The 120,976-nt window shown below is 35.0% G+C and overlaps 46 non-coding genes across 46 annotated transcripts; all 46 read left to right on the top strand.

Moving 5' to 3' along the window:
* The first annotated feature begins 24,808 nt into the window (after window positions 1-24,808).
* TRNAP-CGG (transfer RNA proline (anticodon CGG)) lies at window positions 24,809-24,880 on the top strand. The gene has a single exon. It is a non-coding gene; the product is annotated as a tRNA-Pro (tRNA).
* Window positions 24,881-26,585: 1,705 nt separating this feature from the next.
* Window positions 26,586-26,657, top strand: TRNAP-CGG (transfer RNA proline (anticodon CGG)). Its single transcript has one exon. It is a non-coding gene; the product is annotated as a tRNA-Pro (tRNA).
* A 1,705-nt stretch (window positions 26,658-28,362) lies between these two features.
* TRNAP-CGG (transfer RNA proline (anticodon CGG)) lies at window positions 28,363-28,434 on the top strand. The gene has a single exon. It is a non-coding gene; the product is annotated as a tRNA-Pro (tRNA).
* A 753-nt stretch (window positions 28,435-29,187) lies between these two features.
* Window positions 29,188-29,259, top strand: TRNAP-CGG (transfer RNA proline (anticodon CGG)). Its single transcript has one exon. It is a non-coding gene; the product is annotated as a tRNA-Pro (tRNA).
* Window positions 29,260-31,151: 1,892 nt separating this feature from the next.
* TRNAP-CGG (transfer RNA proline (anticodon CGG)) lies at window positions 31,152-31,223 on the top strand. Its single transcript has one exon. It is a non-coding gene; the product is annotated as a tRNA-Pro (tRNA).
* Window positions 31,224-32,928: 1,705 nt separating this feature from the next.
* Window positions 32,929-33,000, top strand: TRNAP-CGG (transfer RNA proline (anticodon CGG)). The gene has a single exon. It is a non-coding gene; the product is annotated as a tRNA-Pro (tRNA).
* A 1,695-nt stretch (window positions 33,001-34,695) lies between these two features.
* Window positions 34,696-34,767, top strand: TRNAP-CGG (transfer RNA proline (anticodon CGG)). Its single transcript has one exon. It is a non-coding gene; the product is annotated as a tRNA-Pro (tRNA).
* A 1,704-nt stretch (window positions 34,768-36,471) lies between these two features.
* On the top strand, window positions 36,472-36,543 carry TRNAP-CGG (transfer RNA proline (anticodon CGG)). Its single transcript has one exon. It is a non-coding gene; the product is annotated as a tRNA-Pro (tRNA).
* Window positions 36,544-38,247: 1,704 nt separating this feature from the next.
* On the top strand, window positions 38,248-38,319 carry TRNAP-CGG (transfer RNA proline (anticodon CGG)). Its single transcript has one exon. It is a non-coding gene; the product is annotated as a tRNA-Pro (tRNA).
* Window positions 38,320-40,024: 1,705 nt separating this feature from the next.
* On the top strand, window positions 40,025-40,096 carry TRNAP-CGG (transfer RNA proline (anticodon CGG)). The gene has a single exon. It is a non-coding gene; the product is annotated as a tRNA-Pro (tRNA).
* Window positions 40,097-41,803: 1,707 nt separating this feature from the next.
* TRNAP-CGG (transfer RNA proline (anticodon CGG)) lies at window positions 41,804-41,875 on the top strand. The gene has a single exon. It is a non-coding gene; the product is annotated as a tRNA-Pro (tRNA).
* Window positions 41,876-43,581: 1,706 nt separating this feature from the next.
* Window positions 43,582-43,653, top strand: TRNAP-CGG (transfer RNA proline (anticodon CGG)). The gene has a single exon. It is a non-coding gene; the product is annotated as a tRNA-Pro (tRNA).
* A 1,714-nt stretch (window positions 43,654-45,367) lies between these two features.
* Window positions 45,368-45,439, top strand: TRNAP-CGG (transfer RNA proline (anticodon CGG)). The gene has a single exon. It is a non-coding gene; the product is annotated as a tRNA-Pro (tRNA).
* Window positions 45,440-47,331: 1,892 nt separating this feature from the next.
* On the top strand, window positions 47,332-47,403 carry TRNAP-CGG (transfer RNA proline (anticodon CGG)). The gene has a single exon. It is a non-coding gene; the product is annotated as a tRNA-Pro (tRNA).
* A 1,705-nt stretch (window positions 47,404-49,108) lies between these two features.
* Window positions 49,109-49,180, top strand: TRNAP-CGG (transfer RNA proline (anticodon CGG)). The gene has a single exon. It is a non-coding gene; the product is annotated as a tRNA-Pro (tRNA).
* A 1,695-nt stretch (window positions 49,181-50,875) lies between these two features.
* Window positions 50,876-50,947, top strand: TRNAP-CGG (transfer RNA proline (anticodon CGG)). Its single transcript has one exon. It is a non-coding gene; the product is annotated as a tRNA-Pro (tRNA).
* A 1,695-nt stretch (window positions 50,948-52,642) lies between these two features.
* On the top strand, window positions 52,643-52,714 carry TRNAP-CGG (transfer RNA proline (anticodon CGG)). The gene has a single exon. It is a non-coding gene; the product is annotated as a tRNA-Pro (tRNA).
* Window positions 52,715-54,420: 1,706 nt separating this feature from the next.
* On the top strand, window positions 54,421-54,492 carry TRNAP-CGG (transfer RNA proline (anticodon CGG)). Its single transcript has one exon. It is a non-coding gene; the product is annotated as a tRNA-Pro (tRNA).
* Window positions 54,493-57,973: 3,481 nt separating this feature from the next.
* Window positions 57,974-58,045, top strand: TRNAP-CGG (transfer RNA proline (anticodon CGG)). The gene has a single exon. It is a non-coding gene; the product is annotated as a tRNA-Pro (tRNA).
* Window positions 58,046-59,750: 1,705 nt separating this feature from the next.
* TRNAP-CGG (transfer RNA proline (anticodon CGG)) lies at window positions 59,751-59,824 on the top strand. Its single transcript has one exon. It is a non-coding gene; the product is annotated as a tRNA-Pro (tRNA).
* Window positions 59,825-61,527: 1,703 nt separating this feature from the next.
* On the top strand, window positions 61,528-61,599 carry TRNAP-CGG (transfer RNA proline (anticodon CGG)). The gene has a single exon. It is a non-coding gene; the product is annotated as a tRNA-Pro (tRNA).
* A 1,706-nt stretch (window positions 61,600-63,305) lies between these two features.
* Window positions 63,306-63,377, top strand: TRNAP-CGG (transfer RNA proline (anticodon CGG)). The gene has a single exon. It is a non-coding gene; the product is annotated as a tRNA-Pro (tRNA).
* Window positions 63,378-65,091: 1,714 nt separating this feature from the next.
* Window positions 65,092-65,163, top strand: TRNAP-CGG (transfer RNA proline (anticodon CGG)). Its single transcript has one exon. It is a non-coding gene; the product is annotated as a tRNA-Pro (tRNA).
* A 3,669-nt stretch (window positions 65,164-68,832) lies between these two features.
* TRNAP-CGG (transfer RNA proline (anticodon CGG)) lies at window positions 68,833-68,904 on the top strand. Its single transcript has one exon. It is a non-coding gene; the product is annotated as a tRNA-Pro (tRNA).
* Window positions 68,905-70,610: 1,706 nt separating this feature from the next.
* On the top strand, window positions 70,611-70,682 carry TRNAP-CGG (transfer RNA proline (anticodon CGG)). The gene has a single exon. It is a non-coding gene; the product is annotated as a tRNA-Pro (tRNA).
* Window positions 70,683-72,387: 1,705 nt separating this feature from the next.
* TRNAP-CGG (transfer RNA proline (anticodon CGG)) lies at window positions 72,388-72,459 on the top strand. Its single transcript has one exon. It is a non-coding gene; the product is annotated as a tRNA-Pro (tRNA).
* A 1,704-nt stretch (window positions 72,460-74,163) lies between these two features.
* On the top strand, window positions 74,164-74,235 carry TRNAP-CGG (transfer RNA proline (anticodon CGG)). Its single transcript has one exon. It is a non-coding gene; the product is annotated as a tRNA-Pro (tRNA).
* A 1,705-nt stretch (window positions 74,236-75,940) lies between these two features.
* On the top strand, window positions 75,941-76,012 carry TRNAP-CGG (transfer RNA proline (anticodon CGG)). Its single transcript has one exon. It is a non-coding gene; the product is annotated as a tRNA-Pro (tRNA).
* Window positions 76,013-77,717: 1,705 nt separating this feature from the next.
* On the top strand, window positions 77,718-77,789 carry TRNAP-CGG (transfer RNA proline (anticodon CGG)). The gene has a single exon. It is a non-coding gene; the product is annotated as a tRNA-Pro (tRNA).
* A 1,706-nt stretch (window positions 77,790-79,495) lies between these two features.
* On the top strand, window positions 79,496-79,567 carry TRNAP-CGG (transfer RNA proline (anticodon CGG)). The gene has a single exon. It is a non-coding gene; the product is annotated as a tRNA-Pro (tRNA).
* A 1,714-nt stretch (window positions 79,568-81,281) lies between these two features.
* On the top strand, window positions 81,282-81,353 carry TRNAP-CGG (transfer RNA proline (anticodon CGG)). The gene has a single exon. It is a non-coding gene; the product is annotated as a tRNA-Pro (tRNA).
* A 1,893-nt stretch (window positions 81,354-83,246) lies between these two features.
* TRNAP-CGG (transfer RNA proline (anticodon CGG)) lies at window positions 83,247-83,318 on the top strand. The gene has a single exon. It is a non-coding gene; the product is annotated as a tRNA-Pro (tRNA).
* A 3,670-nt stretch (window positions 83,319-86,988) lies between these two features.
* TRNAP-CGG (transfer RNA proline (anticodon CGG)) lies at window positions 86,989-87,060 on the top strand. Its single transcript has one exon. It is a non-coding gene; the product is annotated as a tRNA-Pro (tRNA).
* Window positions 87,061-88,756: 1,696 nt separating this feature from the next.
* On the top strand, window positions 88,757-88,828 carry TRNAP-CGG (transfer RNA proline (anticodon CGG)). The gene has a single exon. It is a non-coding gene; the product is annotated as a tRNA-Pro (tRNA).
* A 1,714-nt stretch (window positions 88,829-90,542) lies between these two features.
* On the top strand, window positions 90,543-90,614 carry TRNAP-CGG (transfer RNA proline (anticodon CGG)). The gene has a single exon. It is a non-coding gene; the product is annotated as a tRNA-Pro (tRNA).
* Window positions 90,615-92,312: 1,698 nt separating this feature from the next.
* Window positions 92,313-92,384, top strand: TRNAP-CGG (transfer RNA proline (anticodon CGG)). The gene has a single exon. It is a non-coding gene; the product is annotated as a tRNA-Pro (tRNA).
* Window positions 92,385-94,090: 1,706 nt separating this feature from the next.
* TRNAP-CGG (transfer RNA proline (anticodon CGG)) lies at window positions 94,091-94,162 on the top strand. The gene has a single exon. It is a non-coding gene; the product is annotated as a tRNA-Pro (tRNA).
* Window positions 94,163-95,860: 1,698 nt separating this feature from the next.
* On the top strand, window positions 95,861-95,932 carry TRNAP-CGG (transfer RNA proline (anticodon CGG)). Its single transcript has one exon. It is a non-coding gene; the product is annotated as a tRNA-Pro (tRNA).
* A 3,474-nt stretch (window positions 95,933-99,406) lies between these two features.
* TRNAP-CGG (transfer RNA proline (anticodon CGG)) lies at window positions 99,407-99,478 on the top strand. Its single transcript has one exon. It is a non-coding gene; the product is annotated as a tRNA-Pro (tRNA).
* A 1,706-nt stretch (window positions 99,479-101,184) lies between these two features.
* On the top strand, window positions 101,185-101,256 carry TRNAP-CGG (transfer RNA proline (anticodon CGG)). Its single transcript has one exon. It is a non-coding gene; the product is annotated as a tRNA-Pro (tRNA).
* A 1,698-nt stretch (window positions 101,257-102,954) lies between these two features.
* TRNAP-CGG (transfer RNA proline (anticodon CGG)) lies at window positions 102,955-103,026 on the top strand. Its single transcript has one exon. It is a non-coding gene; the product is annotated as a tRNA-Pro (tRNA).
* A 3,473-nt stretch (window positions 103,027-106,499) lies between these two features.
* Window positions 106,500-106,571, top strand: TRNAP-CGG (transfer RNA proline (anticodon CGG)). Its single transcript has one exon. It is a non-coding gene; the product is annotated as a tRNA-Pro (tRNA).
* Window positions 106,572-110,041: 3,470 nt separating this feature from the next.
* Window positions 110,042-110,113, top strand: TRNAP-CGG (transfer RNA proline (anticodon CGG)). Its single transcript has one exon. It is a non-coding gene; the product is annotated as a tRNA-Pro (tRNA).
* Window positions 110,114-111,817: 1,704 nt separating this feature from the next.
* TRNAP-CGG (transfer RNA proline (anticodon CGG)) lies at window positions 111,818-111,889 on the top strand. Its single transcript has one exon. It is a non-coding gene; the product is annotated as a tRNA-Pro (tRNA).
* Window positions 111,890-113,595: 1,706 nt separating this feature from the next.
* On the top strand, window positions 113,596-113,667 carry TRNAP-CGG (transfer RNA proline (anticodon CGG)). The gene has a single exon. It is a non-coding gene; the product is annotated as a tRNA-Pro (tRNA).
* Window positions 113,668-115,373: 1,706 nt separating this feature from the next.
* TRNAP-CGG (transfer RNA proline (anticodon CGG)) lies at window positions 115,374-115,445 on the top strand. Its single transcript has one exon. It is a non-coding gene; the product is annotated as a tRNA-Pro (tRNA).
* The last annotated feature ends 5,531 nt before the right edge of the window (window positions 115,446-120,976 follow it).

The raw sequence follows: 120,976 nt of genomic DNA, 5'->3' as shown, positions 1-120,976 counted from the left end.
AGGGGTGAAGGCTCCCACCTCCCTCGCTGGGAGTCCAGGGTTCGAGACCTGATGTGCTTTCTTTCTTTTTTTTTTTTTTTTCTGTAATAATGCACTGTATTATTTTATTTACATTGTAAGACAGTCAATGGAAGGATGCACACAGGTTTCACATAAATCAAAGTACATCTGCAGGAGCGATTCTTTACGCTAAATGCACCTAAACAGCGGGAATGAAATGAGTGTATTCTGACGGACTGTGCATCTTCGGTATTTGTGTATTGCATAAGAACTGTGAAGGCTCCCAGGAGGGAAGGGCGTAGGGCAAGACAGTGGAAAATACTGTGGTCAAAGAAAGGGCATATTTAAAACTAAGGGAAACTGTCACAAAGTACAGTAACTACAGTACTGTACGTTGAATGCCTGGACCGCACGACGTCTGAGACGCACGACGTCTGAGGCGCACGACGTCTGAGACGCTCATTGAGCATAAGGACGGTTATGGCTGCTGCACGGGACCGTCCCTATGCTCTTGGTGAGCTGCGTCTCCTCGTTCGCTGGCGGGACAGAACTCTCGCCAGCAACGAGGAGAAAGTGAGGGCATACCGGAGGGCCAGCAGGGATATCCTCCGGACCTACAACCGGAGGAGAACGGTGAGGTCTCTCCAGAGGAGGTGGAGTGACCTCGTGAGGCGGACCCCACGACGCCTGCAGGCCATAAGGGATTGTAAGTACAGTACATTACTGTAGATTACTGTACTTTAAGTTACTGTAGTTACAGGTACAGTACATTATAGCAGGGGCTGCTGTAGCAGCAGGTATCCGGTCTATACAGCACTGTACAGTATTTGTGGTAAACAAATGGTTAAACAAGGACCAAACGTTAACCCGGGTCAAAAGGTCAATTTGTTTTTTTGCGTCGACCTAGATGGTGCGGCTTTTGAAATTGGTTGACACCAGTTACTGTAGGTTGACATGGTCGTTAAGTTGACATGGAAAAAGATCGACATGCGTTTTACAAAAACAATTGTTATTTTTTTAAACTTGTGTATATACAGTACAGTAGTTCTTTACAATCCAGGTGGTCTACGATTGTGCAGTGTACAGTATCATGCAGTGTACAGTATATGCAATGTATCACAGTGTATCGTGCTGCGTAATTGCAGCGTGTCATGCAGTGTACATTCAGAATATGGTATTGTGCAGTGAGTGTAATACATAGTGAATCACATCGTGCAGCAGAGCAGGCCTTAGGCATAGGCAAACTACAGTAGGCAAATGCCTAGGGCATTTGCTATGCTTAGGGGCACCAGCAGCTTCTGCTGATTAAAATGATATGCGGCATGCCTATATTTTGCGTGACTGCGGCTGTATCTGTACCTGGCTAGGGCCAGCACTGTCGTGCAGTGTACTGTATACACATGTGGTAATTGCAGTTTTTTGTGTAGTGTACATTGTATCATATTTTGCAGGGAAATGTGCAGTTTGTCATATCACGCAGTCGTGCAGTGCATTGTGTGGTTTAATTGCAGTGTGCCGAAATTTGTGTTTCAGATATGTAGTACAGTGTTCTAAGGGATGTTACTTTGGCAGAAATTATTCTAAGGGATGTTACAGTGGCCTAATGTGTTCTGACGTGCATTACTCTTGCATAAGGTTCATGACTGGCAGATCTCTACTTTGTGACGTAATGTGGATATACTACTGCACTACTGTGACGTACAGTAACGTGAATAAGGTGCTCTACTGTGTGACACAACGTGAATCAAGGACAGTACTGTGACGTGAATACGGTGCTCTACTGTGTGACACAACGTGAATCAAGGACAGTACTGTGACGTGAATAAGGTGCTCTACTGTGTGACACAACGTGAATCAAGGACAGTACTGTGACGTGAATACGGTGCTCTACTGTGTGACACAACGTGAATCAAGGACAGTACTGTGACGTGAATACGGTGCTCTACTGTGTGACACAACGTGAATCAAGGACAGTACTGTGACGTGAATAAACTGCACTACTGTGACATGACGTGAATAAGATGAATTCAGGTGAGTACTGCATCATCTGTCATGAAATCAATTTGTAATGTAATGAACAGTACTGAGATGGTTAAGGGTGGGAGGGCTGCATGCTGATGTGTGTCATAATGTTTATAAGGGCAATGCTTATGTGTGTTACAATGTCTATAAAGGTAGTGTTCTGTCTAATACCCTGGACCTACTGTACTGTAGCGATACTGTAAGTGTACTGTTTGTCACATTTAGAAATGTGCCCCTTAAGTTTTGAAGACAGTACAGTACACTATGCCCTCCTGAGTGATTAGGTGCAGGGTACTAGAATGAACAATTCCATTTATTGTGATGTCATAAAGATGCTGTCAATGTTGAATTTCATTGGCTGTACAGTATGCTGCCATTATACTGTATATATATTTTTACAGGGCTGGTAGCACGACGTCACAGGAGGCGGGACAGGCGCCGCCAAGCTGGTAAGTATTGTCAAATACAGTAGTGTACAGTACATAGTGATTTCTATAGTCCCAACCCCCTGTCCTGACCATCACAGATAACTCGCTGCAATCCGTTAATGTTAAGAATGTCTGTTTACAAAACTAAATGTAAATATTAAACACAAAGTATAAATAACATTGTAGATAGCTGAATACCCGTGCTTCGCTACGGGATGAGGATGGTAAATTCCAGTGATAGTTGTTTGTTAATTTACGTTTGTTGGCGATCTACTGTAGTATATAGTACTGTATACTTTAAGCATACTGTATCTTGCTTCTCTGATGCAGATTGTTTATTGGCCGGACCCCTTTTTGGTCCTGGATACTGTGCAGTACATGTTTCAAATTGACAGCTTCACTTACAGTACTGTTATTTTTTTTCCCACAGTACCACCACCACCACCACCACCACCACCACCACCTGCTGCTGCGCTGCCAGGTATTGTGTAACGAGAATTCTGGTGCTACTGTCATCGTTGTTACACTACTGTACATGTGTCCTGGATACTGTGCAGTACATGTTTCCAATTGACAGCTTCACTTACAGTACTGTTATTTTTTTTCCCACAGTACCACCACCACCACCACCACCACCACCACCACCTGCTGCTGCGCTGCCAGGTATTGTGTAACGAGAATTCTGGTGCTACTGTCATCGTTGTTACACTACTGTACATGTGTCCTGGATACTGTGCAGTACATGTTTCCAATTGACAGCTTCACTTACAGTACTGTTATTTTTTTTCCCACAGTACCACCACCACCACCACCACCACCACCACCACCACCACCTGCTGCTGCGCTGCCAGGTATTGTGTAACGAGAATTCTGGTGCTACTGTCATCGTTGTTACACTACTGTACATGTGTCCTGGATACTGTGCAGTACATGTTTCCAATTGACAGCTTCACTTACAGTACTGTTATTTTTTTTCCCACAGTACCACCACCACCACCACCACCACCACCACCTGCTGCTGCGCTGCCAGGTATTGTGTAACGAGAATTCTGGTGCTACTGTCATCGTTGTTACACTACTGTACATGTGTCCTGGATACTGTGCAGTACATGTTTCCAATTGACAGCTTCACTTACAGTACTGTTATTTTTTTTCCCACAGTACCACCACCACCACCACCACCACCACCACCACCTGCTGCTGCGCTGCCAGGTATTGTGTAACGAGAATTCTGGTGCTACTGTCATCGTTGTTACACTACTGTACATGTGTCCTGGATACTGTACAGTACATGTTTCAAATTGACACCTTCACTTACAGCACTGTTGTTTTTTCTCACAGTACCACCACCACCACCACCACCACCACCACCACCACCAACACCGTCTGACCAGCAGAGCTCTGGAAGTGGTAATCATTATTTTTGTTACAGACACACTAGTTTCCTACAGTATTACTGTAATTTTTTTATTTTACAATACTTGTTATCTTGTACACACAGACCGCCTCGTTATTGATACAGAGGAGGAGGAAATGGGGGAGCCTTCAGGCCAGCCTGGTAAGAATTGTAATCTACTGTACAGTACTCTACATTCTACATTCATTGATTTATTAACAGTACCAATGGCTTGGGTTTGCGTGACCAGTGGTCAGGATTCCAGCAGTCAAGTGACCGACAGCGGTATCCTGATTGCAGAAATCCCATTGACTTTTCTTTTTGTTTTTTTTATATTCAACACAGATGTCACTTACGTGGACTCTGAGTCGTCGGAGCCGCCACAGTATAGTAAGTACAGTAGGATTTTCACAAGCCCATTCTTAAAAGTATTGACCAAGTCCACTTTTATTACTTTTCAGGCAGGGAATTCCAAACATGTACTGTACAGTATTTCCCTCACTGTGAAGACCCCTTTTCGCCTCTGTGTGCGAAATCGCCTCTCCTCCAACACGAGTTAAATACAGGCACAGTACAGTACTGTATGTCCCCTACCACTGGACAGTCATTCTGCTCCTACTGTATTATGAATATATCTCTGCCTCCTGTAGCACTGTACTACTGTGCAATTTTGTAGTAACTGTACTCTACTGTATTTTGTTTATAATATTTTTTTATTTTCCACTCAGTGATTATTGACAGTGATGAGGAAGGGGATGAGGAAGGGGAGAAAAAGCCCTCTCCCCAACTTGGTAAGTAAACTAAAGTATTGTACTGTACTGTACATTGTGTTAAACCAATGGGTTGGGTTTGCATGACCAGCAGTCAGGATTCTAGCGGTTAGGTGTAAAGTAGTGTATTTCCTGGAATGAACCTTTTTTTTCGCATTAATGTTTTTTCATAGTTCCTACACTGGAACAGGCCGCCGAGGAGGATGATGCATATGATGAGGCGGCATTTAGTGGTAAGAATTATCACTGACATTGATTTGATTCCACCAGAGTAGCACTTTTCATCAGATTTTTCTGGAAAATGCGTAGAAATCGGATAAAAATTGCACAAATCGGAATAGTGGATGGGGGACTTTAGATGATTGTTTTTGTTTGAACTGGTGATATTGCCCATACAGTAGCAACCAATCACATTCCACATTAACATTTATCTACAGTAGTTACACTTACAGACGATAATGCAGTACAGTAGGTAATATTTGTAATTGTCAGAGAAGTATCTTCATATACTGTAGTTAGAATTCTCATATTTGCCACTACAAATTACCACTACAGTAACTGCTAAATATTTTAAGTGTACTGTACAATATGCACATACAGTACAGTACTGTACAGTATGCATAATTCAAAGCAAAAAAGAGTTGCTACCTTAGTCTAGTCATAATCACCGGCATACGGGCCACTCACAAATTTTCTGATGGTCTCGGTGGGGTCCCTTGGAATCACCATGCCTGTCACAAGCATACCTTTTTTTTACCCACCTGTCACTAGGCCTGGACACTAGTTTACTATTACTATACTTTTTACTGTATACTGTATCTTATAATATTCTTCTCTTTTACCCACAGACGACGAGCCAGAATACCATTTTGGTAAATAAATATACTGTACAGTAGCAATAGTTGGTACTGCAATTACAGTATTTTTTTTCTCCAACATTACTTTAAGTCCAACTGATATGACTAACTGTATTTTATCTTTTTACAGTCCGTCGCCAACCAGTGGAGGAGACACCTGGTAATAAAATAGAAATACATAATGCACTGTACTGTATTCTAACTTACTGTAACATGTATAACACTGAGCTGATCATCTTCACACCCTCTGACATAACCTTACAGTACAAACTGTACTTTCTCTCCTTTTTCACCCTCTTCACTCCACAAATGCATGCTGCGTTTCCTGACTACTGATATAATAGTGTGTAGAGCGTAGCGAGGCACCGTGCCCACCGCGTGGCGAGCGAAGCAAGCATGCAAGGGGCTGCTTTCCGCTCGCCGCCCCTGTCGGGATTGTGTGGTCGGGATTCCGGCGTCTGTATTTTGACTGCCGGGATCCCGTCCAGCGGGATTACGTACTGATCTCCAGTCTGAGCCTGCCCTAGGCATAGGCATACTTGCCAAATGCCCAGGGGCACAAGCAGCTTCTGCTGATTAATATGATATGCAGCATGCCTACAGTATATTCTGTGCATACAAAATGCATTACTAATGTGCAGCATTATGTGTATACAGTACTTTGTTGTGTAACATATACTGTAGCAAGGGCACTACTGTGTGGTCTAATGTGAACAAAGAGCAATATGATGTGATGCAATGTGAATAAGTGGGAATACTTTGAGGAGTAATGTGGTACTATCATATGATGTAACGAGAAAAAGAGACACTATTGCATGATATGTTGTGAATAAAGTTGCAGTACTGTGTGGCGTCATTTCAGATTGGGGAATTACTGTGTGGCCTTGCCCCTTCCCAGCAAGAACATGCACCGTTTTGGGATGCACACCGAATGTGCACACTGTTGCTATTTTAAACATACAGTACAGTAAGTTGGAGGAGCACCAAAATGACGACTGCTATGGTTGAGGGGTGATGGTGCTGGGAAAGGGGTACAGGCTCAGAGGCGGAAATAGCATCTGTGCAAGGGGGCAGCATCCAAAAACTTGACTAGGGAATCATATTATTTATGGCTGGCTCTGAGTACAGTCCACTATTATGGATAGTACTCCCTACAACACCACCTACAGTACTGTAACCCTCTTTTTTCTGAAGCGGTCATGAAATGTCATGACTGCTAATACATACAGTAAATGTCTACAGTATTTGTACTGTGGTGTTTAATTCCTTTGACAATTTGTTTATGACCTATTGAAGCTAAACTCTTGTACAGTACTTTATATTTTGAATACCAGCAATACAGTATAATACTGTACCTACAGTATACAGTAATAATTGTTTACTATTTGAATGTGACTAAATGTTTTTTTTTCTCCAATATAGTGCCAATTATTTATGGGGGCCCCAGACAGGGGCAAGATAGGTGGGCTGGCCCAGAAGCGGGCAGGCAGCAGCCCACTTATACAAGAGGTAAACTAAAGCAATGTTTAAATTACCTCGACAGCATACAGTAGTGTTTGATTTACTGTACTGACAATACAGTACTGTACATTGTAAATAACAATATTGTCTAATATAGAGTAAAGTACAGTACTGTATTGCCATTACTACACTGTAAAGTATTCAGTATTTGTTTTGTAATACTGTCCTTTTTTTCCCACAGAACAGTTGCGGCGTGCCATCCAGCTCCAGCGGGTGGTGGTCCACCTCCTAGTGGACCACTATTTTAATATTTTATTAAGTTTTATTTAATTTTATTTAATAAAAAATTTTGTTCTTGTACTCCATTGTATAGTATCTTTTTCTACTGTATAAGATAGGCATACTGTACACCATACAATTATCTGGCAGATAATCTGCAAGATCTGGCTGTTTGTAATGAAATTCTCTCCTAATTTAGCTGTGGTGTACAGTACCTCCTGAGTGTGCTGGGGTGCTTTCTGGCCAGTTTGGGGTGATTTGGAGCAAGTTTGGTCGGCCATCTTGCCGACATGTGCTGTCGACTGTTTGGCAAACATGTGTTTTCACTCCAGCATGTGTGTGTCAGGCATTTTGTGTGTGTCAGGCATTTTGTGTGTGTCAGGCATTTTGTGTGTGTCAGGCATTTTGTGTGTGTCAGGCATTTTGTGTGTGTCAGCCATTTTGTGTGTGTCAGCCATTGCTGTGTGGTTCCACAAATGTTAGCGTGTCAAAGTGCTGACCACTGACACCACTATTTCACTTTGTACCGCATGCCTTTTGTGGAACCACACAGCCCAGCATGACTTATTGCTGGGCTGTGTGGTTCCACAAATTTTCTTGGAAAACAAATGAACATGAGTGTCTTTACTTTAATACTTTTTTTTTTTTTTTCCCCACAGATATCTATATACACAAGAAAAGAATGTAACGAAGAACAAACTACTTTTTTGTTTTAATTAACTTTCAAACTTTATTTAAAAAAAAAAACACCTTTTTTTTCTTCAATAAACTTTTAAAAATAGAAGTTTCCTGTGGTTTTTATTAAAATATGAAATGCAAGATGCCTAACCAAGTTGTTTTACATACAGTATACCACTCTTAATTGAATTCCCATCATACAGTAGTACTAATTTATACAGTACAGGAAGTTGGGAATACAAACATTGGAAACCACGTCATGTTTATTTTAAGAAACACTTTATTTACGGACAAAGTCATTTGGAACATGTAACATCACACATACTGTACTGTATTGTAATAAAGCCAACATCACACATACTGTACGGTACTTTAATCAAAAGGTAACAGCACAAATACAGTAACAATATCAACTTTAACATTTTTATAATTTATTTTTTTGTGGTGGTGGTGCGGGGTAATGGTTTTTGTACTTTATTTTTAGGTTTTGCTTTTTTGAATTATTTTTCGTTTTTGTCTTTTGCTTTTTAACACTGTCGCATACGGACACCAGAATAGAGGACTGACAACAGCAGCCCCTGGATGGAAACGCAGCCCAAGGCCCCAGATGGACACAGCACAATGGACTCGGCTGCTACTGGATAGATACAGCAGCGCCGAAAAAATCAACAGGAATAAAAGGGGCAACTTGTAACAGGCCCTTACATTACCAGGAATGTGGTGAGCCAAGTTCATGCACTCCCCTTTGAGTAACCGAGCTGCTCCAAGTGGATTCAGCACAGTGCATGCAGCCCCAGAAAATGTACAGGTAATACAGGTACATTGACACAATTTTTTAACTTCAGCTGTGTGAAGCTGATGTGCAGAAGCTAGGAGTTAGGTAATGATCTGGTTTCATCATAGTCGAGCTTCCAAGTCATTTTCCTCTTCGTTCTCAGCACAGAGTTTATGGTATCCCTTATCTTCCTCTTTTCTGGATCACCAATCCTCACGCGGCGTTCACACCTAGCCATGATGTCATGTACCAGATTTTTGGGCAGCGGAAGTTTGCCCTTGGAACCATCAAAGTTCACACGATTGGCCCACGTCAAGTATTTGTCGTACCGTACATGGTGCTGGAACAGAGAATATGCATATTTCTGAATATGTCCATTTGAAGCTCTGTACAGATGGTCGTCCAGGGAAGTTGAGATGACAGCCAGGGCAATATTGTTCAGAGAGCCTCCGAATGTATTGCGAAGTGGCCTGTGAGCAGGTGTGCTGGTCATCATTGGTGTTCCTGGCAACAGCACACTTGAATCCAGGCCTCTGCGGTCGTCCAGCCCTCTGCGGTCCTCCAGGCCTCCTCTGCGGTCCTCCAGGCCTCCTCTGCGGTCCTCCAGGTCTCTTCTGCGGTCCTCCAGGTCTCTTCTGCGGTCCTCCAGGTCTCTTCTGCGGTCCTCCAGGCCTCCTCTGCGGTCGTCCAAGTCGCTGACTTCGTCCAGTCCGCTGCTGTGGTCCAGGCCTCTGCGGTCCTCCAGGCCTCCTCTGCGGTCCTCCAGGCCTCCTCTGCGGTCCTCCAGGCCTCCTCTGCGGTCCTCCAGGTCTCTTCTGCGGTCCTCCAGGTCTCTTCTGCGGTCCTCCAGGCCTCCTCTGCGGTCGTCCAAGTCGCTGACTTCGTCCAGTCCGCTGCTGTGGTCCAGGCCTCTGCGGTCCTCCAGGCCTCCTCTGCGGTCCTCCAGGCCTCCTCTGCGGTCCTCCAGGCCTCCTCTGCGGTCCTCCAGGCCTCCTCTGCGGTCCTCCAGGTCTCCTCTGCGGTCCTCCAGGCCTCCTCTGCGGTCCTCCAGGTCTCTTCTGCGGTCCTCCAGGCCTCCTCTGCGGTCCTCCAGGCCTCCTCTGCGGTCCTCCAGGCCTCCTCTGCGGTCCTCCAGGCCTCCTCTGCGGTCCTCCAGGCCTCCTCTGCGGTCCTCCAGGTCTCTTCTGCGGTCCTCCAGGCCTCCTCTGCGGTCCTCCAGGCCTCCTCTGCGGTCCTCCATGCCTCCTCTGCGGTCCTCCAGGCCTCCTCTGCGGTCCTCCATGCCGCTGACTTCGTCCAGTCCGCTGCGGTCGTCCAGGCCTCCTCTGCGGTCGTCCAGGCCTCCTCTGCGGTCCTCCAGGCCTCCTCTGCGGTCCTCCAGGCCTCCTCTGCGGTCCTCCAGGCCTCCTCTGCGGTCCTCCAGGCCTCCTCTGCGGTCCTCCATGCCGCTGACTTCGTCCAGTCCGCTGCGGTCGTCCAGGCCTCCTCTGCGGTCGTCCAGGCCTCCTCTGCGGTCCTCCAGGCCTCCTCTGCGGTCCTCCAGGCCTCCTCTGCGGTCCTCCAGGCCTCCTCTGCGGTCCTCCAGGCCTCCTCTGCGGTCCTCCAGGTCTCCTCTGCGGTCCTCCAGGCCTCCTCTGCGGTCCTCCAGGTCTCTTCTGCGGTCCTCCAGGCCTCCTCTGCGGTCCTCCAGGCCTCCTCTGCGGTCCTCCAGGCCTCCTCTGCGGTCCTCCAGGCCTCCTCTGCGGTCCTCCAGGCCTCCTCTGCGGTCCTCCAGGTCTCTTCTGCGGTCCTCCAGGCCTCCTCTGCGGTCCTCCATGTTTCCTCTGCGGTCCTCCAGGTCTCTTCTGCGGTCCTCCAGGCCTCCTCTGCGTTCGCCCAAGTCGCTGACTTCGTCCAGTCCGCTGCTGTGGTCCAGGCCTCTGCGGTCCTCCAGGTCTCTTCTGCGGTCCTCCAGGCCTCCTCTGCGGTCCTCCATGCCGCTGACTTCGTCCAGTCCGCTGCGGTCGTCCAGGCCTCCTCTGCGGTCCTCCATGCCGCTGACTTCGTCCAGTCCGCTGCGGTCGTCCAGGTCTCTTCTGCGGTCCTCCAGGCCTCCTCTGCGGTCGTCCAGCCCTCTGCGGTCCTCCAGGCCTCCTCTGCGGTCCTCCAGGCCTCCTCTGCGGTCCTCCAGGCCTCCTCTGCGGTCCTCCAGGTCTCTTCTGCGGTCCTCCTGGTCTCTTCTGCGGTCCTCCAGGTCTCTTCTGCGGTCCTCCAGGCCTCCTCTGCGGTCGTCCAAGTCGCTGACTTCGTCCAGTCCGCTGCTGTGGTCCAGGCCTCTGCGGTCCTCCAGGCCTCCTCTGCGGTCCTCCAGGCCTCCTCTGCGGTCCTCCAGGCCTCCTCTGCGGTCCTCCATGCCGCTGACTTCGTCCAGTCCGCTGCGGTCGTCCAGGCCTCCTCTGCGGTCGTCCAGGCCTCCTCTGCGGTCCTCCAGGCCTCCTCTGCGGTCCTCCAGGCCTCCTCTGCGGTCCTCCAGGCCTCCTCTGCGGTCCTCCAGGCCTCGGTCGTCCAGGCCGCTGACTTGAACCGCTTGGTGGTGTGTTGCAATGATGGTGCGGCAAACTCCAACTTGCCATTCTTCCCTCGTTTGTTCAATGACTTTCTTCATGGCTTCTACCATCTGTTCCTTTATGCCTTCTTTAAGGCCAGCCACATCGGTCTGCAGCTGATTGATCTGTCCACCAACTTCTGACTCCATATTGGTCACCTTACTGAGTAGCTCCTTTAGTAAAACAGGACAGGTACACTGGCAGTCCTGCACTTTGGTGTTCACATCTGTGAAATGCAACCTTCTTCGTGGTGAATGTGTCATGTCTTCTTGTCCAGGGGTGGCTACATGGTCCAAAAAAGAAGCTTCCTGATGCAGCGTGTTTGTCACGTCCTCTAGCACCGGTATTTCCAGATTCATTGGCTGAACACTGTGATCTGCAGGAGATGGAACAATTACATCATTTGCCACACCACATATCATCTCCAACGTATTATTCTTTGCCTTGGCATTTTTTCGTGGTTTCACCACATTTTCTTTCTGAGCCGCCTTGGCAGTTTTCTTCTTCTTTTGTGGGACTACTGCAGCAAGTTTCTGTGCCACTGATGGGTGGGTTTTGGCACTCCCGTAAAATCTGGTAGTCTGCATTCTTTGTCTTTTGTCTAAAAATATAAAAACCACAATAAGAAAACATGTAAAGCACAGCATGCTAAAAATAGCAAACAACTGTACATTTTCAAATAAAGTGCACAACAGTAAAGTGCAAATACAGTACTGTACAGTATTTGCCTTTTTTCCCTGTGCCTCCCAACAAGAACCTCTGCAGGAGGGACAGAATGCTCTGTTACGGACTTCAGTTTAAATATACAGTATGATTACCATCACCTGTGCGAACAACTATACTGTACAGTAGTTACTGTATTTGATAAGATAGGTGTTTCACCACAAGTGATAGCAATCATTCAGTACTACTGCACATACCTGTAGTACACCGGGATAAGCAAGGTCTATGTACATTACGTTATACCGAGCTGGATCGCTTAGCAACCTGACAAAATGGCCACCGACCGTGAACTCCCAGCACGTGGAAGCGCTTGGATATGGAGTGAGATACAGTATGGTACAGTCCAGGGGCAATGCTGAAGGAGCGTCACAATCCCCTAGCTCAATTACTAGAGCCATCTTAACAGCAGTGTGGGCCCCTGGACACAGCAATGCACTGGGGCCCCTACCCACTCACCAGCGGAAGGGGTGGGGGGAGCTATCAGCGGCAGCTTTGATGCTCCGCGGGGGATAGGGGGGTTCTATCTTTCGCTCAGTATGTACAGTAGGACCTGGAGAAATAATTTCTGCTAATTATTCCTTTACTGCACAGATGGGGCAGGAAGGAGAACACTAAACTGTAGAAGGGGGCATTGTGCTGAATGAAGGGGCCCTGGTACATGACTTCCAGGGTGGTAGGGGGTGTTTAATACACAGGGGAGGAGTGGATAATGGAGTGGGCTTAATATTAGTGTTATGGACTGCAATTAGTTTCCTGTATGAAACAGATACAGTACAGTAAATAACCGTCCTTGGAAGTGCATGGGCCCTGTGAGACTTACAGTAGTGTACAGCATAAGGGTCGACTGACATGATGTACAAGCATTACATACAGTACATGTCAGTACTGTATGTAAATTCTTCAATTACTGCCTAACAACAATGCTGCTTACTGTATATTAAATACTGTAGGCCTAGAAATGTGCATCTCAATATAGTAGTTAAAAACACAGGGGCCTATGTGGATAAGCGAGTTCTATGCACACTAAAAATGGCCACCGACCGTGAACTCCCAGCACGTGGCAGCGCTCGGATATGTAGTGAGAGATGGTATACATTTTAAAATACAGTACACCGGGATAAGTTGTACAGGCCATGGAGCAATGCACAGGGACATTCATCATTTACGTACAGTATATAAATAATTGTAAACCGTAAATGAAAGAATTACCGGTCAAATACTGTATGACGAAACTGTGTCAATGAGCTGGAACAGTATGGCCTGTGAAGAAGTTTTCGAAGGCAGAAACGGAGAGCAAATTATCAGGAGATTTCTGAAAGGTCGGAGAAGATCCACACAGCAAGTCTGCCTACGAGGAAACAGATTTGCAAAGTGGGTAGCGTAAAGCCTAACAACAATGCTGCTTACTGTATATTAAATACTGTAGGCCTAGAAATGTGCATCTCAATATAGTAGTTAAAAACACAGGGGCCTATGTGGATAAGCGAGTTCTATGCACACTAAAAATGGCCACCGACCGTGAACTCCCAGCACGTGGCAGCGCTCGGATATGTAGTGAGATACAATATGGCATACATTTCACAGTTCAGGGGGCAATGCTGAAGGAGCGTCACAATCCCCTAGCTCAATTACAGTACATTGGGATAAGCGAGGTCTATGCACATTACGGTATACCGAGCTGGATCGCTTAGCAACCTGACAACATGGCCGCCGACCGTGAACTCCCAGCACGTGGCAGCGCTCGGATATGTAGTGAGATACAATATGGCATACATTTCACAGTTCAGGGGGCAATGCTGAAGGAGCGTCACAATCCCCTAGCTCAATTACATTGGGATAAGCGAGGTCTATGCACATTACGGTATACCGAGCTGGATCGCTTAGCAACCTGACAACATGGCCGCCGACCGTGAACTCCCAGCACGTGGCAGCGCTCGGATATGTAGTGAGATACAATATGGCATACATTTCACAGTTCAGGGGGCAATGCTGAAGGAGCGTCACAATCCCCTAGCTCAATTACATTGGGATAAGCGAGGTCTATGCACATTACGGTATACCGAGCTGGATCGCTTAGCAACCTGACAACATGGCCGCCGACCGTGAACTCCCAGCACGTGGCAGCGCTCGGATATGTAGTGAGATACAATATGGCATACATTTCACAGTTCAGGGGGCAATGCTGAAGGAGCGTCACAATCCCCTAGCTCAATTACATTGGGATAAGCGAGGTCTATGCACATTACGGTATACCGAGCTGGATCGCTTAGCAACCTGACAACATGGCCGCCGACCGTGAACTCCCAGCACGTGGCAGCGCTCGGATATGTAGTGAGATACAATATGGCATACATTTCACAGTTCAGGGGGCAATGCTGAAGGAGCGTCACAATCCCCTAGCTCAATTACATTGGGATAAGCGAGGTCTATGCACATTACGGTATACCGAGCTGGATCGCTTAGCAACCTGACAACATGGCCGCCGACCGTGAACTCCCAGCACGTGGCAGCGCTCGGATATGTAGTGAGATACAATATGGCATACATTTCACAGTTCAGGGGGCAATGCTGAAGGAGCGTCACAATCCCCTAGCTCAATTACATTGGGATAAGCGAGGTCTATGCACATTACGGTATACCGAGCTGGATCGCTTAGCAACCTGACAAAATGGCCGCCGACCGTGAACTCCCAGCACGTGGCAGCGCTCAAATATGGAGTGAGAGATGGTATACATTTTAAAATACACCGGGATAAGTTGTACAGGCCATGGAGCAATGTACAGGGACATTCATCATTTACGTACAGTATATAAATAATTGTAAACCGTAAATGAAAGAATTACCGGTCAAATACTGTATGACGAAACTGTGTCAATGAGCTGGAACAGTATGGCCTGTGAAGAAGTTTTTGAAGGCAGAAACGGAGAGCAACTTATCAGGAGATTTCTGAAAGGTCGGAGAAGATCCACACAGCAAGTCTGCCTACGAGGAAACAGATTTGCAAAGTGGGTAGCGGGCGGTGACTGAGACGCTCTTTTATTCACATTCAAAAGTACAGTATGCTCTGTGATTGGTGTAAGGATGAATGCGCCTATATTGGCACCAATCACAGCGATAAGAATTCCTTTTGTGTGAATGTGAATAAAAGAGCGTCTCAGTCACCGCCCAGCTACCCACTTTGCAAAGCTGTTTCCTCGTAAGCAGACTTGCTGTGTGGATCTTCTCCGACCTTTCAGAAATCTCCTGATAATTTGCTCTCCGTTTCTGCCTTCGAAAACTTCTTCACAGGCCATACTGTTCCAGCTCATTGACACAGTTTCGTCATACAGTATTTGACCGGTAATTCTTTCATTTACGGTTTACAATTATTTATATACGTAAATGATGAATGTCCCTGTACATTGCTCCATGGCCTGTACAACTTATCCCGGTGTATTTTAAAATGTATACCATCTCTCACTCCATATTTGAGCGCTGCCACGTGCTGGGAGTTCACGGTCGGCGGCCATTTTGTCAGGTTGCTAAGCGATCCAGCTCGGTATACCGTAATGTGCATAGACCTCGCTTATCCCAATGTAATTGAGCTAGGGGATTGTGACGCTCCTTCAGCATTGCCCCCTGGAGTGTGAAATGTATGCCATACTGTATCTCACTACATATCCGAGCGCTGCCACGTGCTGGGAGTTCACGGGCGGCGGCCATTTTGTCAGGTTGCTAAGCGATCCAGCTCGGTATACCGTAATGTGCATAGACCTCGCTTATCCCAATGTAATTGAGCTAGGGGATTGTGACGCTCCTTCAGCATCGCCCCGTAGCCTGCACAGCTTATGCCATTTCTCATTCCATACCCAACTGCTGCCTGCCACGAGGTGGGGGTTCAGGAGGTGGGGGTTCATGGGTAGTGGTCGTTTTGACAGTGTGCTATGCGATTGAGTCCGGTGTACCGTAATACTGTATGCAATCCTACAGTAGCTTATCCCTCCCCTGTGTATTTTGGCTAGGGGATTGTGACGCTCCTTCAGCATTGCCCCCTGAACTGTGAAATGTATGCCATATTGTATCTCACTACATATCCGAGCGCTGCCACGTGCTGGGAGTTCACGGTCGGCGGCCATTTTGTCAGGTTGCTAAGCGATCCAGCTCGGTATACCGTAATGTGCATAGACCTCGCTTATCCCAATGTAATTGAGCTAGGGGATTGTGACGCTCCTTCAGCATTGCCCCCTGAACTGTGAAATGTATGCCATATTGTATCTCACTACATATCCGAGCGCTGCCACGTGCTGGGGGTTCACGGTCGGTGGCCATTTTTAGTGTGCATAGAACTCGCTTATCCACATAGGCCCCTGTGTTTTTAACTACTATATTGAGATGCACATTTCTAGGCCTACAGTATTTAATATACAGTAAGCAGCATTGTTGTTAGGCAATAATTGAAGAATTTACATACAGTACTGACATGTACTGTATGTAATGCTTGTACATCATGTCAGTCGACCCTTATGCTGTACACTACTGTAAGTCTCACAGGGCCCATGCACTTCCAAGGAGGGTTATTTACTGTACTGTATCTGTTTCATACAGGAAACTAATTGCAGTCCATAACACTGAAGTTGTATTTTCAGTACTGTACAGTATACAATACTTAAATTTGAACATCAGGTACTGGATAGTAAACATGTACAGTATTAACTTCTATCATAAAACTCTTATGCATTTTCAGATGTGTAAATTTTAGACTACAGTATTCACAAATGTTTTCTCTCCATACAGGAATTATAGTTGGACAACATGCCAGTAACTATCAACAAAACGATGAGCAAGATAATCGCCAACATGAAAAAAGAAAATAAAACCATCAAAGAGATCCATGCATGGCTCAAGGAAAGTGGCATTATAGTCACTTTAGAAACAGTGCGCTATCATGCATTCGAGAGAACAACGCCCAGATTTGTATTCCCTACAAAATGCACATGGTACGTACTGTACACTACTGTAATGTTTAAATGACTTGCTTTATACCATAAACAATTTTTTTGAAATAAAATAAAAACTTCATCAATTGTAACTGTGATTGTGCTGTTCATGAATTCATATTTTTCATACTGTATTGTACTGTAGGAGAGTGCAACAAATTGTGGAGGAACTAACTCGTGAGGATGATGAGCGTACTGCTCTGCAAATAAAACGAATTCTCCATTCCAAGTATGACCTGGACATATCGGCCACCAGCATCAGAAGGATGCGACGGAAAATGGGATGGACCTTTGGCGCAACAAGGTAAAATACTGAAAGCAGTATAAACCATACAGTAAATGCACTGTTAATAATCCCTTGATACGTGATATAATAATGCCATAAATCATTATACAGAGTGTGTACTTTATACTATATACAGTATGTGTGTGTGTATATACTGTATATACAGTATTCTATCCCAAAAGAGATACCTACTGTATAGGCACTCAGAGACAGCAATGAAGCATTGCCGGCTTATTGTGATGATTACATACTGTATACTGTATACTGTGTTTGTGTGTATGTACAGTATGTATATATATATTACTCTGTATGTAACTTAATGTACTGTATGTACAGTTTAATGTATACAGTAGGTATATAATACAGTATACTGCACATACAGTCTACTGTATATACAGTAATCTGTAAATCTGTAATTTCATAACTGTATCTGATTTCATTATTTTTGGCTCTTCACAGGATATCTCCAATGATAAGAGATGTGAATAAAGAAAAGAGAGTGGAACAGGCACGGCGATGGATTGAGAGTGGTGAAACATTTGATGATGTCATTTTCACAGATGAATCGTCTGTTGCCCTTGAGCGGTTCTCCAGAATGTCATTCAGGAAACGTAACCATATCTCTTTAAAACCACGCCCAAAGCATCCATTGAAAATCCATGTATGGGGAGGCATATCACGATTAGGAGCTGGTCCCCTATTATTTTTCGAAGGTACAGTACAGTACTATACTTTATTCTGTGCCTGTGTTCTGTAAAAATACATGTTGTACTGTAGAGTACGTGTAACTGCACAATAAAAGGAGTTGCTTATTAATGAACAACATTTTTTGATTTCTGTAGGAATCATGGATAAGAAATATTTCCAAGAAACAATAGTAGAGAAATGTATGGTGCCATTTGTGAATAAATATTACCCAACTCACCATAGGATATTCCAAGACAATGATCCTAAACACTCCGCCTCAGCCAAATTTATGGAAGAGAAAGGTATGAATTGGGAACGCACACCACCAGAGTGAGTATTATTTCAACAGTGTACAAGTAAAATTTTGGATAGCACTCTAGTACTGTAAAAAAAAATTTTGTTTAATAAACAGTACAATATTGTATGTTTAATTTTCTCTATTTACTGTAATGTAATTAATTTTTTCTATACGCTTTTTTTTTTTTAATTAGATCACCAGACATGAACCCAATCGAATTAGTGTGGGCTCAATTGAAGAGGTACGTTAGGAGTGTTGCAAAGCCAACAACAAAACAGCAACTGGTGGATGGGATAAAGAAATTTTGGCTAGAAGTACTCACACCTGAACATTGTAATAATTATATAAATCACCTGTATAAAGTATTACCTGTTGTAGTTGAAAGAAATGGTCAAGCCACAAATATGTAGTTCTGTATTTTCTGTTTAAAATTTTAAATTGGTGCATTATTAAAAAAAATGATAAAATTGCCTTTGTCTGATTATTGCATAAACTAATGTAGAATATTACACAGTAGTAATGTTATTGATGTGTACTGTATGAACAGTTATTTTCAGTTTTATAAGTCCTGAATAAGAGTACTGTACATTTTGATCAGTGCAGTACATGGAATCGGATGTTGTAATACTTTATTTTTACATTAATATTGATGTTTTTCCAATAAATATTCAATTTTACAGTATGGTACGGTACAGTACATGAGGGTACCTGTACAGTATGATACGTCATTATGGGGGAGAAATACTGTATCCACTAAATGTACAGTAAAATGTTTTTTTCTTATTACAAACACACAAATGCATCTCAGATGGAAATATGCTATACACAGCAGACAGCTTATGGTGACAGAACTTCCCTACTGTATCCCCACCCATACTCGTGGTATATTTTAGATTGCCTAATGAGACACTCCTGCAGCATTGCCAATGATTCATGTAAAACCTGTGTGCAAACAGTATCTGTATTGAATGCAAAGTACAGTAAGAGTACAGTATACAGTATTATCAGAGCCAAACCTGACCAACATGATGCCCTAGGCTAGATTTTGGCTGATGCCCTCTTGCACAGATGCTACGTAGTTCCGCCTCTAACCCTGCACCCCTTTCCCAGCACCATCACCCATTTTGGCGCTCCTACCCCCTATAATCTAAATAAGAACAATGTGCACATTTAGTGCCAGCCCAAAACAGTGTACAGTATGTTCTTGCTGGGAAGGGGCATGGTAACACAATAATACCCGAAGATGAAATGACACAACACAGTACTGCAACTTTATTCACATTATATCATGCAGTGGTGTCTCTTATTCTCATGACATCATATCATAGTACCACATTACTCCTAACAGTAATGCCCCTTATTCACATTACACCCCACCACATTCATCTTTATTTACATTAGACCACAGGTTCTCAAACTCAGTCCTCAGGACCCCACACAGTGCAGGTTTTGCAGGTCTCACAGAATCACAAGTGAAAAAATTAGCTCCACCTACTGTATGGACCTTCTAAAATGTGTCAGTTAGTAATGAATACATCTGTGCACTTGCTGGTTTACCTGCAAAACATGCACTGTGTGGGGTCCTGAGGACCAAGTTTGAGAACCACTGCATTAGACCATGCAGTAGTGCCCTTTCCTTATGTTACACCAGAAAATATTGTAGTACACCTTATACAGTACACATACAGTACAGTAATGCCACACATTAGTAATACATTTCATATTTAAATTTTCTGATTTAATTTCATAGAGCCGCAGTCACTCACAGAATATAGGCATGTACTGTAGCATCTCATTTTATTCTGCAGAAGCTGATTATTCCCGTTTCGCTAGTTTGCCGCCTCTGTACAGTATATCACAATAGAAAAAAGTTATAGTGTCAGTGAAAAAAGCACCTCATGACAGATACTGTACACAAGCTCATGTCTAAATACTGTATACTGTAAGCAGTGACATTAAGGGGTACAGTACTGTATATGCAATTGCAGTCGAATTCCGGCAGGAATACGGAAAAAATGGACACGGGATCCCCCATCTTTTTAGAACCAGCACCGGGCTCTGCGCCTGGTCCTGGTGCAAAAAATAAGGGGGACAAAAAAAGCGTAGGGGTTCCCCATATTTTTTGAATCAGCACTGGGCTCCACTAGCTGGACAGATAATGCACAGCCGGGGGAGACTTTTATACCGGTCCCTGCGGCCATGGAATTAAATACCCAACTAGTCACACCTGGCCGGAGTACCCTGGAGGAGTGGGGGCCCCTTAAATCAAGGGGACCCCCCTCCAGCCACTCGATTATCTCTATCACCCCTGTGTATTGTAGCTAGGGGATTGTGACGCTCCTTCAGCATTGCCCCGTACCCTGCACAAAGTGGTCGTTTTGACAGTGTGCTATGCGATTGAGTCCGGTGTACCGTAATACTGTATGCAATCCTACAGTAGCTTATCCCTCCCCTGTGTATTTTGGCTAGGGGATTGTGACGCTCCTTCAGCATTGCCCCATAACCTGCACAAGGGTTCAGGGGCGGCGGCCATTTTGCCAGTGTGCTACAGTATGTCATCGAGTCCGGTGTACCATAATATGCATACTGTGTATTTTAGCTAGGGGATTGTGACGCTCCTTCAGCATTGCCCCATAGTCTGTACAATCTGGACTATTACTTGCTCCGTAGTCTAGGGCCTCTGTGGTCGTCCATGCCGCTGATTTCGTCCAGTCCGCTGCGGTCCTCCAGGCCTCCTCTGCGGTCCTCCAGGCCTCCTCTGCGGTCCTCCAGGCCTCGGTCGTCCAGGCCGCTGACTTGAACCGCTTGGTGGTGTGTTGCAATGATGGTGCGGCAAACTCCAACTTGCCATTCTTCCCTCGTTTGTTCAATGACTTTCTTCATGGCTTCTACCATCTGTTCCTTTATGCCTTCTTTAAGGCCAGCCACATCGGTCTGCAGCTGATTGACCTGTCCACCAACTTCTGACTCCATATTGGTCACCTTACTGAGTAGCTCCTTTAGTAAAACAGGACAGGTACACTGGCAGTCCTGCACTTTGGTGTTCACATCTGTGAAATGCAACCTTCTTCGTGGTGAATGTGTCATGTCTTCTTGTCCAGGGGTGGCTACATGGTCCAAAAAAGAAGCTTCCTGATGCAGCGTGTTTGTCACGTCCTCTAGCACCGGTATTTCCAGATTCATTGGCTGAACACTGTGATCTGCAGGAGATGGAACAATTACATCATTTGCCACACCACATATCAGCTCCAACGTATTATTCTTTGCCTTGGCATTTTTTCGTGGTTTCACCACATTTTCTTTCTGAGCCGCCTTGGCAGTTTTCTTCTTCTTTTGTGGGACTACTGCAGCAAGTTTCTGTGCCACTGATGGGTGGGTTTTGGCACTCCCGTAAAATCTGGTAGTCTGCATTCTTTGTCTTTTGTCTAAAAATATAAAAACCACAATAAGAAAACATGTAAAGCACAGCATGCTAAAAATAGCAAACAACTGTACATTTTCAAATAAAGTGCACAACAGTAAAGTGCAAATACAGTACTGTACAGTATTTGCCTTTTTTCCCTGTGCCTCCCAACAAGAACCTCTGCAGGAGGGACAGAATCCTCTGTTACGGACTTCAGTTTAAATATACAGTATGATTACCATCACCTGTGCGAACAACTATACTGTACAGTAGTTACTGTATTTGATAAGATAGGTGTTTCACCACAAGTGATAGCAATCATTCAGTACTACTGCACATAGTACACCGGGATAAGCGAGGTCTATGCACATTACGTTATACCGAGCTGGATCGCTTAGCAACCTGACAAAATGGCCACCGACCGTGAACTCCCAGCACATGGCAGCGCTTGGATATGGAGTGAGATACAGTATGGTACAGTCCAGGGGCAATGCTGAAGGAGCGTCACAATCCCCTAGCTCAATTACTAGAGCCATCTTAACAGCAGTGTGGGCCCCTGGACACAGCAATGCACTGGGGACCCTACCCACTCACCAGCGGAAGGGGTGGGGGGAGCTATCAGCGGCAGCTTTGATGCTCCGCGGGGGATAGGGGGGTTCTATCTTTCGCTCAGTATGTACAGTAGGACCTGGAGAAATAATTTCTGCTAATTATTCCTTTACTGCACAGATGGGGCAGGAAGGAGAACACTAAACTGTAGAAGGGGGCATTGTGCTGAATGAAGGGGCCCTGGTACATGACTTCCAGGGTGGTAGGGGGTGTTTAATACACAGGGGAGGAGTGGATAATGGAGTGGGCTTAATATTAGTGTTATGGACTGCAATTAGTTTCCTGTATGAAACAGATACAGTACAGTAAATAACCCTCCTTGGAAGTGCATGGGCCCTGTGAGACTTACAGTAGTGTACAGCATAAGGGTCGACTGACATGATGTACAAGCATTACATACAGTACATGTCAGTACTGTATGTAAATTCTTCAATTATTGCCTAACAACAATGCTGCTTACTGTATATTAAATACTGTAGGCCTAGAAATGTGCATCTCAATATAGTAGTTAAAAACACAGGGGCCTATGTGGATAAGCGAGTTCTATGCACACTAAAAATGGCCACCGACCGTGAACCCCCAGCACGTGGCAGCGCTCGGATATGTAGTGAGATACAATATGGCATACATTTCACAGTTCAGGGGGCAATGCTGAAGGAGCGTCACAATCCCCTAGCTCAATTACATTGGGATAAGCGAGGTCTATGCACATTACGGTATACCGAGCTGGATCGCTTAGCAACCTGACAAAATGGCCGCCGACCGTGAACTCCCAGCACGTGGCAGCGCTCGGATATGTAGTGAGATACAATATGGCATACATTTCACAGTTCAGGGGGCAATGCTGAAGGAGCGTCACAATCCCCTAGCCAAAATACACAGGGGAGGGATAAGCTACTGTAGGATTGCATACAGTATTACGGTACACCGGACTCAATCGCATAGCACACTGTCAAAACGACCACTACCCATGAACCCCCACCTCCTGAACCCCCACCTCGTGGCAGGCAGCAGTTGGGTATGGAATGAGAAATGGCATAAGCTGTGCAGGCTACGGGGCGATGCTGAAGGAGCGTCACAATCCCCTAGCTCAATTACATTGGGATAAGCGAGGTCTATGCACATTACGGTATACCGAGCTGGATCGCTTAGCAACCTGACAAAATGGCCGCCGACCGTGAACTCCCAGCACGTGGCAGCGCTCGGATATGTAGTGAGATACAATATGGCATACTGTACATTTCACAGTTCAGGGGGCAATGCTGAAGGAGCGTCACAATCCCCTAGCTCAATACAGTATCTCACGCTTACAGTATCTTACAGTATACGCTTACAGTATCTGTGTATTTTGGCTAGGGGATTGTGACGCTCCTTCAGCATCGCCCCGTAGCCTGCACAGCTTATGCCATTTCTCATTCCATACCCAACTGCTGCCTGCCACGAGGTGGGGGTGAATAAAAAAAATAATAAAGTGTGAAAAAAACTACAGTAACATGCATTAGTACTTAAGGAATCGAACCCTGGACTCTGAGTATAGGAAGCAAAACACTTCACCACTTCGCCGCAGACAAATGTATAAATCCGTTGGTTTTGATTATGCTGTAATGGCTACGGGATTAAGACGATAACATACTGTAGAAAATTCCTAATCTTGAGAGGCAATAGTGAACTTGTAACACACATCCATTTGCGACAGTGTACACTACTGGTTTTACAGTACTGTGTTTTGTCTGCGGGACTCGGACGCTCACATACAGTATTCATAAAGTATTGTAGATGGATCATATACTGTATGCTGTACTACTGTATTTGCGTCGGTGTCGTACTGTATATACTGTACAGTACTGTATTAAATAATGCAGCGTAATGAGTACAGTATTTGCTGTATGCAGCGTAATGAGACGCCTTAGTAAAGTAGTCCTTATTATGTATGTCAGTATTGTATTTTACGGGAGACCACACGCATGCGCAGTGGTGATTGTAAAAAGCGACATCTGGTGGCTGATCGCAGGTATTACACGTAAAGGTAACGCCAAACGTCAAATGTCTGTCTCCGTGCGATTAGATAGCCTCTCTGTGGCTATGCGCGCCTCGCTACGCCACAGTGCGCTGCGTATGGTCGAACGGGCCAACCGCCGCGGCCACTCAAGATAAAGGTGGCTACATCTGTACCTTGCTTTTTTCTAAGAAACAATGAGTGGCTTAAAAGAATAGTCTCTTTTTGACAAACAAAAAGGTCAACAATTAATTGCAGGTTTTTGTTTTTTTCTTTCTTCTTGGTCTGTATGCTTAAGTTGCACACAGTATGAGACAAGTCTTTATTTCCAGCTATTAGAAAAGTTAAAACTCTATAGGAACCCATAAATCTTGGCACTGAAATTTCCAAATATGCATACTTGGACCAAAAATTGACCTTAAGGAAACATTTTAGCTATGCTATAAATAATTTTTTTAAACAGTTATGGTATTTTTAAAATGTAACATCTTTTTTTCCAGCTTATTGCATTTTTTTATTAAATAATTTGAGTTTTACTTTAAAAATGGTAAAATCTGAATGAGAAGACCTTAGGCAGATGGCTCGTTGGTCTAGGGGTATGATTCTCGCTTCGGGTGCGAGAGGTCCCGGGTTCAAATCCTGGACGAGCCCATCTCTTCATGTACTTTTAATATCTGATAGTATTTAATAGCATTTTAAAATACTCACTAATGTATACAAACAGTTTTACTTACAATTTCATTAATATACATAAAAAAGACATGCACAGTGGGCTCGTTGATTCTTGCTTAGGGTGCGAGAGATCCCCGGTACAAATCCCGGATGACCCCATCTTTTAAAGGTATATACTTATGCATACTTAGTAAAATGTCAACCATTTGGTGGTATATTGGGTAAACTATAGATTCCATTTTGTCTAAGTAACCTTGAGTGGCTTAAAAGTCTAATTTTGACAAACAAAAAACTGTCAAAATGAAATTACAGGTTTTTCTCTTACCTTTCTTTTTACTAAATAACCCTGAGTGGCTTAAAAGAATAGTATCATTATGACTAACAAAAAGATCAACAATAAATTGCAGGTGTTTATTTTGTCTTTCTTCTGGGTCTGCATGCTTGAGTTGCACACAGTATGTGACAAGTCTTAGATTCCAACTATCAAAAAAAGTCCAAACTCTATTGGGACCTCTAAATATTGGCACTGCACATTTCTAATATACATACTTGGATAACAAGTAACCTTAAGTTATTATTTTTGCAATGCTACATACACATTTTTTGTTTTAAGTTGTTATGTTATTTTTAAAATGTTTCATCTTCATTAAATGAAATTGTGTGTTTTCTCCAGTTATTTGCATTTTTTCTTAAATAATTAGAGTTTTACTTTAAAAATGTTAAAAACTGAATAAGAAATTATTTGGCTAGTGGCTTGTTGGTCAGGGTGTATGATTCTTGCTTCGGGTGCAAAAGGTCCCAGGTTCATATCCTGGATGAGCCTGTTTTCTCAGGTTCTTTAAAAGTGCTTAGTTCAATTATCTGATAGTATTTTAAAATACTAATGTATTCCAACAGTTTCACTTCCAATTTCATTAGTTTACATGAAAATACATGAACAGTAGGCTCGTTGGTATAGGGGTAGGATTCTCGCTTAGGGTGCGAGAGGTCCTGGGATTAAATCGCAGACGAGCCCATCTTCTCAGGTTCTTTTAAATACCATGGTTCCATTATCTGATTGATGTCAATTGCCTGAGTCAAAAGCATCAAGTGAATTTTTCTTTTGCCAATCCATAAAAAAAAGTATATACTTATGCATATTTAGTAAACTGTCAACCATTTGGTGGTATATTGGGTAAACTGTAGATTCCATTTTGTCTAAGTAACTTTGAGTGGCTTCAAAGAAGTCTCATTTTGACAAATAAAAAACAGTCAAAATAAAAATTCCAGGTTTTTCTCTTACCTTGCTTTTTTCTAAGAAACAATGAGTGGCTTAAAAGAATAGTCTCTTTTTGACAAACAAAAAGGTCAACAATTAATTGCAGGTTTTTGTTTTTTTATTTCTTCTTGGTCTGTATGCTTAAGTTGCACACAGTATGAAACAAGTCTTAGGTTCCAGCTATTAGAAAAGTTAAAACTCTATAGGAACCCATAAATCTTGGCACTGAAATTTCCAAATATGCATACTTGGACCAAAAATTGACCTTAAGGAAACATTTTAGCTATGCTACAAATAATTTTTTTAAAATGTTATGGTATTTTTAAAATGTAACATCTTTTTTCCAGCTTATTGCATTTTTTTTATTAAATAATTTGAGTTTTGCTTTAAAATGGTAAAATCTGAATGAGAAAACTTTAGACAGATGGCTCGTTGGTCTAGAGGTATGATTCTCGCTTCGGGTGCGAGAGGTCCCGGGTTCAAATCCCGGACGAGCCCATCTCTTCATGTACTTTTAAAGTCCTTAATATCTGATAGTATTTAATAGCATTTTAAAATACTCACTAATGTATACAAACAGTTTTACTTACAATTTCATTAATATACATAAAATAGACATGCACAGTTGATTCTTGCTTAGGGTGCGAGAGATCCCCGAAACAAATTCCGGATGAGCCCATCTTTTAAAGGTATATACTTATGCATACTTAGTAAAATGTCAACCATTTGGTGGTATATTGGGTAAACTATAGATTCCATTTTGTCTAAGTAACCTTGAGTGGCTTAAAAGTCTAATTTTGACAAACAAAAAACTGTCAAAATGAAATTACAGGTTTTTCTCTTACCTTTCTTTTTTTTAAATAACCCTGAGTGGCTTAAAAGAATAGTATCATTATGACTAACAAAAAGATCAACAATAAATTGCAGGTGTTTATTTTGTCTTTCTTCTGGGTCTGCATGCTTGAGGTGCACACAGTATGTGACAAGTCTTAGGTTCCAACTATCAAAAAAACTCCAAACTCTATTGGGACCTCTAAATATTGGCACTGCACATTTCTAATATACATACTTGGATAACAAGTAACCTTAAGTTATTATTTTTGCAATGCTACATACACATTTTTTGTTTTAAGTTGTTATGTTATTTTTAAAATGTTTCATCTTCATTAAATGAAATTGTGTGTTTTCTCCAGTTATTTGCATTTTTTCTTAAATAATTAGAGTTTTACTTTAAAAATGTTAAAAACTGAATAAGAAATTATTTGGTTAGTGGCTTGTTGGTCAAGGTGTATAATTCTTGCTTTGGGTGCAAAAGGTCCCAGGTTCATATCCTGGATGAGCCTGTTTTCTCAGGTTCTTTAAAAGTGCTTAGTTCAATTATCTGATAGTATTTTAAAATACTAATGTATTCCAACAGTTTCACTTCCAATTTCATTAGTATACATGAAAATACATGAACAGTAGGCTCGTTGGTATAGGGGTATGATTCTCGCTTAGGGTGCGAGAGGTACTGGGATTAAATCGCAGATGAGCCCATCTTCTCAGGTTCTTTTAAATACCATGGTTCCATTATCTGATTGATGTCAATTGCCTGAGTCAAAAGCATCAAGTGAATTTTTCTTTTGCCAATCCATAAAAAAAGTATATACTTATGCATATTTAGTAAACTGTCAACCATTTGGTGGTATATTGGGTAAACTGTAGATTCCATTTTGTCTAAGTAACTTTGAGTGGCTTCAAAGAAGTCTCATTTTGACAAATAAAAAACAGTCAAAATGAAATTACAGGTTTTTCTCTTACCTTGCTTTTTTCTAAGAAACAATGAGTGGCTTAAAAGAATAGTCTCTTTTTGACAAACAAAAAGGTCAACAATTAATTGCAGGTTTTTGTTTTTTTCTTTCTTCTTGGTCTGTACGCTTAAGTTGCACACAGTGTGAGACAAGTCTTAGGTTCCAGCTATTAGAAAAGTTAAAACTCTATAGGAACCCATAAATCTTGGCACTGAAATTTCCAAATATGCATACTTGGACCAAAAATTGACCTTAAGGAAACATTTTAGCTATGCTACAAATAATTTTTTTAAATAGTTATGGTATTTTTAAAATGTAACATCTTTTTTTCCAGCTTATTGCATTTTTTTATTAAATAATTTGAGTTTTACTTTAAAAATTGTAAAATCTGAATGAGAAGACCTTAGGCAGATGGCTTGTTGGTCTAGGGGTATGATTCTCGCTTCGGGTGCGAGAGGTCCCGGGTTCAAATCCCGGACGAGCCCATCTCTTCATGTACTTTTAAAGTCCTTAATATCTGATAGTATTTAATAGAATTTTAAAATACTCACTAATGTATACAAACAGTTTTACTTACAATTTCATTAATATACATAAAAAAGACATGCACAGTTGATTCTTGCTTAGGGTGCGAGAGATCCCCGAAACAAATTCCGGATGAGCCCATCTTTTAAAGGTATATACTTATGCATACTTAGTAAAATGTCAACCATTTGGTGGTATATTGGGTAAACTGTAGATTCCATTTTGTCTAAGTAACTTTGAGTGGCTTCAAAGAAGTCTCATTTTGACAAATAAAAAACAGTCAAAATAAAAATTCCAGGTTTTTCTCTTACCTTGCTTTTTTCTAAGAAACAATGAGTGGCTTAAAAGAATAGTCTCTTTTTGACAAACAAAAAGGTCAACAATTAATTGCAGGTTTTTGTTTTTTTATTTCTTCTTGGTCTGTATGCTTAAGTTGCACACAGTATGAAACAAGTCTTAGGTTCCAGCTATTAGAAAAGTTAAAACTCTATAGGAACCCATAAATCTTGGCACTGAAATTTCCAAATATGCATACTTGGACCAAAAATTGACCTTAAGGAAACATTTTAGCTATGCTACAAATAATTTTTTTTAAATGTTATGGTATTTTTAAAATGTAACATCTTTTTTCCAGCTTATTGCATTTTTTTTATTAAATAATTTGAGTTTTGCTTTAAAATGGTAAAATCTGAATTAGAAAACTTTAGACAGATGGCTCGTTGGTCTAGGGGTATGATTCTCGCTTCGGGTGCGAGAGGTCCCGGGTTCAAATCCCGGACGAGCCCATCTCTTCATATCTGATAGTATTTAATAGCATTTTAAAATACTCACTAATGTATACAAATACTCACTAATGTATACAAACAGTTTTACTTACAATTTCATTAATATACATAAAAAAGACATGCACAGTGGGCTCGTTGATTCTTGCTTAGGGTGCGAGAGATCCCCGGTTCAAATCCCGGACGAGCCCATCTCTTCATGTACTTTTAAAGTCCTTAATATCTGATAGTATTTAATAGCATTTTAAAATACTCACTAATGTATACAAACAGTTTTACTTACAATTTCATTAATATACATAAAATAGACATGCACAGTTGATTCTTGCTTAGGGTGCGAGAGATCCCCGAAACAAATTCCGGATGAGCCCATCTTTTAAAGGTATATACTTATGCATACTTAGTAAAATGTCAACCATTTGGTGGTATATTGGGTAAACTATAGATTCCATTTTGTCTAAGTAACCTTGAGTGGCTTAAAAGTCTAATTTTGACAAACAAAAAACTGTCAAAATTAAATTACAGGTTTTTCTCTTACCTTTCTTTTTTTTAAATAACCCTGAGTGGCTTAAAAGAATAGTATCATTATGACTAACAAAAAGATCAACAATAAATTGCAGGTGTTTATTTTGTCTTTCTTCTGGGTCTGCATGCTTGAGGTGCACACAGTATGTGACAAGTCTTAGGTTCCAACTATCAAAAAAACTCCAAACTCTATTGGGACCTCTAAATATTGGCACTGCACATTTCTAATATACATACTTGGATAACAAGTAACCTTAAGTTATTATTTTTGCAATGCTACATACACATTTTTTGTTTTAAGTTGTTATGTTATTTTTAAAATGTTTCATCTTCATTAAATGAAATTGTGTGTTTTCTCCAGTTATTTGCATTTTTTCTTAAATAATTAGAGTTTTACTTTAAAAATGTTAAAAACTGAATAAGAAATTATTTGGTTAGTGGCTTGTTGGTCAAGGTGTATAATTCTTGCTTTGGGTGCAAAAGGTCCCAGGTTCATATCCTGGATGAGCCTGTTTTCTCAGGTTCTTTAAAAGTGCTTAGTTCAATTATCTGATAGTATTTTAAAATACTAATGTATTCCAACAGTTTCACTTCCAATTTCATTAGTATACATGAAAATACATGAACAGTAGGCTCGTTGGTATAGGGGTATGATTCTCGCTTAGGGTGCGAGAGGTACTGGGATTAAATCGCAGATGAGCCCATCTTCTCAGGTTCTTTTAAATACCATGGTTCCATTATCTGATTGATGTCAATTGCCTGAGTCAAAAGCATCAAGTGAATTTTTCTTTTGCCAATCCATAAAAAAAGTATATACTTATGCATATTTAGTAAACTGTCAACCATTTGGTGGTATATTGGGTAAACTGTAGATTCCATTTTGTCTAAGTAACTTTGAGTGGCTTCAAAGAAGTCTCATTTTGACAAATAAAAAACAGTCAAAATGAAATTACAGGTTTTTCTCTTACCTTGCTTTTTTCTAAGAAACAATGAGTGGCTTAAAAGAATAGTCTCTTTTTGACAAACAAAAAGGTCAACAATTAATTGCAGGTTTTTGTTTTTTTCTTTCTTCTTGGTCTGTATGCTTAAATTGCACACAGTATGAGACAAGTCTTAGGTTCCAGCTATTAGAAAAGTTAAAACTCTATAGGAACCCATAAATCTTGGCACTGAAATTTCCAAATATGCATACTTGGACCAAAAATTGACCTTAAGGAAACATTTTAGCTATGCTACAAATAATTTTTTTTAATAGTTATGGTATTTTTAAAATGTAACATCTTTTTTCCAGCTTATTGCATTTTTTTATTAAATAATTTGAGTTTTACTTTAAAAATGGTAAAATCTGAATGAGAAGACCTTAGGCAGATGGCTCGTTGGTCTAGGGGTATGATTCTCGCTTCGGGTGTGAGAGGTCCCGGGTTCAAATCCCGGACGAGCCCATCTCTTCATGTACTTTTAAAGTCCTTAATATCTGATAGTATTTAATAGCATTTTAAAATACTCACTAATGTATACAAACAGTTTTACTTACAATTTCATTAATATACATAAAAAAGACATGCACAGTTGATTCTTGCTTAGGGTGCGAGAGATCCCCGAAACAAATTCCGGATGAGCCCATCTTTTAAAGGTATATACTTATGCATACTTAGTAAAATGTCAACCATTTGGTGGTATATTGGGTAAACTATAGATTCCATTTTGTCTAAGTAACCTTGAGTGGCTTAAAAGTCTAATTTTGACAAACAAAAAACTGTCAAAATGAAATTACTGGTTTTTCTCTTACCTTTCTTTTTTCTAAATAACCCTGAGTGGCTTAAAAGAATAGTATCATTATGACTAACAAAAAGATCAACAATAAATTGCAGGTGTTTATTTTGTCTTTCTTCTGGGTCTGCATGCTTGAGTTGCACACAGTATGTGACAAGTCTTAGGTTCCAACTATCAAAAAAACGCCAAACTCTGTTGGGACCTCTAAATATTGGCACTGCACATTTCTAATATACATACTTGGATAACAAGTAACCTTAAGTTATTATTTTTGCAATGCTACATACACATTTTTTGTTTTAAGTTGTTATGTTATTTTTAAAATGTTTCATCTTCATTAAATGAAATTGTGTGTTTTCTCCAGTTATTTGCATTTTTTCTTAAATAATTAGAGTTTTACTTTAAAAATGTTAAAAACTGAATAAGAAATTATTTGGTTAGTGGCTTGTTGGTCAGGGTGTATGATTCTTGCTTTGGGTGCAAAAGGTCCCAGGTTCATATCCTGGATGAGCCTGTTTTCTCAGGTTCTTTAAAAGTGCTTAGTTCAATTATCTGATAGTATTTTAAAATACTAATGTATTCCAACAGTTTCACTTCCAATTTCATTAGTATACATGAAAATACATGAACAGTAGGCTCGTTGGTATAGGGGTATGATTCTCGCTTAGGGTGCGAGAGGTACTGGGATTAAATCGCAGATGAGCCCATCTTCTCAGGTTCTTTTAAATACCATGGTTCCATTATCTGATTGATGTCAATTGCCTGAGTCAAAAGCATCAAGTGAATTTTTCTTTTGCCAATCCATAAAAAAAGTATATACTTATGCATATTTAGTAAACTGTCAACCATTTGGTGGTATATTGGGTAAACTGTAGATTCCATTTTGTCTAAGTAACTTTGAGTGGCTTCAAAGAAGTCTCATTTTGACAAATAAAAAACAGTCAAAATGAAATTACAGGTTTTTCTCTTACCTTGCTTTTTTCTAAGAAACAATGAGTGGCTTAAAAGAATAGTCTCTTTTTGACAAACAAAAAGGTCAACAATTAATTGCAGGTTTTTGTTTTTTTCTTTCTTCTTGGTCTGTATGCTTAAGTTGCACACAGTATGAGACAAGTCTTAGGTTCCAGCTATTAGAAAAGTTAAAACTCTATAGGAACCCATAAATCTTGGCACTGAAATTTCCAAATATGCATACTTGGACCAAAAATTGACCTTAAGGAAACATTTTAGCTATGCTACAAATAAATTTTTTAAATAGTTATGGTATTTTTAAAATGTAACATCTTTTTTTCCAGCTTATTGCATTTTTTTATTAAATAATTTGAGTTTTACTTTAAAAATGGTAAAATCTGAATGAGAAGACCTTAGGCAGATGGCTCGTTGGTCTAGGGGTATGATTCTCGCTTCGGGTGCGAGAGGTCCTGGTTTCAAATCCCGGACGAGCCCATCTCTTCATGTACTTTTAAAGTCCTTAATATTTAATAGCATTTTAAAATACTCACTAATGTATACAAACAGTTTTACTTACAATTTCATTAATATACATAAAAAAGACATGCACAGTTGATTCTTGCTTAGGGTGCGAGAGATCCCCGAAACAAATTCCGGATGAGCCCATCTTTTAAAGGTATATACTTATGCATACTTAGTAAAATGTCAACCATTTGGTGGTATATTGGGTAAACTATAGATTCCATTTTGTCTAAGTAACCTTGAGTGGCTTAAAAGTCTAATTTTGACAAACAAAAAACTGTCAAAATGAAATTACAGGTTTTTCTCTTACCTTTCTTTTTTCTAAATAACCCTGAGTGGCTTAAAAGAATAGTATCATTATGACTAACAAAAAGATCAACAATAAATTGCAGGTGTTTATTTTGTCTTTCTTCTGGGTCTGCATGCTTGAGTTGCACACAGTATGTGACAAGTCTTAGGTTCCAACTATCAAAAAAAGTCCAAACTCTATTGGTACCTCTAAATATTGGCACTGCACATTTCTAATATACATACTTGGATAACAAGTAACCTTAAGTTATTATTTTTGCAATGCTACATACACATTTTTTGTTTTAAGTTGTTATGTTATTTTTAAAATGTTTCATCTTCATTAAATGAAATTGTGTGTTTTCTCCAGTTATTTGCATTTTTTCTTAAATAATTAGAGTTTTACTTTAAAAATGTTAAAAACTGAATAAGAAATTGTTTGGCTAGTGGCTTGTTGGTCAGTGTGTATGATTCTTGCTTCGGGTGCAAAAGGTCCCAGGTTCATATCCTGGATGAGCCTGTTTTCTCAGGTTCTTTAAAAGTGCTTAGTTCAATTATCTGATAGTATTTTAAAATACTAATGTATTCCAACAGTTTCACTTCCAATTTCATTAGTATACATGAAAATACATGAATAGTAGGCTCGTTGGTATAGGGGTATGATTCTCGCTTAGGGTGCGAGAGGTCCTGGGATTAAATCGCAGACGAGCCCTTCTTCTCAGGTTCTTTTAAATACCATGGTTCCATTATCTGATTGATGTCAATTGCCTGAGTCAAAAGCATCAAGTGAATTTTTCTTTTGCCAATCCATAAAAAAAGTATATACTTATGCATATTTAGTAAACTGTCAACCATTTGGTGGTATATTGGGTAAACTGTAGATTCCATTTTGTCTAAGTAACTTTGAGTGGCTTCAAAGAAGTCTCATTTTGACAAATAAAAAACAGTCAAAATGAAATTACAGGTTTTTCTCTTACCTTGCTTTTTTCTAAGAAACAATGAGTGGCTTAAAAGAATAGTCTCTTTTTGACAAACAAAAAGGTCAACAATTAATTGCAGGTTTTTGTTTTTTTCTTTCTTCTTGGTCTGTATGCTTAAGTTGCACACAGTATGAGACAAGTCTTAGGTTCCAGCTATTAGAAAAGTTAAAACTCTATAGGAACCCATAAATCTTGGCACTGAAATTTCCAAATATGCATACTTGGACCAAAAATTGACCTTAAGGAAACATTTTAGCTATGCTACAAATAATTTATTTAAATAGTTATGGTATTTTTAAAATGTAACATCTTTTTTTCCAGCTTATTGCATTTTTTTATTAAATAATTTGAGTTTTACTTTAAAAATTGTAAAATCTGAATGAGAAGACCTTAGGCAGATGGCTTGTTGGTCTAGGGGTATGATTCTCGCTTCGGGTGCGAGAGGTCCCGGGTTCAAATCCCGGACGAGCCCATCTCTTCATGTACTTTTAAAGTCCTTAATATCTGATAGTATTTAATAGAATTTTAAAATACTCACTAATGTATACAAACAGTTTTACTTACAATTTCATTAATATACATAAAAAAGACATGCACAGTTGATTCTTGCTTAGGGTGCGAGAGATCCCCGAAACAAATTCCGGATGAGCCCATCTTTTAAAGGTATATACTTATGCATACTTAGTAAAATGTCAACCATTTGGTGGTATATTGGGTAAACTATAGATTCCATTTTGTCTAAGTAACCTTGAGTGGCTTAAAAGTCTAATTTTGACAAACAAAAAACTGTCAAAATGAAATTACAGGTTTTTCTCTTACCTTTCTTTTTTCTAAATAACCCTGAGTGGCTTAAAAGAATAGTATCATTATGACTAACAAAAAGATCAACAATAAATTGCAGGTGTTTATTTTGTCTTTCTTCTGGGTCTGCATGCTTGAGTTGCACACAGTATGTGACAAGTCTTAGGTTCCAACTATCAAAAAAACTCCAAACTCTATTGGGACCTCTAAATATTGGCACTGCACATTTCTAATATACATACTTGGATAACAAGTAACCTTAAGTTATTATTTTTGCAATGCTACATACACATTTTTTGTTTTAAGTTGTTATGTTATTTTTAAAATGTTTCATCTTCATTAAATGAAATTGTGTGTTTTCTCCAGTTATTTGCATTTTTTCTTAAATAATTAGAGTTTTACTTTAAAAATGTTAAAAACTGAATAAGAAATTATTTGGCTAGTGGCTTGTTGGTCAGGGTGTATGATTCTTGCTTCGGGTGCAAAAGGTCCAAGGTTCATATCCTGGATGAGCCTGTTTTCTCAGGTTCTTTAAAAGTGCTTAGTTCAATTATCTGATAGTATTTTAAAATACTAATGTATTCCAACAGTTTCACTTCCAATTTCATTAGTATACATGAAAATACATGAACAGTAGGCTCGTTGGTATAGGGGTATGATTCTCGCTTAGGGTGCGAGAGGTACTGGGATTAAATCGCAGATGAGCCCATCTTCTCAGGTTCTTTTAAATACCATGGTTCCATTATCTGATTGATGTCAATTGCCTGAGTCAAAAGCATCAAGTGAATTTTTCTTTTGCCAATCCATAAAAAAAGTATATACTTATGCATATTTAGTAAACTGTCAACCATTTGGTGGTATATTGGGTAAACTGTAGATTCCATTTTGTCTAAGTAACTTTGAGTGGCTTCAAAGAAGTCTCATTTTGACAAATAAAAACAGTCAAAATGAAATTACAGGTTTTTCTCTTACCTTGCTTTTTTCTAAGAAACAATGAGTGTCTTAAAAGAATAGTCTCTTTTTGACAAACAAAAAGGTCAACAATTAATTGCAGGTTTTTGTTTTTCTCTTTCTTCTTGGTCTGTATGCTTAAGTTGCACACAGTATGAGACAAGTCTTAGGTTCCAGCTATTAGAAAAGTTAAAACTCTATAGGAACCCATAAATCTTGGCACTGAAATTTCCAAATATGCATACTTGGACCAAAAATTGACCTTAAGGAAACATTTTAGCTATGCTATAAATAATTTTTTTAAATAGTTATGGTATTTTTAAAATGTAACATCTTTTTTTCCTGCTTATTGCATTTTTTTATTAAATAATTTGAGTTTTACTTTAAAAATGGTAAAATCTGAATGAGAAGACCTTAGGCAGATGGCTCGTTGGTCTAGGGGTATGATTTTCGCTTCGGGTGCGACAGGTCCCGGGTTCAAATCCCGGACGAGCCCATCTCTTCATGTACTTTTAATATCTGATAGTATTTAATAGCATTTTAAAATACTCACTAATGTATACAAACAGTTTTACTTACAATTTCATTAATATACATAAAAAAGACATGCACAGTGGGCTCGTTGATTCTTGCTTAGGGTGCGAGAGATCCCCGGTACAAATCCCGGACGAGCCCATCTTTTAAAGGTATATACTTATGCATACTTAGTAAAATGTCAACCATTTGGTGGTATATTAGGCAAACTATAGATTCCATTTTGTCTAAGTAACCTTGAGTGGCTTAAAAGTCTAATTTTGACAAACAAAAAACTGTCAAAATGAAATTACAGGTTTTTCTCTTACCTTTCTTTTTTCTAAATAACCCTGAGTGGCTTAAAAGAATAGTATCATTATGACTAACAAAAAGATCAACAATAAATTGCAGGTGTTTATTTTGTCTTTCTTCTGGGTCTGCATGCTTGAGTTGCACACAGTATGTGACAAGTCTTAGGTTCCAACTATCAAAAAAAGTCCAAACTCTATTGGGACCTCTAAATATTGGCACTGCACATTTCTAATATACATACTTGGATAACAAGTAACCTTAAGTTATTATTTTTGCAATGCTACATACACATTTTTGTTTTAAGTTGTTATGTTATTTTTAAAATGTTTCATCTTCATTAAATGAAATTGTGTGTTTTCTCCAGTTATTTGCATTTTTTCTTAAATAATTAGAGTTTTACTTTAAAAATGTTAAAAACTGTATAAGAAATTATTCGGCTAGTGGCTTGTTGGTCAGGGTGTATGATTCTTGCTTCGGGTGCAAAAGGTCCCAGGTTCATATCCTGGATGAGCCTGTTTTCTCAGGTTCTTTAAAAGTGCTTAGTTCAATTATCTGATAGTATTTTAAAATACTAATGTATTCCAACAGTTTCACTTCCAATTTCATTAGTATACATGAAAATACATGAACAGTAGGCTCGTTGGTATAGGGGTATGATTCTCGCTTAGGGTGCGAGAGGTACTGGGATTAAATCGCAGACGAGCCCATCTTCTCAGGTTCTTTTAAATACCATGGTTCCATTATCTGATTGATGTCTATTGCCTGAGTCAAAAGCATCAAGTGAATTTTTCTTTTGCCAATCCATAAAAAAAAGTATATACTTATGCATATTTAGTAAACTGTCAACCATTTGGTGGTATATTGGGTAAACTGTAGATTCCATTTTGTCTAAGTAACTTTGAGTGGCTTCAAAGAAGTCTCATTTTGACAAATAATAAACAGTCAAAATGAAATTACAGGTTTTTCTCTTACCTTGCTTTTTTCTAAGAAACAATGAGTGTCTTAAAAGAATAGTCTCTTTTTGACAAACAAAAAGGTCAACAATTAATTGCAGGTTTTTGTTTTTTTCTTTCTTCTTGGTCTGTATGCTTAAGTTGCACACAGTATGAGACAAGTCTTTATTTCCAGCTATTAGAAAAGTTAAAACTCTATAGGAACCCATAAATCTTGGCACTGAAATTTCCAAATATGCATACTTGGACCAAAAATTGACCTTAAGGAAACATTTTAGCTATGCTATAAATAATTTTTTTAAACAGTTATGGTATTTTTAAAATGTAACATCTTTTTTTCCAGCTTATTGCATTTTTTTATTAAATAATTTGAGTTTTACTTTAAAAATGGTAAAATCTGAATGAGAAGACCTTAGGCAGATGGCTCGTTGGTCTAGGGGTATGATTCTCGCTTCGGGTGCGAGAGGTCCCGGGTTCAAATCCTGGACGAGCCCATCTCTTCATGTACTTTTAATATCTGATAGTATTTAATAGCATTTTAAAATACTCACTAATGTATACAAACAGTTTTACTTACAATTTCATTAATATACATAAAAAAGACATGCACAGTGGGCTCGTTGATTCTTGCTTAGGGTGCGAGAGATCCCCGGTACAAATCCCGGATGACCCCATCTTTTAAAGGTATATACTTATGCATACTTAGTAAAATGTCAACCATTTGGTGGTATATTGGGTAAACTATAGATTCCATTTTGTCTAAGTAACCTTGAGTGGCTTAAAAGTCTAATTTTGACAAACAAAAAACTGTCAAAATGAAATTACAGGTTTTTCTCTTACCTTTCTTTTTACTAAATAACCCTGAGTGGCTTAAAAGAATAGTATCATTATGACTAACAAAAAGATCAACAATAAATTGCAGGTGTTTATTTTGTCTTTCTTCTGGGTCTGCATGCTTGAGTTGCACACAGTATGTGACAAGTCTTAGGTTCCAACTATCAAAAAAAGTCCAAACTCTATTGGGACCTCTAAATATTGGCACTGCACATTTCTAATATACATACTTGGATAACAAGTAACCTTAAGTTATTATTTTTGCAATGCTACATACACATTTTTTGTTTTAAGTTGTTATGTTATTTTTAAAATGTTTCATCTTCATTAAATGAATTTGTGTGTTTTCTCCAGTTATTTGCATTTTTTCTTAAATAATTAGAGTTTTACTTTAAAAATGTTAAAAACTGAATAAGAAATTATTTGGCTAGTGGCTTGTTGGTCAGGGTGTATGATTCTTGCTTCGGGTGCAAAAGGTCCCAGGTTCATATCCTGGATGAGCCTGTTTTCTCAGGTTCTTTAAAAGTGCTTAGTTCAATTATCTGATAGTATTTTAAAATACTAATGTATTCCAACAGTTTCACTTCCAATTTCATTAGTTTACATGAAAATACATGAACAGTAGGCTCGTTGGTATAGGGGTAGGATTCTCGCTTAGGGTGCGAGAGGTCCTGGGATTAAATCGCAGACGAGCCCATCTTCTCAGGTTCTTTTAAATACCATGGTTCCATTATCTGATTGATGTCAATTGCCTGAGTCAAAAGCATCAAGTGAATTTTTCTTTTGCCAATCCATAAAAAAAAGTATATACTTATGCATATTTAGTAAACTGTCAACCATTTGGTGGTATATTGGGTAAACTGTAGATTCCATTTTGTCTAAGTAACTTTGAGTGGCTTCAAAGAAGTCTCATTTTGACAAATAAAAAACAGTCAAAATAAAAATTCCAGGTTTTTCTCTTACCTTGCTTTTTTCTAAGAAACAATGAGTGGCTTAAAAGAATAGTCTCTTTTTGACAAACAAAAAGGTCAACAATTAATTGCAGGTTTTTGTTTTTTTATTTCTTCTTGGTCTGTATGCTTAAGTTGCACACAGTATGAAACAAGTCTTAGGTTCCAGCTATTAGAAAAGTTAAAACTCTATAGGAACCCATAAATCTTGGCACTGAAATTTCCAAATATGCATACTTGGACCAAAAATTGACCTTAAGGAAACATTTTAGCTATGCTACAAATAATTTTTTTAAAATGTTATGGTATTTTTAAAATGTAACATCTTTTTTCCAGCTTATTGCATTTTTTTTATTAAATAATTTGAGTTTTGCTTTAAAATGGTAAAATCTGAATGAGAAAACTTTAGACAGATGGCTCGTTGGTCTAGGGGTATGATTCTCGCTTCGGGTGCGAGAGGTCCCGGGTTCAAATCCCGGACGAGCCCATCTCTTCATGTACTTTTAAAGTCCTTAATATCTGATAGTATTTAATAGCATTTTAAAATACTCACTAATGTATACAAACAGTTTTACTTACAATTTCATTAATATACATAAAATAGACATGCACAGTTGATTCTTGCTTAGGGTGCGAGAGATCCCCGAAACAAATTCCGGATGAGCCCATCTTTTAAAGGTATATACTTATGCATACTTAGTAAAATGTCAACCATTTGGTGGTATATTGGGTAAACTATAGATTCCATTTTGTCTAAGTAACCTTGAGTGGCTTAAAAGTCTAATTTTGACAAACAAAAAACTGTCAAAATGAAATTACAGGTTTTTCTCTTACCTTTCTTTTTTTTAAATAACCCTGAGTGGCTTAAAAGAATAGTATCATTATGACTAACAAAAAGATCAACAATAAATTGCAGGTGTTTATTTTGTCTTTCTTCTGGGTCTGCATGCTTGAGGTGCACACAGTATGTGACAAGTCTTAGGTTCCAACTATCAAAAAAACTCCAAACTCTATTGGGACCTCTAAATATTGGCACTGCACATTTCTAATATACATACTTGGATAACAAGTAACCTTAAGTTATTATTTTTGCAATGCTACATACACATTTTTTGTTTTAAGTTGTTATGTTATTTTTAAAATGTTTCATCTTCATTAAATGAATTTGTGTGTTTTCTCCAGTTATTTGCATTTTTTCTTAAATAATTAGAGTTTTACTTTAAAAATGTTAAAAACTGAATAAGAAATTATTTGGCTAGTGGCTTGTTGGTCAGGGTGTATGATTCTTGCTTCGGGTGCAAAAGGTCCCAGGTTCATATCCTGGATGAGCCTGTTTTCTCAGGTTCTTTAAAAGTGCTTAGTTCAATTATCTGATAGTATTTTAAAATACTAATGTATTCCAACAGTTTCACTTCCAATTTCATTAGTTTACATGAAAATACATGAACAGTAGGCTCGTTGGTATAGGGGTAGGATTCTCGCTTAGGGTGCGAGAGGTCCTGGGATTAAATCGCAGACGAGCCCATCTTCTCAGGTTCTTTTAAATACCATGGTTCCATTATCTGATTGATGTCAATTGCCTGAGTCAAAAGCATCAAGTGAATTTTTCTTTTGCCAATCCATAAAAAAAAGTATATACTTATGCATATTTAGTAAACTGTCAACCATTTGGTGGTATATTGGGTAAACTGTAGATTCCATTTTGTCTAAGTAACTTTGAGTGGCTTCAAAGAAGTCTCATTTTGACAAATAAAAAACAGTCAAAATAAAAATTCCAGGTTTTTCTCTTACCTTGCTTTTTTCTAAGAAACAATGAGTGGCTTAAAAGAATAGTCTCTTTTTGACAAACAAAAAGGTCAACAATTAATTGCAGGTTTTTGTTTTTTTATTTCTTCTTGGTCTGTATGCTTAAGTTGCACACAGTATGAAACAAGTCTTAGGTTCCAGCTATTAGAAAAGTTAAAACTCTATAGGAACCCATAAATCTTGGCACTGAAATTTCCAAATATGCATACTTGGACCAAAAATTGACCTTAAGGAAACATTTTAGCTATGCTACAAATAATTTTTTTAAATAGTTATGGTATTTTTAAAATGTAACATCTTTTTTTCCAGCTTATTGCATTTTTTTATTAAATAATTTGAGTTTTACTTTAAAAATTGTAAAATCTGAATGAGAAGACCTTAGGCAGATGGCTTGTTGGTCTAGGGGTATGATTCTCGCTTCGGGTGCGAGAGGTCCCGGGTTCAAATCCCGGACGAGCCCATCTCTTCATGTACTTTTAAAGTCCTTAATATCTGATAGTATTTAATAGAATTTTAAAATACTCACTAATGTATACAAACAGTTTTACTTACAATTTCATTAATATACATAAAAAAGACATGCACAGTTGATTCTTGCTTAGGGTGCGAGAGATCCCCGAAACAAATTCCGGATGAGCCCATCTTTTAAAGGTATATACTTATGCATACTTAGTAAAATGTCAACCATTTGGTGGTATATTGGGTAAACTATAGATTCCATTTTGTCTAAGTAACCTTGAGTGGCTTAAAAGTCTAATTTTGACAAACAAAAAACTGTCAAAATGAAATTACAGGTTTTTCTCTTACCTTTCTTTTTTCTAAATAACCCTGAGTGGCTTAAAAGAATAGTATCATTATGACTAACAAAAAGATCAACAATAAATTGCAGGTGTTTATTTTGTCTTTCTTCTGGGTCTGCATGCTTGAGTTGCACACAGTATGTGACAAGTCTTAGGTTCCAACTATCAAAAAAACTCCAAACTCTATTGGGACCTCTAAATATTGGCACTGCACATTTCTAATATACATACTTGGATAACAAGTAACCTTAAGTTATTATTTTTGCAATGCTACATACACATTTTTTGTTTTAAGTTGTTATGTTATTTTTAAAATGTTTCATCTTCATTAAATGAAATTGTGTGTTTTCTCCAGTTATTTGCATTTTTTCTTAAATAATTAGAGTTATACCTTAAAAATGTTAAAAACTGAATAAGAAATTATTTGGCTAGTGGCTTGTTGGTCAGGGTGTATGATTCTTGCTTCGGGTGCAAAAGGTCCCAGGTTCATATCCTGGATGAGCCTGTTTTCTCAGGTTCTTTAAAAGTGCTTAGTTCAATTATCTGATAGTATTTTAAAATACTAATGTATTCCAACAGTTTCACTTCCAATTTCCTTAGTATACATGAAAATACATGAACAGTAGGCTCGTTGGTATAGGGGTATGATTCTCACTTAGGGTGCGAGAGATCCTGGGATTAAATCACAGACGAGTCCATCTTCTCAGGTTCTTTTAAATACCATGGTTCCATTATCTGATTGATGTCAATTGCCTGAGTCAAAAGCATCAAGTGAATTTTTCTTTTGCCAATCCATAAAAAAAAGTATATACTTATGCATATTTAGTAAACTGTCAACCATTTGGTGGTATATTGGGTAAACTGTAGATTCCATTTTGTCTAAGTAACTTTGAGTGGCTTCAAAGAAGTCTCATTTTGACAAATAAAAAACAGTCAAAATGAAATTACAGGTTTTTCTCTTACCTTGCTTTTTTCTAAGAAACAATGAGTGGCTTAAAAGAATAGTCTCTTTTTGACAAACAAAAAGGTCAACAATTAATTGCAGGTTTTTGTTTTTTTCTTTCTTCTTGGTCTGTATGCTTAAGTTGCACACAGTATGAGACAAGTCTTAGGTTCCAGCTATTAGAAAAGTTAAAACTCTATAGGAACCCATAAATCTTGGCACTGAAATTTCCAAATATGCATACTTGGACCAAAAATTGACCTTAAGGAAACATTTTAGCTATGCTACAAATAATTTTTTTAAATAGTTATGGTATTTTTAAAATGTAACATCTTTGTTTCCAGCTTATTGCATTTTTTTATTAAATAATTTGAGTTTTACTTTAAAAATGGTAAAATCTGAATGAGAAGACCTTAGGCAGATGGCTCGTTGGTCTAGGGGTATGATTCTCGCTTCGGGTGCGAGAGGTCCCGGGTTCAAATCCCGGACGAGCCCATCTCTTCATATCTGATAGTATTTAATAGCATTTTAAAATACTCACTAATGTATACAAATACTCACTAATGTATACAAACAGTTTTACTTACAATTTCATTAATATACATAAAAAAGACATGCACAGTGGGCTCGTTGATTCTTGCTTAGGGTGCGAGAGATCCCCGGTACAAATCCCGGATGACCCCATCTTTTAAAGGTATATACTTATGCATACTTAGTAAAATGTCAACCATTTGGTGGTATATTGGGTAAACTATAGATTCCATTTTGTCTAAGTAACCTTGAGTGGCTTAAAAGTCTAATTTTGACAAACAAAAAACTGTCAAAATGAAATTACAGGTTTTTCTCTTACCTTTCTTTTTTCTAAATAACCCTGAGTGGCTTAAAAGAATAGTATCATTATGACTAACAAAAAGATCAACAATAAATTGCAGGTGTTTATTTTGTCTTTCTTCTGGGTCTGCATGCTTGAGTTGCACACAGTATGTGACAAGTCTTAGGTTCCAACTATCAAAAAAAGTCCAAACTATATTGGGACCTCTAAATATTGGCACTGCACATTTCTAATATACATACTTGGATAACAAGTAACCTTAAGTTATTATTTTTGCAATGCTACATACACATTTTTTGTTTTAAGTTGTTATGTTATTTTTAAAATGTTTCATCTTCATTAAATGAATTTGTGTGTTTTCTCCAGTTATTTGCATTTTTTCTTAAATAATTAGAGTTTTACTTTAAACATGTTAAAAACTGAATAAGAAATTATTTGGCTAGTGGCTTGTTGGTCAGGGTGTATGATTCTTGCTTCGGGTGCAAAAGGTCCCAGGTTCATATCCTGGATGAGCCTGTTTTCTCAGGTTCTTTAAAAGTGCTTAGTTCAATTATCTGATAGTATTTTAAAATACTAATGTATTCCAACAGTTTCACTTCCAATTTCATTAGTATACATGAAAATACATGAACAGTAGGCTCGTTGGTATAGGGGTAGGATTCTCGCTTAGGGTGCGAGAGGTCCTGGGATTAAATCGCAGACGAGCCCATCTTCTCAGGTTCTTTTAAATACCATGGTTCCATTATCTGATTGATGTCAATTGCCTGAGTCAAAAGCATCAAGTGAATTTTTCTTTTGCCAATCCATAAAAAAAAGTATATACTTATGCATATTTAGTAAACTGTCAACCATTTGGTGGTATATTGGGTAAACTGTAGATTCCATTTTGTCTAAGTAACTTTGAGTGGCTTCAAAGAAGTCTCATTTTGACAAATAAAAAACAGTCAAAATAAAAATTCCAGGTTTTTCTCTTACCTTGCTTTTTTCTAAGAAACAATGAGTGGCTTAAAAGAATAGTCTCTTTTTGACAAACAAAAAGGTCAACAATTAATTGCAGGTTTTTGTTTTTTTATTTCTTCTTGGTCTGTATGCTTAAGTTGCACACAGTATGAAACAAGTCTTAGGTTCCAGCTATTAGAAAAGTTAAAACTCTATAGGAACCCATAAATCTTGGCACTGAAATTTCCAAATATGCATACTTGGACCAAAAATTGACCTTAAGGAAACATTTTAGCTATGCTACAAATAATTTTTTTTAAATGTTATGGTATTTTTAAAATGTAACATCTTTTTTCCAGCTTATTGCATTTTTTTTATTAAATAATTTGAGTTTTGCTTTAAAATGGTAAAATCTGAATTAGAAAACTTTAGACAGATGGCTCGTTGGTCTAGGGGTATGATTCTCGCTTCGGGTGCGAGAGGTCCCGGGTTCAAATCCCGGACGAGCCCATCTCTTCATATCTGATAGTATTTAATAGCATTTTAAAATACTCACTAATGTATACAAATACTCACTAATGTATACAAACAGTTTTACTTACAATTTCATTAATATACATAAAAAAGACATGCACAGTGGGCTCGTTGATTCTTGCTTAGGGTGCGAGAGATCCCCGGTTCAAATCCCGGACGAGCCCATCTCTTCATGTACTTTTAAAGTCCTTAATATCTGATAGTATTTAATAGCATTTTAAAATACTCACTAATGTATACAAACAGTTTTACTTACAATTTCATTAATATACATAAAATAGACATGCACAGTTGATTCTTGCTTAGGGTGCGAGAGATCCCCGAAACAAATTCCGGATGAGCCCATCTTTTAAAGGTATATACTTATGCATACTTAGTAAAATGTCAACCATTTGGTGGTATATTGGGTAAACTATAGATTCCATTTTGTCTAAGTAACCTTGAGTGGCTTAAAAGTCTAATTTTGACAAACAAAAAACTGTCAAAATTAAATTACAGGTTTTTCTCTTACCTTTCTTTTTTTTAAATAACCCTGAGTGGCTTAAAAGAATAGTATCATTATGACTAACAAAAAGATCAACAATAAATTGCAGGTGTTTATTTTGTCTTTCTTCTGGGTCTGCATGCTTGAGGTGCACACAGTATGTGACAAGTCTTAGGTTCCAACTATCAAAAAAACTCCAAACTCTATTGGGACCTCTAAATATTGGCACTGCACATTTCTAATATACATACTTGGATAACAAGTAACCTTAAGTTATTATTTTTGCAATGCTACATACACATTTTTTGTTTTAAGTTGTTATGTTATTTTTAAAATGTTTCATCTTCATTAAATGAAATTGTGTGTTTTCTCCAGTTATTTGCATTTTTTCTTAAATAATTAGAGTTTTACTTTAAAAATGTTAAAAACTGAATAAGAAATTATTTGGTTAGTGGCTTGTTGGTCAAGGTGTATAATTCTTGCTTTGGGTGCAAAAGGTCCCAGGTTCATATCCTGGATGAGCCTGCTTTCTCAGGTTCTTTAAAAGTGCTTAGTTCAATTATCTGATAGTATTTTAAAATACTAATGTATTCCAACAGTTTCACTTCCAATTTCATTAGTATACATGAAAATACATGAACAGTAGGCTCGTTGGTATAGGGGTATGATTCTCGCTTAGGGTGCGAGAGGTACTGGGATTAAATCGCAGATGAGCCCATCTTCTCAGGTTCTTTTAAATACCATGGTTCCATTATCTGATTGATGTCAATTGCCTGAGTCAAAAGCATCAAGTGAATTTTTCTTTTGCCAATCCATAAAAAAAGTATATACTTATGCATATTTAGTAAACTGTCAACCATTTGGTGGTATATTGGGTAAACTGTAGATTCCATTTTGTCTAAGTAACTTTGAGTGGCTTCAAAGAAGTCTCATTTTGACAAATAAAAAACAGTCAAAATGAAATTACAGGTTTTTCTCTTACCTTGCTTTTTTCTAAGAAACAATGAGTGGCTTAAAAGAATAGTCTCTTTTTGACAAACAAAAAGGTCAACAATTAATTGCAGGTTTTTGTTTTTTTCTTTCTTCTTGGTCTGTATGCTTAAATTGCACACAGTATGAGACAAGTCTTAGGTTCCAGCTATTAGAAAAGTTAAAACTCTATAGGAACCCATAAATCTTGGCACTGAAATTTCCAAATATGCATACTTGGACCAAAAATTGACCTTAAGGAAACATTTTAGCTATGCTACAAATAATTTTTTTTAATAGTTATGGTATTTTTAAAATGTAACATCTTTTTTCCAGCTTATTGCATTTTTTTATTAAATAATTTGAGTTTTACTTTAAAAATGGTAAAATCTGAATGAGAAGACCTTAGGCAGATGGCTCGTTGGTCTAGGGGTATGATTCTCGCTTCGGGTGTGAGAGGTCCCGGGTTCAAATCCCGGACGAGCCCATCTCTTCATGTACTTTTAAAGTCCTTAATATCTGATAGTATTTAATAGCATTTTAAAATACTCACTAATGTATACAAACAGTTTTACTTACAATTTCATTAATATACATAAAAAAGACATGCACAGTTGATTCTTGCTTAGGGTGCGAGAGATCCCCGAAACAAATTCCGGATGAGCCCATCTTTTAAAGGTATATACTTATGCATACTTAGTAAAATGTCAACCATTTGGTGGTATATTGGGTAAACTATAGATTCCATTTTGTCTAAGTAACCTTGAGTGGCTTAAAAGTCTAATTTTGACAAACAAAAAACTGTCAAAATGAAATTACAGGTTTTTCTCTTACCTTTCTTTTTTCTAAATAACCCTGAGTGGCTTAAAAGAATAGTATCATTATGACTAACAAAAAGATCAACAATAAATTGCAGGTGTTTATTTTGTCTTTCTTCTGGGTCTGCATGCTTGAGTTGCACACAGTATGTGACAAGTCTTAGGTTCCAACTATCAAAAAAACGCCAAACTCTGTTGGGACCTCTAAATATTGGCACTGCACATTTCTAATATACATACTTGGATAACAAGTAACCTTAAGTTATTATTTTTGCAATGCTACATACACATTTTTTGTTTTAAGTTGTTATGTTATTTTTAAAATGTTTCATCTTCATTAAATGAAATTGTGTGTTTTCTCCAGTTATTTGCATTTTTTCTTAAATAATTAGAGTTTTACTTTAAAAATGTTAAAAACTGAATAAGAAATTATTTGGTTAGTGGCTTGTTGGTCAGGGTGTATGATTCTTGCTTTGGGTGCAAAAGGTCCCAGGTTCATATCCTGGATGAGCCTGTTTTCTCAGGTTCTTTAAAAGTGCTTAGTTCAATTATCTGATAGTATTTTAAAATACTAATGTATTCCAACAGTTTCACTTCCAATTTCATTAGTATACATGAAAATACATGAACAGTAGGCTCGTTGGTATAGGGGTATGATTCTCGCTTAGGGTGCGAGAGGTACTGGGATTAAATCGCAGATGAGCCCATCTTCTCAGGTTCTTTTAAATACCATGGTTCCATTATCTGATTGATGTCAATTGCCTGAGTCAAAAGCATCAAGTGAATTTTTCTTTTGCCAATCCATAAAAAAAGTATATACTTATGCATATTTAGTAAACTGTCAACCATTTGGTGGTATATTGGGTAAACTGTAGATTCCATTTTGTCTAAGTAACTTTGAGTGGCTTCAAAGAAGTCTCATTTTGACAAATAAAAAACAGTCAAAATGAAATTACAGGTTTTTCTCTTACCTTGCTTTTTTCTAAGAAACAATGAGTGGCTTAAAAGAATAGTCTCTTTTTGACAAACAAAAAGGTCAACAATTAATTGCAGGTTTTTGTTTTTTTCTTTCTTCTTGGTCTGTATGCTTAAGTTGCACACAGTATGAGACAAGTCTTAGGTTCCAGCTATTAGAAAAGTTAAAACTCTATAGGAACCCATAAATCTTGGCACTGAAATTTCCAAATATGCATACTTGGACCAAAAATTGACCTTAAGGAAACATTTTAGCTATGCTACAAATAAATTTTTTAAATAGTTATGGTATTTTTAAAATGTAACATCTTTTTTTCCAGCTTATTGCATTTTTTTATTAAATAATTTGAGTTTTACTTTAAAAATGGTAAAATCTGAATGAGAAGACCTTAGGCAGATGGCTCGTTGGTCTAGGGGTATGATTCTCGCTTCGGGTGCGAGAGGTCCTGGTTTCAAATCCCGGACGAGCCCATCTCTTCATGTACTTTTAAAGTCCTTAATATTTAATAGCATTTTAAAATACTCACTAATGTATACAAACAGTTTTACTTACAATTTCATTAATATACATAAAAAAGACATGCACAGTTGATTCTTGCTTAGGGTGCGAGAGATCCCCGAAACAAATTCCGGATGAGCCCATCTTTTAAAGGTATATACTTATGCATACTTAGTAAAATGTCAACCATTTGGTGGTATATTGGGTAAACTATAGATTCCATTTTGTCTAAGTAACCTTGAGTGGCTTAAAAGTCTAATTTTGACAAACAAAAAACTGTCAAAATGAAATTACAGGTTTTTCTCTTACCTTTCTTTTTTCTAAATAACCCTGAGTGGCTTAAAAGAATAGTATCATTATGACTAACAAAAAGATCAACAATAAATTGCAGGTGTTTATTTTGTCTTTCTTCTGGGTCTGCATGCTTGAGTTGCACACAGTATGTGACAAGTCTTAGGTTCCAACTATCAAAAAAAGTCCAAACTCTATTGGTACCTCTAAATATTGGCACTGCACATTTCTAATATACATACTTGGATAACAAGTAACCTTAAGTTATTATTTTTGCAATGCTACATGCACATTTTTTGTTTTAAGTTGTTATGTTATTTTTAAAATGTTTCATCTTCATTAAATGAAATTGTGTGTTTTCTCCAGTTATTTGCATTTTTTCTTAAATAATTAGAGTTTTACTTTAAAAATGTTAAAAACTGAATAAGAAATTGTTTGGCTAGTGGCTTGTTGGTCAGTGTGTATGATTCTTGCTTCGGGTGCAAAAGGTCCCAGGTTCATATCCTGGATGAGCCTGTTTTCTCAGGTTCTTTAAAAGTGCTTAGTTCAATTATCTGATAGTATTTTAAAATACTAATGTATTCCAACAGTTTCACTTCCAATTTCATTAGTATACATGAAAATACATGAATAGTAGGCTCGTTGGTATAGGGGTATGATTCTCGCTTAGGGTGCGAGAGGTCCTGGGATTAAATCGCAGACGAGCCCTTCTTCTCAGGTTCTTTTAAATACCATGGTTCCATTATCTGATTGATGTCAATTGCCTGAGTCAAAAGCATCAAGTGAATTTTTCTTTTGCCAATCCATAAAAAAAGTATATACTTATGCATATTTAGTAAACTGTCAACCATTTGGTGGTATATTGGGTAAACTGTAGATTCCATTTTGTCTAAGTAACTTTGAGTGGCTTCAAAGAAGTCTCATTTTGACAAATAAAAAACAGTCAAAATGAAATTACAGGTTTTTCTCTTACCTTGCTTTTTTCTAAGAAACAATGAGTGGCTTAAAAGAATAGTCTCTTTTTGACAAACAAAAAGGTCAACAATTAATTGCAGGTTTTTGTTTTTTTCTTTCTTCTTGGTCTGTATGCTTAAGTTGCACACAGTATGAGACAAGTCTTAGGTTCCAGCTATTAGAAAAGTTAAAACTCTATAGGAACCCATAAATCTTGGCACTGAAATTTCCAAATATGCATACTTGGACCAAAAATTGACCTTAAGGAAACATTTTAGCTATGCTACAAATAATTTATTTAAATAGTTATGGTATTTTTAAAATGTAACATCTTTTTTTCCAGCTTATTGCATTTTTTTATTAAATAATTTGAGTTTTACTTTAAAAATTGTAAAATCTGAATGAGAAGACCTTAGGCAGATGGCTCGTTGGTCTAGGGGTATGATTCTCGCTTCGGGTGCGAGAGGTCCTGGTTTCAAATCCCGGACGAGCCCATCTCTTCATGTACTTTTAAAGTCCTTAATATTTAATAGCATTTTAAAATACTCACTAATGTATACAAACAGTTTTACTTACAATTTCATTAATATACATAAAAAAGACATGCACAGTTGATTCTTGCTTAGGGTGCGAGAGATCCCCGAAACAAATTCCGGATGAGCCCATCTTTTAAAGGTATATACTTATGCATACTTAGTAAAATGTCAACCATTTGGTGGTATATTGGGTAAACTATAGATTCCATTTTGTCTAAGTAACCTTGAGTGGCTTAAAAGTCTAATTTTGACAAACAAAAAACTGTCAAAATGAAATTACAGGTTTTTCTCTTACCTTTCTTTTTTCTAAATAACCCTGAGTGGCTTAAAAGAATAGTATCATTATGACTAACAAAAAGATCAACAATAAATTGCAGGTGTTTATTTTGTCTTTCTTCTGGGTCTGCATGCTTGAGTTGCACACAGTATGTGACAAGTCTTAGGTTCCAACTATCAAAAAAAGTCCAAACTCTATTGGTACCTCTAAATATTGGCACTGCACATTTCTAATATACATACTTGGATAACAAGTAACCTTAAGTTATTATTTTTGCAATGCTACATACACATTTTTTGTTTTAAGTTGTTATGTTATTTTTAAAATGTTTCATCTTCATTAAATGAAATTGTGTGTTTTCTCCAGTTATTTGCATTTTTTCTTAAATAATTAGAGTTTTACTTTAAAAATGTTAAAAACTGAATAAGAAATTGTTTGGCTAGTGGCTTGTTGGTCAGTGTGTATGATTCTTGCTTCGGGTGCAAAAGGTCCCAGGTTCATATCCTGGATGAGCCTGTTTTCTCAGGTTCTTTAAAAGTGCTTAGTTCAATTATCTGATAGTATTTTAAAATACTAATGTATTCCAACAGTTTCACTTCCAATTTCATTAGTATACATGAAAATACATGAATAGTAGGCTCGTTGGTATAGGGGTATGATTCTCGCTTAGGGTGCGAGAGGTCCTGGGATTAAATCGCAGACGAGCCCTTCTTCTCAGGTTCTTTTAAATACCATGGTTCCATTATCTGATTGATGTCAATTGCCTGAGTCAAAAGCATCAAGTGAATTTTTCTTTTGCCAATCCATAAAAAAAGTATATACTTATGCATATTTAGTAAACTGTCAACCATTTGGTGGTATATTGGGTAAACTGTAGATTCCATTTTGTCTAAGTAACTTTGAGTGGCTTCAAAGAAGTCTCATTTTGACAAATAAAAAACAGTCAAAATGAAATTACAGGTTTTTCTCTTACCTTGCTTTTTTCTAAGAAACAATGAGTGGCTTAAAAGAATAGTCTCTTTTTGACAAACAAAAAGGTCAACAATTAATTGCAGGTTTTTGTTTTTTTCTTTCTTCTTGGTCTGTATGCTTAAGTTGCACACAGTATGAGACAAGTCTTAGGTTCCAGCTATTAGAAAAGTTAAAACTCTATAGGAACCCATAAATCTTGGCACTGAAATTTCCAAATATGCATACTTGGACCAAAAATTGACCTTAAGGAAACATTTTAGCTATGCTACAAATAATTTATTTAAATAGTTATGGTATTTTTAAAATGTAACATCTTTTTTTCCAGCTTATTGCATTTTTTTATTAAATAATTTGAGTTTTACTTTAAAAATTGTAAAATCTGAATGAGAAGACCTTAGGCAGATGGCTTGTTGGTCTAGGGGTATGATTCTCGCTTCGGGTGCGAGAGGTCCCGGGTTCAAATCCCGGACGAGCCCATCTCTTCATGTACTTTTAAAGTCCTTAATATCTGATAGTATTTAATAGAATTTTAAAATACTCACTAATGTATACAAACAGTTTTACTTACAATTTCATTAATATACATAAAAAAGACATGCACAGTTGATTCTTGCTTAGGGTGCGAGAGATCCCCGAAACAAATTCCGGATGAGCCCATCTTTTAAAGGTATATACTTATGCATACTTAGTAAAATGTCAACCATTTGGTGGTATATTGGGTAAACTATAGATTCCATTTTGTCTAAGTAACCTTGAGTGGCTTAAAAGTCTAATTTTGACAAACAAAAAACTGTCAAAATGAAATTACAGGTTTTTCTCTTACCTTTCTTTTTTCTAAATAACCCTGAGTGGCTTAAAAGAATAGTATCATTATGACTAACAAAAAGATCAACAATAAATTGCAGGTGTTTATTTTGTCTTTCTTCTGGGTCTGCATGCTTGAGTTGCACACAGTATGTGACAAGTCTTAGGTTCCAACTATCAAAAAAAGTCCAAACTCTATTGGTACCTCTAAATATTGGCACTGCACATTTCTAATATACATACTTGGATAACAAGTAACCTTAAGTTATTATTTTTGCAATGCTACATACACATTTTTTGTTTTAAGTTGTTATGTTATTTTTAAAATGTTTCATCTTCATTAAATGAAATTGTGTGTTTTCTCCAGTTATTTGCATTTTTTCTTAAATAATTAGAGTTTTACTTTAAAAATGTTAAAAACTGAATAAGAAATTGTTTGGCTAGTGGCTTGTTGGTCAGTGTGTATGATTCTTGCTTCGGGTGCAAAAGGTCCCAGGTTCATATCCTGGATGAGCCTGTTTTCTCAGGTTCTTTAAAAGTGCTTAGTTCAATTATCTGATAGTATTTTAAAATACTAATGTATTCCAACAGTTTCACTTCCAATTTCATTAGTATACATGAAAATACATGAATAGTAGGCTCGTTGGTATAGGGGTATGATTCTCGCTTAGGGTGCGAGAGGTCCTGGGATTAAATCGCAGACGAGCCCTTCTTCTCAGGTTCTTTTAAATACCATGGTTCCATTATCTGATTGATGTCAATTGCCTGAGTCAAAAGCATCAAGTGAATTTTTCTTTTGCCAATCCATAAAAAAAGTATATACTTATGCATATTTAGTAAACTGTCAACCATTTGGTGGTATATTGGGTAAACTGTAGATTCCATTTTGTCTAAGTAACTTTGAGTGGCTTCAAAGAAGTCTCATTTTGACAAATAAAAAACAGTCAAAATGAAATTACAGGTTTTTCTCTTACCTTGCTTTTTTCTAAGAAACAATGAGTGGCTTAAAAGAATAGTCTCTTTTTGACAAACAAAAAGGTCAACAATTAATTGCAGGTTTTTGTTTTTTTCTTTCTTCTTGGTCTGTATGCTTAAGTTGCACACAGTATGAGACAAGTCTTAGGTTCCAGCTATTAGAAAAGTTAAAACTCTATAGGAACCCATAAATCTTGGCACTGAAATTTCCAAATATGCATACTTGGACCAAAAATTGACCTTAAGGAAACATTTTAGCTATGCTACAAATAATTTATTTAAATAGTTATGGTATTTTTAAAATGTAACATCTTTTTTTCCAGCTTATTGCATTTTTTTTATTAAATAATTTGAGTTTTACTTTAAAAATTGTAAAATCTGAATGAGAAGACCTTAGGCAGATGGCTTGTTGGTCTAGGGGTATGATTCTCGCTTCGGGTGCGAGAGGTCCCGGGTTCAAATCCCGGACGAGCCCATCTCTTCATGTACTTTTAAAGTCCTTAATATCTGATAGTATTTAATAGAATTTTAAAATACTCACTAATGTATACAAACAGTTTTACTTACAATTTCATTAATATACATAAAAAAGACATGCACAGTTGATTCTTGCTTAGGGTGCGAGAGATCCCCGAAACAAATTCCGGATGAGCCCATCTTTTAAAGGTATATACTTATGCATACTTAGTAAAATGTCAACCATTTGGTGGTATATTGGGTAAACTATAGATTCCATTTTGTCTAAGTAACCTTGAGTGGCTTAAAAGTCTAATTTTGACAAACAAAAAACTGTCAAAATGAAATTACAGGTTTTTCTCTTACCTTTCTTTTTTCTAAATAACCCTGAGTGGCTTAAAAGAATAGTATCATTATGACTAACAAAAAGATCAACAATAAATTGCAGGTGTTTATTTTGTCTTTCTTCTGGGTCTGCATGCTTGAGTTGCACACAGTATGTGACAAGTCTTAGGTTCCAACTATCAAAAAAACTCCAAACTCTATTGGGACCTCTAAATATTGGCACTGCACATTTCTAATATACATACTTGGATAACAAGTAACCTTAAGTTATTATTTTTGCAATGCTACATACACATTTTTTGTTTTAAGTTGTTATGTTATTTTTAAAATGTTTCATCTTCATTAAATGAAATTGTGTGTTTTCTCCAGTTATTTGCATTTTTTCTTAAATAATTAGAGTTTTACTTTAAAAATGTTAAAAACTGAATAAGAAATTATTTGGCTAGTGGCTTGTTGGTCAGGGTGTATGATTCTTGCTTTGGGTGCAAAAGGTCCAAGGTTCATATCCTGGATGAGCCTGTTTTCTCAGGTTCTTTAAAAGTGCTTAGTTCAATTATCTGATAGTATTTTAAAATACTAATGTATTCCAACAGTTTCACTTCCAATTTCATTAGTATACATGAAAATACATGAACAGTAGGCTCGTTGGTATAGGGGTATGATTCTCGCTTAGGGTGCGAGAGGTACTGGGATTAAATCGCAGATGAGCCCATCTTCTCAGGTTCTTTTAAATACCATGGTTCCATTATCTGATTGATGTCAATTGCCTGAGTCAAAAGCATCAAGTGAATTTTTCTTTTGCCAATCCATAAAAAAAGTATATACTTATGCATATTTAGTAAACTGTCAACCATTTGGTGGTATATTGGGTAAACTGTAGATTCCATTTTGTCTAAGTAACTTTGAGTGGCTTCAAAGAAGTCTCATTTTGACAAATAAAAAACAGTCAAAATGAAATTACAGGTTTTTCTCTTACCTTGCTTTTTTCTAAGAAACAATGAGTGTCTTAAAAGAATAGTCTCTTTTTGACAAACAAAAAGGTCAACAATTAATTGCAGGTTTTTGTTTTTCTCTTTCTTCTTGGTCTGTATGCTTAAGTTGCACACAGTATGAGACAAGTCTTAGGTTCCAGCTATTAGAAAAGTTAAAACTCTATAGGAACCCATAAATCTTGGCACTGAAATTTCCAAATATGCATACTTGGACCAAAAATTGACCTTAAGGAAACATTTTAGCTATGCTATAAATAATTTTTTTAAATAGTTATGGTATTTTTAAAATGTAACATCTTTTTTTCCTGCTTATTGCATTTTTTTATTAAATAATTTGAGTTTTACTTTAAAAATGGTAAAATCTGAATGAGAAGACCTTAGGCAGATGGCTCGTTGGTCTAGGGGTATAATTTTCGCTTCGGGTGCGACAGGTCCCGGGTTCAAATCCCGGACGAGCCCATCTCTTCATGTACTTTTAATATCTGATAGTATTTAATAGCATTTTAAAATACTCACTAATGTATACAAACAGTTTTACTTACAATTTCATTAATATACATAAAAAAGACATGCACAGTGGGCTCGTTGATTCTTGCTTAGGGTGCGAGAGATCCCCGGTACAAATCCCGGACGAGCCCATCTTTTAAAGGTATATACTTATGCATACTTAGTAAAATGTCAACCATTTGGTGGTATATTAGGCAAACTATAGATTCCATTTTGTCTAAGTAACCTTGAGTGGCTTAAAAGTCTAATTTTGACAAACAAAAAACTGTCAAAATGAAATTACAGGTTTTTCTCTTACCTTTCTTTTTTCTAAATAACCCTGAGTGGCTTAAAAGAATAGTATCATTATGACTAACAAAAAGATCAACAATAAATTGCAGGTGTTTATTTTGTCTTTCTTCTGGGTCTGCATGCTTGAGTTGCACACAGTATGTGACAAGTCTTAGGTTCCAACTATCAAAAAAAGTCCAAACTCTATTGGGACCTCTAAATATTGGCACTGCACATTTCTAATATACATACTTGGATAACAAGTAACCTTAAGTTATTATTTTTGCAATGCTACATACACATTTTTGTTTTAAGTTGTTATGTTATTTTTAAAATGTTTCATCTTCATTAAATGAAATTGTGTGTTTTCTCCAGTTATTTGCATTTTTTCTTAAATAATTAGAGTTTTACTTTAAAAATGTTAAAAACTGTATAAGAAATTATTCGGCTAGTGGCTTGTTGGTCAGGGTGTATGATTCTTGCTTCGGGTGCAAAAGGTCCCAGGTTCATATCCTGGATGAGCCTGTTTTCTCAGGTTCTTTAAAAGTGCTTAGTTCAATTATCTGATAGTATTTTAAAATACTAATGTATTCCAACAGTTTCACTTCCAATTTCATTAGTATACATGAAAATACATGAACAGTAGGCTCGTTGGTATAGGGGTATGATTCTCGCTTAGGGTGCGAGAGGTACTGGGATTAAATCACAGACGAGCCCATCTTCTCAGGTTCTTTTAAATACCATGGTTCCATTATCTGATTGATGTCTATTGCCTGAGTCAAAAGCATCAAGTGAATTTTTCTTTTGCCAATCCATAAAAAAAAGTATATACTTATGCATATTTAGTAAACTGTCAACCATTTGGTGGTATATTGGGTAAACTGTAGATTCCATTTTGTCTAAGTAACTTTGAGTGGCTTCAAAGAAGTCTCATTTTGACAAATAATAAACAGTCAAAATGAAATTACAGGTTTTTCTCTTACCTTGCTTTTTTCTAAGAAACAATGAGTGTCTTAAAAGAATAGTCTCTTTTTGACAAACAAAAAGGTCAACAATTAATTGCAGGTTTTTGTTTTTTTCTTTCTTCTTGGTCTGTATGCTTAAGTTGCACACAGTATGAGACAAGTCTTTATTTCCAGCTATTAGAAAAGTTAAAACTCTATAGGAACCCATAAATCTTGGCACTGAAATTTCCAAATATGCATACTTGGACCAAAAATTGACCTTAAGGAAACATTTTAGCTATGCTATAAATAATTTTTTTAAACAGTTATGGTATTTTTAAAATGTAACATCTTTTTTTCCAGCTTATTGCATTTTTTAATTAAATAATTTGAGTTTTACTTTAAAAATGGTAAAATCTGAATGAGAAGACCTTAGGCAGATGGCTCGTTGGTCTAGGGGTATGATTCTCGCTTCGGGTGCGAGAGGTCCCGGGTTCAAATCCCGGACGAGCCCATCTCTTCATGTACTTTTAATATCTGATAGTATTTAATAGCATTTTAAAATACTCACTAATGTATACAAACAGTTTTACTTACAATTTCATTAATATACATAAAAAAGACATGCACAGTGGGCTCGTTGATTCTTGCTTAGGGTGCGAGAGATCCCCGGTACAAATCCCGGATGACCCCATCTTTTAAAGGTATATACTTATGCATACTTAGTAAAATGTCAACCATTTGGTGGTATATTGGGTAAACTATAGATTCCATTTTGTCTAAGTAACCTTGAGTGGCTTAAAAGTCTAATTTTGACAAACAAAAAACTGTCAAAATGAAATTACAGGTTTTTCTCTTACCTTTCTTTTTACTAAATAACCCTGAGTGGCTTAAAAGAATAGTATCATTATGACTAACAAAAAGATCAACAATAAATTGCAGGTGTTTATTTTGTCTTTCTTCTGGGTCTGCATGCTTGAGTTGCACACAGTATGTGACAAGTCTTAGGTTCCAACTATCAAAAAAAGTCCAAACTCTATTGGGACCTCTAAATATTGGCACTGCACATTTCTAATATACATACTTGGATAACAAGTAACCTTAAGTTATTATTTTTGCAATGCTACATACACATTTTTTGTTTTAAGTTGTTATGTTATTTTTAAAATGTTTCATCTTCATTAAATGAAATTGTGTGTTTTCTCCAGTTATTTGCATTTTTTCTTAAATAATTAGAGTTTTACTTTAAAAATGTTAAAAACTGAATAAGAAATTATTTGGCTAGTGGCTTGTTGGTCAGGGTGTATGATTCTTGCTTCGGGTGCAAAAGGTCCCAGGTTCATATCCTGGATGAGCCTGTTTTCTCAGGTTCTTTAAAAGTGCTTAGTTCAATTATCTGATAGTATTTTAAAATACTAATGTATTCCAACAGTTTCACTTCCAATTTCATTAGTTTACATGAAAATACATGAACAGTAGGCTCGTTGGTATAGGGGTAGGATTCTCGCTTAGGGTGCGAGAGGTCCTGGGATTAAATCGCAGACGAGCCCATCTTCTCAGGTTCTTTTAAATACCATGGTTCCATTATCTGATTGATGTCAATTGCCTGAGTCAAAAGCATCAAGTGAATTTTTCTTTTGCCAATCCATAAAAAAAAGTATATACTTATGCATATTTAGTAAACTGTCAACCATTTGGTGGTATATTGGGTAAACTGTAGATTCCATTTTGTCTAAGTAACTTTGAGTGGCTTCAAAGAAGTCTCATTTTGACAAATAAAAAACAGTCAAAATAAAAATTCCAGGTTTTTCTCTTACCTTGCTTTTTTCTAAGAAACAATGAGTGGCTTAAAAGAATAGTCTCTTTTTGACAAACAAAAAGGTCAACAATTAATTGCAGGTTTTTGTTTTTTTATTTCTTCTTGGTCTGTATGCTTAAGTTGCACACAGTATGAAACAAGTCTTAGGTTCCAGCTATTAGAAAAGTTAAAACTCTATAGGAACCCATAAATCTTGGCACTGAAATTTCCAAATATGCATACTTGGACCAAAAATTGACCTTAAGGAAACATTTTAGCTATGCTACAAATAATTTTTTTAAAATGTTATGGTATTTTTAAAATGTAACATCTTTTTTCCAGCTTATTGCATTTTTTTTATTAAATAATTTGAGTTTTGCTTTAAAATGGTAAAATCTGAATGAGAAAACTTTAGACAGATTGCTCGTTGGTCTAGGGGTATGATTCTCGCTTCGGGTGCGAGAGGTCCCGGGTTCAAATCCCGGACGAGCCCATCTCTTCATGTACTTTTAAAGTCCTTAATATCTGATAGTATTTAATAGCATTTTAAAATACTCACTAATGTATACAAACAGTTTTACTTACAATTTCATTAATATACATAAAATAGACATGCACAGTTGATTCTTGCTTAGGGTGCGAGAGATCCCCGAAACAAATTCCGGATGAGCCCATCTTTTAAAGGTATATACTTATGCATACTTAGTAAAATGTCAACCATTTGGTGGTATATTGGGTAAACTATAGATTCCATTTTGTCTAAGTAACCTTGAGTGGCTTAAAAGTCTAATTTTGACAAACAAAAAACTGTCAAAATGAAATTACAGGTTTTTCTCTTACCTTTCTTTTTTTTAAATAACCCTGAGTGGCTTAAAAGAATAGTATCATTATGACTAACAAAAAGATCAACAATAAATTGCAGGTGTTTATTTTGTCTTTCTTCTGGGTCTGCATGCTTGAGTTGCACACAGTATGTGACAAGTCTTAGGTTCCAACTATCAAAAAAACTCCAAACTCTATTGGGACCTCTAAATATTGGCACTGCACATTTCTAATATACATACTTGGATAACAAGTAACCTTAAGTTATTATTTTTGCAATGCTACATACACATTTTTTGTTTTAAGTTGTTATGTTATTTTTAAAATGTTTCATCTTCATTAAATGAAATTGTGTGTTTTCTCCAGTTATTTGCATTTTTTCTTAAATAATTAGAGTTTTACTTTAAAAATGTTAAAAACTGAATAAGAAATTATTTGGTTAGTGGCTTGTTGGTCAAGGTGTATAATTCTTGCTTTGGGTGCAAAAGGTCCCAGGTTCATATCCTGGATGAGCCTGTTTTCTCAGGTTCTTTAAAAGTGCTTAGTTCAATTATCTGATAGTATTTTAAAATACTAATGTATTCCAACAGTTTCACTTCCAATTTCATTAGTATACATGAAAATACATGAACAGTAGGCTCGTTGGTATAGGGGTATGATTCTCGCTTAGGGTGCGAGAGGTACTGGGATTAAATCGCAGATGAGCCCATCTTCTCAGGTTCTTTTAAATACCATGGTTCCATTATCTGATTGATGTCAATTGCCTGAGTCAAAAGCATCAAGTGAATTTTTCTTTTGCCAATCCATAAAAAAAGTATATACTTATGCATATTTAGTAAACTGTCAACCATTTGGTGGTATATTGGGTAAACTGTAGATTCCATTTTGTCTAAGTAACTTTGAGTGGCTTCAAAGAAGTCTCATTTTGACAAATAAAAAACAGTCAAAATGAAATTACAGGTTTTTCTCTTACCTTGCTTTTTTCTAAGAAACAATGAGTGGCTTAAAAGAATAGTCTCTTTTTGACAAACAAAAAGGTCAACAATTAATTGCAGGTTTTTGTTTTTTTCTTTCTTCTTGGTCTGTACGCTTAAGTTGCACACAGTGTGAGACAAGTCTTAGGTTCCAGCTATTAGAAAAGTTAAAACTCTATAGGAACCCATAAATCTTGGCACTGAAATTTCCAAATATGCATACTTGGACCAAAAATTGACCTTAAGGAAACATTTTAGCTATGCTACAAATAATTTTTTTAAATAGTTATGGTATTTTTAAAATGTAACATCTTTTTTTCCAGCTTATTGCATTTTTTTATTAAATAATTTGAGTTTTACTTTAAAAATTGTAAAATCTGAATGAGAAGACCTTAGGCAGATGGCTCGTTGGTCTAGGGGTATGATTCTCGCTTCGGGTGCGAGAGGTCCCGGGTTCAAATCCCGGACGAGCCCATCTCTTCATGTACTTTTAAAGTCCTTAATATCTGATAGTATTTAATAGAATTTTAAAATACTCACAAATGTATACAAACAGTTTTACTTACAATTTCATTAATATACATAAAAAAGACATGCACAGTTGATTCTTGCTTAGGGTGCGAGAGATCCCCGAAACAAATTCCGGATGAGCCCATCTTTTAAAGGTATATACTTATGCATACTTAGTAAAATGTCAACCATTTGGTGGTATATTGGGTAAACTATAGATTCCATTTTGTCTAAGTAACCTTGAGTGGCTTAAAAGTCTAATTTTGACAAACAAAAAACTGTCAAAATGAAATTACAGGTTTTTCTCTTACCTTTCTTTTTTCTAAATAACCCTGAGTGGCTTAAAAGAATAGTATCATTATGACTAACAAAAAGATCAACAATAAATTGCAGGTGTTTATTTTGTCTTTCTTCTGGGTCTGCATGCTTGAGTTGCACACAGTATGTGACAAGTCTTAGGTTCCAACTATCAAAAAAACTCCAAACTCTATTGGGACCTCTAAATATTGGCACTGCACATTTCTAATATACATACTTGGATAACAAGTAACCTTAAGTTATTATTTTTGCAATGCTACATACACATTTTTTGTTTTAAGTTGTTATGTTATTTTTAAAATGTTTCATCTTCATTAAATGAAATTGTGTGTTTTCTCCAGTTATTTGCATTTTTTCTTAAATAATTAGAGTTATACTTTAAAAATGTTAAAAACTGAATAAGAAATTATTTGGCTAGTGGCTTGTTGGTCAGGGTGTATGATTCTTGCTTCGGGTGCAAAAGGTCCCAGGTTCATATCCTGGATGAGCCTGTTTTCTCAGGTTCTTTAAAAGTGCTTAGTTCAATTATCTGATAGTATTTTAAAATACTAATGTATTCCAACAGTTTCACTTCCAATTTCCTTAGTATACATGAAAATACATGAACAGTAGGCTCGTTGGTATAGGGGTATGATTCTCACTTAGGGTGCGAGAGATCCTGGGATTAAATCACAGACGAGTCCATCTTCTCAGGTTCTTTTAAATACCATGGTTCCATTATCTGATTGATGTCAATTGCCTGAGTCAAAAGCATCAAGTGAATTTTTCTTTTGCCAATCCATAAAAAAAAGTATATACTTATGCATATTTAGTAAACTGTCAACCATTTGGTGGTATATTGGGTAAACTGTAGATTCCATTTTGTCTAAGTAACTTTGAGTGGCTTCAAAGAAGTCTCATTTTGACAAATAAAAAACAGTCAAAATGAAATTACAGGTTTTTCTCTTACCTTGCTTTTTTCTAAGAAACAATGAGTGGCTTAAAAGAATAGTCTCTTTTTGACAAACAAAAAGGTCAACAATTAATTGCAGGTTTTTGTTTTTTTCTTTCTTCTTGGTCTGTATGCTTAAGTTGCACACAGTATGAGACAAGTCTTAGGTTCCAGCTATTAGAAAAGTTAAAACTCTATAGGAACCCATAAATCTTGGCACTGAAATTTCCAAATATGCATACTTGGACCAAAAATTGACCTTAAGGAAACATTTTAGCTATGCTACAAATAATTTTTTTAAATAGTTATGGTATTTTTAAAATGTAACATCTTTGTTTCCAGCTTATTGCATTTTTTTATTAAATAATTTGAGTTTTACTTTAAAAATGGTAAAATCTGAATGAGAAGACCTTAGGCAGATGGCTCGTTGGTCTAGGGGTATGACTCTCGCTTCGGGTGCGAGAGGTCCTGGGTTCAAATCCCGGACGAGCCCATCTCTTCATATCTGATAGTATTTAATAGCATTTTAAAATACTCACTAATGTATACAAATACTCACTAATGTATACAAACAGTTTTACTTACAATTTCATTAATATACATAAAAAAGACATGCACAGTGGGCTCGTTGATTCTTGCTTAGGGTGCGAGAGATCCCCGGTACAAATCCCGGATGACCCCATCTTTTAAAGGTATATACTTATGCATACTTAGTAAAATGTCAACCATTTGGTGGTATATTGGGTAAACTATAGATTCCATTTTGTCTAAGTAACCTTGAGTGGCTTAAAAGTCTAATTTTGACAAACAAAAAACTGTCAAAATGAAATTACAGGTTTTTCTCTTACCTTTCTTTTTTCTAAATAACCCTGAGTGGCTTAAAAGAATAGTATCATTATGACTAACAAAAAGATCAACAATAAATTGCAGGTGTTTATTTTGTCTTTCTTCTGGGTCTGCATGCTTGAGTTGCACACAGTATGTGACAAGTCTTAGGTTCCAACTATCAAAAAAAGTCCAAACTATATTGGGACCTCTAAATATTGGCACTGCACATTTCTAATATACATACTTGGATAACAAGTAACCTTAAGTTATTATTTTTGCAATGCTACATACACATTTTTTGTTTTAAGTTGTTATGTTATTTTTAAAATGTTTCATCTTCATTAAATGAATTTGTGTGTTTTCTCCAGTTATTTGCATTTTTTCTTAAATAATTAGAGTTTTACTTTAAACATGTTAAAAACTGAATAAGAAATTATTTGGCTAGTGGCTTGTTGGTCAGGGTGTATGATTCTTGCTTCGGGTGCAAAAGGTCCCAGGTTCATATCCTGGATGAGCCTGTTTTCTCAGGTTCTTTAAAAGTGCTTAGTTCAATTATCTGATAGTATTTTAAAATACTAATGTATTCCAACAGTTTCACTTCCAATTTCATTAGTATACATGAAAATACATGAACAGTAGGCTCGTTGGTATAGGGGTAGGATTCTCGCTTAGGGTGCGAGAGGTCCTGGGATTAAATCGCAGACGAGCCCATCTTCTCAGGTTCTTTTAAATACCATGGTTCCATTATCTGATTGATGTCAATTGCCTGAGTCAAAAGCATCAAGTGAATTTTTCTTTTGCCAATCCATAAAAAAAAGTATATACTTATGCATATTTAGTAAACTGTCAACCATTTGGTGGTATATTGGGTAAACTGTAGATTCCATTTTGTCTAAGTAACTTTGAGTGGCTTCAAAGAAGTCTCATTTTGACAAATAAAAAACAGTCAAAATAAAAATTCCAGGTTTTTCTCTTACCTTGCTTTTTTCTAAGAAACAATGAGTGGCTTAAAAGAATAGTCTCTTTTTGACAAACAAAAAGGTCAACAATTAATTGCAGGTTTTTGTTTTTTTATTTCTTCTTGGTCTGTATGCTTAAGTTGCACACAGTATGAAACAAGTCTTAGGTTCCAGCTATTAGAAAAGTTAAAACTCTATAGGAACCCATAAATCTTGGCACTGAAATTTCCAAATATGCATACTTGGACCAAAAATTGACCTTAAGGAAACATTTTAGCTATGCTACAAATAATTTTTTTTAAATGTTATGGTATTTTTAAAATGTAACATCTTTTTTCCAGCTTATTGCATTTTTTTTATTAAATAATTTGAGTTTTGCTTTAAAATGGTAAAATCTGAATTAGAAAACTTTAGACAGATGGCTCGTTGGTCTAGGGGTATGATTCTCGCTTCGGGTGCGAGAGGTCCCGGGTTCAAATCCCGGACGAGCCCATCTCTTCATATCTGATAGTATTTAATAGCATTTTAAAATACTCACTAATGTATACAAATACTCACTAATGTATACAAACAGTTTTACTTACAATTTCATTAATATACATAAAAAAGACATGCACAGTGGGCTCGTTGATTCTTGCTTAGGGTGCGAGAGATCCCCGGTTCAAATCCCGGACGAGCCCATCTCTTCATGTACTTTTAAAGTCCTTAATATCTGATAGTATTTAATAGCATTTTAAAATACTCACTAATGTATACAAACAGTTTTACTTACAATTTCATTAATATACATAAAATAGACATGCACAGTTGATTCTTGCTTAGGGTGCGAGAGATCCCCGAAACAAATTCCGGATGAGCCCATCTTTTAAAGGTATATACTTATGCATACTTAGTAAAATGTCAACCATTTGGTGGTATATTGGGTAAACTATAGATTCCATTTTGTCTAAGTAACCTTGAGTGGCTTAAAAGTCTAATTTTGACAAACAAAAAACTGTCAAAATTAAATTACAGGTTTTTCTCTTACCTTTCTTTTTTTTAAATAACCCTGAGTGGCTTAAAAGAATAGTATCATTATGACTAACAAAAAGATCAACAATAAATTGCAGGTGTTTATTTTGTCTTTCTTCTGGGTCTGCATGCTTGAGGTGCACACAGTATGTGACAAGTCTTAGGTTCCAACTATCAAAAAAACTCCAAACTCTATTGGGACCTCTAAATATTGGCACTGCACATTTCTAATATACATACTTGGATAACAAGTAACCTTAAGTTATTATTTTTGCAATGCTACATACACATTTTTTGTTTTAAGTTGTTATGTTATTTTTAAAATGTTTCATCTTCATTAAATGAAATTGTGTGTTTTCTCCAGTTATTTGCATTTTTTCTTAAATAATTAGAGTTTTACTTTAAAAATGTTAAAAACTGAATAAGAAATTATTTGGTTAGTGGCTTGTTGGTCAAGGTGTATAATTCTTGCTTTGGGTGCAAAAGGTCCCAGGTTCATATCCTGGATGAGCCTGTTTTCTCAGGTTCTTTAAAAGTGCTTAGTTCAATTATCTGATAGTATTTTAAAATACTAATGTATTCCAACAGTTTCACTTCCAATTTCATTAGTATACATGAAAATACATGAACAGTAGGCTCGTTGGTATAGGGGTATGATTCTCGCTTAGGGTGCGAGAGGTACTGGGATTAAATCGCAGATGAGCCCATCTTCTCAGGTTCTTTTAAATACCATGGTTCCATTATCTGATTGATGTCAATTGCCTGAGTCAAAAGCATCAAGTGAATTTTTCTTTTGCCAATCCATAAAAAAAGTATATACTTATGCATATTTAGTAAACTGTCAACCATTTGGTGGTATATTGGGTAAACTGTAGATTCCATTTTGTCTAAGTAACTTTGAGTGGCTTCAAAGAAGTCTCATTTTGACAAATAAAAAACAGTCAAAATGAAATTACAGGTTTTTCTCTTACCTTGCTTTTTTCTAAGAAACAATGAGTGGCTTAAAAGAATAGTCTCTTTTTGACAAACAAAAAGGTCAACAATTAATTGCAGGTTTTTGTTTTTTTCTTTCTTCTTGGTCTGTATGCTTAAATTGCACACAGTATGAGACAAGTCTTAGGTTCCAGCTATTAGAAAAGTTAAAACTCTATAGGAACCCATAAATCTTGGCACTGAAATTTCCAAATATGCATACTTGGACCAAAAATTGACCTTAAGGAAACATTTTAGCTATGCTACAAATAATTTTTTTTAATAGTTATGGTATTTTTAAAATGTAACATCTTTTTTCCAGCTTATTGCATTTTTTTATTAAATAATTTGAGTTTTACTTTAAAAATGGTAAAATCTGAATGAGAAGACCTTAGGCAGATGGCTCGTTGGTCTAGGGACATGATTCTCGCTTCGGGTGTGAGAGGTCCCGGGTTCAAATCCCGGACGAGCCCATCTCTTCATGTACTTTTAAAGTCCTTAATATCTGATAGTATTTAATAGCATTTTAAAATACTCACTAATGTATACAAACAGTTTTACTTACAATTTCATTAATATACATAAAAAAGACATGCACAGTTGATTCTTGCTTAGGGTGCGAGAGATCCCCGAAACAAATTCCGGATGAGCCCATCTTTTAAAGGTATATACTTATGCATACTTAGTAAAATGTCAACCATTTGGTGGTATATTGGGTAAACTATAGATTCCATTTTGTCTAAGTAACCTTGAGTGGCTTAAAAGTCTAATTTTGACAAACAAAAAACTGTCAAAATGAAATTACAGGTTTTTCTCTTACCTTTCTTTTTTCTAAATAACCCTGAGTGGCTTAAAAGAATAGTATCATTATGACTAACAAAAAGATCAACAATAAATTGCAGGTGTTTATTTTGTCTTTCTTCTGGGTCTGCATGCTTGAGTTGCACACAGTATGTGACAAGTCTTAGGTTCCAACTATCAAAAAAACGCCAAACTCTGTTGGGACCTCTAAATATTGGCACTGCACATTTCTAATATACATACTTGGATAACAAGTAACCTTAAGTTATTATTTTTGCAATGCTACATACACATTTTTTGTTTTAAGTTGTTATGTTATTTTTAAAATGTTTCATCTTCATTAAATGAAATTGTGTGTTTTCTCCAGTTATTTGCATTTTTTCTTAAATAATTAGAGTTTTACTTTAAAAATGTTAAAAACTGAATAAGAAATTATTTGGTTAGTGGCTTGTTGGTCAGGGTGTATGATTCTTGCTTTGGGTGCAAAAGGTCCCAGGTTCATATCCTGGATGAGCCTGTTTTCTCAGGTTCTTTAAAAGTGCTTAGTTCAATTATCTGATAGTATTTTAAAATACTAATGTATTCCAACAGTTTCACTTCCAATTTCATTAGTATACATGAAAATACATGAACAGTAGGCTCGTTGGTATAGGGGTATGATTCTCGCTTAGGGTGCGAGAGGTACTGGGATTAAATCGCAGATGAGCCCATCTTCTCAGGTTCTTTTAAATACCATGGTTCCATTATCTGATTGATGTCAATTGCCTGAGTCAAAAGCATCAAGTGAATTTTTCTTTTGCCAATCCATAAAAAAAGTATATACTTATGCATATTTAGTAAACTGTCAACCATTTGGTGGTATATTGGGTAAACTGTAGATTCCATTTTGTCTAAGTAACTTTGAGTGGCTTCAAAGAAGTCTCATTTTGACAAATAAAAAACAGTCAAAATGAAATTACAGGTTTTTCTCTTACCTTGCTTTTTTCTAAGAAACAATGAGTGGCTTAAAAGAATAGTCTCTTTTTGACAAACAAAAAGGTCAACAATTAATTGCAGGTTTTTGTTTTTTTCTTTCTTCTTGGTCTGTATGCTTAAGTTGCACACAGTATGAGACAAGTCTTAGGTTCCAGCTATTAGAAAAGTTAAAACTCTATAGGAACCCATAAATCTTGGCACTGAAATTTCCAAATATGCATACTTGGACCAAAAATTGACCTTAAGGAAACATTTTAGCTATGCTACAAATAAATTTTTTAAATAGTTATGGTATTTTTAAAATGTAACATCTTTTTTTCCAGCTTATTGCATTTTTTTATTAAATAATTTGAGTTTTACTTTAAAAATGGTAAAATCTGAATGAGAAGACCTTAGGCAGATGGCTCGTTGGTCTAGGGGTATGATTCTCGCTTCGGGTGCGAGAGGTCCCGGGTTCAAATCCCGGACGAGCCCATCTCTTCATGTACTTTTAATATCTGATAGTATTTAATAGCATTTTAAAATACTCACTAATGTATACAAACAGTTTTACTTACAATTTCATTAATATACATAAAAAAGACATGCACAGTGGGCTCGTTGATTCTTGCTTAGGGTGCGAGAGATCCCCGGTACAAATCCCGGATGACCCCATCTTTTAAAGGTATATACTTATGCATACTTAGTAAAATGTCAACCATTTGGTGGTATATTGGGTAAACTATAGATTCCATTTTGTCTAAGTAACCTTGAGTGGCTTAAAAGTCTAATTTTGACAAACAAAAAACTGTCAAAATGAAATTACAGGTTTTTCTCTTACCTTTCTTTTTACTAAATAACCCTGAGTGGCTTAAAAGAATAGTATCATTATGACTAACAAAAAGATCAACAATAAATTGCAGGTGTTTATTTTGTCTTTCTTCTGGGTCTGCATGCTTGAGTTGCACACAGTATGTGACAAGTCTTAGGTTCCAACTATCAAAAAAAGTCCAAACTCTATTGGGACCTCTAAATATTGGCACTGCACATTTCTAATATACATACTTGGATAACAAGTAACCTTAAGTTATTATTTTTGCAATGCTACATACACATTTTTTGTTTTAAGTTGTTATGTTATTTTTAAAATGTTTCATCTTCATTAAATGAAATTGTGTGTTTTCTCCAGTTATTTGCATTTTTTCTTAAATAATTAGAGTTTTACTTTAAAAATGTTAAAAACTGAATAAGAAATTATTTGGCTAGTGGCTTGTTGGTCAGGGTGTATGATTCTTGCTTCGGGTGCAAAAGGTCCCAGGTTCATATCCTGGATGAGCCTGTTTTCTCAGGTTCTTTAAAAGTGCTTAGTTCAATTATCTGATAGTATTTTAAAATACTAATGTATTCCAACAGTTTCACTTCCAATTTCATTAGTTTACATGAAAATACATGAACAGTAGGCTCGTTGGTATAGGGGTAGGATTCTCGCTTAGGGTGCGAGAGGTCCTGGGATTAAATCGCAGACGAGCCCATCTTCTCAGGTTCTTTTAAATACCATGGTTCCATTATCTGATTGATGTCAATTGCCTGAGTCAAAAGCATCAAGTGAATTTTTCTTTTGCCAATCCATAAAAAAAAGTATATACTTATGCATATTTAGTAAACTGTCAACCATTTGGTGGTATATTGGGTAAACTGTAGATTCCATTTTGTCTAAGTAACTTTGAGTGGCTTCAAAGAAGTCTCATTTTGACAAATAAAAAACAGTCAAAATAAAAATTCCAGGTTTTTCTCTTACCTTGCTTTTTTCTAAGAAACAATGAGTGGCTTAAAAGAATAGTCTCTTTTTGACAAACAAAAAGGTCAACAATTAATTGCAGGTTTTTGTTTTTTTATTTCTTCTTGGTCTGTATGCTTAAGTTGCACACAGTATGAAACAAGTCTTAGGTTCCAGCTATTAGAAAAGTTAAAACTCTATAGGAACCCATAAATCTTGGCACTGAAATTTCCAAATATGCATACTTGGACCAAAAATTGACCTTAAGGAAACATTTTAGCTATGCTACAAATAATTTATTTAAATAGTTATGGTATTTTTAAAATGTAACATCTTTTTTTCCAGCTTATTGCATTTTTTTATTAAATAATTTGAGTTTTACTTTAAAAATTGTAAAATCTGAATGAGAAGACCTTAGGCAGATGGCTTGTTGGTCTAGGGGTATGATTCTCGCTTCGGGTGCGAGAGGTCCCGGGTTCAAATCCCGGACGAGCCCATCTCTTCATGTACTTTTAAAGTCCTTAATATCTGATAGTATTTAATAGAATTTTAAAATACTCACTAATGTATACAAACAGTTTTACTTACAATTTCATTAATATACATAAAAAAGACATGCACAGTTGATTCTTGCTTAGGGTGCGAGAGATCCCCGAAACAAATTCCGGATGAGCCCATCTTTTAAAGGTATATACTTATGCATACTTAGTAAAATGTCAACCATTTGGTGGTATATTGGGTAAACTATAGATTCCATTTTGTCTAAGTAACCTTGAGTGGCTTAAAAGTCTAATTTTGACAAACAAAAAACTGTCAAAATGAAATTACAGGTTTTTCTCTTACCTTTCTTTTTTCTAAATAACCCTGAGTGGCTTAAAAGAATAGTATCATTATGACTAACAAAAAGATCAACAATAAATTGCAGGTGTTTATTTTGTCTTTCTTCTGGGTCTGCATGCTTGAGTTGCACACAGTATGTGACAAGTCTTAGGTTCCAACTATCAAAAAAACTCCAAACTCTATTGGGACCTCTAAATATTGGCACTGCACATTTCTAATATACATACTTGGATAACAAGTAACCTTAAGTTATTATTTTTGCAATGCTACATACACATTTTTTGTTTTAAGTTGTTATGTTATTTTTAAAATGTTTCATCTTCATTAAATGAAATTGTGTGTTTTCTCCAGTTATTTGCATTTTTTCTTAAATAATTAGAGTTTTACTTTAAAAATGTTAAAAACTGAATAAGAAATTATTTGGCTAGTGGCTTGTTGGTCAGGGTGTATGATTCTTGCTTCGGGTGCAAAAGGTCCAAGGTTCATATCCTGGATGAGCCTGTTTTCTCAGGTTCTTTAAAAGTGCTTAGTTCAATTATCTGATAGTATTTTAAAATACTAATGTATTCCAACAGTTTCACTTCCAATTTCATTAGTATACATGAAAATACATGAACAGTAGGCTCGTTGGTATAGGGGTATGATTCTCGCTTAGGGTGCGAGAGGTACTGGGATTAAATCGCAGATGAGCCCATCTTCTCAGGTTCTTTTAAATACCATGGTTCCATTATCTGATTGATGTCAATTGCCTGAGTCAAAAGCATCAAGTGAATTTTTCTTTTGCCAATCCATAAAAAAAGTATATACTTATGCATATTTAGTAAACTGTCAACCATTTGGTGGTATATTGGGTAAACTGTAGATTCCATTTTGTCTAAGTAACTTTGAGTGGCTTCAAAGAAGTCTCATTTTGACAAATAAAAAACAGTCAAAATGAAATTACAGGTTTTTCTCTTACCTTGCTTTTTTCTAAGAAACAATGAGTGTCTTAAAAGAATAGTCTCTTTTTGACAAACAAAAAGGTCAACAATTAATTGCAGGTTTTTGTTTTTCTCTTTCTTCTTGGTCTGTATGCTTAAGTTGCACACAGTATGAGACAAGTCTTAGGTTCCAGCTATTAGAAAAGTTAAAACTAAATAGGAACCCATAAATCTTGGCACTGAAATTTCCAAATATGCATACTTGGACCAAAAATTGACCTTAAGGAAACATTTTAGCTATGCTATAAATAATTTTTTTAAATAGTTATGGTATTTTTAAAATGTAACATCTTTTTTTCCTGCTTATTGCATTTTTTTATTAAATAATTTGAGTTTTACTTTAAAAATGGTAAAATCTGAATGAGAAGACCTTAGGCAGATGGCTCGTTGGTCTAGGGGTATGATTTTCGCTTCGGGTGCGACAGGTCCCGGGTTCAAATCCCGGACGAGCCCATCTCTTCATGTACTTTTAATATCTGATAGTATTTAATAGCATTTTAAAATACTCACTAATGTATACAAACAGTTTTACTTACAATTTCATTAATATACATAAAAAAGACATGCACAGTGGGCTCGTTGATTCTTGCTTAGGGTGCGAGAGATCCCCGGTACAAATCCCGGACGAGCCCATCTTTTAAAGGTATATACTTATGCATACTTAGTAAAATGTCAACCATTTGGTGGTATATTAGGCAAACTATAGATTCCATTTTGTCTAAGTAACCTTGAGTGGCTTAAAAGTCTAATTTTGACAAACAAAAAACTGTCAAAATGAAATTACAGGTTTTTCTCTTACCTTTCTTTTTTCTAAATAACCCTGAGTGGCTTAAAAGAATAGTATCATTATGACTAACAAAAAGATCAACAATAAATTGCAGGTGTTTATTTTGTCTTTCTTCTGGGTCTGCATGCTTGAGTTGCACACAGTATGTGACAAGTCTTAGGTTCCAACTATCAAAAAAAGTCCAAACTCTATTGGGACCTCTAAATATTGGCACTGCACATTTCTAATATACATACTTGGATAACAAGTAACCTTAAGTTATTATTTTTGCAATGCTACATACACATTTTTGTTTTAAGTTGTTATGTTATTTTTAAAATGTTTCATCTTCATTAAATGAAATTGTGTGTTTTCTCCAGTTATTTGCATTTTTTCTTAAATAATTAGAGTTTTACTTTAAAAATGTTAAAAACTGTATAAGAAATTATTCGGCTAGTGGCTTGTTGGTCAGGGTGTATGATTCTTGCTTCGGGTGCAAAAGGTCCCAGGTTCATATCCTGGATGAGCCTGTTTTCTCAGGTTCTTTAAAAGTGCTTAGTTCAATTATCTGATAGCATTTTAAAATACTAATGTATTCCAACAGTTTCACTTCCAATTTCATTAGTATACATGAAAATACATGAACAGTAGGCTCGTTGGTATAGGGGTATGATTCTCGCTTAGGGTGCGAGAGGTACTGGGATTAAATCGCAGACGAGCCCATCTTCTCAGGTTCTTTTAAATACCATGGTTCCATTATCTGATTGATGTCTATTGCCTGAGTCAAAAGCATCAAGTGAATTTTTCTTTTGCCAATCCATAAAAAAAAGTATATACTTATGCATATTTAGTAAACTGTCAACCATTTGGTGGTATATTGGGTAAACTGTAGATTCCATTTTGTCTAAGTAACTTTGAGTGGCTTCAAAGAAGTCTCATTTTGACAAATAATAAACAGTCAAAATGAAATTACAGGTTTTTCTCTTACCTTGCTTTTTTCTAAGAAACAATGAGTGTCTTAAAAGAATAGTCTCTTTTTGACAAACAAAAAGGTCAACAATTAATTGCAGGTTTTTGTTTTTTTCTTTCTTCTTGGTCTGTATGCTTAAGTTGCACACAGTATGAGACAAGTCTTTATTTCCAGCTATTAGAAAAGTTAAAACTCTATAGGAACCCATAAATCTTGGCACTGAAATTTCCAAATATGCATACTTGGACCAAAAATTGACCTTAAGGAAACATTTTAGCTATGCTATAAATAATTTTTTTAAACAGTTATGGTATTTTTAAAATGTAACATCTTTTTTTCCAGCTTATTGCATTTTTTTATTAAATAATTTGAGTTTTACTTTAAAAATGGTAAAATCTGAATGAGAAGACCTTAGGCAGATGGCTCGTTGGTCTAGGGGTATGATTCTCGCTTCGGGTGCGAGAGGTCCCGGGTTCAAATCCCGGACGAGCCCATCTCTTCATGTACTTTTAATATCTGATAGTATTTAATAGCATTTTAAAATACTCACTAATGTATACAAACAGTTTTACTTACAATTTCATTAATATACATAAAAAAGACATGCACAGTGGGCTCGTTGATTCTTGCTTAGGGTGCAAGAGATCCCCGGTACAAATCCCGGATGACCCCATCTTTTAAAGGTATATACTTATGCATACTTAGTAAAATGTCAACCATTTGGTGGTATATTGGGTAAACTATAGATTCCATTTTGTCTAAGTAACCTTGAGTGGCTTAAAAGTCTAATTTTGACAAACAAAAAACTGTCAAAATGAAATTACAGGTTTTTCTCTTACCTTTCTTTTTACTAAATAACCCTGAGTGGCTTAAAAGAATAGTATCATTATGACTAACAAAAAGATCAACAATAAATTGCAGGTGTTTATTTTGTCTTTCTTCTGGGTCTGCATGCTTGAGTTGCACACAGTATGTGACAAGTCTTAGGTTCCAACTATCAAAAAAAGTCCAAACTCTATTGGGACCTCTAAATATTGGCACTGCACATTTCTAATATACATACTTGGATAACAAGTAACCTTAAGTTATTATTTTTGCAATGCTACATACACATTTTTTGTTTTAAGTTGTTATGTTATTTTTAAAATGTTTCATCTTCATTAAATGAAATTGTGTGTTTTCTCCAGTTATTTGCATTTTTTCTTAAATAATTAGAGTTTTACTTTAAAAATGTTAAAAACTGAATAAGAAATTATTTGGCTAGTGGCTTGTTGGTCAGGGTGTATGATTCTTGCTTCGGGTGCAAAAGGTCCCAGGTTCATATCCTGGATGAGCCTGTTTTCTCAGGTTCTTTAAAAGTGCTTAGTTCAATTATCTGATAGTATTTTAAAATACTAATGTATTCCAACAGTTTCACTTCCAATTTCATTAGTTTACATGAAAATACATGAACAGTAGGCTCGTTGGTATAGGGGTAGGATTCTCGCTTAGGGTGCGAGAGGTCCTGGGATTAAATCGCAGACGAGCCCATCTTCTCAGGTTCTTTTAAATACCATGGTTCCATTATCTGATTGATGTCAATTGCCTGAGTCAAAAGCATCAAGTGAATTTTTCTTTTGCCAATCCATAAAAAAAAGTATATACTTATGCATATTTAGTAAACTGTCAACCATTTGGTGGTATATTGGGTAAACTGTAGATTCCATTTTGTCTAAGTAACTTTGAGTGGCTTCAAAGAAGTCTCATTTTGACAAATAAAAAACAGTCAAAATAAAAATTCCAGGTTTTTCTCTTACCTTGCTTTTTTCTAAGAAACAATGAGTGGCTTAAAAGAATAGTCTCTTTTTGACAAACAAAAAGGTCAACAATTAATTGCAGGTTTTTGTTTTTTTATTTCTTCTTGGTCTGTATGCTTAAGTTGCACACAGTATGAAACAAGTCTTAGGTTCCAGCTATTAGAAAAGTTAAAACTCTATAGGAACCCATAAATCTTGGCACTGAAATTTCCAAATATGCATACTTGGACCAAAAATTGACCTTAAGGAAACATTTTAGCTATGCTACAAATAATTTTTTTAAAATGTTATGGTATTTTTAAAATGTAACATCTTTTTTCCAGCTTATTGCATTTTTTTTATTAAATAATTTGAGTTTTGCTTTAAAATGGTAAAATCTGAATGAGAAAACTTTAGACAGATGGCTCGTTGGTCTAGGGGTATGATTCTCGCTTCGGGTGCGAGAGGTCCCGGGTTCAAATCCCGGACGAGCCCATCTCTTCATGTACTTTTAAAGTCCTTAATATCTGATAGTATTTAATAGCATTTTAAAATACTCACTAATGTATACAAACAGTTTTACTTACAATTTCATTAATATACATAAAATAGACATGCACAGTTGATTCTTGCTTAGGGTGCGAGAGATCCCCGAAACAAATTCCGGATGAGCCCATCTTTTAAAGGTATATACTTATGCATACTTAGTAAAATGTCAACCATTTGGTGGTATATTGGGTAAACTATAGATTCCATTTTGTCTAAGTAACCTTGAGTGGCTTAAAAGTCTAATTTTGACAAACAAAAAACTGTCAAAATGAAATTACAGGTTTTTCTCTTACCTTTCTTTTTTTTAAATAACCCTGAGTGGCTTAAAAGAATAGTATCATTATGACTAACAAAAAGATCAACAATAAATTGCAGGTGTTTATTTTGTCTTTCTTCTGGGTCTGCATGCTTGAGGTGCACACAGTATGTGACAAGTCTTAGGTTCCAACTATCAAAAAAACTCCAAACTCTATTGGGACCTCTAAATATTGGCACTGCACATTTCTAATATACATACTTGGATAACAAGTAACCTTAAGTTATTATTTTTGCAATGCTACATACACATTTTTTGTTTTAAGTTGTTATGTTATTTTTAAAATGTTTCATCTTCATTAAATGAAATTGTGTGTTTTCTCCAGTTATTTGCATTTTTTCTTAAATAATTAGAGTTTTACTTTAAAAATGTTAAAAACTGAATAAGAAATTATTTGGTTAGTGGCTTGTTGGTCAAGGTGTATAATTCTTGCTTTGGGTGCAAAAGGTCCCAGGTTCATATCCTGGATGAGCCTGTTTTCTCAGGTTCTTTAAAAGTGCTTAGTTCAATTATCTGATAGTATTTTAAAATACTAATGTATTCCAACAGTTTCACTTCCAATTTCATTAGTATACATGAAAATACATGAACAGTAGGCTCGTTGGTATAGGGGTATGATTCTCGCTTAGGGTGCGAGAGGTACTGGGATTAAATCGCAGATGAGCCCATCTTCTCAGGTTCTTTTAAATACCATGGTTCCATTATCTGATTGATGTCAATTGCCTGAGTCAAAAGCATCAAGTGAATTTTTCTTTTGCCAATCCATAAAAAAAGTATATACTTATGCATATTTAGTAAACTGTCAACCATTTGGTGGTATATTGGGTAAACTGTAGATTCCATTTTGTCTAAGTAACTTTGAGTGGCTTCAAAGAAGTCTCATTTTGACAAATAAAAAACAGTCAAAATGAAATTACAGGTTTTTCTCTTACCTTGCTTTTTTCTAAGAAACAATGAGTGGCTTAAAAGAATAGTCTCTTTTTGACAAACAAAAAGGTCAACAATTAATTGCAGGTTTTTGTTTTTTTCTTTCTTCTTGGTCTGTACGCTTAAGTTGCACACAGTATGAGACAAGTCTTAGGTTCCAGCTATTAGAAAAGTTAAAACTCTATAGGAACCCATAAATCTTGGCACTGAAATTTCCAAATATGCATACTTGGACCAAAAATTGACCTTAAGGAAACATTTTAGCTATGCTACAAATAATTTTTTTAAATAGTTATGGTATTTTTAAAATGTAACATCTTTTTTTCCAGCTTATTGCATTTTTTTATTAAATAATTTGAGTTTTACTTTAAAAATTGTAAAATCTGAATGAGAAGACCTTAGGCAGATGGCTCGTTGGTCTAGGGGTATGATTCTCGCTTCGGGTGCGAGAGGTCCCGGGTTCAAATTCCGGACGAGCCCATCTCTTCATGTACTTTTAAAGTCCTTAATATCTGATAGTATTTAATAGAATTTTAAAATACTCACTAATGTATACAAACAGTTTTACTTACAATTTCATTAATATACATAAAAAAGACATGCACAGTTGATTCTTGCTTAGAGTGCGAGAGATCCCCGAAACAAATTCCGGATGAGCCCATCTTTTAAAGGTATATACTTATGCATACTTAGTAAAATGTCAACCATTTGGTGGTATATTGGGTAAACTATAGATTCCATTTTGTCTAAGTAACCTTGAGTGGCTTAAAAGTCTAATTTTGACAAACAAAAAACTGTCAAAATGAAATTACAGGTTTTTCTCTTACCTTTCTTTTTTCTAAATAACCCTGAGTGGCTTAAAAGAATAGTATCATTATGACTAACAAAAAGATCAACAATAAATTGCAGGTGTTTATTTTGTCTTTCTTCTGGGTCTGCATGCTTGAGTTGCACACAGTATGTGACAAGTCTTAGGTTCCAACTATCAAAAAAACTCCAAACTCTATTGGGACCTCTAAATATTGGCACTGCACATTTCTAATATACATACTTGGATAACAAGTAACCTTAAGTTATTATTTTTGCAATGCTACATACACATTTTTTGTTTTAAGTTGTTATGTTATTTTTAAAATGTTTCATCTTCATTAAATGAAATTGTGTGTTTTCTCCAGTTATTTGCATTTTTTCTTAAATAATTAGAGTTATACTTTAAAAATGTTAAAAACTGAATAAGAAATTATTTGGCTAGTGGCTTGTTGGTCAGGGTGTATGATTCTTGCTTCGGGTGCAAAAGGTCCCAGGTTCATATCCTGGATGAGCCTGTTTTCTCAGGTTCTTTAAAAGTGCTTAGTTCAATTATCTGATAGTATTTTAAAATACTAATGTATTCCAACAGTTTCACTTCCAATTTCCTTAGTATACATGAAAATACATGAACAGTAGGCTCGTTGGTATAGGGGTATGATTCTCACTTAGGGTGCGAGAGATCCTGGGATTAAATCACAGACGAGTCCATCTTCTCAGGTTCTTTTAAATACCATGGTTCCATTATCTGATTGATGTCAATTGCCTGAGTCAAAAGCATCAAGTGAATTTTTCTTTTGCCAATCCATAAAAAAAAGTATATACTTATGCATATTTAGTAAACTGTCAACCATTTGGTGGTATATTGGGTAAACTGTAGATTCCATTTTGTCTAAGTAACTTTGAGTGGCTTCAAAGAAGTCTCATTTTGACAAATAAAAAACAGTCAAAATGAAATTACAGGTTTTTCTCTTACCTTGCTTTTTTCTAAGAAACAATGAGTGGCTTAAAAGAATAGTCTCTTTTTGACAAACAAAAAGGTCAACAATTAATTGCAGGTTTTTGTTTTTTTCTTTCTTCTTGGTCTGTATGCTTAAGTTGCACACAGTATGAGACAAGTCTTAGGTTCCAGCTATTAGAAAAGTTAAAACTCTATAGGAACCCATAAATCTTGGCACTGAAATTTCCAAATATGCATACTTGGACCAAAAATTGACCTTAAGGAAACATTTTAGCTATGCTACAAATAATTTTTTTAAATAGTTATGGTATTTTTAAAATGTAACATCTTTGTTTCCAGCTTATTGCATTTTTTTATTAAATAATTTGAGTTTTACTTTAAAAATGGTAAAATCTGAATGAGAAGACCTTAGGCAGATGGCTCGTTGGTCTAGGGGTATGATTCTCGCTTCGGGTGCGAGAGGTCCCGGGTTCAAATCCCGGACGAGCCCATCTCTTCATATCTGATAGTATTTAATAGCATTTTAAAATACTCACTAATGTATACAAATACTCACTAATGTATACAAACAGTTTTACTTACAATTTCATTAATATACATAAAAAAGACATGCACAGTGGGCTCGTTGATTCTTGCTTAGGGTGCGAGAGATCCCCGGTACAAATCCCGGATGACCCCATCTTTTAAAGGTATATACTTATGCATACTTAGTAAAATGTCAACCATTTGGTGGTATATTGGGTAAACTATAGATTCCATTTTGTCTAAGTAACCTTGAGTGGCTTAAAAGTCTAATTTTGACAAACAAAAAACTGTCAAAATGAAATTACAGGTTTTTCTCTTACCTTTCTTTTTTCTAAATAACCCTGAGTGGCTTAAAAGAATAGTATCATTATGACTAACAAAAAGATCAACAATAAATTGCAGGTGTTTATTTTGTCTTTCTTCTGGGTCTGCATGCTTGAGTTGCACACAGTATGTGACAAGTCTTAGGTTCCAACTATCAAAAAAAGTCCAAACTATATTGGGACCTCTAAATATTGGCACTGCACATTTCTAATATACATACTTGGATAACAAGTAACCTTAAGTTATTATTTTTGCAATGCTACATACACATTTTTTGTTTTAAGTTGTTATGTTATTTTTAAAATGTTTCATCTTCATTAAATGAATTTGTGTGTTTTCTCCAGTTATTTGCATTTTTTCTTAAATAATTAGAGTTTTACTTTAAACATGTTAAAAACTGAATAAGAAATTATTTGGCTAGTGGCTTGTTGGTCAGGGTGTATGATTCTTGCTTCGGGTGCAAAAGGTCCCAGGTTCATATCCTGGATGAGCCTGTTTTCTCAGGTTCTTTAAAAGTGCTTAGTTCAATTATCTGATAGTATTTTAAAATACTAATGTATTCCAACAGTTTCACTTCCAATTTCATTAGTATACATGAAAATACATGAACAGTAGGCTCGTTGGTATAGGGGTAGGATTCTCGCTTAGGGTGCGAGAGGTCCTGGGATTAAATCGCAGACGAGCCCATCTTCTCAGGTTCTTTTAAATACCATGGTTCCATTATCTGATTGATGTCAATTGCCTGAGTCAAAAGCATCAAGTGAATTTTTCTTTTGCCAATCCATAAAAAAAAGTATATACTTATGCATATTTAGTAAACTGTCAACCATTTGGTGGTATATTGGGTAAACTGTAGATTCCATTTTGTCTAAGTAACTTTGAGTGGCTTCAAAGAAGTCTCATTTTGACAAATAAAAAACAGTCAAAATAAAAATTCCAGGTTTTTCTCTTACCTTGCTTTTTTCTAAGAAACAATGAGTGGCTTAAAAGAATAGTCTCTTTTTGACAAACAAAAAGGTCAACAATTAATTGCAGGTTTTTGTTTTTTTATTTCTTCTTGGTCTGTATGCTTAAGTTGCACACAGTATGAAACAAGTCTTAGGTTCCAGCTATTAGAAAAGTTAAAACTCTATAGGAACCCATAAATCTTGGCACTGAAATTTCCAAATATGCATACTTGGACCAAAAATTGACCTTAAGGAAACATTTTAGCTATGCTACAAATAATTTTTTTAAAATGTTATGGTATTTTTAAAATGTAACATCTTTTTTCCAGCTTATTGCATTTTTTTTATTAAATAATTTGAGTTTTGCTTTAAAATGGTAAAATCTGAATGAGAAAACTTTAGACAGATGGCTCGTTGGTCTAGGGGTATGATTCTCGCTTCGGGTGCGAGAGGTCCCGGGTTCAAATCCCGGACGAGCCCATCTCTTCATATCTGATAGTATTTAATAGCATTTTAAAATACTCACTAATGTATACAAATACTCACTAATGTATACAAACAGTTTTACTTACAATTTCATTAATATACATAAAAAAGACATGCACAGTGGGCTCGTTGATTCTTGCTTAGGGTGCGAGAGATCCCCGGTTCAAATCCCGGACGAGCCCATCTCTTCATGTACTTTTAAAGTCCTTAATATCTGATAGTATTTAATAGCATTTTAAAATACTCACTAATGTATACAAACAGTTTTACTTACAATTTCATTAATATACATAAAATAGACATGCACAGTTGATTCTTGCTTAGGGTGCGAGAGATCCCCGAAACAAATTCCGGATGAGCCCATCTTTTAAAGGTATATACTTATGCATACTTAGTAAAATGTCAACCATTTGGTGGTATATTGGGTAAACTATAGATTCCATTTTGTCTAAGTAACCTTGAGTGGCTTAAAAGTCTAATTTTGACAAACAAAAAACTGTCAAAATTAAATTACAGGTTTTTCTCTTACCTTTCTTTTTTTTAAATAACCCTGAGTGGCTTAAAAGAATAGTATCATTATGACTAACAAAAAGATCAACAATAAATTGCAGGTGTTTATTTTGTCTTTCTTCTGGGTCTGCATGCTTGAGGTGCACACAGTATGTGACAAGTCTTAGGTTCCAACTATCAAAAAAACTCCAAACTCTATTGGGACCTCTAAATATTGGCACTGCACATTTCTAATATACATACTTGGATAACAAGTAACCTTAAGTTATTATTTTTGCAATGCTACATACACATTTTTTGTTTTAAGTTGTTATGTTATTTTTAAAATGTTTCATCTTCATTAAATGAAATTGTGTGTTTTCTCCAGTTATTTGCATTTTTTCTTAAATAATTAGAGTTTTACTTTAAAAATGTTAAAAACTGAATAAGAAATTATTTGGTTAGTGGCTTGTTGGTCAAGGTGTATAATTCTTGCTTTGGGTGCAAAAGGTCCCAGGTTCATATCCTGGATGAGCCTGTTTTCTCAGGTTCTTTAAAAGTGCTTAGTTCAATTATCTGATAGTATTTTAAAATACTAATGTATTCCAACAGTTTCACTTCCAATTTCATTAGTATACATGAAAATACATGAACAGTAGGCTCGTTGGTATAGGGGTATGATTCTCGCTTAGGGTGCGAGAGGTACTGGGATTAAATCGCAGATGAGCCCATCTTCTCAGGTTCTTTTAAATACCATGGTTCCATTATCTGATTGATGTCAATTGCCTGAGTCAAAAGCATCAAGTGAATTTTTCTTTTGCCAATCCATAAAAAAAGTATATACTTATGCATATTTAGTAAACTGTCAACCATTTGGTGGTATATTGGGTAAACTGTAGATTCCATTTTGTCTAAGTAACTTTGAGTGGCTTCAAAGAAGTCTCATTTTGACAAATAAAAAACAGTCAAAATAAAAATTCCAGGTTTTTCTCTTACCTTGCTTTTTTCTAAGAAACAATGAGTGGCTTAAAAGAATAGTCTCTTTTTGACAAACAAAAAGGTCAACAATTAATTGCAGGTTTTTGTTTTTTTATTTCTTCTTGGTCTGTATGCTTAAGTTGCACACAGTATGAAACAAGTCTTAGGTTCCAGCTATTAGAAAAGTTAAAACTCTATAGGAACCCATAAATCTTGGCACTGAAATTTCCAAATATGCATACTTGGACCAAAAATTGACCTTAAGGAAACATTTTAGCTATGCTACAAATAATTTTTTTAAAATGTTATGGTATTTTTAAAATGTAACATCTTTTTTCCAGCTTATTGCATTTTTTTTATTAAATAATTTGAGTTTTGCTTTAAAATGGTAAAATCTGAATGAGAAAACTTTAGACAGATGGCTCGTTGGTCTAGGGGTATGATTCTCGCTTCGGGTGCGAGAGGTCCCGGGTTCAAATCCCGGACGAGCCCATCTCTTCATATCTGATAGTATTTAATAGCATTTTAAAATACTCACTAATGTATACAAATACTCACTAATGTATACAAACAGTTTTACTTACAATTTCATTAATATACATAAAAAAGACATGCACAGTGGGCTCGTTGATTCTTGCTTAGGGTGCGAGAGATCCCCGGTTCAAATCCCGGACGAGCCCATCTCTTCATGTACTTTTAAAGTCCTTAATATCTGATAGTATTTAATAGCATTTTAAAATACTCACTAATGTATACAAACAGTTTTACTTACAATTTCATTAATATACATAAAATAGACATGCACAGTTGATTCTTGCTTAGGGTGCGAGAGATCCCCGAAACAAATTCCGGATGAGCCCATCTTTTAAAGGTATATACTTATGCATACTTAGTAAAATGTCAACCATTTGGTGGTATATTGGGTAAACTATAGATTCCATTTTGTCTAAGTAACCTTGAGTGGCTTAAAAGTCTAATTTTGACAAACAAAAAACTGTCAAAATTAAATTACAGGTTTTTCTCTTACCTTTCTTTTTTTTTAAATAACCCTGAGTGGCTTAAAAGAATAGTATCATTATGACTAACAAAAAGATCAACAATAAATTGCAGGTGTTTATTTTGTCTTTCTTCTGGGTCTGCATGCTTGAGGTGCACACAGTATGTGACAAGTCTTAGGTTCCAACTATCAAAAAAACTCCAAACTCTATTGGGACCTCTAAATATTGGCACTGCACATTTCTAATATACATACTTGGATAACAAGTAACCTTAAGTTATTATTTTTGCAATGCTACATACACATTTTTTGTTTTAAGTTGTTATGTTATTTTTAAAATGTTTCATCTTCATTAAATGAAATTGTGTGTTTTCTCCAGTTATTTGCATTTTTTCTTAAATAATTAGAGTTTTACTTTAAAAATGTTAAAAACTGAATAAGAAATTATTTGGTTAGTGGCTTGTTGGTCAAGGTGTATAATTCTTGCTTTGGGTGCAAAAGGTCCCAGGTTCATATCCTGGATGAGCCTGTTTTCTCAGGTTCTTTAAAAGTGCTTAGTTCAATTATCTGATAGTATTTTAAAATACTAATGTATTCCAACAGTTTCACTTCCAATTTCATTAGTATACATGAAAATACATGAACAGTAGGCTCGTTGGTATAGGGGTATGATTCTCGCTTAGGGTGCGAGAGGTACTGGGATTAAATCGCAGATGAGCCCATCTTCTCAGGTTCTTTTAAATACCATGGTTCCATTATCTGATTGATGTCAATTGCCTGAGTCAAAAGCATCAAGTGAATTTTTCTTTTGCCAATCCATAAAAAAAGTATATACTTATGCATATTTAGTAAACTGTCAACCATTTGGTGGTATATTGGGTAAACTGTAGATTCCATTTTGTCTAAGTAACTTTGAGTGGCTTCAAAGAAGTCTCATTTTGACAAATAAAAAACAGTCAAAATGAAATTACAGGTTTTTCTCTTACCTTGCTTTTTTCTAAGAAACAATGAGTGGCTTAAAAGAATAGTCTCTTTTTGACAAACAAAAAGGTCAACAATTAATTGCAGGTTTTTGTTTTTTTCTTTCTTCTTGGTCTGTATGCTTAAATTGCACACAGTATGAGACAAGTCTTAGGTTCCAGCTATTAGAAAAGTTAAAACTCTATAGGAACCCATAAATCTTGGCACTGAAATTTCCAAATATGCATACTTGGACCAAAAATTGACCTTAAGGAAACATTTTAGCTATGCTACAAATAATTTTTTTTAATAGTTATGGTATTTTTAAAATGTAACATCTTTTTTCCAGCTTATTGCATTTTTTTATTAAATAATTTGAGTTTTACTTTAAAAATGGTAAAATCTGAATGAGAAGACCTTAGGCAGATGGCTCGTTGGTCTAGGGGTATGATTCTCGCTTCGGGTGTGAGAGGTCCCGGGTTCAAATCGCGGACGAGCCCATCTCTTCATGTACTTTTAAAGTCCTTAATATCTGATAGTATTTAATAGCATTTTAAAATACTCACTAATGTATACAAACAGTTTTACTTACAATTTCATTAATATACATAAAAAAGACATGCACAGTTGATTCTTGCTTAGGGTGCGAGAGATCCCCGAAACAAATTCCGGATGAGCCCATCTTTTAAAGGTATATACTTATGCATACTTAGTAAAATGTCAACCATTTGGTGGTATATTGGGTAAACTATAGATTCCATTTTGTCTAAGTAACCTTGAGTGGCTTAAAAGTCTAATTTTGACAAACAAAAAACTGTCAAAATGAAATTACAGGTTTTTCTCTTACCTTTCTTTTTTCTAAATAACCCTGAGTGGCTTAAAAGAATAGTATCATTATGACTAACAAAAAGATCAACAATAAATTGCAGGTGTTTATTTTGTCTTTCTTCTGGGTCTGCATGCTTGAGGTGCACACAGTATGTGACAAGTCTTAGGTTCCAACTATCAAAAAAACGCCAAACTCTGTTGGGACCTCTAAATATTGGCACTGCACATTTCTAATATACATACTTGGATAACAAGTAACCTTAAGTTATTATTTTTGCAATGCTACATACACATTTTTTGTTTTAAGTTGTTATGTTATTTTTAAAATGTTTCATCTTCATTAAATGAAATTGTGTGTTTTCTCCAGTTATTTGCATTTTTTCTTAAATAATTAGAGTTTTACTTTAAAAATGTTAAAAACTGAATAAGAAATTATTTGGTTAGTGGCTTGTTGGTCAGGGTGTATGATTCTTGCTTTGGGTGCAAAAGGTCCCAGGTTCATATCCTGGATGAGCCTGTTTTCTCAGGTTCTTTAAAAGTGCTTAGTTCAATTATCTGATAGTATTTTAAAATGCTAATGTATTCCAACAGTTTCACTTCCAATTTCATTAGTATACATGAAAATACATGAACAGTAGGCTCGTTGGTATAGGGGTATGATTCTCGCTTAGGGTGCGAGAGGTACTGGGATTAAATCGCAGATGAGCCCATCTTCTCAGGTTCTTTTAAATACCATGGTTCCATTATCTGATTGATGTCAATTGCCTGAGTCAAAAGCATCAAGTGAATTTTTCTTTTGCCAATCCATAAAAAAAGTATATACTTATGCATATTTAGTAAACTGTCAACCATTTGGTGGTATATTGGGTAAACTGTAGATTCCATTTTGTCTAAGTAACTTTGAGTGGCTTCAAAGAAGTCTCATTTTGACAAATAAAAAACAGTCAAAATGAAATTACAGGTTTTTCTCTTACCTTGCTTTTTTCTAAGAAACAATGAGTGGCTTAAAAGAATAGTCTCTTTTTGACAAACAAAAAGGTCAACAATTAATTGCAGGTTTTTGTTTTTTTCTTTCTTCTTGGTCTGTATGCTTAAGTTGCACACAGTATGAGACAAGTCTTAGGTTCCAGCTATTAGAAAAGTTAAAACTCTATAGGAACCCATAAATCTTGGCACTGAAATTTCCAAATATGCATACTTGGACCAAAAATTGACCTTAAGGAAACATTTTAGCTATGCTACAAATAAATTTTTTAAATAGTTATGGTATTTTTAAAATGTAACATCTTTTTTTCCAGCTTATTGCATTTTTTTATTAAATAATTTGAGTTTTACTTTAAAAATGGTAAAATCTGAATGAGAAGACCTTAGGCAGATGGCTCGTTGGTCTAGGGGTATGATTCTCGCTTCGGGTGCGAGAGGTCCTGGTTTCAAATCCCGGACGAGCCCATCTCTTCATGTACTTTTAAAGTCCTTAATATTTAATAGCATTTTAAAATACTCACTAATGTATACAAACAGTTTTACTTACAATTTCATTAATATACATAAAAAAGACATGCACAGTTGATTCTTGCTTAGGGTGCGAGAGATCCCCGAAACAAATTCCGGATGAGCCCATCTTTTAAAGGTATATACTTATGCATACTTAGTAAAATGTCAACCATTTGGTGGTATATTGGGTAAACTATAGATTCCATTTTGTCTAAGTAACCTTGAGTGGCTTAAAAGTCTAATTTTGACAAACAAAAAACTGTCAAAATGAAATTACAGGTTTTTCTCTTACCTTTCTTTTTTCTAAATAACCCTGAGTGGCTTAAAAGAATAGTATCATTATGACTAACAAAAAGATCAACAATAAATTGCAGGTGTTTATTTTGTCTTTCTTCTGGGTCTGCATGCTTGAGTTGCACACAGTATGTGACAAGTCTTAGGTTCCAACTATCAAAAAAAGTCCAAACTCTATTGGTACCTCTAAATATTGGCACTGCACATTTCTAATATACATACTTGGATAACAAGTAACCTTAAGTTATTATTTTTGCAATGCTACATACACATTTTTTGTTTTAAGTTGTTATGTTATTTTTAAAATGTTTCATCTTCATTAAATGAAATTGTGTGTTTTCTCCAGTTATTTGCATTTTTTCTTAAATAATTAGAGTTTTACTTTAAAAATGTTAAAAACTGAATAAGAAATTGTTTGGCTAGTGGCTTGTTGGTCAGTGTGTATGATTCTTGCTTCGGGTGCAAAAGGTCCCAGGTTCATATCCTGGATGAGCCTGTTTTCTCAGGTTCTTTAAAAGTGCTTAGTTCAATTATCTGATAGTATTTTAAAATACTAATGTATTCCAACAGTTTCACTTCCAATTTCATTAGTATACATGAAAATACATGAATAGTAGGCTCGTTGGTATAGGGGTATGATTCTCGCTTAGGGTGCGAGAGGTCCTGGGATTAAATCGCAGACGAGCCCTTCTTCTCAGGTTCTTTTAAATACCATGGTTCCATTATCTGATTGATGTCAATTGCCTGAGTCAAAAGCATCAAGTGAATTTTTCTTTTGCCAATCCATAAAAAAAAGTATATACTTATGCATATTTAGTAAACTGTCAACCATTTGGTGGTATATTGGGTAAACTGTAGATTCCATTTTGTCTAAGTAACTTTGAGTGGCTTCAAAGAAGTCTCATTTTGACAAATAAAAAACAGTCAAAATGAAATTACAGGTTTTTCTCTTACCTTGCTTTTTTCTAAGAAACAATGAGTGGCTTAAAAGAATAGTCTCTTTTTGACAAACAAAAAGGTCAACAATTAATTGCAGGTTTTTGTTTTTTTCTTTCTTCTTGGTCTATATGCTTAAGTTGCACCCAGTATGAGACAAGTCTTAGGTTCCAGCTATTAGAAAAGTTAAAACTCTATAGGAACCCATAAATCTTGGCACTGAAATTTCCAAATATGCATACTTGGACCAAAAATTGACCTTAAGGAAACATTTTAGCTATGCTACAAATAATTTTTTTAAATAGTTATGGTATTTTTAAAATGTAACATCTTTTTTTCCAGCTTATTGCATTTTTTTATTAAATAATTTGAGTTTTACTTTAAAAATGGTAAAATCTGAATGAGAAGACCTTAGGCAGATGGCTCGTTGGTCTAGGGGTATGATTCTCGCTTCGGGTGCGAGAGGTCCCGGGTTCAAATCCCGGACGAGCCCATCTCTTCATATCTGATAGTATTTAATAGCATTTTAAAATACTCACTAATGTATACAAATACTCACTAATGTATACAAACAGTTTTACTTACAATTTCATTAATATACATAAAAAAGACATGCACAGTGGGCTCGTTGATTATTGCTTAGGGTGCGAGAGATCCCCGGTACAAATCCCGGATGACCCCATCTTTTAAAGGTATATACTTATGCATACTTAGTAAAATGTCAACCATTTGGTGGTATATTGGGTAAACTATAGATTCCATTTTGTCTAAGTAACCTTGAGTGGCTTAAAAGTCTAATTTTGACAAACAAAAAACTGTCAAAATGAAATTACAGGTTTTTCTCTTACCTTTCTTTTTTCTAAATAACCCTGAGTGGCTTAAAAGAATAGTATCATTATGACTAACAAAAAGATCAACAATAAATTGCAGGTGTTTATTTTGTCTTTCTTCTGGGTCTGCATGCTTGAGTTGCACACAGTATGTGACAAGTCTTAGGTTCCAACTATCAAAAAAAGTACAAACTCTATTGGGACCTCTAAATATTGGCACTGCACATTTCTAATATACATACTTGGATAACAAGTAACCTTAAGTTATTATTTTTGCAATGCTACATACACATTTTTTGTTTTAAGTTGTTATGTTATTTTTAAAATGTTTCATCTTCATTAAATGAAATTGTGTGTTTTCTCCAGTTATTTGCATTTTTTCTTAAATAATTAGAGTTTTACTTTAAAAATGTTAAAAACTGAATAAGAAATTATTTGGCTAGTGGCTTGTTGGTCAGGGTGTATGATTCTTGCTTCGGGTGCAAAAGGTCCCAGGTTCATATCTTGGATAAGCCTGTTTTCTCAGGTTCTTTAAAAGTGCTTAGTTCAATTATCTGATAGTATTTTAAAATACTAATGTATTCCAACAGTTTCACTTCCAATTTCATTAGTATACATGAAAATACATGAACAGTAGGCTCGTTGGTATAGGGGTAGGATTCTCGCTTAGGGTGCGAGAGGTCCTGGGATTAAATCGCAGACGAGCCCATCTTCTCAGGTTCTTTTAAATACCATGGTTCCATTATCTGATTGATGTCAATTGCCTGAGTCAAAAGCATCAAGTGAATTTTTCTTTTGCCAATCCATAAAAAAAAGTATATACTTATGCATATTTAGTAAACTGTCAACCATTTGGTGGTATATTGGGTAAACTGTAGATTCCATTTTGTCTAAGTAACTTTGAGTGGCTTCAAAGAAGTCTCATTTTGACAAATAAAAAACAGTCAAAATGAAATTACAGGTTTTTCTCTTACCTTGCTTTTTTCTAAGAAACAATGAGTAGCTTAAAAGAATAGTCTCTTTTTGACAAACAAAAAGATCAACAATTAATTGCAGGTTTTTGTTTTTTTCTATCTTCTTGGTCTGTATGCTTAAGTTGCACACAGTATGAGACAAGTCTTAGGTTCCAGCTATCAGAAAAGTTAAAACTCTATAGGAACCCATAAATCTTGGCACTGAAATATCCAAATATGCATACTTGGACCAAAAATTTACCTTAAGGAAACATTTTAGCTATGCTACAAATAATTTTTTTAAATTGTTATGGTATTTTTAAAATGTAACATCTTTTTTTCCAGCTTATTGCATTTTTTTATTAAAAAATTAGAGTTTTACTTTAAAAATGGTAAAATCTGAATGAGAACACCTTAGGCAGATGGCTCGTTGGTCTAGGGGTATGGTTCTCGCTTCGGGTGCGAGAGGTCCCGGGTTCAAATCCCGGACGAGCCCATCTCTTCATGTACTTTTAAAGTCCTTAATATCTGATAGTATTTAATAGCATTTAATATACAAACAGTTTTACTTACAATTTCATTAATATACATAAAAAAGACATGCACAGTGGGCTCATTGATTCTTGCTTAGTGTGCGAGAGATCCCCGGTACAAATCCCGGATGAGCCCATCTTTTAAAGGTATATACTTATGCATACTTAGTAAAATGTCAACCATTTGGTGGTATATTGGGTAAACTATAGATTCCATTTTGTCTAAGTAACCTTGAGTGGCTTAAAAGTCTAATTTTGACAAACAAAAAACTGTCAAAATGAAATTACAGGTTTTTCTCTTACCTTTCTTTTTTCTAAATAACCCTGAGTGGCTTAAAAGAATAGTATCATTATGACTAACAAAAAGATCAACAATAAATTGCAGGTGTTTATTTTGTCTTTCTTCTGGGTCTGCATGCTTGAGTTGCACACAGTATGTGACAAGTCTTAGGTTCCAACTTTCAAAAAAAGTCCAAACTCTATTGGTACCTCTAAATATTGGCACTGCACATTTCTAATATACATACTTGGATAACAAGTAACCTTAAGTTATTATTTTTGCAATGCTACATACACATTTTTTGTTTTAAGTTGTTATGTTATTTTTAAAATGTTTCATCTTCATTAAATGAAATTGTGTGTTTTCTCCAGTTATTTGCATTTTTTCTTAAATAATTAGAGTTTTACTTTAAAAATGTTAAAAACTGAATAAGAAATTATTTGGCTAGTGGCTTGTTGGTCAGGGTGTATGATTCTTGCTTCGGGTGCAAAAGGTCCCAGGTTCATATCCTGGATGAGCCTGTTTTCTCAGGTTCTTTAAAAGTGCTTAGTTCAATTATCTGATAGTATTTTAAAATACTAATGTATTCCAACAGTTTCACTTCCAATTTCATTAGTATACATGAAAATACATGAACAGTAGGCTCATTGGTATAGGGGTATGATTCTCGCTTAGGGTGCGAGAGGTCCTGGGATTAAATCGCAGACGAGCCCATCTTCTCAGGTTCTTTTAAATACCATGGTTCCATTATCTGATTGATGTCAATTGCCTGAGTCAAAAGCATCAAGTGAATTTTTCTTTTGCCAATCCATAAAAAAAAGTATATACTTATGCATATTTAGTAAACTGTCAACCATTTGGTGGTATATTGGGTAAACTGTAGATTCCATTTTGTCTAAGTAACTTTGAGTGGCTTCAAAGAAGTCTCATTTTGACAAATAAAAAACAGTCAAAATGAAATTTCAGGTTTTTCTCTTACCTTGCTTTTTTCTAAGAAACAATGAGTGGCTTAAAAGAATAGTCTCTTTTTGACAAACAAAAAGGTCAACAATTAATTGCAGGTTTTTGTTTTTTTATTTCTTCTTGGTCTGTATGCTTAAGTTGCACACAGTATGAAACAAGTCTTAGGTTCCAGCTATTAGAAAAGTTAAAACTCTATAGGAACCCATAAATCTTGGCACTGAAATTTCCAAATATGCATACTTGGACCAAAAATTGACCTTAAGGAAACATTTTAGCTATGCTACAAATAATTTTTTTAAAATGTTATGGTATTTTTAAAATGTAACATCTTTTTTCCAGCTTATTGCATTTTTTTTATTAAATAATTTGAGTTTTGCTTTAAAATGGTAAAATCTGAATGAGAAAACTTTAGACAGCTGGCTCGTTGGTCTAGGGGTATGATTCTCGCTTCGGGTGCGAGAGGTCCCGGGTTCAAATCCCGGACGAGCCCATCTCTTCATGTACTTTTAAAGTCCTTAATATCTGATAGTATTTAATAGCATTTTAAAATACTCACTAATGTATACAAACAGTTTTACTTACAATTTCATTAATATACATAAAATAGACATGCACAGTTGATTCTTGCTTAGGGTGCGAGAGATCCCCGAAACAAATTCCGGATGAGCCCATTTTTTAAAGGTATATACTTATGCATACTTAGTAAAATGTCAACCATTTGGTGGTATATTGGGTAAACTATAGATTCCATTTTGTCTAAGTAACCTTGAGTGGCTTAAAAGTCTAATTTTGACAAACAAAAAACTGTCAAAATGAAATTACAGGTTTTTCTCTTACTTTTCTTTTTTTTTAAATAACCCTGAGTGGCTTAAAAGAATAGTATCATTATGACTAACAAAAAGATCAACAATAAATTGCAGGTGTTTATTTTGTCTTTCTTCTGGGTCTGCATGCTTGAGGTGCACACAGTATGTGACAAGTCTTAGGTTCCAACTATCAAAAAAACTCCAAACTCTATTGGGACCTCTAAATATTGGCACTGCACATTTCTAATATACATACTTGGATAACAAGTAACCTTAAGTTATTATTTTTGCAATGCTACATACACATTTTTTGTTTTAAGTTGTTATGTTATTTTTAAAATGTTTCATCTTCATTAAATGAAATTGTGTGTTTTCTCCAGTTATTTGCATTTTTTCTTAAATAATTAGAGTTTTACTTTAAAAATGTTAAAAAATGAATAAGAAATTATTTGGTTAGTGGCTTGTTGGTCAAGGTGTATAATTCTTGCTTTGGGTGCAAAAGGTCCCAGGTTCATATGCTGGATGAGCCTGTTTTCTCAGGTTCTTTAAAAGTGCTTAGTTCAATTATCTGATAGTATTTTAAAATACTAATGTATTCCAACAGTTTCACTTCCAATTTCATTAGTATACATGAAAATACATGACCAGTAGGCTCGTTGGTATAGGGGTATGATTCTCGCTTAGGGTGCGAGAGGTACTGGGATTAAATCGCAGATGAGCCCATCTTCTCAGGTTCTTTTAAATACCATGGTTCCATTATCTGATTGATGTCAATTGCCTGAGTCAAAAGCATCAAGTGAATTTTTCTTTTGCCAATCCATAAAAAAAGTATATACTTATGCATATTTAGTAAACTGTCAACCATTTGGTGGTATATTGGGTAAACTGTAGATTCCATTTTGTCTAAGTAACTTTGAGTGGCTTCAAAGAAGTCTCATTTTGACAAATAAAAAACAGTCAAAATGAAATTACAGGTTTTTCTCTTACCTTGCTTTTTTCTAAGAAACAATGAGTAGCTTAAAAGAATAGTCTCTTTTTGACAAACAAAAAGATCAACAATTAATTGCAGGTTTTTGTTTTTTTCTATCTTCTTGGTCTGTATGCTTAAGTTGCACACAGTATGAGACAAGTCTTAGATTCCAGCTATCAGAAAAGTTAAAACTCTATAGGAACCCATAAATCTTGGCACTGAAATATCCAAATATGCATACTTGGACCAAAAATTTACCTTAAGGAAACATTTTAGCTATGCTACAAATAATTTTTTTAAATTGTTATGGTATTTTTAAAATGTAACATCTTTTTTTCCAGCTTATTGCATTTTTTTATTAAAAAATTAGAGTTTTACTTTAAAAATGGTAAAATCTGAATGAGAACACCTTAGGCAGATGGCTCGTTGGTCTAGGGGTATGGTTCTCGCTTCGGGTGCGAGAGGTCCCGGGTTCAAATCCCGGACGAGCCCATCTCTTCATGTACTTTTAAAGTCCTTAATATCTGATAGTATTTAATAGCATTTAATATACAAACAGTTTTACTTACAATTTCATTAATATACATAAAAAAGACATGCACAGTGGGCTCATTGATTCTTGCTTAGTGTGCGAGAGATCCCCGGTACAAATCCCGGATGAGCCCATCTTTTAAAGGTATATACTTATGCATACTTAGTAAAATGTCAACCATTTGGTGGTATATTGGGTAAACTATAGATTCCATTTTGTCTAAGTTACCTTGAGTGGCTTAAAAGTCTAATTTTGACAAACAAAAAACTGTCAAAATGAAATTACAGGTTTTTCTCTTACCTTTCTTTTTTCTAAATAACCCTGAGTGGCTTAAAAGAATAGTATCATTATGACTAACAAAAAGATCAACAATAAATTGCAGGTGTTTATTTTGTCTTTCTTCTGGGTCTGCATGCTTGAGTTGCACACAGTATGTGACAAGTCTTAGGTTCCAACTTTCAAAAAAAGTCCAAACTCTATTGGTACCTCTAAATATTGGCACTGCACATTTCTAATATACATACTTGGATAACAAGTAACCTTAAGTTATTATTTTTGCAATGCTACATACACATTTTTTGTTTTAAGTTGTTATGTTATTTTTAAAATGTTTCATCTTCATTAAATGAAATTGTGTGTTTTCTCCAGTTATTTGCATTTTTTCTTAAATAATTAGAGTTTTACTTTAAAAATGTTAAAAACTGAATAAGAAATTATTTGGCTAGTGGCTTGTTGGTCAGGGTGTATGATTCTTGCTTCGGGTGCAAAAGGTCCCAGGTTCATATCCTGGATGAGCCTGTTTTCTCAGGTTCTTTAAAAGTGCTTAGTTCAATTATCTGATAGTATTTTAAAATACTAATGTATTCCAACAGTTTCACTTCCAATTTCATTAGTATACATGAAAATACATGAACAGTAGGCTCGTTGGTATAGGGGTATGATTCTCGCTTAGGGTGCGAGAGGTCCTGGGATTAAATCGCAGACGAGCCCATCTTCTCAGGTTCTTTTAAATACCATGGTTCCATTATCTGATTGATGTCAATTGCCTGAGTCAAAAGCATCAAGTGAATTTTTCTTTTGCCAATCCATAAAAAAAAGTATATACTTATGCATATTTAGTAAACTGTCAACCATTTGGTGGTATATTGGGTAAACTGTAGATTCCATTTTGTCTAAGTAACTTTGAGTGGCTTCAAAGAAGTCTCATTTTGACAAATAAAAAACAGTCAAAATGAAATTACAGGTTTTTCTCTTACCTTGCTTTTTTCTAAGAAACAATGAGTGGCTTAAAAGAATAGTCTCTTTTTGACAAACAAAAAGGTCAACAATTAATTGCAGGTTTTTGTTTTTTTCTTTCTTCTTGGTCTGTATGCTTAAGTTGCACACAGTATGAGACAAGTCTTAGGTTCCAGCTATTAGAAAAGTTAAAACTCTATAGGAACCCATAAATCTTGGCACTGAAATTTCCAAATATGCATACTTGGACCAAAAATTGACCTTAAGGAAACATTTTAGCTATGCTACAAATAATTTTTTTTAATAGTTATGGTATTTTTAAAATGTAACATCTTTTTTCCAGCTTATTGCATTTTTTTATTAAATAATTTGAGTTTTACTTTAAAAATGGTAAAATCTGAATGAGAAGACCTTAGGCAGATGGCTCGTTGGTCTAGGGGTATGATTCTCGCTTCGGGTGCGAGAGGTCCCGGGTTCAAATCCCGGACGAGCCCATCTCTTCATGTACTTTTAAAGTCCTTAATATCTGATAGTATTTAATAGCATTTTAAAATACTCACTAATGTATACAAACAGTTTTACTTACAATTTCATTAATATACATAAAAAAGACATGCACAGTTGATTCTTGCTTAGGGTGCGAGAGATCCCCGAAACAAATTCTGGATGAGCCCATCTTTTAAAGGTATATAGTTATGCATACTTAGTAAAATGTCAACCATTTGGTGGTATATTGGGTAAACTATAGATTCCATTTTGTCTAAGTAACCTTGAGTGGCTTAAAAGTCTAATTTTGACAAACAAAAAACTGTCAAAATGAAATTACAGGTTTTTCTCTTACCTTTCTTTTTTCTAAATAACACTGAGTGGCTTAAAAGAATAGTATCATTATGACTAACAAAAATATCAACAATAAATTGCAGGTGTTTATTTTGTCTTTCTTCTGGGTCTGCATGCTTGAGTTGCACACAGTATGTGACAAGTCTTAGGTTCCAACTATCAAAAAAACTCCAAACTCTATTGGGACCTCTAAATATTGGCACTGCACATTTCTAATATACATACTTGGATAACAAGTAACCTTAAGTTATTATTTTTGCAATGCTACATACACATTTTTTGTTTTAAGTTGTTATGTTATTTCTAAAATGTTTCATCTTCATTAAATGAAATTGTGTGTTTTCTCCAGTTATTTGCATTTTTTCTTAAATAATTAGAGTTTTACTTTAAAAATGTTAAAAACTGAATAAGAAATTATTTGGTTAGTGGCTTGTTGGTCAGGGTGTATGATTCTTGCTTTGGGTGCAAAAGGTCCCAGGTTCATATCCTGGATGAGCCTGTTTTCTCAGGTTCTTTAAAAGTGCTTAGTTCAATTATCTGATAGTATTTTAAAATACTAATGTATTCCAACAGTTTCACTTCCAATTTCATTAGTATACATGAAAATACATGAACAGTAGGCTCGTTGGTATAGGGGTATGATTCTCGCTTAGGGTGCGAGAGGTACTGGGATTAAATCGCAGATGAGCCCATCTTCTCAGGTTCTTTTAAATACCATGGTTCCATTATCTGATTGATGTCAATTGCCTGAGTCAAAAGCATCAAGTGAATTTTTCTTTTGCCAATCCATAAAAAAAGTATATACTTATGCATATTTAGTAAACTGTCAACCATTTGGTGGTATATTGGGTAAACTGTAGATTCCATTTTGTCTAAGTAACTTTGAGTGGCTTCAAAGAAGTCTCATTTTGACAAATAAAAAACAGTCAAAATGAAATTACAGGTTTTTCTCTTACCTTGCTTTTTTCTAAGAAACAATGAGTTGCTTAAAAGAATAGTCTCTTTTTGACAAACAAAAAGATCAACAATTAATTGCAGGTTTTTGTTTTTTTCTATCTTCTTGGTCTGTATGCTTAAGTTGCACACAGTATGAGACAAGTCTTAGGTTCCAGCTATCAGAAAAGTTAAAACTCTAAAGGAACCCATAAATCTTGGCACTGAAATTTCCAAATATGCATACTTGGACCAAAAATTTACCTTAAGGAAACATTTTAGCTATGCTACAAATAATTTTTTAAATTGTTATGGTATTTTTAAAATGTAACATCTTTTTTTCCAGCTTATTGCATTTTTTTATTAAAAAATTTGAGTTTTACTTTAAAAATGGTAAAATCTGAATGAGAGCACCTTAGGCAGATGGCTCATTGGTCTAGGGGTATGGTTCTCGCTTCGGGAGCGAGAAGTCCCGGGTTCAAATCCCAGACGAGCCCATCTCTTCATGTACTTTTAAAGTCCTTAATATTTGATAGTATTTAATAGCATTTAATATACAAACAGTTTTACTTACAATTTCATTAATATACATAAAAAAGACATGCACAGTGGGCTCATTGATTCTTGCTTAGTGTGCGAGAGATCCCCGGTACAAATCCCGGATGAGCCCATCTTTTAAAGGTATATACTTATGCATACTTAGTAAAATGTCAACCATTTGGTGGTATATTGGGTAAACTATAGATTCCATTTTGTCTAAGTAACCTTGAGTGGCTTAAAAGTCTAATTTTGACAAACAAAAAACTGTCAAAATGAAATTACAGGTTTTTCTCTTACCTTTCTTTTTTCTAAATAACCCTGAGTGGCTTAAAAGAATAGTATCATTATGACTAACAAAAAGATCAACAATAAATTGCAGGTGTTTATTTTGTCTTTCTTCTGGGTCTGCATGCTTGAGTTGCACACAGTATGTGACAAGTCTTAGGTTCCAACTTTCAAAAAAAGTCCAAACTCTATTGGTACCTCTAAATATTGGCACTGCACATTTCTAATATACATACTTGGATAACAAGTAACCTTAAGTTATTATTTTTGCAATGCTACATACACATTTTTTGTTTTAAGTTGTTATGTTATTTTTAAAATGTTTCATCTTCATTAAATGAAATTGTGTGTTTTCTCCAGTTATTTGCATTTTTTCTTAAATAATTAGAGTTTTACTTTAAAAATGTTAAAAACTGAATAAGAAATTATTTGGCTAGTGGCTTGTTGGTCAGGGTGTATGATTCTTGCTTCGGGTGCAAAAGGTCCCAGGTTCATATCCTGGATGAGCCTGTTTTCTCAGGTTCTTTAAAAGTGCTTAGTTCAATTATCTGATAGTATTTTAAAATACTAATGTATTCCAACAGTTTCACTTCCAATTTCATTAGTATACATGAAAATACATGAACAGTAGGCTCATTGGTATAGGGGTATGATTCTCGCTTAGGGTGCGAGAGGTCCTGGGATTAAATCGCAGACGAGCCCATCTTCTCAGGTTCTTTTAAATACCATGGTTCCATTATCTGATTGATGTCAATTGCCTGAGTCAAAAGCATCAAGTGAATTTTTCTTTTGCCAATCCATAAAAAAAAGTATATACTTATGCATATTTAGTAAACTGTCAACCATTTGGTGGTATATTGGGTAAACTGTAGATTCCATTTTGTCTAAGTAACTTTGAGTGGCTTCAAAGAAGTCTCATTTTGACAAATAAAAAACAGTCAAAATGAAATTTCAGGTTTTTCTCTTACCTTGCTTTTTTCTAAGAAACAATGAGTGGCTTAAAAGAATAGTCTCTTTTTGACAAACAAAAAGGTCAACAATTAATTGCAGGTTTTTGTTTTTTTATTTCTTCTTGGTCTGTATGCTTAAGTTGCACACAGTATGAAACAAGTCTTAGGTTCCAGCTATTAGAAAAGTTAAAACTCTATAGGAACCCATAAATCTTGGCACTGAAATTTCCAAATATGCATACTTGGACCAAAAATTGACCTTAAGGAAACATTTTAGCTATGCTACAAATAATTTTTTTAAAATGTTATGGTATTTTTAAAATGTAACATCTTTTTTCCAGCTTATTGCATTTTTTTTATTAAATAATTTGAGTTTTGCTTTAAAATGGTAAAATCTGAATGAGAAAACTTTAGACAGCTGGCTCGTTGGTCTAGGGGTATGATTCTCGCTTCGGGTGCGAGAGGTCCCGGGTTCAAATCCCGGACGAGCCCATCTCTTCATGTACTTTTAAAGTCCTTAATATCTGATAGTATTTAATAGCATTTTAAAATACTCACTAATATATACAAACAGTTTTACTTACAATTTCATTAATATACATAAAATAGACATGCACAGTTGATTCTTGCTTAGGGTGCGAGAGATCCCCGAAACAAATTCCGGATGAGCCCATTTTTTAAAGGTATATACTTATGCATACTTAGTAAAATGTCAACCATTTGGTGGTATATTGGGTAAACTATAGATTCCATTTTGTCTAAGTAACCTTGAGTGGCTTAAAAGTCTAATTTTGACAAACAAAAAACTGTCAAAATGAAATTACAGGTTTTTCTCTTACTTTTCTTTTTTTTTAAATAACCCTGAGTGGCTTAAAAGAATAGTATCATTATGACTAACAAAAAGATCAACAATAAATTGCAGGTGTTTATTTTGTCTTTCTTCTGGGTCTGCATGCTTGAGGTGCACACAGTATGTGACAAGTCTTAGGTTCCAACTATCAAAAAAACTCCAAACTCTATTGGGACCTCTAAATATTGGCACTGCACATTTCTAATATACATACTTGGATAACAAGTAACCTTAAGTTATTATTTTTGCAATGCTACATACACATTTTTTGTTTTAAGTTGTTATGTTATTTTTAAAATGTTTCATCTTCATTAAATGAAATTGTGTGTTTTCTCCAGTTATTTGCATTTTTTCTTAAATAATTAGAGTTTTACTTTAAAAATGTTAAAAACTGAATAAGAAATTATTTGGTTAGTGGCTTGTTGGTCAAGGTGTATAATTCTTGCTTTGGGTGCAAAAGGTCCCAGGTTCATATGCTGGATGAGCCTGTTTTCTCAGGTTCTTTAAAAGTGCTTAGTTCAATTATCTGATAGTATTTTAAAATACTAATGTATTCCAACAGTTTCACTTCCAATTTCATTAGTATACATGAAAATACATGACCAGTAGGCTCGTTGGTATAGGGGTATGATTCTCGCTTAGGGTGCGAGAGGTACTGGGATTAAATCGCAGATGAGCCCATCTTCTCAGGTTCTTTTAAATACCATGGTTCCATTATCTGATTGATGTCAATTGCCTGAGTCAAAAGCATCAAGTGAATTTTTCTTTTGCCAATCCATAAAAAAAGTATATACTTATGCATATTTAGTAAACTGTCAACCATTTGGTGGTATATTGGGTAAACTGTAGATTCCATTTTGTCTAAGTAACTTTGAGTGGCTTCAAAGAAGTCTCATTTTGACAAATAAAAAACAGTCAAAATGAAATTACAGGTTTTTCTCTTACCTTGCTTTTTTCTAAGAAACAATGAGTAGCTTAAAAGAATAGTCTCTTTTTGACAAACAAAAAGATCAACAATTAATTGCAGGTTTTTGTTTTTTTCTATCTTCTTGGTCTGTATGCTTAAGTTGCACACAGTATGAGACAAGTCTTAGATTCCAGCTATCAGAAAAGTTAAAACTCTATAGGAACCCATAAATCTTGGCACTGAAATATCCAAATATGCATACTTGGACCAAAAATTTACCTTAAGGAAACATTTTAGCTATGCTACAAATAATTTTTTTAAATTGTTATGGTATTTTTAAAATGTAACATCTTTTTTTCCAGCTTATTGCATTTTTTTATTAAAAAATTAGAGTTTTACTTTAAAAATGGTAAAATCTGAATGAGAACACCTTAGGCAGATGGCTCGTTGGTCTAGGGGTATGGTTCTCGCTTCGGGTGCGAGAGGTCCCGGGTTCAAATCCCGGACGAGCCCATCTCTTCATGTACTTTTAAAGTCCTTAATATCTGATAGTATTTAATAGCATTTAATATACAAACAGTTTTACTTACAATTTCATTAATATACATAAAAAAGACATGCACAGTGGGCTCATTGATTCTTGCTTAGTGTGCGAGAGATCCCCGGTACAAATCCCGGATGAGCCCATCTTTTAAAGGTATATACTTATGCATACTTAGTAAAATGTCAACCATTTGGTGGTATATTGGGTAAACTATAGATTCCATTTTGTCTAAGTTACCTTGAGTGGCTTAAAAGTCTAATTTTGACAAACAAAAAACTGTCAAAATGAAATTACAGGTTTTTCTCTTACCTTTCTTTTTTCTAAATAACCCTGAGTGGCTTAAAAGAATAGTATCATTATGACTAACAAAAAGATCAACAATAAATTGCAGGTGTTTATTTTGTCTTTCTTCTGGGTCTGCATGCTTGAGTTGCACACAGTATGTGACAAGTCTTAGGTTCCAACTTTCAAAAAAAGTCCAAACTCTATTGGTACCTCTAAATATTGGCACTGCACATTTCTAATATACATACTTGGATAACAAGTAACCTTAAGTTATTATTTTTGCAATGCTACATACACATTTTTTGTTTTAAGTTGTTATGTTATTTTTAAAATGTTTCATCTTCATTAAATGAAATTGTGTGTTTTCTCCAGTTATTTGCATTTTTTCTTAAATAATTAGAGTTTTACTTTAAAAATGTTAAAAACTGAATAAGAAATTATTTGGCTAGTGGCTTGTTGGTCAGGGTGTATGATTCTTGCTTCGGGTGCAAAAGGTCCCAGGTTCATATCCTGGATGAGCCTGTTTTCTCAGGTTCTTTAAAAGTGCTTAGTTCAATTATCTGATAGTATTTTAAAATACTAATGTATTCCAACAGTTTCACTTCCAATTTCATTAGTATACATGAAAATACATGAACAGTAGGCTCGTTGGTATAGGGGTATGATTCTCGCTTAGGGTGCGAGAGGTCCTGGGATTAAATCGCAGACGAGCCCATCTTCTCAGGTTCTTTTAAATACCATGGTTCCATTATCTGATTGATGTCAATTGCCTGAGTCAAAAGCATCAAGTGAATTTTTCTTTTGCCAATCCATAAAAAAAAGTATATACTTATGCATATTTAGTAAACTGTCAACCATTTGGTGGTATATTGGGTAAACTGTAGATTCCATTTTGTCTAAGTAACTTTGAGTGGCTTCAAAGAAGTCTCATTTTGACAAATAAAAAACAGTCAAAATGAAATTACAGGTTTTTCTCTTACCTTGCTTTTTTCTAAGAAACAATGAGTGGCTTAAAAGAATAGTCTCTTTTTGACAAACAAAAAGGTCAACAATTAATTGCAGGTTTTTGTTTTTTTCTTTCTTCTTGGTCTGTATGCTTAAGTTGCACACAGTATGAGACAAGTCTTAGGTTCCAGCTATTAGAAAAGTTAAAACTCTATAGGAACCCATAAATCTTGGCACTGAAATTTCCAAATATGCATACTTGGACCAAAAATTGACCTTAAGGAAACATTTTAGCTATGCTACAAATAATTTTTTTTAATAGTTATGGTATTTTTAAAATGTAACATCTTTTTTCCAGCTTATTGCATTTTTTTATTAAATAATTTGAGTTTTACTTTAAAAATGGTAAAATCTGAATGAGAAGACCTTAGGCAGATGGCTCGTTGGTCTAGGGGTATGATTCTCGCTTCGGGTGCGAGAGGTCCCGGGTTCAAATCCCGGACGAGCCCATCTCTTCATGTACTTTTAAAGTCCTTAATATCTGATAGTATTTAATAGCATTTTAAAATACTCACTAATGTATACAAACAGTTTTACTTACAATTTCATTAATATACATAAAAAAGACATGCACAGTTGATTCTTGCTTAGGGTGCGAGAGATCCCCGAAACAAATTCTGGATGAGCCCATCTTTTAAAGGTATATAGTTATGCATACTTAGTAAAATGTCAACCATTTGGTGGTATATTGGGTAAACTATAGATTCCATTTTGTCTAAGTAACCTTGAGTGGCTTAAAAGTCTAATTTTGACAAACAAAAAACTGTCAAAATGAAATTACAGGTTTTTCTCTTACCTTTCTTTTTTCTAAATAACACTGAGTGGCTTAAAAGAATAGTATCATTATGACTAACAAAAATATCAACAATAAATTGCAGGTGTTTATTTTGTCTTTCTTCTGGGTCTGCATGCTTGAGTTGCACACAGTATGTGACAAGTCTTAGGTTCCAACTATCAAAAAAACTCCAAACTCTATTGGGACCTCTAAATATTGGCACTGCACATTTCTAATATACATACTTGGATAACAAGTAACCTTAAGTTATTATTTTTGCAATGCTACATACACATTTTTTGTTTTAAGTTGTTATGTTATTTCTAAAATGTTTCATCTTCATTAAATGAAATTGTGTGTTTTCTCCAGTTATTTGCATTTTTTCTTAAATAATTAGAGTTTTACTTTAAAAATGTTAAAAACTGAATAAGAAATTATTTGGTTAGTGGCTTGTTGGTCAGGGTGTATGATTCTTGCTTTGGGTGCAAAAGGTCCCAGGTTCATATCCTGGATGAGCCTGTTTTCTCAGGTTCTTTAAAAGTGCTTAGTTCAATTATCTGATAGTATTTTAAAATACTAATGTATTCCAACAGTTTCACTTCCAATTTCATTAGTATACATGAAAATACATGAACAGTAGGCTCGTTGGTATAGGGGTATGATTCTCGCTTAGGGTGCGAGAGGTACTGGGATTAAATCGCAGATGAGCCCATCTTCTCAGGTTCTTTTAAATACCATGGTTCCATTATCTGATTGATGTCAATTGCCTGAGTCAAAAGCATCAAGTGAATTTTTCTTTTGCCAATCCATAAAAAAAGTATATACTTATGCATATTTAGTAAACTGTCAACCATTTGGTGGTATATTGGGTAAACTGTAGATTCCATTTTGTCTAAGTAACTTTGAGTGGCTTCAAAGAAGTCTCATTTTGACAAATAAAAAACAGTCAAAATGAAATTACAGGTTTTTCTCTTACCTTGCTTTTTTCTAAGAAACAATGAGTTGCTTAAAAGAATAGTCTCTTTTTGACAAACAAAAAGATCAACAATTAATTGCAGGTTTTTGTTTTTTTCTATCTTCTTGGTCTGTATGCTTAAGTTGCACACAGTATGAGACAAGTCTTAGGTTCCAGCTATCATAAAAGTTAAAACTCTATAGGAACCCATAAATCTTGGCACTGAAATTTCCAAATATGCATACTTGGACCAAAAATTTACCTTAAGGAAACATTTTAGCTATGCTACAAATAATTTTTTAAATTGTTATGGTATTTTTAAAATGTAACATCTTTTTTTCCAGCTTATTGCATTTTTTTATTAAAAAATTTGAGTTTTACTTTAAAAATGGTAAAATCTGAATGAGAGCACCTTAGGCAGATGGCTCGTTGGTCTAGGGGTATGGTTCTCGCTTCGGGAGCGAGAAGTCCCGGGTTCAAATCCCAGACGAGCCCATCTCTTCATGTACTTTTAAAGTCCTTAATATTTGATAGTATTTAATAGCATTTAATATACAAACAGTTTTACTTACAATTTCATTAATATACATAAAAAAGACATGCACAGTGGGCTCATTGATTCTTGCTTAGGGTGCGAGAGATCCCCGGTACAAATCCCGGATGAGCCCATCTTTTAAAGGTATAAACTTATGCATACTTAGTAAAATGTCAACCATTTGGTGGTATATTGGGTAAACTATAGATTCCATTTTGTCTAAGTAACCTTGAGTGGCTTAAAAGTCTAATTTTGACAAACAAAAAACTGTCAAAATGAAATTACAGGTTTTTCTCTTACCTTTCTTTTTTCTAAATAACCCTGAGTGGCTTAAAAGAATAGTATCATTATGACTAACAAAAAGATCAACAATAAATTGCAGGTGTTTATTTTGTCTTTCTTCTGGGTCTGCATGCTTGAGTTGCACACAGTATGTGACAAGTCTTAGGTTCCAACTATCAAAAAAAGTCCAAACTCTATTGGTACCTCTAAATATTGGCACTGCACATTTCTAATATACATACTTGGATAACAAGTAACCTTAAGTTATTATTTTTGCAATGCTACATACACATTTTTTGTTTTAAGTTGTTATGTTATTTTTAAAATGTTTCATCTTCATTAAATGAAATTGTGTGTTTTCTCCAGTTATTTGCATTTTTTCTTAAATAATTAGAGTTTTACTTTAAAAATGTTAAAAACTGAATAAGAAATTATTTGGCTAGTGGCTTGTTGGTCAGGGTGTATGATTCTTGCTTCGGGTGCAAAAGGTCCCAGGTTCATATCCTGGATGAGCCTGTTTTCTCAGGTTCTTTAAAAGTGCTTAGTTCAATTATCTGATAGTATTTTAAAATACTAATGTATTCCAACAGTTTCACTTCCAATTTCCTTAGTATACATGAAAATACATGAACAGTAGGCTCGTTGGTATAGGGGTATGATTCTCGCTTAGGGTGCGAGAGGTCCTGGGATTAAATCGCAGACGAGCCCATCTTCTCAGGTTATTTTAAATACCATGGTTCCATTATCTGATTGATGTCAATTGCCTGAGTCAAAAGCATCAAGTGAATTTTTCTTTTGCCAATCCATTAAAAAAGTATATACTTATGCATATTTAGTAAACTGTCAACCATTTGGTGGTATATTGGGTAAACTGTAGATTCCATTTTGTCTAAGTAACTTTGAGTGGCTTCAAAGAAGTCTCATTTTGACATATAAAAACAGTCAAAATGAAATTACAGGTTTTTCTCTTACCTTGCTTTTTTCTAAGAAACAATGAGTGGCTTAAAAGAATAGTCTCTTTTTGACAAACAAAAAGGTCAACAATTAATTGCAGGTTTTTGTTTTTTTCTTTCTTCTTGGTCTGTATGCTTAAGTTGCACACAGTATGAGACAAGTCTTGGGTTCCAGCTATTAGAAAAGTTAAAACTCTATAGGAACCCATAAATCTTGGCACTGAAATTTCCAAATATGCATACTTGGACCAAAAATTGACCTTAAGGAAACATTTTAGCTATGCTACAAATATTTTTTTTAAATAGTTATGGTATTTTTAAAATGTAACATCTTTTTTTCCAGCTTATTGCATTTTTTTATTAAATAATTTGAGTTTTACTTTAAAAATGGTAAAATCTGAATGAGAAGACCTTAGGCAGATGGCTCGTTGGTCTAGGGGTATGATTCTCGCTTCGGGTGCGAGAGGTCCCGGGTTCAAATCCCGGATGAGCCCATCTCTTCATGTACTTTTAAAGTCCTTAATATCTGATAGTATTTAATAGCATTTTAAAATACTCACTAATGTATACAAACAGTTTTACTTACAATTTCATTAATATACATAAAAAAGACATGCACAGTTGATTCTTTCTTAGGGTGCGAGAGATCCCCGAAACAAATTCCGGATGAGCCCATCTTTTAAAGGTATATACTTATGCATACTTAGTAAAATGTCAACCATTTGGTGGTATATTGGGTAAACTATAGATTCCATTTTGTCTAAGTAACCTTGAGTGGCTTAAAAGTCTAATTTTGACAAACAAAAAACTGTCAAAATGAAATTACAGGTTTTTCTCTTACCTTTCTTTTTTCTAAATAACCCTGAGTGGCTTAAAAGAATAGTATCATTATGACTAACAAAAAGATCAACAATAAATTGCAGGTGTTTATTTTGTCTTTCTTCTGGGTCTGCATGCTTGAGTTGCACACAGTATGTGACAAGTCTTAGGTTCCAACTATCAAAAAAACTCCAAACTCTATTGGGACCTCTAAATATTGGCACTGCACATTTCTAATATACATACTTGGATAACAAGTAACCTTAAGTTATTATTTTTGCAATGCTACATACACATTTTTTGTTTTAAGTTGTTATGTTATTTTTAAAATGTTTCATCTTCATTAAATGAAATTGTGTGTTTTCTCCAGTTATTTGCATTTTTTCTTAAATAATTAGAGTTTTACTTTAAAAATGTTAAAAACTGAATAAGAAATTATTTGGCTAGTGGCTTGTTGGTCAGGGTGTATGATTCTTGCTTCGGGTGCAAAAGGTCCCAGGTTCATATCCTGGATGAGCCTGTTTTCTCAGGTTCTTTAAAAGTGCTTAGTTCAATTATCTGATAGTATTTTAAAATACTAATGTATTCCAACAGTTTCACTTCCAATTTCCTTAGTATACATGAAAATACATGAACAGTAGGCTCGTTGGTATAGGGGTATGATTCTCGCTTAGGGTGCGAGAGGTCCTGGGATTAAATCACAGACGAGCCCATCTTCTCAGGTTCTTTTAAATACCATGGTTCCATTATCTGGTTGATGTCAATTGCCTGAGTCAAAAGCATCAAGTGAATTTTTCTTTTGCCAATCCATAAAAAAAGTATATACTTATGCATATTTAGTAAACTGTCAACCATTTGGTGGTATATTGGGTAAACTGTAGATTCCATTTTGTCTAAGTAACTTTGAGTGGCTTCAAAGAAGTCTCATTTTGACAAATAAAAAACAGTCAAAATGAAATTACAGGTTTTTCTCTTACCTTGCTTTTTTCTAAGAAACAATGAGTGGCTTAAAAGAATAGTCTCTTTTTGACAAACAAAAAGGTCAACAATTAATTGCAGGTTTTTGTTTTTTTCTTTCTTCTTGGTCTATATGCTTAAGTTGCACACAGTATGAGACAAGTCTTAGGTTCCAGCTATTAGAAAAGTTAAAACTCTATAGGAACCCATAAATCTTGGCACTGAAATTTCCAAATATGCATACTTGGACCAAATATTGACCTTAAGGAAACATTTTAGCTATGCTACAAATAATTTTTTTAAATAGTTATGGTATTTTTAAAATGTAACATCTTTTTTTCCAGCTTATTGCATTTTTTTATTAAATAATTTGAGTTTTACTTTAAAAATGGTAAAATCTGAATGAGAAGACCTTAGGCAGATGGCTCGTTGGTCTAGGGGTATGATTCTCGCTTCGGGTGCGAGAGGTCCCGGACGAGCCCATCTCTTCATGTACTTTTAAAGTCCTTAATATCTGATAGTATTTAATAGCATTTTAAAATACTCACTAATGTATACAAACAGTTTTACTTACAATTTCATTAATATACATAAAAAAGACATGCACAGTTGATTCTTGCTTAGGGTGCGAGAGATCCCCGAAACAAATTCCGGATGAGCCCATCTTTTAAAGGTATATACTTATGCATACTTAGTAAAATGTCAACCATTTGGTGGTATATTGGGTAAACTATAGATTCCATTTTGTCTAAGTAACCTTGAGTGGCTTAAAAGTCTAATTTTGACAAACAAAAAACTGTCAAAATTAAATTACAGGTTTTTCTCTTACCTTTCTTTTTTCTAAATAACCCTGAGTGGCTTAAAAGAATAGTATCATTATGACTAACAAAAAGATCAACAATAAATTGCAGGTGTTTATTTTGTCTTTCTTCTGGGTCTGCATGCTTGAGTTGCACACAGTATGTGACAAGTCTTAGGTTCCAACTATCAAAAAAACTCCAAACTCTATTGGGACCTCTAAATATTGGCACTGCACATTTCTAATATACATACTTGGATAACAAGTAACCTTAAGTTATTATTTTTGCAATGCTACATACACATTTTTTGTTTTAAGTTGTTATGTTATTTTTAAAATGTTTCATCTTCATTAAATGAAATTGTGTGTTTTCTCCAGTTATTTGCATTTTTTCTTAAATAATTAGAGTTTTACTTTAAAAATGTTAAAAACTGAATAAGAAATTATTTGGCTAGTGGCTTGTTGGTCAGGGTGTATGATTCTTGCTTCGGGTGCAAAAGGTCCCAGGTTCATATCCTGGATGAGCCTGTTTTCTCAGGTTCTTTAAAAGTGCTTAGTTCAATTATCTGATAGTATTTTAAAATACTAATGTATTCCAACAGTTTCACTTCCAATTTCCTTAGTATACATGAAAATACATGAACAGTAGGCTCGTTGGTATAGGGGTATGATTCTCGCTTAGGGTGCGAGAGGTCCTGGGATTAAATCACAGACGAGCCCATCTTCTCAGGTTCTTTTAAATACCATGGTTCCATTATCTGATTGATGTCAATTGCCTGAGTCAAAAGCATCAAGTGAATTTTTCTTTTGCCAATCCATAAAAAAAAGTATATACTTATGCATATTTAGTAAACTGTCAACCATTTGGTGGTATATTGGGTAAACTGTAGATTCCATTTTGTCTAAGTAACTTTGAGTGGCTTCAAAGAAGTCTCATTTTGACAAATAAAAAACAGTCAAAATGAAATTACAGGTTTTTCTCTTACCTTGCTTTTTTCTAAGAAACAATGAGTGGCTTAAAAGAATAGTCTCTTTTTGACAAACAAAAAGGTCAACAATTAATTGCAGGTTTTTGTTTTTTTCTTTCTTCTTGGTCTATATGCTTAAGTTGCACACAGTATGAGACAAGTCTTAGGTTCCAGCTATTAGAAAAGTTAAAACTCTATAGGAACCCATAAATCTTGGCACTGAAATTTCCAAATATGCATACTTGGACCAAATATTGACCTTAAGGAAACATTTTAGCTATGCTACAAATAATTTTTTTAAATAGTTATGGTATTTTTAAAATGTAACATCTTTTTTTCCAGCTTATTGCATTTTTTTATTAAATAATTTGAGTTTTACTTTAAAAATGGTAAAATCTGAATGAGAAGACCTTAGGCAGATGGCTCGTTGGTCTAGGGGTATGATTCTCGCTTCGGGTGCGAGAGGTCCCGGGTTCAAATCCCGGACGAGCCCATCTCTTCATGTACTTTTAAAGTCCTTAATATCTGATAGTATTTAATAGATTTTAAAATACTCACTAATGTATACAAACAGTTTTACTTACAATTTCATTAATATACATAAAATAGACATGCACAGTTGATTCTTGCTTAGGGTGCGAGAGATCCCCGAAACAAATTCCGGATGAGCCCATCTTTTAAAGGTATATACTTATGCATACTTAGTAAAATGTCAACCATTTGGTGGTATATTGGGTAAACTATAGATTCCATTTTGTCTAAGTAACCTTGAGTGGCTTAAAAGTCTAATTTTGACAAACAAAAAACTGTCAAAATGAAATTACAGGTTTTTCTCTTACCTTTCTTTTTTTTAAATAACCCTGAGTGGCTTAAAAGAATAGTATCATTATGACTAACAAAAAGATCAACAATAAATTGCAGGTGTTTATTTTGTCTTTCTTCTGGGTCTGCATGCTTGAGGTGCACACAGTATGTGACAAGTCTTAGGTTCCAACTATCAAAAAAACTCCAAACTCTATTGGGACCTCTAAATATTGGCACTGCACATTTCTAATATACATACTTGGATAACAAGTAACCTTAAGTTATTATTTTTGCAATGCTACATACACATTTTTTGTTTTAAGTTGTTATGTTATTTTTAAAATGTTTCATCTTCATTAAATGAAATTGTGTGTTTTCTCCAGTTATTTGCATTTTTTCTTAAATAATTAGAGTTTTACTTTAAAAATGTTAAAAACTGAATAAGAAATTATTTGGTTAGTGGCTTGTTGGTCAAGGTGTATAATTCTTGCTTTGGGTGCAAAAGGTCCCAGGTTCATATCCTGGATGAGCCTGTTTTCTCAGGTTCTTTAAAAGTGCTTAGTTCAATTATCTGATAGTATTTTAAAATACTAATGTATTCCAACAGTTTCACTTCCAATTTCATTAGTATACATGAAAATACATGAACAGTAGGCTCGTTGGTATAGGGGTATGATTCTCGCTTAGGGTGCGAGAGGTACTGGGATTAAATCGCAGATGAGCCCATCTTCTCAGGTTCTTTTAAATACCATGGTTCCATTATCTGATTGATGTCAATTGCCTGAGTCAAAAGCATCAAGTGAATTTTTCTTTTGCCAATCCATAAAAAAAGTATATACTTATGCATATTTAGTAAACTGTCAACCATTTGGTGGTATATTGGGTAAACTGTAGATTCCATTTTGTCTAAGTAACTTTGAGTGGCTTCAAAGAAGTCTCATTTTGACAAATAAAAAACAGTCAAAATGAAATTACAGGTTTTTCTCTTACCTTGCTTTTTTCTAAGAAACAATGAGTGGCTTAAAAGAATAGTCTCTTTTTGACAAACAAAAAGGTCAACAATTAATTGCAGGTTTTTGTTTTTTTCTTTCTTCTTGGTCTGTACGCTTAAGTTGCACACAGTATGAGACAAGTCTTAGGTTCCAGCTATTAGAAAAGTTAAAACTCTATAGGAACCCATAAATCTTGGCACTGAAATTTCCAAATATGCATACTTGGACCAAAAATTGACCTTAAGGAAACATTTTAGCTATGCTACAAATAATTTTTTTAAATAGTTGTGGTATTTTTAAAATGTAACATCTTTTTTTCCAGCTTATTGCATTTTTTTATTAAATAATTTGAGTTTTACTTTAAAAATTGTAAAATCTGAATGAGAAGACCTTAGGCAGATGGCTCGTTGGTCTAGGGGTATGATTCTTGCTTCGGGTGCGAGAGGTCCCGGGTTCAAATCCCGGACGAGCCCATCTCTTCATGTACTTTTAAAGTCCTTAATATCTGATAGTATTTAATAGAATTTTAAAATACTCACTAATGTATACAAACAGTTTTACTTACAATTTCATTAATATACATAAAAAAGACATGCACAGTTGATTCTTGCTTAGGGTGCGAGAGATCCCCGAAACAAATTCCGGATGAGCCCATCTTTTAAAGGTATATACTTATGCATACTTAGTAAAAATGTCAACCATTTGGTGGTATATTGGGTAAACTATAGATTCCATTTTGTCTAAGTAACCTTGAGTGGCTTAAAAGTCTAATTTTGACAAACAAAAAACTGTCAAAATGAAATTACAGGTTTTTCTCTTACCTTTCTTTTTTCTAAATAACCCTGAGTGGCTTAAAAGAATAGTATCATTATGACTAACAAAAAGATCAACAATAAATTGCAGGTGTTTATTTTGTCTTTCTTCTGGGTCTGCATGCTTGAGTTGCACACAGTATGTGACAAGTCTTAGGTTCCAACTATCAAAAAAACTCCAAACTCTATTGGGACCTCTAAATATTGGCACTGCACATTTCTAATATACATACTTGGATAACAAGTAACCTTAAGTTATTATTTTTGCAATGCTACATACACATTTTTTGTTTTAAGTTGTTATGTTATTTTTAAAATGTTTCATCTTCATTAAATGAAATTGTGTGTTTTCTCCAGTTATTTGCATTTTTTCTTAAATAATTAGAGTTATACTTTAAAAATGTTAAAAACTGAATAAGAAATTATTTGGCTAGTGGCTTGTTGGTCAGGGTGTATGATTCTTGCTTCGGGTGCAAAAGGTCCCAGGTTCATATCCTGGATGAGCCTGTTTTCTCAGGTTCTTTAAAAGTGCTTAGTTCAATTATCTGATAGTATTTTAAAATACTAATGTATTCCAACAGTTTCACTTCCAATTTCCTTAGTATACATGAAAATACATGAACAGTAGGCTCGTTGGTATAGGGGTATGATTCTCACTTAGGGTGCGAGAGATCCTGGGATTAAATCACAGACGAGTCCATCTTCTCAGGTTCTTTTAAATACCATGGTTCCATTATCTGATTGATGTCAATTGCCTGAGTCAAAAGCATCAAGTGAATTTTTCTTTTGCCAATCCATAAAAAAAAGTATATACTTATGCATATTTAGTAAACTGTCAACCATTTGGTGGTATATTGGGTAAACTGTAGATTCCATTTTGTCTAAGTAACTTTGAGTGGCTTCAAAGAAGTCTCATTTTGACAAATAAAAAACAGTCAAAATGAAATTACAGGTTTTTCTCTTACCTTGCTTTTTTCTAAGAAACAATGAGTGGCTTAAAAGAATAGTCTCTTTTTGACAAACAAAAAGGTCAACAATTAATTGCAGGTTTTTGTTTTTTTCTTTCTTCTTGGTCTGTATGCTTAAGTTGCACACAGTATGAGACAAGTCTTAGGTTCCAGCTATTAGAAAAGTTAAAACTCTATAGGAACCCATAAATCTTGGCACTGAAATTTCCAAATATGCATACTTGGACCAAAAATTGACCTTAAGGAAACATTTTAGCTATGCTACAAATAATTTTTTTTAAATGTTATGGTATTTTTAAAATGTAACATCTTTTTTCCAGCTTATTGCATTTTTTTATTAAATAATTTGAGTTTTACTTTAAAAATGGTAAAATCTGAATGAGAAGACCTTAGGCAGATGGCTCGTTGGTCTAGGGGTATGATTCTCGCTTCGGGTGCGAGAGGTCCCGGGTTCAAATCCCGGACGAGCCCATCTCTTCATGTACTTTTAAAGTCCTTAATATCTGATAGTATTTAATAGCATTTTAAAATACTCACTAATGTATACAAACAGTTTTACTTACAATTTCATTAATATACATAAAAAAGACATGCACAGTTGATTCTTGCTTAGGGTGCGAGAGATCCCCGAAACAAATTCCGGATGAGCCCATCTTTTAAAGGTATATACTTATGCATACTTAGTAAAATGTCAACCATTTGGTGGTATATTGGGTAAACTATAGATTCCATTTTGTCTAAGTAACCTTGAGTGGCTTAAAAGTCTAATTTTGACAAACAAAAAACTGTCAAAATGAAATTACAGGTTTTTCTCTTACCTTTCTTTTTTCTAAATAACCCTGAGTGGCTTAAAAGAATAGTATCATTATGACTAACAAAAAGATCAACAATAAATTGCAGGTGTTTATTTTGTCTTTCTTCTGGGTCTGCATGCTTGAGTTGCACACAGTATGTGACAAGTCTTAGGTTCCAACTATCAAAAAAACTCCAAACTCTATTGGTACCTCTAAATATTGGCACTGCACATTTCTAATATACATACTTGGATAACAAGTAACCTTAAGTTATTATTTTTGCAATGCTACATACACATTTTGTGTTTTAAGTTGTTATGTTATTTTTAAAATGTTTCATCTTCATTAAATGAAATTGTGTGTTTTCTCCAGTTATTTGCATTTTTTCTTAAATAATTAGAGTTTTACTTTAAAAATGTTAAAAACTGAATAAGAAATTATTTGGCTAGTGGCTTGTTGGTCAGGGTGTATGATTCTTGCTTCGGGTGCAAAAGGTCCCAGGTTCATATCCTGGATGAGCCTGTTTTCTCAGGTTCTTTAAAAGTGCTTAGTTCAATTATCTGATAGTATTTTAAAATACTAATGTATTCCAACAGTTTCACTTCCAATTTCATTAGTATACATGAAAATACATGAACAGTAGGCTCGTTGGTATAGGGGTATGATTCTCGCTTAGGGTGCGAGAGGTCCTGGGATTAAATCGCAGACGAGCCCATCTTCTCAGGTTCTTTTAAATACCATGGTTCCATTATCTGATTGATGTCAATTGCCTGTGTCAAAAGCATCAAGTGAATTTTTCTTTTGCCAATCCATAAAAAAAAGTATATACTTATGCATATTTAGTAAACTGTCAACCATTTGGTGGTATATTGGGTAAACTGTAGATTCCATTTTGTCTAAGTAACTTTGAGTGGCTTCAAAGAAGTCTCATTTTGACAAATAAAAAACAGTCAAAATGAAATTACAGGTTTTTCTCTTACCTTGCTTTTTTCTAAGAAACAATGAGTGGCTTAAAAGAATAGTCTCTTTTTGACAAACAAAAAGGTCAACAATTAATTGCAGGTTTTTGTTTTTTTCTTTCTTCTTGGTCTGTATGCTTAAGTTGCACACAGTATGAGACAAGTCTTAGGTTCCAGCTATTAGAAAAGTTAAAACTCTATAGGAACCCATAAATCTTGGCACTGAAATTTCCAAATATGCATACTTGGACCAAAAATTGACCTTAAGGAAACATTTTAGCTATGCTACAAATAAATTTTTTAAATAGTTATGGTATTTTTAAAATGTAACATCTTTTTTTCCAGCTTATTGCATTTTTTTATTAAATAATTTGAGTTTTACTTTAAAAATGGTAAAATCTGAATGAGAAGACCTTAGGCAGATGGCTCGTTGGTCTAGGGGTATGATTCTCGCTTCGGGTGCGAGAGGTCCCGGGTTCAAATCCCGGACGAGCCCATCTCTTCATGTACTTTTAAAGTCCTTAATATCTGATAGTATTTAATAGCATTTTAAAATACTCACTAATGTATACAAACAGTTTTACTTACAATTTCATTAATATACATAAAAAAGACATGCACAGTTGATTCTTGCTTAGGGTGCGAGAGATCCCCGAAACAAATTCCGGATGAGCCCATCTTTTAAAGGTATATACTTATGCATACTTAGTAAAATGTCAACCATTTGGTGGTATATTGGGTAAACTATAGATTCCATTTTGTCTAAGTAACCTTGAGTGGCTTAAAAGTCTAATTTTGACAAACAAAAAACTGTCAAAATGAAATTACAGGTTTTTCTCTTACCTTTCTTTTTTCTAAATAACCCTGAGTGGCTTAAAAGAATAGTATCATTATGACTAACAAAAAGATCAACAATAAATTGCAGGTGTTTATTTTGTCTTTCTTCTGGGTCTGCATGCTTGAGTTGCACACAGTATGTGACAAGTCTTAGGTTCCAACTATCAAAAAAACTCCAAACTCTATTGGTACCTCTAAATATTGGCACTGCACATTTCTAATATACATACTTGGATAACAAGTAACCTTAAGTTATTATTTTTGCAATGCTACATACACATTTTGTGTTTTAAGTTGTTATGTTATTTTTAAAATGTTTCATCTTCATTAAATGAAATTGTGTGTTTTCTCCAGTTATTTGCATTTTTTCTTAAATAATTAGAGTTTTACTTTAAAAATGTTAAAAACTGAATAAGAAATTATTTGGCTAGTGGCTTGTTGGTCAGGGTTTATGATTCTTGCTTCGGGTGCAAAAGGTCCCAGGTTCATATCCTGGATGAGCCTGTTTTCTCAGGTTCTTTAAAAGTGCTTAGTTCAATTATCTGATAGTATTTTAAAATACTAATGTATTCCAACAGTTTCACTTCCAATTTCATTAGTATACATGAAAATACATGAACAGTAGGCTCGTTGGTATAGGGGTATGATTCTCGCTTAGGGTGCGAGAGGTCCTGGGATTAAATCGCAGACGAGCCCATCTTCTCAGGTTCTTTTAAATACCATGGTTCCATTATCTGATTGATGTCAATTGCCTGAGTCAAAAGCATCAAGTGAATTTTTATTTTGCCAATCCATAAAAAAAGTATATACTTATGCATATTTAGTAAACTGTCAACCATTTGGTGGTATATTGGGTAAACTGTAGATTCCATTTTGTCTAAGTAACTTTGAGTGGCTTCAAAGAAGTCTCATTTTGACAAATAAAAAACAGTCAAAATGAAATTACAGGTTTTTCTCTTACCTTGCTTTTTTCTAAGAAACAATGAGTAGCTTAAAAGAATAAGAAAGAGGAAGGGAGATTTTTTGCTGCGCAAATGTCTATCAATTAACTAAAATAAATTTAAACAGATCTAATGTCTTAAAAATGGGATTACAAGTGTCAAAAGTGTGTGCGCCTCTATAAGGAGTAGTGTGTTACTCCTAAGCTGATGAGCTGGAGAGGAAACGGGAGAAAATAGAAGCGCTCAACACTTACTGACACTGTGATCCTAGATTAATTCACAACCAAAGGGTCAGAAAGAATATTATAAAAAATATATTTATTAAGATACAATAAAAAATGCACTAAATACAAGATATATATCTCACATAAGACCCTATCCTCACTGAATTGCTGTATCAGTAATGTTTTGAGCTCACATCAGTTGTATATGCGTATCAACAAACAATGTCAACTAAATGATTAGCAGCAGAATAATTGTAACAATTGTTGCAGTAATGTTGCCAAGGCTGTTGTTTGACACTGTTAGATGTTCAGTGAAACACAATTGCTAAATGTGAAAGTTGAATATATATATTGAATACAATCATAGGCTCAATATTCAAGAGCTGTATTCTGAAACATCTCAAAGTTCCAGGAGCCAATGTGGGTAATAGTGAGTTGTTAAATTACCTCTCCAATGGAGCTGAGAGGTCCCGAGCGTCCTCGGGTAAGTCCAGAAGGCCCAAATTGGATAGCAGAATGGAGAGTATTAGCCGTGCTGGCCGGGATCCCGCTGTTTGAACCTGTTGTTCCTGGGCGTGCACCGCCCGTTGCAGTGTGTGGGGAGAGACAGGTGTGCGGCTGCTGTGATGAGAAGCCCGCTGCAGGGATCGATTACTTAGTGGGACGCCTCGATCTCCTTGGACTGGCACCGTCCGTTGGAAATGTAGGGGAGAGAGGCTGATAGTTACCCACTGACGCCGCTCGGAGCTGAGAGTACGGCTTTATCCTGTGCTGGAACCCGCACTGTTAGCTCTTGTAGATGGTGAGCTGGAGCCGTGCGGAGAGTCCCAAAAATTGCAATCAATCAGTGAGGAATGAGGGGGAGGAGTCCTGACGTGTTTCGTCACGTGACCCGTGACTTTTTCAAAGATGACTCCAATGGCAATGTGCACTCTATTTAAGGTGTTCATAATAAACCACCCACATGTTTAATCAATACAATCAGCACAATCAGAAATTAACCTTTTACAAGGCAATTCCTTCAAGACAATTTTTGGTTGTTTAAACACTAATTATAACAACGGTTAGATGGAGACTCTCTCTCTCCATAGTTACTGTTTATAAATACCTATTACAAGGCACTGCATAAGACAATTTAGAACAATGGCGGAGTTAAAAAAATATATAAATAAAAGAAAAAGAAAAAGAATAGTCTCTTTTTGACAAACAAAAAGATCAACAATTAATTGCAGGTTTTTGTTTTTTTCTATCTTCTTGGTCTGTATGCTTAAGTTGCACACAGTATGAGACAAGTCTTAGGTTCCAGCTATCAGAAAAGTTAAAACTCTATAGGAACCCATAAATCTTGGCACTGAAATTTCCAAATATGCATACTTGGACCAAAAATTTACCTTAAGGAAACATTTTAGCTATGCTACAAATAATTTTTTTAAATTGTTATGGTATATTTAAAATGTAACATCTTTTTTTCCAGCTTATTGCATTTTTTTATTAAAAAATTTAAATTTTACTTTAAAAATGGTAAAATCTGAATGAGAACACCTTAGGCAGATATCTCGTTGGTCTAGGGGTATGGTTCTCGCTTTTAATATCTGATAGTATTTAATAGCATTTTAAAATACTCACTAATGTATACAAACAGTTTTACTTACAATTTCATTAATATACATAAAAAAGACATGCACAGTGGGCTCATTGATTCTTGCTTAGGGTGCGAGAGATCCCCGGTACAAATCCCGGATGAGCCCATCTTTTAAAGGTATATACTTATGCATACTTAGTAAAATGTCAACCATTTGGTGGTATATTTGGTAAACTATAGATTCCATTTTGTCTAAGTAACCTTGAGTGGCTTAAAAGTCTAATTTTGACAAACAAAAAACTGTCAAAATGAAATTACAGGTTTTTCTCTTACCTTTCTTTTTTCTAAATAACCCTGAGTGGCTTAAAAGAATAGTATCATTATGACTAACAAAAAGATCAACAATAAATTGCAGGTGTTTATTTTGTCTTTCTTCTGGGTCTGCATGCTTGAGTTACACACAGTATGTGACAAGTCTTAGGTTCCAACTATCAAAAAAAGTCCAAACTCTATTGGTACCTCTAAATATTGGCACTGCACATTTCTAATATACATACTTGGATAACAAGTAACCTTAAGTTATTATTTTTGCAATGCTACATACACATTTTTTTGTTTTAAGTTGTTATGTTATTTTTAAAATGTTTCATCTTCATTAAATGAAATTGTGTGTTTTCTCCAGTTATTTGCATTTTTTCTTAAATAATTAGAGTTTTACTTTAAAAATGTTAAAAACTGAATAAGAAATTATTTGGCTAGTGGCTTGTTGGTCAGGGTGTATGATTCTTGCTTCGGGTGCAAAAGGTCCCAGGCTCATATCCTGGATGAGCCTGTTTTCTCAGGTTCTTTAAAAGTGCTTAGTTCAATTATCTGATAGTATTTTAAAATACTAATGTATTCCAACAGTTTCACTTCCAATTTCATTAGTATACATGAAAATACATGAACAGTAGGCTCGTTGGTATAGGGGTATGATTCTCGCTTAGGGTGCGAGAGGTCCTGGGATTAAATCGCAGACAAGCCCATCTTCTCAGGTTCTTTTAAATACCATGGTTCCATTATCTGATTGATGTCAATTGCCTGAGTCAAAAGCATCAAGTGAATTTTTCTTTTGCCAATCCATAAAAAAAAGTATATACTTATGCATATTTAGTAAACTGTCAACCATTTGGTGGTATATTGGGTAAACTGTAGATTCCATTTTGTCTAAGTAACTTTGAGTGGCTTCAAAGAAGTCTCATTTTGACAAATAAAAAACAGTCAAAATGAAATTACAGGTTTTTCTCTTACCTTGCTTTTTTCTAAGAAACAATGAGTGGCTTAAAAGAATAGTCTTTTTTTGACAAACAAAAAGGTCAACAATTAATTGCAGGTTTTTGTTTTTTTCTTTCTTCTTGGTCTGTATGCTTAAGTTGCACACAGTATGAGACAAGTCTTAGGTTCCAGCTATTAGAAAAGTTAAAACTCTATAGGAACCCATAAATCTTGGCACTGAAATTTCCAAATATGCATACTTGGACCAAAAATTGACCTTAAGGAAACATTTTAGCTATGCTACAAATAATTTTTTTAAATAGTTATGGTATTTTTAAAATGTAACATCTTTTTTTCCAGCTTATTGCATTTTTTTATTAAATAATTTGAGTTTTACTTTAAAAATGGTAAAATCTGAATGAGAAGACCTTAGGCAGATGGCTCGTTGGTCTAGGGGTATGATTCTCGCTTCGGGTGCGAGAGGTCCCGAGTTCAAATCCCAGACAAGCCCATCTCTTCATGTACTTTTAAAGTCCTTAATATCTGATAGTATTTAATAGCATTTTAAAATACTCACTAATGTATACAAACAGTTTTACTTACAATTTCATTAATATACATAAAAAAGACATGCACAGTGGGCTCGTTGATTCTTGCTTAGGGTGCGAGAGATCCCCGGTACAAATCCCGGATGAGCCCATCTTTTAAAGGTATATACTTATGCATACTTAGTAAAATGTCAACCATTTGGTGGTATATTGGGTAAACTATAGATTCCATTTTGTCTAAGTAACCTTGAGTGGCTTAAAAGTCTAATTTTGACAAACAAAAAACTGTCAAAATGAAATTACAGGTTTTTCTCTTACCTTTCTTTTTTCTAAATAACCCTGAGTGGCTTAAAAGAATAGTATCATTATGACTAACAAAAAGATCAACAATAAATTGCAGGTGTTTATTTTGTCTTTCTTCTGGGTCTGCATGCTTGAGTTGCACACAGTATGTGACAAGTCTTAGGTTCCAACTATCAAAAAAACTCCAAACTCTATTGGGATCTCTAAATATTGGCACTGCACATTTCTAATATACATACTTGGATAACAAGTAACCTTAAGTTATTATTTTTGCAATGCTACATACACATTTTTTGTTTTAAGTTGTTATGTTATTTTTAAAATGTTTCATCTTCATT

Source organism: Pseudophryne corroboree, unplaced genomic scaffold, assembly GCF_028390025.1.
Source record: "Pseudophryne corroboree isolate aPseCor3 unplaced genomic scaffold, aPseCor3.hap2 scaffold_1536, whole genome shotgun sequence".
NCBI classification, from domain to species: Eukaryota; Metazoa; Chordata; class Amphibia; order Anura; family Myobatrachidae; genus Pseudophryne; species Pseudophryne corroboree.
Note: the sequence above shows the minus strand (reverse complement) of the source record. Positions and strands in the feature narration are given on the sequence as shown.